The 139,695-nt window shown below is 47.8% G+C and overlaps 7 protein-coding genes across 9 annotated transcripts; 2 read left to right on the top strand and 5 right to left on the bottom strand.

Annotated features, from left to right (window-relative positions):
* Positions 1-17,485: 17,485 nt before the first annotated feature.
* On the bottom strand, positions 17,486-27,443 carry TFAP2C (transcription factor AP-2 gamma). The gene is made up of 7 exons (XM_066198680.1): positions 27,176-27,443; positions 25,526-26,002; positions 25,208-25,259; positions 23,408-23,630; positions 22,668-22,786; positions 21,173-21,314; positions 17,486-19,438 (listed from the first exon to the last, which is right to left on the bottom strand). Exons 1-7 carry the CDS (start codon positions 27,221-27,223, stop codon positions 19,159-19,161), a joined length of 1,341 nt encoding a protein of 446 aa, XP_066054777.1. The 5' UTR covers positions 27,224-27,443; the 3' UTR covers positions 17,486-19,158.
* A 23,814-nt stretch (positions 27,444-51,257) lies between these two features.
* RTF2 (replication termination factor 2) lies at positions 51,258-76,934 on the bottom strand. Its single transcript, XM_066199201.1, has 9 exons — positions 76,849-76,934; positions 76,068-76,162; positions 75,151-75,244; positions 74,783-74,922; positions 73,536-73,614; positions 57,172-57,285; positions 54,020-54,077; positions 53,816-53,908; positions 51,258-52,439 (listed from the first exon to the last, which is right to left on the bottom strand). The coding sequence occupies exons 1-9, from the start codon at positions 76,915-76,917 to the stop codon at positions 52,258-52,260; spliced, it is 924 nt and encodes a 307-aa protein (XP_066055298.1). The 5' UTR covers positions 76,918-76,934; the 3' UTR covers positions 51,258-52,257.
* Positions 60,864-69,235, top strand: LOC136298463 (beta-1,3-galactosyl-O-glycosyl-glycoprotein beta-1,6-N-acetylglucosaminyltransferase 7-like). 3 transcript variants are annotated; one of them, XM_066199199.1, is made up of 7 exons: positions 60,864-61,163; positions 63,426-63,526; positions 63,619-63,739; positions 64,250-64,351; positions 65,019-66,049; positions 66,660-66,755; positions 67,507-69,235. In XM_066199199.1, the coding sequence occupies exons 5-7, from the start codon at positions 65,074-65,076 to the stop codon at positions 67,731-67,733; spliced, it is 1,299 nt and encodes a 432-aa protein (XP_066055296.1). In that variant the 5' UTR covers positions 60,864-61,163; positions 63,426-63,526; positions 63,619-63,739; positions 64,250-64,351; positions 65,019-65,073; the 3' UTR covers positions 67,734-69,235. The 3 variants fall into 3 exon arrangements, with proteins under 3 accessions (XP_066055296.1, XP_066055297.1, XP_066055295.1); XM_066199200.1 differs by lacking the exon at positions 63,426-63,526; XM_066199198.1 differs by having other exon boundaries at positions 63,426-63,739.
* Positions 76,935-77,705: 771 nt separating the features above from the next.
* CASS4 (Cas scaffold protein family member 4) lies at positions 77,706-94,735 on the bottom strand. The gene is made up of 6 exons (XM_066198946.1): positions 93,329-94,735; positions 85,784-86,206; positions 83,110-83,214; positions 82,138-82,287; positions 80,298-81,629; positions 77,706-78,886 (listed from the first exon to the last, which is right to left on the bottom strand). The coding sequence occupies exons 1-6, from the start codon at positions 93,338-93,340 to the stop codon at positions 78,482-78,484; spliced, it is 2,427 nt and encodes an 808-aa protein (XP_066055043.1). The 5' UTR covers positions 93,341-94,735; the 3' UTR covers positions 77,706-78,481.
* A 3,688-nt stretch (positions 94,736-98,423) lies between these two features.
* On the bottom strand, positions 98,424-108,657 carry CSTF1 (cleavage stimulation factor subunit 1). Its single transcript, XM_066199180.1, has 7 exons — positions 107,870-108,657; positions 106,943-107,104; positions 106,083-106,278; positions 104,171-104,448; positions 103,172-103,369; positions 102,300-102,690; positions 98,424-100,700 (listed from the first exon to the last, which is right to left on the bottom strand). The coding sequence occupies exons 1-7, from the start codon at positions 107,987-107,989 to the stop codon at positions 100,441-100,443; spliced, it is 1,605 nt and encodes a 534-aa protein (XP_066055277.1). The 5' UTR covers positions 107,990-108,657; the 3' UTR covers positions 98,424-100,440.
* Positions 108,658-108,919: 262 nt separating this feature from the next.
* AURKA (aurora kinase A) lies at positions 108,920-114,087 on the top strand. The gene is made up of 9 exons (XM_066199182.1): positions 108,920-108,968; positions 109,113-109,200; positions 109,857-110,136; positions 110,612-110,711; positions 111,336-111,527; positions 111,737-111,875; positions 112,223-112,371; positions 112,949-113,123; positions 113,393-114,087. Exons 2-9 carry the CDS (start codon positions 109,147-109,149, stop codon positions 113,576-113,578), a joined length of 1,275 nt encoding a protein of 424 aa, XP_066055279.1. The 5' UTR covers positions 108,920-108,968; positions 109,113-109,146; the 3' UTR covers positions 113,579-114,087.
* A 377-nt stretch (positions 114,088-114,464) lies between these two features.
* On the bottom strand, positions 114,465-119,670 carry FAM210B (family with sequence similarity 210 member B). Its single transcript, XM_066199183.1, has 3 exons — positions 119,450-119,670; positions 117,518-117,690; positions 114,465-116,476 (listed from the first exon to the last, which is right to left on the bottom strand). The coding sequence occupies exons 1-3, from the start codon at positions 119,624-119,626 to the stop codon at positions 116,257-116,259; spliced, it is 570 nt and encodes a 189-aa protein (XP_066055280.1). The 5' UTR covers positions 119,627-119,670; the 3' UTR covers positions 114,465-116,256.
* Between the last annotated feature and the right edge of the window lie 20,025 nt (positions 119,671-139,695).

The raw sequence follows: 139,695 nt of genomic DNA, 5'->3' as shown, positions 1-139,695 counted from the left end.
GCCTCTCCCAACTCCTTCCCTGCTCCAAATTCACGGAGCAACTTCGGATTTTGGAGTCTGATTAATGTCAGCGCAAAGGCAGCGAGGTGGGAGCCTGAATGCCCTTGCTCGGATAAAATCACCTTGGTGTTAGGCAGTAAATAAATAGGAAGTACCCAATTTATCTTATTATTTTAAGGCATGTGCTTAAATCCTATCGATTGCAAAGCACTCTCAGCCAGCTCTTGATGGTCCTGCTTTAAAAAGAAATAACAAAAAAAAACCAGCTTGAGTTTTCAAAGGAGCTAAGGAATCAGGGCATTCATCCCCTTCGGAAATCAAATGAAACTTTGGATGTAGAGAATAAAAAGAGTTCCTATGAAGAGCAGCCAAAAGTCAGCCTGAAGGAGATGTTTGAAGCAGATGGCAAGAAGCAGGGCTTCTATTTGCAAAATAAATTTAAACTTGAACGAGAGTGAGCGAGTGTCAGACACGGATCCTTTTCCACATCAACATAACTCAAGACTTAATTTGTTTCTCTCCTGCAGACAATATGTTCTGATGAGAGTTTTTTCTTTCACCTATAGATATATTTCTGGAAAAGCTGGCAGGAAACTGCCAAAGAGCTTCTTCACCGTGTTCCATTTACAGGAAGATACTTTTCTACAAAAAAAAAATTGCAGTCCAGGATGGGAAAATGAAGCTGACATGTTTACTTGAAATAAGGAATGATCTTTCAGTTACTGAAGTTACAACTTTTTAAAATGACTTCTTCTAACTCATTGTACAAGAGTGTTTACAGCAGTTATTAAAAAAATAAATCATGAAATTAGAACAACAGGGCTGGAAGGGATCTCGAGCAATCTTCCAGCTATTCCCCTCCCCACCGCAAACTGATGTTTGTCTAATTTTTTCCTCAGTTGAAACTCACAATCTATTCCAAATATCCTCTTATGGCTAAAAACAGATTTCTGATGTCTAGCTTTGTAGTCAAGAAATTTATTTTTATGGGTGAGTGGACACAGAGGATGAACTCCCTTCCTTCTTTCTGAAGGCTTGTAATGCCATCCTGGTCTTGTCTGCAAGAAAAGCAGCCCAAGTTCAATCTTTTTGCACCAACTCTTTTCCCCTTCCTTTTTAGAAACCCTTCACCTGCTCCATACCTTTCCCAAATTATGGTGCCTAAATCTGGAAATAATCTTCCTCCTAATGCTCTACCAAAACCAAGAGGGGTGGAAGATTATGTCTGATATCTTCTGCAAAGTTTAGTTCGTTTATAATGCTTTTTTTTTCTTCTTTTTTCTTTTCTTTAGCTCATGTTCAGCAGGTGCAGGCAGAACCACCACATCCCTTTTCCAAAATGCAGACACAGACAGGTTTTCCTGCTGGGATCCCCTAAGAATAATAAGACTTGTACTTCAGAAAGCCTCAGCTCCAAAAAAACGAGCTGAAAATCTGAATGGATGGCAAATATCTTAAATAATATACATGAAACCGTGCATCTGCACTTAGAGGATGGTTTCCCAGCATTCTGTAGAGGTGCAATTAAGTGAGGGGTTTTTTAAAATACAGATTTAAATTAAGATTTTGCTCCTCATTACCTGGTAGTTGTTCACTTTAACTTGAGGAAAACACATAATCAAAGTGCTACTAAATCATCACTCACCACTCGTTGATGTAAGTCTGCATTTGGGTCTCAAAATTAAAATAGGAAAAGACAATAACACACGAAGCATACCATTTTCTATATTAATTCTAAATGTTACAAACAATATCTTTGCTATTACAAAACAGCGATTTGGGCAACCGAACTAATTTTAGAGCATCTCTATGCAAATGTGCTGCTGAAATCACACCTTAAACACAAGTCACCCTTCAGTCTGGAGACTCAAAAAACGATTTCATCAGCAAATGGTTTTGTTGGGAGCACCGCCGGGTAATTGCAGGGCCCTGGTGATGCTGTGCTGGGATGTTTTATCTGCACACACAATTTCTTGTCGCACCTGCACAGTCTGAGGTGGACGCCTCAAAAGCAGGACTTTTGTCCTTTTTACAGCTGCATTCAACACTGTCAATTCCATCTCGCTCCCTCAAGATGGAAGATTAGGAGGGGACAGGTGGCAAAGAGCGCAGAGTAAACAGAATAAATCGGTTTGTTTGTTTGTCAGCTGGGTGAGGAGTTTTGTACTTTGAAACCCAAGACAAAAGGGTGTTCTACGTACTGCTGAAATGTCCCTGCTCTGCATCTCCAAAGCCTAAAGTTAACTAGAGAAGAAAAAATTGACTTAAGAGGTCACATAAGCATTGGCAGCAAGTAACAAGTGTTTTAATCAGTTACTCCCTCAGTTACTCCAGAGCAGGAGTTTCCAAGGGTGCAGATTCCTGAAGTTTGGGGAATGACCCAACCCTGCTCTGACACCTGTCCTCCCACACTGCCACTCAGGGACAGCACACCATGGACATTCTCATGTCCTCTTGCCAAATCCACCACTGCCAACGTGTCTACGAGCAAGGAAATTTCCAAATAAAGCCCAGCGCGTGACAGGTTGGCTCATTTGCTTAGGAAATGTCATTTTTTTTGCCCGTTTGAAGCACAGTTGAGGAATGATCCCACTTGCAAAGGGAAGGCAATTGCTCAACCCAGCACACTCTGGCAATTTTCACATAATTAGCAGAATACATTTAGTCTTAACCTTCTTCTGATGAATTCAGTCACACCTGTTTATGTGAAATCAATTAAGAGACCTTAATCTTCTTAGACAGTTTCCAGCACTCCATCCACAGGTTCAGGCCTGTTTCTCGTATTGCGAAGTTTAAAGTTATAATAAAAAAGAAACAATTATCCCATAAACACAAAGACCTCAATTATACCTTAATAATTAAACCCAGTTACACTTTTAGTCTGCAGCCCTCTTGGTGGCCAGCCACGTATCAGTGCAGCCCATTCTGCCTCTGAGAGGGGAAGGGGGAGCAGAGTAACCCCAAAGCCAGGTCAGCAGGAGCACGTCTGTGCCAGCACACACATCCCTGTGCCGGGATCCGCTCAGGACTTGTGCACTGACGTAAGGGAAGAGTCTGCTCACGGGGTCATGTGAGGAAAGGAAGCCCAGGCTACCTCCCCAGAGCATCCAAAAAATCCCCCTCCTCTACAGAAGAATTTTTTGGGGAAGGATTTAATTTCACCTCACTTCAGGCATGTCCCTAAAATAGACATTGACAGCCAGGCAGATGATTCATCCTTCAGAAATGCCTGAGTTTCCTCACTACAGAGCCTCCACAAGCAGCTCAGGTCAGACATCCAGAGCTGGAGGAGACAAATCCCACCGTTGGTGAGGATGCACCACCAGCACTGATATTCACTGAGAGAACAAGGTGCACGAAGCCCTGCTCACCTCTGCAGCCAGAAGTTACCTGACTGGTTAAAGCTAAAAAAAGAATTGTGTTCCCAGTCTCCACTGGGCATAGTTTGTGGTTTGTAGCATGAGGCAGTGTTTTATGCCAAAAAGAGAATTTAAATCTCACATCTGTGTTTGTTTCTTGGATCTGTGCTATGCTGGCAAGTGAGTCACCCTGAGAAACCTTAAATTACTTTTCATCATACATCTAACATCCCAAAAGCCATTGAATTAGTGTCCAGGAATAGTTCAAATTGCAGCAGGAACAAGGAGAGGTCTTCGCACACTCACAGGATTATCTCGTGGGATACACATGAAAGGAGCTGGGAGCACCTTGAAGGTTTTGGAGCCAAACCTCTGCTCAGCCTACAGAGCTGCACAAAACTGCTTTGAGGTGAAAAAAAACGATGAAAATCAACAGCTTCAACTGAGGAAACACTGACTTGTGGAGTGTGGCATGTGTGACAGCTGACCATGAGACCCCCCTGGAAGATGAGGTCCTGCTCGCTGCAGATTAGGAGTTTCTCTTGCAGTTGTACGCGTGCTGCCTTTCCAGCCATGTTCATTACACACTTTTTAGAAGGTGGGTGAAAGAGAGGAGGGAGAAAAAGAAAAAACGTAAAGCCCCCTTTTTCCCCACAGTCCTTTCGAGGGAAAATATCAAGTAGCAGCTAAAATCTGTTTGAGATCAACTTTTGTTTTATAAACTTTGGGTTTCGTTCTAATTGTTAGGGAGACACATAATAACTGGCTTTAGCATCATTTTCTTTGGACTATCTCCGCAAAGCCACAATTAATGTAAATAGCAATGTCTTGTTAGTAATTTCCTTTCATTGGTGAAGGCTGAAATGCAGCGATCCAACCACAAATCACAAAGCAAACAAGCTTGCAGTGCAGTTCAGGCTAGATGGTGATTATGCAGTTTGTACACAGAAGAGTTGATAAGGAGGGAGATGTTCTGTGAGCAAAATTCTTGGACTACTTGGAAGGGTTTCCTTGCATGACAAAGGAGCAGCTCTCACATCCTGGGCAATGCAGGTTGCAGCTTCCAGGGCCACTTGGACATGAAGGGGTAAAAAAAAGCAGAGTCAGGTCTCAAAGTCAAGAGCACTGATGTAGATGTGGGATCAGAGACCAGGTTATGGGCTCTCCTCAGTGCACAGACAGGGGGGGATTTACTCCTGCAGGTCAGCCTCTAGCTGATGGACAACACACACCCACAGCAGGAGATGAAAACCAGCCCCTCTGTCCCTCTTCTCTGCCAGGAGAACCTTGGTGAAGAGGAATCACCACTTCTGGGAACACACAAGTCTCAGTCTTTCTAGTTTTGCTGTCACCACACATCTTTTTTACCCTTCACTTGCTGGTATACAAAAACACAGGTATTTTAATTGCCTTGTTTTCATTTTATAACTGGGTATTTTGTTTAACAGCCAAAAATGCACGTCTCCAGTCAAACATCCAAACAACTGAAGCGGGTTTCAGTCAAAATCCCTCTTTACCAAATCACCTCTTCTCTGCCAGTCAAGCTCAGAAACCCACAGAGATGCTACTAAAATATGCAACAGTAGAAGATGTTTCCAGAGAAAAAGTTAAAATTCTTGCCTGAAATACAATTGGTACACACACAGCGGGATAAAATCTGACTCCACGACCAGACTGCCCTGTTTGGTGTTTCAGGACACACAGCAGGGCCAGGTTTCCAACACAGCCTTGCCTCCATAAAACCACAGCCAATGTCACTCTGACCAAGTGGAAATCCTCAGGTTTAACTTGGCACTTTGTGAAGGGAACAGTTCAACCCCAGTTCTTCCACGCTGCTCTATCAATGAACTCCTCAAAAGTACGGAGCCATCACTTACCAGCAGGCCAGAGCTGTCATTCTCCCAGCAGGGCCTCAGGAGTCTCCTTCCTGGCAGGAAAAGCCATCAGCTGCAAGGAAGAAGATGGAGGGATAATGAAATTTATTCCTTTGCCTTCCTAAGCAACTTAAGTATCATCCTTCCATATCTGACATCTTGCAGTTTAGACTCTCTACAGGGTGAGATGCAAAATAGGCACGGTACCCAGTTTTCAGTGATAAGAAAGGTACATGCCAAGGGGGGAAACAATTTGCTTGTGGCTGAGCAAGGCATTTGGACAGGAGGAAACGAGTGCACAGCTGTAGTGTGGGCTCCAATTTTCTGCCAACTTTCTGGACTCTCTAGCATCGATCTCTGATCTTGCTGTGCTGGTGGAAGGGAAATTTGCTTCCCCAAAATGAAGGGGTGGGTTGTTGTGCCACAATCACAGCCAGCTCAGGGATCTCTGCTGCTTTAGAGTGCAGACTTCCATCATGTCTCAGGCCAGAGGCAGCACCTAATCCCTGCACCACCTTCTCCTGTAGGAACGTCCCAGTACTGGGGCTTTGCTCATCTCTGTGATGGATGGTTTTGAGAGGCCCAAACGACTTCGCAAGGATCGCAAAACGTGTTTGAATCTGTCTTCTCAGTCACAAAGGGTTGGCACGTCCCTTCCCAGTCCCACAGCACCTTGGCATCCAAGGAAAATACGGGAAGAAACCCCACAAAACCCCCACGAAAACTCCACACCAACTTGGGAGTCGACAGTGTCTCTGGAACTGATCGGATACATGTGGATGCAAACACACACATAATGATTTATCATCTTGTGTATTCTTGCATTCCCTTTCCCCTCCTGGTTTTCCTCTAGGCTGTTTCTATAACTCCAGCCCCAGTTTCTACTCTGGGTTTTCGTTACGCTCCTGGTGTAAGAGCCACACATCCCTTCCCATCTTGTTCTTGCCATTTATTTGGAAGTGCCAGTAGCTGATTTGCAAAGGCCTGAGACCTCGCTGGGGTACATTTCTCGGCATGAAACTCCTCCAGCTCCCTGTTGATCCAAATCACTCTGAATTTTATTGCCCTGCTTCGTATTGCCTGACTCCCTGACCCTGTAGTTTATGGTTAGTCCAATCTTTGTGCTTCCATCAGGAGACACTTCTCAGCTAACATCAGATTTCAGCCTATTAGAGCTGCTGATACAAGAGGAACCCCCTAAGAAATCCTGAAGGGTGGAACTGGGAGTACAGCATGGGAGCAATCAGCTTGTTCCCCAGCAAACGTGATCAAAATGATGGATCTTGCCAAAAGTGCCCGTTGCCCAATTTTCGTTCTTCCCGAGCTACAAGGTTTCCTTCACACCCTTTAATTACTCACACCTTACTTAAGGAACACGGCTCAAACAAACAAACAAGGGGGAGGGAAAAAAAAATAAGTTACAACAACGTAGCATGATCTTGACATACAAGATGTCAGAACCATTATAAACCCCTTTATTGCAGAACGATGTCTTTTGTGCTTAGAGGCATGCTCGCTATTCATAGATCTACTGCTCAGCTGTTCCAGTTTTTAGTTCTGCATAAATGCCCACTCATTATGTCCAGAGGGTTTTGCCTGTAGCTTTGTGTTTGTAGCCTTGAGGCAAATGTCTTGATGGCTTAGGGAACTCGCAGCGAATGACCAAATAACATCGGATTTTCCACAGCAACGAAGCCATTATGGGACAGCATTTCTATGTAACAGCACCCTTCAGTGTGCAATCATTATAACTAAGGATTTAACCGGGCTCTGGGGACAGAACAAAATCACTTTGAAGCCAAAAAAAAAAAAAAAAAAAAAAATCCGCAGTGAAATCTTGGGCATTCGATTTCTGAAATGCTTGAGTCAGGCAGCTTTGTCAGTTACAGTAAAACCAAGTGAAGGGGAAGGAGTTCTGTGCACATCTTAAGAATGAATCCAAGTGTCTGGACCTGTGCATGCAGAGCTGGGAGTGCAGCTTTCCTCGTGCATTCCTTGCACACAGAGTTCCCTGCAGTTGCATCTGGGGCCAACACAAGCACACGCACACAGCTCTAGGGAATATTTTTAGCCATAGAATTTTAGCTATGGCTGAAAATTTTAAGTGTGTCGCTCACAATTTTGAGGAAAACCTGGTCAGACTGCAGGAGATTACACGGAGCCTTTGTAATCCTCAGAGCCCAGGGGATCCAGAACCTGAAACCTGCCCCGTTCCAGCTTGGCACTCCCAAAACACTGGCTAAGGGATTTGTCTGGGGGGTTCCTGCTGAATTAAAGGCCTGTGCACACCAGGTTAACAAGAGAAGGAAAAGCCTGTGATAAAATCAAGGATACAGCTAAAGCTCAGCCGGGTGAACACAGAGCTGCACAAGTGTGGTGAGTTGACCTGAGCCTGCAGCCTCTTCCTCAACAGGAGAGAAAAGAGTAACAAACTCATGGCTCAGCAAAAAAACATCAGAGGTCCCAGACCAGTTGCTGCCATAAGCAAAAATGACTTGATTTGGGGAGAACTGATTTAATGCGTTGTCAATAAAAATAAGTTTGGATGGTGAGAAACGAAGACAGAATTAAAACACCACCTTGCATGCCCCCCCACACTTCTCCCCTGCTCCAGCCCAAGGCCTGAAATGGCTGCAGGAGATCCCCGCAGGGCTTTGAGCACCTCTGCAGGGGTGGCAGGGCTGCTCCTCACCCTTTCCCAGCCGTCCTGGGCAGCGTTTTGTCCTCTCACACCTTTTCTCACGGTCAGGACCTCGGCACTGCTGACAGACCTGGCTGTGGGCACGGACACCCCACACAGCCAGGAAACACAGGAGAGGAAACCTGGACCTCTCCAGGGAGGGAATCTTTCAAACTAGAAGGGAAATTAGGGTCAAAACCCACCAGAACTCACTCCCTGCTCCAAGGACTTGGGAGAGGAGCTCATGCGGAAAAGAGAGGCTGTTTTGGTGGGGAATGTGTGGAAATAATCCCGTGAGGAGCAATCTGTGCCAGGGGCTGGCCCTAATGAGCTCCCTGTGGTGGCACGTGGGAAACTCCACGGGGGCTTGCAGGAGAGCTTCCAGGTGGCACACACAGCCACTTTCTCCCAGGCACTTTCTCTCTCCTTTCTGGGAATGAAACCCATCCCAAGCCTGGTCCAGGCATCCTTGGGAGAGCAAGAACAAGGCACTTCTGGATGGTTCCTTCTGCCCCTCAACACAGAGAACCCAAGCCGGTCTTTTCCCCAGCATACATCCCCAGGGATGAGCTGTGCTTTGATTAATCCTCACAGAGGCTGGGGGTTGCATAAGGGCTGCATTGATGAGGCAGGAAGTTGAGGCATGGAGCAGAAATGCATGACTGCATGGAAAAATCAGAGGTGTTCCCACACAAGCGACCCTCTCAGATAATAAGAGAAAATGGATAAAAAAAATTAATGGATAAAAATGCTGATGTGGTCCAGTGCCATGTTTTATCTTCTTTTTAGCCAGGGTTGGGATTAAATGCACTGGACACTATTTCTTGTTTGGACTCAGATGTTTATTAATGTTTATCTCCCAGACCGGGAGTTCTACAGCGCTTCTACTTATGAAACTAAAAATAGAGCCCCCCATCTCTTTCTCTACAAGGCCTTTTAAGGATTAACTGTCCAATTATGAAATGACACCTAAATCATTTTTACTTTTAACCCAATAACCAGACACCCGTGGCCTGCAATGTGGAGTTTTCTACCCAACTTCAAAATACCGCCCAGAGCCATGAAGGAGAAGGACTCAGCCTCTGCCCTAAGACCTCCCTCTTGCTTTATGGATGTTATTATAGTCTAAACCCTTAAACTCTGAGTTTCCCACCCTGTGATATCACACACTTCTATCCAAACTCCACACCCACAATCCCAGCGCTGTCACTCAATTTTGGGAGCCTTCTCCACACAGCCTCAGGTCAATGCAGTGTTTGCTTGGGGGTCAGTGCCTGTGAGCACAGAGAGCCTGGAATTCTCAGTGCCCAGGGTTCCAAGGGCCCAGCACTGGGATGGGAAAGGAGCTCCCAGGCACATCCCTGCCCAGCCTGTAACCCTCACACACAATGGCTGTGGTGTTTTGACAGGACTCAGAACAACAAAGCACAGAGCAGGGATGGATCTGAGTGCGCATCCCCAGATCCAGCCTGACTCCTGCATCTCCAGGAAGGCTGGATTAACAGCAGCAGCCAGCAACATCACTGTCACAACGGCTTAGCGCTGCCAGCAGAAGGAACAGGAAGAATAACCTCTGCGTTACAAAATGGTTCAACCCAGCAGCACTGCCGGGCAGGGCTGGAGCCCAGCAGTGACTCACCAGAAATGCTCAGCACGCTCCTCACCATGTCTGGAAGAGGCTCTGGGAGGCTCCCCTTGGCCACTCCTGCAGCTGTGGCCACCTCAGCCCCAAAGAGCACTTGTGCATTCTCCCCTCAGCCTCTTCCCTCCCCAGGGATGCAATTTCCCACCTGCCTGCTGGCTCTGGGTTTTAAGGCTGGCGTAGGGAAAACCCGGAGGCCCAGACCCTTTTATGTCCATATTTTTGAGGTGGTGTTCTCTGGCACCTTTCCCTTGTATTGTGAGGGTCAGCTAATACATCCCAGAGGGAACACTCTCACAGTGATTAAAATCCCCCCAAAAATCAGAGAGGAAAAGTGTGGTTCTTTCATTATTTGCCCAGGTCAGGCTGTGTAACTTTTCATGATTCTTCCTCGGACACAAGAACCTTCTTCCTTTCAAACTGCTCATTTGGGTAAGCTGGGAACAACAACTCTTGTTGCCTACAAAGTACTTGGGACACAGCCCCAAAGTTGCCAGCATATGATGGTGTTTCAAACCTCAGAAATAAGTACAGGGCACAAGTACCAACTAAAGAGACTTCCAGCAGCCAGACATCAAGTCACCAGCTCCAGGAATCAGCTCTCACACCCAGCAGCAGCAACACGGACAGGTTTGCTTGGCTCCTTGTTGTAATGAAGCTCATTAAAGTCCCAAGGGAGGCTGTTCCACAACATCCCGGCTGCAGTGCATCCTGTAATAACCATTTCCACCTTTCACAGGACCTCACCGAGTGGTTCAGGTCACAAGGGATCACTGCAGGTCATCCAGCCCAGCCTCTCTGCTCCAGCAGGGTCCCCCTGAGCACCTTCCTCGGGACTGAGTTCAGGTGGCTTTTGAATATCCCCAGGGAATGAGACTCCACAACCTGTTCCAGTGCTCAGTTCACCCTCACAGTAAAGTTCTACCCCATTTTTTGGTGGAATTCCCCGTCCATCAGTTTCAGCCCATTGCTTCCCATCCTGTCACTCGGCACTACCAATAAGAGCCTGGCTGTGAAAAAATAAAAACAAAAAAAAAAAACCATTCAAAGGTGATTGAGAGTGGCCCAGAAAGGGACAGAGAGATGGAAGGGGCAGGTGTGATGACATCCCTGAGCACACACAGATCCAGGCCATAGCTACAGTGCAGGGAAGGGCACACAGGAACCACAGGAGGAGTCACCTTTTCTTGTGTCATCCTCATAAATGCAGCACAACCCCACAGCGGATCTGTGCGGGGACACACTTGGAAGGGCAGGGATATAAAGCCAAAGGAAGAATTGAAGGAAAGAAGCAGAAAACCAACCAGAGATACAAAAATGCTGCAGTTAAATGAAGGCTGTTAGCGCAGACATGGAGCTACTCCTTCACACAGTCTTCTATTTCAATATCCTTTTATCCTATTTTTCAGTTTACACCCCGGTGCAAGGCAGGAGATTTCCCCCTCCCCAATCATCAAATTCATCAGTGATGTAAAAAGGGAGGGATAAGGAGGAAGAAACACAACAAAAATTTAAAAACGTAAAATTTTTCACTAGATAAGTCCAATTCCTCCTGCAACCACTTTTTAAGGCCAAGCTGGCAATTGCACATTACACACCCCTCATAGTCCCGTGACAAGGAGCTAATTCTTTTTAGTCATTCAAAGTGTTCAGGTATTTCACTGTGACTTATTGCACTAAAAATTTGGGGCCCTAAACACGTGCCTGATCTGCCCGTAAACACTTCTGAAGTAGCTCGCTGTGACCAGAACTGAATTTCACCTCCCAAGTTCAGAGCAGGCGGCTGCCACTGCCCTTCCCTGCACACACGGATGAATCAGGACATGGACATCGCTGCCAAGGCCTGGGGAAAAGCTCAACACCACAACTTTGGGAGTCCTGCAGGGAACGGTGCAGCTGGGGGTGAGGAAACCAAGCCCTGCTCTAACAAAGCCTCTCAGGAAATCCAGTGCTGCCTCTCCTTCGAGTCTCCTCATCACCTCCCAGCACAGGGCAGTGCTGGAAGCGGTTTGGTCGGTTCAGCTCAAGCAGCTATTAAAATCATAACCAGTTCCTTAAGCACCAGCTGAAAGTGACTTGCAGGCAGCTCTGGTGCCCGGCCTGGACACCCCGTTCCCAGAGGGGGAGCTGGGCTCCTGCCCTGCTGACGCTCCACAGGGACCTTTTTTTTTTTTTTTTTTTTTTTTTTGCCTTCTGCCCTCCTTCAAAAGGCAATTTTATTAATTTTTTTTTAATGCAGAACCTGTAGCTAACGAGCTCCCTGGCCACGGCTACACCCTGGGATGTTTACCAGACTTTCACTAACACCAGCCTCACTTTCTAACGCATCACGACAGAGGAAAACATCCCAGCTTTACAGTCTCCTGGAATTTTTTTGCCTCTACTCCACATATTTTTCTACTGAAGGACTTGTGCAGGATCAGCCTCTGTGGGCAGCAGTGAGCCCAGGAGCAGCTGAGCAGTGCGGCACCAGCACTGATCCCCCTGGTGATCCTCGCACAGATCCCACTGCTCCCAGAGGACCAGCACTGGCCAAGTCTAATCTCAAGGTGCATTTTTGGGGATCCCAGGCCATGTACTGACCTCTGCATCAATATTTGAGTCACCCCCTGTAACTAAAAACGCCTTGGCTTGGTGCCTGTACAAGCTTTGGCTCTCCCTGCCGCAGCCCTGCAGTGCAAGGAGGGATTTCTCCTCCGTGTGGCCCCCAGCGGGTCTGGAGAAACAACTCCTTCAAAAGGGATGAGCTCCTCATCACCAGCACGAATTTTCCTTTCTGTTTGTGGCCCTTCCTCCGGGTTGTTGCTTTCCCCAAGTACACTAGGACAGATTTCCAAATCAGGCAGCCACCCCGCCAAAAAAAAAAAAAAATAGGAAAAATCCTTTCTGACCAATTACTGGCACTGCCATTGTGGAGACGACAAGTTTCTGACATCCTTTTTCAAAAGGATATTCTTGATAAATCAGAACATTTCCCTCATCCTCACCGACCAACCGAGCGAGCCATCACGCTTTTCTTCCTTTCTTTTCTTTTTCCCCCATCATGACTTATCTGGGGAAAATGAATACAAAAGAAATCCCGTAATCGATTTAACACCTTTCTCTCACCTTTTTAGTTCTCACCCTAAAGACTCATTCTCACCTTTACCTCTCTGATGCCAGTCATTACCCTACGTTACCAGCAACGCTTAAAAAAAAATAAAATCATTAATTTTAGCTACGCTCCTGTTGGTTTTTGACACCACAATCGTATAAGTCGTGAAAAAAATCTCCAGAAACAATTTTTACTTCAAAAATCACTCTGAATCCTCCCCCCAGTCCAGCAGTTCTTCTGGAGCGAATTCCTAGAAATGTTCTTTGTGGGGAAACTTAATGGGAGCGCTTCACAACAGCCTCACCATCATCTTATCGACTTTTATCTGCCACCAGACAAAGCCACTAAGTGCCGGCGTTTGTCCGCCACACAACACAAAGATTCCCCGTTATCGGAGCGGTACTTGAGGCTCCGGAGGGGACACCTCGCCCCTCACACAGAAACATGCATGGATTTTGTCCTTTAACGTCCTCACAACGACCTCATAGAGATGCAGATGTGCCCTGGCGCTCTCTTAGCAGAGCTCACCTTTGCTGGAGGGTGGTGCTGGCAAAAAAAAAATCCTCAGGAAGGAGCAGCCCCCAGAAAGAAGGGTTTTAGGTTTATATCTGCTGCTCTGCTGGAGTAAAACTGCCCCAAAACCAGCCGGTCCCACTGAGGTGACCTCCCGGACTGATCCCTAAACGCTTTGAGCCTTTGGCTTTTAGGAACGAGGTCTGGAAAACAGGATCCTCTGCAGAAAGGCCAAACTTTAGCTCCAAGTGATGCCTCTGTCCACATCACACCTTTGTCTGGGTCACATCGGCCGCTCACAGACCAGTTAAAAGCCGCACATTTTCAATTTCATAAGTAGTAAGACCTTCAGGTGTGATTGGGATTTTTCACTCTGAAGAGGGCAGGGCCAGGACCCACCTGCACTGATGTTTTCAGTGCTGCCCCCGACGTGTTTCTTCGAGGGTTGTAAAGAACCAGAGCCTCACCCCATGTGCCTCTGGTTTAGAAAATAACGCTTAATTTGTTTGTTTGTTTGTTGAAACGCCAAGGGTTTACCCGGCTTTGGGTCTCCAGTGTCAGAATCTCTGCTGATTCGGTGGTCACCGCTGTTTTGGGGACACAAGGATCGATGTCCAAGCACGGGACATTTTAGGAGCTGCCCTAGAGGTCACTGACACTTTGACCCTTTGGCTTCCCCTGCACCTCTGAAAACTCACATTTCCCTGCTCTGAACATCCCTCCAGCTTCTCTCATGTTTTCTCTGGATTTCACCGCAACTTAACCCTAAATGTAGACCACCGTTTTTGGGGTGATTAAGAGATTCTTAATTGGTTTAGAGTTACGGATTGAAAAGATTCAAAGCTTGACAAATGAGCCCAGGCAAATTTTGCTGCAAGACCTGACAAAAATGACTGGTCCCAGGTAGATTTAAAGATTCAAAGCTTGACAAATGAGCCCAGGCAAATTTTGCTGCAAGAGTTGGAGAAAACGGCTGGTCCCAGGTAGCTGCCCTACTGCTCTGCTGGAGGTTAATGACTGCTTCTGCACAGCCCAAAATATGTGTGCCTCCATCCCGTCACAGCCCAGCATCCAGGTTTGTGCTCTCAGTTCTCCAGCAGACCCCACACCTGCAGCTATTCATGGGGTTTGGGTTTTTTTTTTCCTTTCTCTATGGAGTTGATGTGATGCAAAGAGGGAATGACAGGATGAAGGCCTGGCAGAAGTGGGTTCTCCTTCCAGACTGGAACCATCCTGCCAGAGAGCTGAAATCAAATATTTTCCCTTCTCTCTCTTTAGCAAGGGAGCTGGCAGAGTTTTCAACCACTTTCTGTCACCGAAGAACTATTTCAATTAATTACAAATCATTGCTTTATTGCAGCAATCAGCTGAAGAACATTATCTTTCCAGCCCTTGGTTTAAACTGCCCCTTCCCCCTTGGTTCTATGCAGATTGACCTAGAAATATAAACTCTATTCTCACCTAGAAGATCTCATCCTGTTATTTGGTTCACTGTCAATCTCTGGATTTTCTGCTGCACTCACCAACAAGTATTTGAGTTTTGTGGCACAGAGGAAGTGTCTGGATTCTTACATGCTTTTAATTTTAAATTATGGGTAAAAAAATATTCTATATGAATATTTAGGGAATGTGTCACGGCACAGTCGTAGCCTGTGAGAAAGGCCTTCACAAGAACCAGTGCAAAAGGGCTGCTCAGCTAAAAGAGAGGGAAAAGAGAATATTTGTGGGCAGCCCTTACACAACCATGGTACATGGAAACCAGCTGGGTCATCCCTGTGAGAGGACAGGAACATCCAATGAATGCAAAGTGGCATCTGAAACTGGCAATAAACTTATTTATACAACCCTGTGCAAGTGAAAATGGGATCCTAACTTTCTGTGTTCTCTTAGTGAAGTAATAAAGTTTGGGAACAAAGGGTGAACGGCACCTCGTTTTATAAAATAAAATAAAATAAAATAAAATAAAATAAAATAAAATAAAATAAAATATAAAATAATGCAGCTGTTATTGCAGAACGAACTCCCAAAGGCAGCCCAAATCCCCATCAGGGGGGAGGCTCCACGCCACAATTAGGCAAAAATATCCACAAGGATGTACATAAACAGTGCATGCAGGAAACAAACAGAGACAAAAGGGCTGCAACAAAGCCCAGCCAGCTACCCCAGCAAGGCAAACACGTTTCAAGATGCATTTCTGGGTTTGCTCATATTGCAAAATTCTGAAAGAACATGCGGCAGGGCTGCAGCCAAGAGTAAGGGAGAAACAATAAACAGTGAAATAAGCAGAGGGCAAATTAAAACTGAGAGTCAAAAATGAAGTGAACTGAGATCAGTTCCTAAATTAAGACCGAAGTTCTATTTTTATCTAATATTTTACTAGTTTTGCGTCATTGTTCCTCTCTGAAGCTGCAAACACCAGGCTCCTGCCTGCCATGGACCACCTGGGCAAGAGCCCAACAGCCTCATGCCCAACTGCTGCTGCCGGCCAGGCAAGGGATGGTTGAAATATTTTCCTTTTCCACAAGGCAATTTTTCACTGAGTAACGTGAATTCAACTATTTTATGGTTATGTATCAAATTTTTGTAGGAGGGCAGGGCTTTAATAATTTTTACTTTTAAACCCCTCGTAGTTTAAAGCCTTTTTCTTTCACGTTATGACCAAACCTCTTCTCTTGATGGGAGACGGGCCAAGGTTGGTCAGAGTGATTTTTATCATCAATTTTCAAAGGAAATGAAAAATGGAACTTCTGAAGAGTCTTACATTAGAACTCCTTTATCTTTTTTAGCCAGCTCAGGAATAATCAGTGTGAAAACAGTAAGAAAACTTTGTGAAATTTTGAGGATCAGGAAGCAGCACATGTCAGAGCACTCCTCTCTTTAGATTCCCCACATTTTAACTGATGAATAACTTAAGATGAATAACTTGGGGTGAGCCAAGTTCAACTGTCCTCTTCAGGGTATGGAACAGAAGGCATTGTTGTTGTTCCATGGCGCTGGCACGGCTTAGAAGGTGGTTGAGCTTCAAAAATATAGAGCGAAGAGAAGCTCTAAGGTAATGGAAACTCCACTTTTCTAATGTTCCACACACATATGAATAGAACCCGAGTCAGTACATTAGACAATTGACTGGCTTTGCTTGAATGCACGCAGGAATAAATGGAAACATCCTTATTTCCTATCCCAAGGGGCAATTATTTCACTGCCTGGTTTTGTGCATTAATAATCAAAAAATAAAATAAAAAAAAAAAAAAAGAAGAAGCAAGATTCCATTGTCTGGTAGCTCAAATATCTTCCTATATGTGCTGGATAAGCAACCCAGCAGCAGAAAAAAAAAGAGGAAAAAAAGGAACAGAACTGTGGCATTGCATTCCCTAAACAAGCTCTCACCGTAGCCAGCAGATTTTTGTGTATAAATATGTAAAATCCACAAAAATACCCTTCAGAAGGGCAGCTTGTTTGTGTTTTTCAGAAGTCCTGTTAGTCATCATGCGTCCTGGCTGCGCCTGTGCCTACAGATGGTCCAAAATGCTCATTTCTGAGATGCTACAATGAGTCTAACAAATGCAAAGGCTGGAATTTCACACCTCTTTAGGAGGGAAGGGGACTGGATTGCAACTCAAACCCAGATTTTCCTCCCAGTTCACCACTGACAGGCATTCATTTCTTTGTGCTTCCCTTTCTTCTCCCTGCACACCTCCAGCGGTTTTCCTTTGCCCTTGAAAGGGAAAACGAGGACATTAAAATGATGGATAAGCAAGGTGTTCAGCAGTGGTACATTTTGCCTCTTTTACACATCTCTGGAATAAACACTGCCTGTGATGTGATCTCAGTTCTCACTTGACAGCCCAAGGATTTCCTCAAGGACTGATCAGCTTCTGCAGGGCCAAGGACACATAAAGCCCAGATTTAGGTTCCTTTTTCAGAAAGCACTGGGGGAAAAAGCCCAATTTCTTTTCAGGAAAGTTTGGCTATTTTGCATCAAAAATTCCAGCTCCTGCCTCACCTCCACAGCACAAAGCACCTTGAGGACTTCCCGCAAAACCTAAAAACTTCCTCAAATCAGTAAAATTGGGCCAAAACCAGATGGGAGACCTCTCAAAATTCCACACCCCAGGTTTCTGTGGGTATCTGGAGACAGATTATTGCAATCCAGGCAGAATGGGCAGGAGACAAAGCTGGTGGGATTGGCAGAGTTTGTGTTTGAGCTGTTAACCTATTCGAGTAGGAAGAAGGGCGAGATCATGACGTCTTAGGGAAAGGGGTAAAAAAAAAAAAAAAAAAGAAAAGATTCTTGGAGATACATAACGTGTTTAATTGAAACCATTAGTTTTGCTGGCAAACAGCTTCATCTTTCTGTTCTGCTAATCCGAACAAAGTGCTGCAATTATGACTCAATACATAATGTCCTCTAGTGCTACTCGCCCCACGCTCCCCCAGCAGAGAAAGGAAAGAGAGCTGCTCTCAGTTAACAAAACATTCCATGCTTCTAGCCAGAATACTTTTATTGTATGGTTATCATATACATCAGAATTATAGTGGGAACATTTACAAATATGTGAATTATTCCGTATTATAACCTCCATTATTCACATACACACTAACTCACACACTCAGGTTTTTTTTCTCTTTTTTTTTTTTTTTTTTTTTTGCATGTCTACTCAGTTACCGGGTGAATGATGCACAAAATTATTGCTTTGTGAACAAACACCTCCGATTAAATCTAATCTTCAGTGGCAAGAATTGAGATTTAAAAAAAAAAAAAAAAAAAGTCTTAAATACCCTGTATAACATACCTGTGCATAAACCTAAAAGATATGTTTAGCTTACCCATTACCTTTGAAATACTTACCAAAATTAAAATTTGAAACCCATTTATAAAAAAAAAAAAGTATTAAAAAGTTCACCAGTATTTACAAATCCGATTAAATTACACATAAATAAATATTTACATTCAACACACTGCTTCCCTTAATACACATAAAGCCTCCCTGGAAGTATTTTTTGGCCTTAGTAGGCAAAAAAAAAAAAAAAGTTTAAAAAAAAAGGTATGTGCCTATTCTTTCAAGTTTCCCCCCCAAATTTAAAAACAAGACAATATAAATACGTGAATAAAGCTGCAATATCCTTAGACACAGAAAGTGAATCTCCTAAAAGTATTTTCAATTTGAACTAGACGTTGCTAAAAAAATACCAAGGTAATAGAAACTGCAAGCCAACATTGCTGCAGTTTTTAAAAGCCTGAATATTTCTGTAAAAAAAATCAGCATGTCAAATGCCATCTTAACTCTAGTAGGATTTTCGTACTTTTCTATGTTAAACTGAAAATAAAGGAAAAAAAAACCGAAATAAAAGAAAAATACAAAAAAAAAACCAACCCACCCAAACAAACAACCCCACAGAATAATCTTACTATTTTCAGGTGTTCATAAAAAAATTTAATGCACATAAATCTCTGTACCAATGTTTAATACTGCTTTTTGTTTGTTTGTTTTACTGTTGCATTTCGTGAGAATGAGCCCTGGGAAATCGTCTCAGAGAGCAGAACAGGCTTCCATCTAAAATCTGTCTTTTTAAAAGAGAGCTACACATGAAGCTGGTCACCCAGCAGACATGGAGATGTGGGAATCTAAATAAATCTCTGTGTATAATTCCATCAAACCCCTCCCTCCCCTTTTATAGCACCACTTTTACAGCAAAGGATTCAACACCCTTGTCCCAAGTACTTATCTTCAGGTAAAAATTGCTTCCAACACAAACAGGGATACTGCAGCTCTTAGCCAGACTTGTCTCATGGATCCAGCAGGAGTGAAGATCCTCAATGACTTTTATTTTTTCCTCTCCCCGTTTTTTCCCCTTATTTCTTAAAAAAAAAGGAAAAAAAAAGAAAAAAAAAAAAAGAAAAAAACCACCCAAATCTCTATATTCCCCCCGGCAAGATCATCTCAGTCTGCGTGTAAGAGGAAGAGGGGGCAAAGTCTGGTTGTTTTTTTCTCCTTTCACTTCCTGTGCTTGTCCATTTTGTCAATGGTTTTGTTGGTCTCTGCGGGGCTCTCGGCGTTCATGTAGGATTTGTCTGCTATTTTTAACGCTTCATTTAGGTAGTTCTGGACGGATGTCATGGCAGCACAGATGGCAGCGCTCCCAAAGCCATGTGTGATCAGGCTAAAATGAGTCAAGCAGCCCTGGATGCCAGGGTCCAAGATGGGGCTGGGCCTCGTGTTTCCAAGAGGAGTTCTGTCCTGAGTCAGGAGGTCTGTGAATTCCTTGCAGATCTGCCTGCAAAACACACACACACACACATACAAACACAAAAGGGTGTTTATTTTACACCACGCAAAATAAACAAAAACAACCAAGGGAATTTGCATCGGGTATTTGGGGTATGTGGAGCAACTATGAGAAATTCTATCTAAAATTAAAACAAACAAAAAAAAAAAGTAAAAAAATTAGCATCATTTTAAAACTATAGGCAAGGGAGATTAGATTTCTCGATTTCTGTCTATTAGCACCACTTCCTGACGAGCCTTCTGTTGCATCCCCAGCACACACACACAAAAAAAACCACTCTGCAAAATAATTTCTCTGGCTCTGCATCATTTGCTCCAGATTCGAAGCGGGGAGTGGGAATCCAGCGCTGGTTTCTCTGAGAACTTTCCCAGCTGCAGCTGAGTGGTTCAGAAAGGCTGGAGCAGCTGAAGAGGAGATGATTTAATTGAGTTGTGTATATTCCATGTACATGCAGGGAGGCCGAGGCCCTGATCCTGCAAACACTCACACATATGCCTGGCAAAACATGAGTGCTTAATAATGCTCCAGCATATGTTGTTTGCTTGCTTGTAAATCTGTCCCCTTGAAGGGATTTCACAGGAGCTGAGCAATCTCAACAGAACCATCACTTTATCAGAATTTCTCAGTCTTCCAGAGGATTTTTAGTAGTGCCAGCAGCAATGCCAATGATGAAAACGCTCAGGGAGCAGGAGGAGTGCTCAGGAAAAATTAGCATAATGTATGAACTATGGGCACGGGAGACTGGATTTCTAGATTTCTAAATTTTTAAGAGATCTGTTCTTGTAAAAGTTCTCTTTCAAAGGAAGGCTGGATGGATTGAACACCAGGAGTGTGTGTTTTGCACGCCTGGTGTGAGCACAAGGCCAGAGCAACTTTCTCAGCCGTTCAGGAAGGTTTTTCTCAGCTCCTCTGCAGGTGGAGGGTGCTGTCAAAATCAAAAAATGACATCGACCCCAAACCAGAAAACTTCTCAGAGCAGAACAAACCATGAACTGAAGCTGTGTTAAACCTGGGAGGGGAGCTCAGGAGGGGAAAGGGAAAAGCTGAGCACTCCAAACATCAGTTTTAGATAAGCTTAACTCAGGTATTTCCTCCCAGAGACCTGCTCAGGTCGGGGTTTATTCACAGGTGCAAGGTGTCTGCACAACAGCCAGAACAAAGCTCCTCTGCTTCACCCGGGTCTGTCACAGGGATTTGCTGAAGCACAGGGACTTTCCACGCCTACCAAAGGATGCTTCCAGTGAACTATAAAAATCTCCAGCCACAACAGGGGAAAAGGGACTCTCCAGCAGCTCCTGAGTCCCAGGGGAAAGCTGGGAACTGCTGCTGCTGCCAAATTCAGCCGTGAGCACACAGGGGCTGAGCTCCCCTTGCTCCAGTCCTGACCCTGCTCTCCAAATCCTCCACCCTGTCACACCTCGGAGCTGTCCCAGTGTAGGACTTTTCCTGAAGTTTTTTCCTGAACTTGGAACAGAACTGGTCCAAGCTGCTTTAGTTACCTACAGGCTTTGTTACCCTTATTATTGGTTCAGAGTTAAAATAGAACTGCTGCCACAGCTGAATCCAAACCAAAACCAAATAAAAAAGAATTGCTTCATCTCCCCTAATTAAAATGACGCGCAAAAATCCACCAAACTATCTCCCAGACACAGACGGTCACAGTCAGACAAAAACACGTTCAAAAAGGAGAGGAGAGAAAAAAATCCAAGCTGAAAATCTTACTTTGCAGCAAGCAGCATGTTCTTCCTGTTTGCCATCTCGTTGCGGCCCATGTGTGGTCTGGTTAAATATTCAGCCACTGCTTTGGAAGGAAATTCTGTCTCACACACGTAGCCAAAGTCACGAGCAAGATGCACAGCTTCACCTGGATGGGTGAAAGGGAGGGCTCGGTAAATTGTACAGTATCATTTATTGGATGGAAATTGGGGATATTAAGGAAAAAAACGCTGTGGATTTTTGAAGTGTATTCCCTGTTTTGGAAAGGGACACCATTTTATCACTCACTACTGTTTTTTAATTGATGGATCAGTGTTTCTTTGTAAGTTTCTATCAAGAAAAAAAGATTTACAGGGTGACAGCTACCAAAAAAAAAAAAAAAATTATCTTGCTTTTATACTAGAAAGAAAAATTCCTGTCTCTGTCCAGAATAACTGCACAGCAAAGAGCACAATTCAGTCAAGATCAATCAGTCCACTGATATTTAAAAGTATCTGCCAACTAAATCCCAGAGTTATGATAAAGTTTTCAGTTTAGTCTGCTTTTGAAATACTTTTTCGTAAGAATTTTCAGACAGAAAACCAAATTGCAAGGTGTATAACCAGGTTCACTTTTCTCCTTAAAACAATTTGATCAGGCTTAAAATAAAAGAGGATTGGTGTGATCAGTGCAATGTGCCTCTATGTGCCTGTGCACGCTCATCAGCTCTCTGAAACTTCCAAGGAAACCTTTTAAGTGCAAGTTTAAAATGCATTTTAAACAGCAGGAAGGTTTTGTTAGATCGCTTTTCACTCTTTCCATTTCAGTTGCTGCTTCTGTTCCTATTAAACCGTGGCACTGCCAGGAGCTGCTGGGAACAGGAACACCAAATGTAAACCACACACGTCCATGTACACACACCCCTCAGGTCAGCTGTCCTGACAGAGGGTCCACGGAGCATGGCACACATTAAAGGGGCTCCGGTTTCCTAGCAGGAAGTCCAGAGCTATAAATCTCACTTTAATAAGCTTGTTTATTAGCAAAGCTTCTGAGCACACCGCTGAGGTAGGGCAGGACTGCATTCAGCTGTCCCAGAGCCCCAAAGTTTCCCAACAAGGAACCAAACCCACTCAACGTGAGAAGTTTCACCCCTTTTTGCCTTGCCTGCCTCGCCCTCGTGAAACCCCAAACAACCCTCAGGAGACAGAGTGGACAAAGGTGCCTTTGGCACATCCTGGCAAGGAGGAATTCTGCGTCCCTGCAGCATCCAGGGAAGCAGGAGGAGCTGGGTTTGTGTGAGCAGGGCTCACATGGGAGAGAAGAGCCCTTCAGAGGCAGCACAGCCCTTCTTTAGGAGCTGCAACATCCCCACCATGATCCCTTTAAAACAAACAAATGTTCAGGGTTTTTTTACCCCACATTACTTTCAGGGACTTTCTAAGCTTTGCCTGCTTTGCCTAGAGGATGAAAGTTGTGCACAAGGGGAGAAAGTTTATTTTTAAGACACGCTCAGGGAACTGACCTTCCACCAAAGATGTCAATAGTGTCACATTTGCAGCTTTCCTTCTGCCAGCAGGAAGATTCAAGCCAATTTTATCCAGTTTTTCCCTTAATGATCTGCCACCATTTTTAGATTTGGCTCTGTAATTAAAGAGAAAAAAAAATGGCCTTATTTATCCTCAAGGAACACTTCTTTTTAGGATGAGAAATTCCAGTTACTGACATTCAATAGGGTTCTACTGGGCTGGGGAGAAGATAAAAACCAGGCTCTTTTCAAGTGACCTACTTTTTAAATGCTCTACTTCAAACACAGCAGGTCAAAATCAAAATATTTCAAACTGCACCACTGAAACCAACGGCTGTAGAATGATCACAAGCCAAATTAAGCGTATTCAAAAAAAAAAAGGACGTAGAAAATGTCAATGTTATGATTAATCAGGAGTATGAGAGTTAATAATAAAAAAAAAATCATTCCACAGGGTCCTGGGAATCAGAGTGTGCTGGTTTTGAGACAAAACCTCAGCTCTAAACAGAAAACGAGAACCCTTGTCAGAGCTGTTAACAGCACTTCTCCAGAGGCAGCAGAAGTGCAAACAAGTTTTATTTCCAAAGCCTGTTGGGATTCAGCGTCTCAAAAACCAGGAGCTCACTCAAAGGCTCCGTGGCTGTGCTGCTTGTGGCTGCTGACACACGGCGAAACACGGGGAGAACACAAACACCGGGGGAATACAGAGGGGAGGGGAGGGAGGGGAAGCATCCTACCTCCTGAGGACTCCTCCTAGCAGAGAGGCATTGAGACACTCCGGGGGCGAGAGCCGCCTCTGCACCTCCGCCACCGTCACTTTGTACTTGGACGTGGAGCTGAGCAGGGACAGCCTGCCCGGCACGGAGCAGAACACCTCGTTGGGGTTGATCACCACCCCAATTAATCCATCCTTCTGGCAGGGCAGGCTCAGAGCGCTGTTTTTCGTTAGGGAGATGGGACCTGCGGGTGGGAGGAGGGAGAGCAGGTGTTTTCGTAAAAGGGAAAAATAAATAGGAAGTGGCTAGTGAGTTTTCTGTCTATAAAAGCAATCCGGGAGGGAGGGTTTTGTTTGGTGTTTAATGCTCGGGCCACTGGCCCCCCCTGTGCTCAGCATCCATCTGCAGCACAGGGAGCCAAAAGGCCCCAAAACTACTCCTGATTTTATCACTGGATTGCAAGGAGCTGCTGAACACAACAAATAAATATATATACATATATAAAAATTTACATATAATATATATGTATTTTTATCTTTTTTTTTTTTAACCATAACACTAACACTAAGAATGCTGTTCAAGGCACACACACACAAACCCCACACGCCTCTGGAGCAGCAGGCTGCAACGCCGTGCTCACAAAAACTCCACTGCCACAACAGGCTCCAAATTAGCATCCTCCAGCTACTGCCAAAACTCTTCCCGAGGCAGGGCAGGGAGAAACCTCCCAGCTCCTGCTGGGCTTCGTCTTCCACCTCGCACACGCAGATTTAAGAAACCGCCTTTGGAATTTAATCCCAACAAATTCCTACCAGGCAGCAGCAGGGCGGAGAGGGACGCAGCCCAGGGGAGAACCGAAAGTAAGGAGCTGCTGCTCCTCGTTAAGAGCTTCAGCCTCGAGGTGAGGAGGGACAACAAAAAGCCTTCGCCGAGGAGCAAACCGCAGATGCAGCTTTTCCATCCCCTCGCCCAGTTCACCCCAGCGCTGCTGGTGAAAGGGTTAAAGAGCCGAGGTCGGCCCCACTCTCTCTCCCGGAGGGGGAAGATTTGTCAGTGGTGCATCTGACAGCGAAATTATTCTCCCATGAGCTAAAGGCAGCAATCAGCGCTCTGACACACACTTCTGCTTTTCCTCAGTTAGGCATTTGTTTGAAGTCTTCAGAGGAAACTTGTGATTTCTTTTTTTTTTTAAAGCACAAATTTGTTTAAAAACAAAAGCAAGGGGAAAAAAAACCCCTAAATTACTGTAAATTGAGTCAATACGTCTTCCTCCTTCCTCAAAACCTCAGCTACAAACCAATTTCGATTAAGATAAAGCCAAACAGTCTTCTGCCAGTGAACTCAGTCTTTTCTCAAGTCTTGAGAAGAAGTTGAAAAATAAAAAAACAAGTTGGGAAAAAAATAGGGAAAAAAAAAATCTGTCTTCCAGTGTTAGGAGCAACAACAAAAAAAAATTAAAAAAAAAACCCAAACAAACAAAAGAAAAGCCCCGTGTCACTTTACACACATATTTCAGGAAAGATTTAAATCGGTTCAAGGTCCTGGTTTCGATTAAAGCCATAACACAAGAGCTCACGAGGGGGGACAATGGTGTCCCCGGAGGAATCTCACGCCCCGGGGCAGTTTGTCCCCGCCGCCACCTTCCCTCGGACAGCGTTAGAAAAATCCAGCGACAAGAGAGTGGAAGAAAAACTCCTCCGCCCTCCCGATCCCAAAGGATCGGTCTTTTATAAAAATAACAGGGCGTCACTTCACCGGTGCGTCACGAAACTTTTTAACTATTGACAAGGGAAAGTAAAACTGCGGTGCCACCTTACTGACCTTTTCTAATGACTGTCTGGTCATGCATTAGTAAGTGTTGATCTTCCACATTCTGGAAAGAGAAAGGGGGGAGAAAGTTTCGCACCTGGAAGAGCTGAGAGAGGGGGAAAAAAAGCTTTTGGGGAAAGCCACCCCCTCCCCGCGCACCCGCATCCCGAGGGGCCAAGGGGAGAAAATGAGGATTTGCCTGCAGGGACGGGAACGGGATGTGCAGAAGGGGAGAAAACGAGGATTTCTCTGCGTGGACGGGGATGGGATGTGCAGAAGGACGCGGGGCCTGTCCCGCCTGGCCGAGGGGGGGGTCGGGGCGCTCCTTACCTGCACCTCCTCCATCTGATGGGCCATGTCGTGCAGGCCCAGGTTATCGGCCAGCGCCGAGGCGTCCAGCCCGTGCCCGTGGGGCAGCAGCAGCTCGGAACGGCGGAAAGTCTCCCGGCGGCTGCCGGCGGAGCCGCTCTCCAGCGCCGAGAGGTGCGGCACCAGCCCGGGGCGGGCGTGCGGGGCCAGCCCCGCCGGCTCCTGGCTCTGCCGGTTCGGCCAAGCGCTCTGCTGCTGGCTGGGCGGAGGAGGAGGCGGCTGGTGCAGGGGGTTGATGGAGAAAGGGTCCCCGAGGTGCGAGTAAGGGTCGCTGGATTGGGAATAAGGCAGCGGCTGGTACGGGGGTGGGAAGTAGGGGGGCTGGAAGTCGGAGGCGCCCGAGTGCGAGAGCGGCGGGGCCGGGCTGTACAGGTGCTGGCTGACGGCGGAGAGGTGCGGCAGCCGCGGGTTCCCGTTGCTGCTCCCATCGTGCCGGTCCTGGAAAGCACACAGGGGTGGGGGGACAACGGGGTGGCCGTCAGCGGGGCTCGGGGGACGCGGCGGCGGCGGGTGGTGGCACTGGGGAAGGAGAGAAGAGAGCGAGGGCCGACCCCCGCTCCCGGCCAAGGGAGTTTGGTGTTTTTAAGGCACTTGGCGGAAGGAATCAGCCCCGCTCCCAGGGAAGAGGTGACAAAGCAGTTCTGGCTGCTCTCCTCATCGCGGCTACGCCAGAGGAACCCTTCTCCGGCTTGTGCAAGTCACCAGAATAGTCAATAAAATCAGAAAAAATTCAAAGCCGAGGCGCAGCCGCGTTTCCGCCGCGCTGCCTCGGCTGGGGAGGAGACGGCGGGACCGGGGGGAATGCGGAGCCCTCGGAGCGATGGGGGACCCCCGGCACCCCCATCCCAAGCAGCCCCGAGGGGCGCCCGGGCCGCGGCTCCCGGCTCTGCCCGACGGGGAGGGACCGCGCTGCCGCCTCCGGCCGCGCCATCGCTGCTTCTGCCCCGATTCCCCATCTCCGCGCCCAAAGCTGAAATGTCTACATTGAGCTGATCCAGGGATTTGGCAGCTTCTGGCTTCACGGTCATTAAAATAACAGGGCTAGTTAATAAGAGGTGAATGGGGTCCCAATGGAGCGTGAAGCGGGGACTGCAGCTAATCTGCAGGAGCCGAGCAGGCGGAGCAGCGGGGCCGGGGGGACACAGATGAGTTCGGAGAGATCAAAACCCGGGAGAGCACCTCGAGGCGGGTGGGAGCCGCTCCCGGGGAGGAAAAACGTGGGAAGGAAGGGTTCGCCCTGCCCGGCTCTCCTAGCCGCCGCTGCTACCTGCCGGCCCCTCCGCATCCCGGCCGGTGCGGTGCGCTCCGGGATCCCCCGGTCCTTGCGGGATGCGAGCTCGGTTCTCTCAGCTGAGGCCCCGTTTAATTCAAAAGTTAAAAAAAAAAAAAAGGCTCGGCAAAGAAAAATGTAAAAATGTTATATAAAAAATGAAAATAAAAGTTCGCACGTCCAGAGGAATAAAAAAAAAAGAAAGAAAAGTGCAAAGCGGGGGTCTTCGGGCAGGAGCAGTCGGCGCTCCCGGGGCTGGCAGCGAGCGGAGCTCCGGGGCGGCGGAGCCCCGCGCCGGGACCCCCGCTCCCCAGCGGCGACCCCTCCCCGCAGCCTCTCACCTCGCAGTCCTCTTCGTACTTGACATTATCTGCTAGTTTCCACAACATGGCGTCCAGCGTCCGGACCAGGTGCGCGGTGCTGCGAACGGAACAGCTCGGCCCCCGCCACGGGCGGTAAATCCACGCGGGCGCTGGGGACGAGCAGCGGCCCCCCGGACGGAGCTCAGTTGGCAGGCATGAAGGCAGCTGACGGACTAACCCTCCGCGCTTATGGTCACTCGGCTTCTCTTTTTTTTTTTTTTTTTCTTTTTTTTTCTCTCTCTCCTCTTTTCCCTCCCTGCCCAGACGCCCTTAATGGCAATAGGATTATCCTAACTCCTCCCCAGGGATGGCTCGGGCGCCGCGGCCGCCAGCCACTCAGGAGGGAGCGCGCAGCCCCAAAGCCACTCCTTCCGCGCCCGCGGAGGGTGGGCGGGCGGCGCGGAGCCCGAGCCCCCCCTCTGCAGCCCCCCTCGGGGTACTGGGGCTGCCCCGCGGGGAAGGGGTCAGGCGTGGGCATCCCCCCGGGCTTCTTCCCCCAGATCCCCCACTGCTCCGCTCATTTTTGGGGCTGTGGGAGCGCTGCCGGGTGTTCTCCAGCTCCCCCACTGCTGCGATCTTTTTTGGGGGCTGTGAGAGCAATGCTGGGTGCTCCCCAGCTCTCTGCTCTTTTGGGGGGTCTGTGGGAGCAGTGCTGGCTGTTCCTCAGCTCCCCCATGTCCTGTGATCTTTTTGGGGATCTGTGGGAGGAGTGCCGGGTGTTCCCCAGCTCCCCCATGTCCTGTGATCTTTTTGGGGTCCGTGGGAGCAGTTCCGGGTGTTCCCCAGCTCCCCCATGTGCTGTGATCTTTTTGGGGGCTGTGGGAGCAGTTCCGGGTGTTCCCCAGCTCCCCCATGTCCTGTGATCTTTTTGGGGGCTGTGGGAGGAGTGCCGGGTGTTCCCCAGCTCCCCCATGTGCTGTGATCTTTTTGGGGGGCTGTGGGAGCAGTGCCGGGTGTTCCCCGCTCCTCCACGTGCGGAAGGACTTTGCTAAACCCCACACTGCCCCCACATACACATACACACACACCAGGCAGTTTTTGGGCGAAATAAACTCGGGAAAAGTCCTCGTAGCGAAAGAGAGAAAGTCCAAGTACAGCCGGGGTTTCATTTGCTTAATTGTCAAGAGTTTGAATTACTGATTACAACTTGTAAGCTACCAATGTTTAAGGTATAATTTACTTAATGATCCGACAAGATTATTGCAGTGGTGTGGAAGCCCCGGTAAGTAAAGCAGCCCTGATTCCGCGTCCCCGATCAGGGGCTCTGTGGATTGTGCGACTGGTTCCTCTCATTGGTTTCTTTTTATTTTAATTTTTTGTTCTTTTTTTAAAACGAAAATCCCGCCCGTCTAATCTTTTCGCTCCAACTCGGGGCTGGGGAAGCAGGTGGGAGGTGAGACAGGCATTTTCGGACGCCGTGAGCACACTTTCATCTAAGCTTAGAAAAGACTCCCCTGCCAAAATTGCTACCTTTCCGCAGGCATTTGATCTATGCAGTTATGTGTGTCAGACAAAATGAACATCGTTTTCAAAAGCAAACGACTTCTCCCAGTGTTTTAAGGTGCATCCGGATCGCTGCTCATTTCCATGAGAGGAGCAAGTGTTTGTTTATTGTGGCGGAGACAAAAGCTGACCCTGGCCAGCGCTGGCTGCGGAGATTTTGGCTATCAGTGCCCGCGGAGGAGCCGCCTGAGAGCTGCTATTAAAGGCCCGAGATAGACCCACGTCCCCACGTTAAACCAGTTCACACTTCACTCACTTTATCCCCCCTCCCTAAACACCGGAGAAGAAAAAATAACAAGAACACTTATTAAAATAAAAAAAAAACATTAAAAAATTCCAAACACCCTAAACTCTTCCATGGGGACTAAATGAATGAGCTAAAAATAAACCCGAGGAAGACGGGGGTGCTGGAAGTAACTGTTGGAGGTGTTATCTGCCTTATCTACCACGCAGGTGCTGATTTGCAGCAGTTGCGTTAAGCCCATCATAACCAGCGACTCCACATTATCATTTTTGGTGGAGTCTCTCTTAATTTTTATTTTTTATTTTTTTTTTTTTTTAACGACGGTGTTTTCCTTCCAGGGATGTTTCTTTGAAATACAGCTCGCGACGATTATTTGCGAGTGTGCTTGCGCTTCTCCTGGCGTCATTAAGACTAGGAATCTAAATAGTAAAATACAGGGGGAGCTTAAAGTTCATTTGTATTAAAGGGACAAGATGGATTTAGAAAGAAACGGGGAAGGGAACCGTCGAGCCTCCCTGGTTTGGGATCAGCTCTTCTTCCTTCCGAAGGAGAAGTGTAACAACGCTGGTTATTTTTATTACAACCTCAGACGCCAGATTTTGTTTCTGCTCAGAAATGTCACACTGAGAATCCAAGAGGATTTTATCCTCCTTTGGGACTGTCAGTGCATGAACACCTCCGTTCTGCTGGCCAAAATCAGGAAGATGAATTCGCGTTCTCATTGTTTATTGTGTATGTGGGAATAACATTTGTAAATAGAAGGGAGGCATGAGAAATTACCTAAACAAGGCGGCCGAAATAAGCACTTGGCTTCCTAAACAGCAAAGCCAGGAGAGCAGAGAGGAGGCTGAACACCACAAAGTTTGGGATAAACTTTCCCGTACATCCACTCGCTCCTGGCTCTGAGTTCGCAGCCGCTGCCACGGACCGGGGCAGGGTCCGGGATCCGCGGGGAGCGCAAGGCGAGGGAAGGGAAGGCAGGGAGAGAAGGGAAGGCAGGGAGAGAAGGGAAGGCAGGGAGAGAAGGGAAGGCAGGGAGAGAAGAGAAGGCAGGGCAGGGGCGGGCACTGCCCGTCCCCTCCAGCCGGTGCCCGGCCCGGAGCCCCGCGCCCGGCGGGTGATAGATGCGGGCCCTGCCCCCGGTGCTGCTGCCCAGGGATGCTTTGCTGTGGCCGGGCACAGCTCAGCTGCTCCGGTCCTCTCTGAAGGCTCAGGGAGGCGAAAAGGCTTTTGGAGGCGCTCGCTCTCCGCAGCGTGGCTTTCCGCAGATCTCCGCGCTTGGCTCCAAGCGAGAGAAGCGGCCGGGGGTCCCCGCGGGGCTCAGCGGAGAAACGCTCCCCTTCCAGGACCCTCCGGGGCACCGGGAATTCCCTGACAGCCAGGGCTGCTGCGGGGACACCGAACCTCCCCGGGCACAGTGTGGGGCAGAGCTGTGCAGGGTCCGATCCGCAGCCGGGGAAAGGAGGTGGCTCCTGACAGATGGCAGCTTTGATTTACTTATTTAAAAAAAAAAAATCACAATAAATAAACATTTTTAAATCGGTGCTCTTACTCCGGGGATATCCCCTGATTCCAAGTGGAGGAGGCGCTTCGCTTCGTGGGGGCCGAGTTCCCTTTTTGAGGAGGCTGCTGCAGTTTCCCGTGGGGAGCACGGAGCTCCCCCAGGCGTGAACACGCTTCGGGAGGGGAGCCAGAGCCCACTGCTGCGCCTCTGTCACAGGCTGTACTTTTCCTATTTGGCAGCAATTAAAAGAGAGCGTGGGGATGCTAATTAGTTACATCCTTCTTCCTCAAAAAAAAAAAAAAAATTATTTAAACGCACACATATCTGTATTGTTAATGAGGCTGCAGCAACCTGTCCGGATTGTCGCCTCGGCTCCTGCCGAGCTCCACAAAGGCCCCGGGGGACAGCGTGGAGCTCGCACAGCGCGGCCGCGGGGAGGGGCGGAGAGCGGGGTGTGCCCCCATCCCGGGGTGTCCCTCATCCCGGGGGTGTCCCTCCCATCCCAGAGGTGTCCCCCATCCCAGGGGTGTGCCCCCATCCCTGGGCTGTCCCCCATCCCTGGGCTGTGCCCCCATCCCGTTGGTGTCCCCCCCATCCCGGGTATCCCCCCATTCCCGGAGGTGTCCCCCCCTCCCGGGGGTGTTCCCCCCATCCCGTCCCGCAGGAGGGTCAGGACCCCCGCACGCAGCCCAGAGCCGGGGGGCAGAGCCGGGGGGCGGGACGGCTCCCGGGGGGACTCGGAGGGTCCCGGGGATCAGTGCCGCGGTACGGACGGAGCATCCCCACCGCATCCCCGTCCCCCTGCCCTCCCCTCCCCAAACGCCGCTCCGGGAAGGCGCCGAGCCCTGCCCGGCCCTTCCCCTCTGCCGGACGGATCCCAGCGGCCGCAGCAAACCCGGCACGTTTTCAGTGGCTTTTGTTTGTTTTGTTTTTAATTTTTTTTTTTCCCCGCTGTTCCGCCGTTTCTCCTCCCTTTACGGAGCCCCGGGGGATGCGGGGGGCGGTGCGGATCCGTGCGTGTTTCCCCGGAGCCGGGAGCATCCCTGAAATCCCGGAGTGACGGGAGCCTTTCCTCGCCCTCTGCTGAGCCCCCCCGGCGGGGCAGCGGCCGCTCGGGAGCCGCTGAGCCCCGAGAGCTCCCCCGAGGCTCCCGCAGCCCCGGGGGCTCCGGGCACCTGCCCCGGTGTTCTCTGTGCCCAAGGCCAGGTTGGAGATGGGGCTTGGAGCGATCTGGGCTAGCGGCAGTGTCCCTGCCCAGGGCAGGGGGTTGGAACTGGATGATCTTTAAAGTCCCTCCCAGCCCAAACCATTCTGTGATTTTGCACTGGTGTTGGAGGTGCTGTCAGCACCAGTCAGGGCTGTGAGTGTGCTGCTCACCCCCAAAAGTGAAGGAGATGGGGACCAGACTGAATCCCTGCCCAGCTCCCTGTCTCAGTTTCCAGCCCTCACCTCTGCAAGGAACGAGAAGAGAGTGCCCACACTTCCTTCGTGTTCCCCCAGCCTATTAATCTGCCTAATAAACACCATCCCAGCTATGTTTTTTCCCTGCTCCTTCCCTCTGGAGCTGGTGGAGCAGAGTCCCCTGGCCATGGCGAGCCTGCAGCACAGAGGATGTTCGGCAGTTCCTGGGCATGAGTGACAGGCTTTGGCACCAGGCACTTTTGGGCCCTGGGTTAGATGCTCCATGGCATGTGGCAGAGGCTCAGCAGTGATGTGCAGCTGCCTGGGGCTCCTGCAGAGGATTTTCTCTGGATTTGTGCACGAGAAGTTCTGTCAGGCTGGATGGTTTGAGGCAGGAGACGGATACCTGGGAGAGAGAGAGCTCTGCCTGCAGCCACAGCATGGCGCAGGGCACAGCAACATCCAGCTTCCCAGCCTGGCCCTGTCCTTGGGGCAGGGGATGAGCACACACGTGACAGCAGCTGCATTTACCTCAGCCTGTTCATTCATAAAACAAGGATAATAATCCCAGCAGTGGGCAGAGCTGGATTCTGATCTGGTGGAACCAGGAGAGGAGTGGGAGCTGTGGGCCCTGATTCCCACCTCTGCCCAATGACCCCAAGGTGTCCCCGCAGGGCTCTGGCATTTTACCTGCAGTGGAGTGATCATTCCATTCTGGAGAGATGCTCTGATATTTTCAGTTCCCTCCTTTCTGTGTCCACCAGGGGCTGTTCGCCAGTGGTGCTCCAAAGGCTGTCATTGCTGGACTGTGTGAAATCAAATCCAGCTCCCTCCTGCAGGGAACAGGCTCAAAACAAAAGATCAAAACCTCCAAACAGTCAGAACACCAAAATTCTAAGAGTGAAATCAGGATTAATGTCTTTAGTTAGGCTATTTCTTGTAAATAAAAAAGATAAACAGGCTCTTGGCTTAATAGAGATAATTCATATCATAAAAAATGAAGGTTGGTGATGATGTTTCGTGCAAACAACTGTTGGGGCACCATGCTGATGTTTGGGGAAGGTTTCTCCGTGGACAGAGATGGGCACCAGGTACAAAGGGTCTGTTCCATCCCGAACTTTGAGGGTCCTGCACCCTCAGGGTGTCAATCAAGTTTTTAAAACACTCACTTCTCCATGTACATCCAGGGAAACACACAGACATGGGAGGAAAATTGTCTGAAACTCCTTCCGAGGTGATTTTGGGCACAATATAAAGCAGAGATGCAGACAGTACCTGCGCAGGAGGGGAGGAATGTACAAAGCAGCAGTTGCCTTATTTCTAGTCACCTTTCACTCTTCGGGGGTGATGAAACCACTAAACTGACCTCGGTGTCAGGACAATGGGTCATGTGAGTCGAAGATGAGGATTTTCCCTGTAGGCAATTTAAGTAAGTAAAGAAAAACCATATTCAGTTACTCTCTTACTTCCAAGGTCCAGTTTCCTGCAAAATCCTAATCCCTCTAAATATCTGGTTTTTCCTGGAGTTCTCCATCAAAATCAGCTGGAAAAAGTCTGAACTCTGTCACAAATGGGGGAAAAGCTCTCTCAAGGACTTGATTTTCTTGCTCTAGCAAACACATGCTGGGGCTGAGTGGTTTTTTAACAGATTTTTTTTTTTTCCATTTAAAATTACTTGTGAAACTTCCTGCAGCACTAGTGCTGCAGAGGCACAGAGGAGATACTCCCAGGTGAAAGAATTGACATTACTTTGAAACCTCTTACCCATGTTCAGGTAATTTCATGCAGGTAGGGTTGCACAGGGATACAGGTTTGGGATGTCAAGGTGATTCTTCTTCTATTAAAAACCCACATTCTTCCCTGTTCACCAACAAAAGGGAGGCAGTGTGACTCAGGGTGCTTCAGTTCAGATGGGAATTCCAGCAGCATTCCAGGCATCTGCATTTCTGGGCCTCCTGGGATTCAGGGGCCACAGTCCAGACACCACCAGGCAACACAGGACAAGCAGCTTTAAATCTCTTCCTCCTCCTCTAAAAATCCAACAGTGGAAAGCTCTAAGTCAGTTTAAATTCACCCCACCAATGCAAATGTATTGAAAGTGAAGCTGACATTAACTTGCAGCAGTTTTATGGGGTGTGAGATGTCTTCTGCCCACACCATTGCAGCCTGACCTGGTCTGGCATCCTGTCCCCAAAACCAGCCCACTGAAGCTCCAAAGCTGACCCTAACCCTGTGCTTTGACTGACTCAGCAGAAAGGCAGCCCCGGGCTGGGTCCAGATCAAATTTGGGCTCTTGGGTTGGGTGTCCAGAGAGCTGGGATTGACAAAGCTGGGAGCGTGGCCTTGGACAGCAGCCCAGGGAAGCCTTAGGGGGTGTGAGATGAGCTGCTCCTCCCTCTGGGTCACGGGGAAGTTTGGCTTTGGAGACAGTGGGACAAGGCTCTGTCGAGGAATGAGGGGGAATTTGGAGGAAGAAAATGAAGTTTTGACAAGCCAGAGTCGCACTGGTGCAGGATGGATGGTGTCTTGGAGAGCTGAGAGGGGAGGAACGAGGCCACCACTTCCTTGTGCCGGGCTGCATTGGGATTGAAAACAATCACAGCAGGGAAACAAAACCAGCTCAGCTCAACAGATGCAAATCCAGCGGCAGACACGGGCTCAAAGCAGGTCAGGCTGTGCCCATGCAAATGCTGGGTTAGCCCGGAGGTGTCCGGGAGGGTGTGAGCTGTGAAATGACCTGAACACAGCCCGGCCTGGCCCGGGGGAGCTCTTGGAACCCCGGGCACTGAGAATTCCGGCCTTTCTGTGCTCACAGGTGCTGACCCCCAAGCAAACACTGCATTGGACCTGAGGCCTTGGATAAGGCTCCCAAAATTGAGTGACAGCGCTGGGATTGTGGGTGTGGAATTTGGATAGAAGTGTGTGATGTCACAGGGTGGAAAACTTAGAGTTTAAGGGTTTAATATACAGTAATGTATATGGGGCAAGACGGAGGATTTAGGACACAGGATAGGTTCTTCTTCTTTCACCTTCTTCTTCATGGGTTTGGATGATGTTTCGTAATCGGGTGAAAAAGTTCTCATAGCAGAACCCGGGTATTTGGTTATTGGGCTAAAAGTACAAATAATTTAGGTGTCATCTCGTTATTGGACAATTTATGCTTAAAATACCTTGGAAAGAGTTGACAGAGCCATTTTCTACCTTGTTAGCTAGAGCTCACAACTCGCGAGCCTGTACTGTAGATAAGAATTGGTACAAATCTGAGCCCGAACACGAAAACTGCGTCTCCCGAGCATTAATCCCGGCTCTAAGAGAAGAAAAGGAGATAAGAATCCTACAGAGAGCCTGGCACAGTGCCCGAGAGGCTGCGGGACCCCTCGGTGGGATGCGCTTTTCCCTCGCGGAGCCCGTGCCCGGGCGGCTCCCCCGGGAGGCTGCGGAGCCCGAGCAGCCGCGGGGGAGCTTTGCCGGCAGAGCCAGGGCGATAAAGCGCTGCTCTTGTGTAAACACACAGTACAGCAGCTAAAGTGCTCTTCTGTCAGCGTGGCTTATCCCGGCAGGCTCCTGCCAAAGGAATCCTCTCGGCCGGGCTGGAAAGCTGCGCTGGCGTGGTTGGGAGCCGCGAACAGCCCCAAACAGCACCGAGCTGGGCACCGGGGCCGGGTGTTCCCCCTTCCCAAATCTCTGCGGAGTTCCCAAACCTCTCAGGTGTTCCCTGGCGAAGACAGGGACTCGAGATTGTTCCCAAATCTCTGCAGAGTTCCCAAACCTCTCAGGTGTTCCCTGGCGAAGACAGAGGCTTGAGATTGTTCCCAAATCTCTGCAGAGTTCCCAAATCTCTCAGGTGTTCCCTGGTGGGGACAAGGACTCGAGGTTGTTCCCAAATCTCACAATATTCCCTGGTGGGGACAGGGTCTCGGGGTTGTTCCCAAATCTTTCAGGTGCTCCCTGGTGGGTTCAAGGACTCGAGGTTGTTCCCAAATCTCGCAATATTCCCTGGTGGGGACAGGGACCTGAGGTTGTTCCCAAATCTCTGTGGTGTTCCCCGGTGGGGACAGGGACTCGAGGTTGTTCCCCTTTCCCAAATCTCTGCAGTGTTCCCTGGTGGGGACAGGGATTCACCTGCTCTGTCCCAGACATCAGTAAAGCCACCACCGTGGCCAGGGGAATCACGCCGTGGTGCTCAGGAGATCGCGCTGTGCCCACGGTCTGTGCTGAGGATCCTGTTTGCACACGAGCAGGGCAGGAGGACTGACATCCCCAGCAGCCCCAGAGTGAAAATGTGCCACGCTCTGCTTGTCCTCAGCAGCTCTGCACGCCCCACACACGCAGGCAGCACCCTGTCTTCCTGCCCTGAGAGTTTGGGGCTGAGGTATTTCCTTGTTCGGAGCAGGGAAGCAGGAAACAGGGACATGTAAAGCGTCATCTACAAAACCTCCAGCTCACCCTGCCCCTGCTCCAAGCTGCCCAGATGTGACCTGGGAGCGCTTGTTGTGTGCCTGGGACACCAATTCCCTCTGGAGCGGTGGCTGGAGGCCTCCCAAAGCCGCTGGCACATCCAGGCAGCTCCGAGCAGACACAGGGAGAGCTCAGCTCCCTGCAGACGTGCCCAAAGCACCTCACTCAGCACAGGGAGGCTGTGAGGGCACAGAGGAAATGCTGACTCCCAGCACGGCTGTTGGAATTCTGGAAACTCACATTTTGGGGGTTTTAGTATGTAGTAATGTGTGTGAAGCAATGTGGAGGAGTTCTGGTGTTGTCTGGGTCCTTCTTCTTCACCTTCTTCCTTCTTCTTCATGGGCTTGGGTGGTTTGCTGTAGGTGGGTGGAAAAGGTCTGCATTGCAGGCCTTGGGTGGTCATTGTTGGGTCAAAAGTATAAATAATAGAGGTGTCACCTCGTTATTGGGTAATTAGGGCTCAAATAACCTTGGAAGGAGTCAGAGGTGCTCCATTTTACATTTCTCTGACTTGCCAGTCAGAGCTCACGGCTGGTGAGTCTGTACATAGATACGAAATAATAAACGTCCAAGATAATAAACAACCTACGTTTCCTGCGTAAAATTCTCTGTCCTCGGCAGAGAAAAAGAAGCCAGAAATGCCACACACGGCCTCATCTGGTCCCTGGGATGTGGAAAACCCCCGGGTGGAGGCTGTGAGCTGAGCAGGAGGGCTGTGCCCAGGCTCCGCAGGCACACACCTGGCGGGACAGCCCCTCCAGGCTCCAGTCTCAGCACAGTCTCACCTGCACCATGCAATTGCTGCTCCTTGTAATTTTCCCCGAGCTGGTGCCATTGCAAATGCCATCCTTATCTCCCTAAGTACAGATCCTCTCCCGAGTCGTTTACAGTGTCATACAGCAATTTGTTACGTAAGCTCGTTAAGGTTTTGGGGTTTTTTTTTTAATGTATCTATGTTAATAGGCACATAAATATGGAAATCTTAATTTCAGGCCTGTCTCTGGAAAGTATTAGCTGGGGAACTGGTCTGAGAAAAAGCAAACATGGCCCAGGAACACACAGGGGTTTATCCAGGGTTTGGGCGTCCTGGTGATGAGTGGAGCAGGAGTTGTGCTCCTCACTGACCATCATCTGTGACCCTTTAAAACTCATTTTCTCCAGAAAACCTCCAGTTGCTTTGCTCTGCTCTTCCCACCCTCAGCCGTGCTGCAGTGACAGGCTGTTTTTATCTCGATTATCCTTCTCTCTTATCACAGGTGGACGATTAGCACAAATAAAAGGACTCTGGCTCTCCAAAGTAAACAGAGACGTTGGCTGCAGCCCAAGGATCTCCGGTGAACAACTGTGAGCAGCAAAGTGCCTTTAGAATGGCTCAGCAGAATCCCATCCATATTCATTCTCTGCATCAGTTTATAGCAGTGAATACTATTTCAGGTGTGCTCCTGTTTGGTTTGACACCTTTAATTTGGCGATTTGACACAGGAGAACATTTCCACACCCCGTGATCCTTCCCTGCGAGGATCCTGACAGGAAAGGAGCTCTCAGGCCAGGCTCTGGTTCCTTCCCCAGGAGCAGCTGTGCACTCTGCATCCATCCCACAGGCACTGGGACATCTCTGTGCCCCACCAAACACTCAGGGCCTGCAGATGATTTAATTACAGTGCCACGAGTGCGGCTGCTCCGGAGTAACTCCCTGTGTCAGACTGCGCTGCCAGGAGAGGCCAAATCCTGTCTGGATGAGCAATTCCATGCCCACACTGAAAGAAATATTCAATATTATGGTGGTTTTTAAGGGGTCAGCTGGCTGGGGAGGTGGTGGGCTGTGTGCTGGAGCAGGCAGAGCACTGTGCTGGTGTCACACCGTGTCCCCATCCCAGCAGGGACAAACAAAGGTGTCCCTGCACTCCTGGGCTGCTGGATGGGGCCCGTGGCCTCAGGCTGCCCTTTCGTGGAGCACCAACAGCTCAGCAGTGCCAGAAAGGGACTGGGAGACTTTTCCTTCTTTTTTTCCTGAGCTCTCTCAGCAGCAGGACCCAGCTCCCGGATCACTCCACGCATTGCTCCCGCCGTGTGAATTTTCTGTGGGATCAGTGAATTGAAGCGGCCTCCAGAGGAGTCCCGTGGGGACCAGATGCCCAGCAGGGAGCTGAGCCTTCAAGGTCTCATTCCTCCTCGGCAGTTTCTGCTTGGTTTTTCCAGGTCAGCCACCCAGACATTAAAATACATTTTCCTCTCCCATCGCTTTCCTCGCCAGGCAGAGAGAGAAACCATTCCTAGGTGTTGTATTTGGGGAAAACCTTCCTCCTGGCACAGCTGGGGCTGGGGGCACCTCTCCTGTCCTCAGCTCTGCATCTCCCTGCCCGAAAATGCTGCCCAAAGTGCTCGGCGGCCCCCACCCCTGCAAACGGCACCTCGTGGCGCTGCCGTCGATTGTGAAATATTGCAAGTTGCTAATTAGGCAATAACGACCGACGGGAAGGGCATTTCCCGGCTGTGAACTGGAGACTCCTCACCTGGAAGGTGGCTATCAGCCACCCAGGAATTACTAAAGCACGGAGGAGGAGAGAAGCAGACCGAAAAGAGCAAAACCATCACTTTTTAAAAGTGCTCCTCCACTGCCCTGCCGTGGTAGGTCTAGTGTTGGTCAAAAACCAGTGAACCCACTGGAATTACTTTTTTAAAAATTAATTTTCTGCTGTGAGATGGGATTAGGAGAAGAGCAAAGCAGGCTCACATTTATAAGGGTGAAAGGTATTCTTTCTGCCCCCTTCGCTCTCGGAACCAGTCTCAAAGGCGTAGAAGTTAATATCCAGTATAAATAGAATTGGGGACATGACAAAGTGACCCCAGGACAGCTGCCCAGCAGGGAGGGAGGGCAGGCACCCCAAGCCTGGCTCAGCCCAGGGCTGCTCTGCTTTCTGCCTCTCTCTTCCACTTACTCGCATTTCCCGATTAATCTCTGCGCTCATGAAGAACCAGGACATTAAGCATTCAAGGCTTAGCTCCATTTTTTTTTTTTTAATGTCTAGCTAAAAGGCGAAGCTGCAATTAGCAATAAGCCGGGCTGCTGCCGGGCCTGTGTGCGCCGATCCCTCCCCACTTCTAAAGGGAAGATTTACACCTACTCCTCCGGTTTCAAATTGGGACATTTCTCCCATTTCACGCTCTGGCTCTCCCTGCCAGGTGACCGCCGTGGTTTCACAGGTTCATTAAACTGCTGTGAATTATTGCCTTTCCTCAGGGCTGAGCCCACGGATCCCCGTGGTTGTGTTTCTGCGGGGGAGCATCTCTGGTTGGGGACACGCTGAGCTCCCGGAGCCCTGCAGCCTGGCCCCGGGGCCAGAACTCACGGGCCGCGTCTGAGGGACAGGCAGCAACAAAAATGAACAAAATTAACATCCCCGTGCCCCGAATCCCCACACAGAACCTGGCAAACGCACGCTGCTCCAAATACCGGCAAAGGAGAGCAAAGAACCTGTCAGACAGACATGGGATGGGATCCATCCCCCCTTTGCTGGTGCTCGGATTTTTACCAAAAATCCAATTTTTACCTGAGTCCCCAGCTCAGAAAACAGCGAAGGGTCAGAAGGCTGACATCGAGGGGACCCTCCCTCACTCCTCTAAATCATGGAATCACAGATGGTTTGGTTGGAAGGGACCTCAAAGCTCATCTCATTCCACCCCTGCCATGGGCAGGGACACCTTCCACCAGACCGGGGTGGCCTTGGACACTTCCAGGGATATCTATTATCTATCTATCTATCTATCTATCTATCTATCTATCTATCTATCTATCTATCTATCCATCTATCTATCTTTTCAATTCCTTATTATTGTATCTTGGTTAAAAAAAACCCAAAACAGTAAAAACTGTTTTTAGAGAGAAATCAGGAAAGTAGATGAGAAGGTGTAGAACTGTCAAAGGCAGATTTTGCTGACCTATGGAGGTGTCCAGAAATATTCACCAGTTCCTGAAGAACCTTCAGGATCCCAGCTCTGAGATGCCTCCAGACAAGCAGGAGTGAATGATCATCCACAAGAAGCAGATTTCGTGGTCAAGATTAGCTTTTGGCTAAAGAAAAGGTGATAAAATTATAGAGGAAACGTCACTTGCAGAGCTTTGAACGTTCAGACTTTTTTTTCTTTTTTTTTTTGGAAACAAAGATAAGCTAAGAGCTCAGCCCACAGTTTGCAGCCTGATTTTGATGCCCTGTCCTTGGAATATCTACAGACAGGTGAGGATTGCTGCACCTTGCTGGGAGCTGCAGGTAGAGCACAGGAATTCCATCCCCAGCAGCTCTGGGGAGAAAATGACAGCAGCCGAAAAGAATGTGGGAAAAATTCACCCATTCAGGCACGGAGATTTTTATTTAATTCAGTATTCCCTATCCCTTTGGCCCAAGGGATGCTCTGAACATCCCTGTTTTGCGCTCACTAGATCCAGGTGATGTCAGCTCATCTCACCTGGATGCAGAGTCAGGGTGTTCCTCTCCTTTCCCTGTCCAGCTCCTTCTCCCATTCCCAGCAAAAGCAGGAAAATCCTGTTATCCTGTCTGCTGAACCCTGATTATTTGCTGTGAGTGTTCAAGCCAATCGTGATCTGTTGGCCCCAGAAGGACCAGAACAGGAAAGGCTTTTCTGGAACACTTCTTGGGGATCAAACCCCACTCACTTTTATCCTTCCCTTGGGAGGGGGTGTTAAACCAGCAGCACCAGTGGCACGATGAAAGGACCTGTTATTCCCCAGTGCAAGGAGGTTTTCCCATTCCTCATGAGGAGCAGAAAACCCTCCAAACTTATTAGGAATCATACAAAGCAGGATTAATATGCAGCCGAGATTGATGAGCCATGTCATGCTACATTTAAAAAAAAAAGAATCCCAAAGCAGTCCACACCCAGCACAAATCAGGGGAATAAAGGCTTTTAACAGACAGTCTGTGAACTCTTTTTAAAAATATTCCACCCTGCCTGCACAAAAGGTTGGTGAGGAATTTACAAACGTCCTAATCCCCCCCTAATCCTTTAAAACGCCGAGCTGTGATCACCGGGGCTGTTTGGTGATTATGTGTCTTCAAGGGCTTGTTTGGATTCTCACTTAAGAGATCCCAACTCGCTCTTGTCATAGAAAGCCAACGTGGCTCGATATGTTTTTGTTGCACATTTTTCCGCAAAGACACCCCGAGGTCTGCTTGGAAAGGCAAGCCACCCCCACCCCGTGGCACTGCCACAGCTTTTGGGGACATCCAGAGCTCTTCTCCACGGGTGAGGTCGTGGAGTTCAAGTTCATGGAGGATGCAAGTGGAGAATGCTCCTCTCCTTCCTCTCACCCTCAGCTTCCTCTTCTTTGCACAGCTGGGAGAGCAACGGCTCATCTCATTAAAAAAATATTTTAATAAAAGTCTTGAAATATTTTTAAAAATATCCCAAGTCTTAACCCAGAAGAAGCTCCAGGGAAGGCACACAGGGTGTTATTACACTGCTGGTGCCTTCAGCAAGCTCTTAATGGAGACTTGGGCTGGTTTGAGTTGTGTGTGATATTTCTGTGCGCACAGATAACCAGGGCAGAGCCGACTTTTAACTGCTCGTATGTGTTTAATTAGAGCTGCATTTTTAATCCTTTAAATTTGTATCTCTTTCTTAATAACCTCAGCTTGGCAAGGGTTGAAAAGGAATAAGGGTCATTTGAATATTGGGTAAAACTTGGTAACAGCTGAGCAGATTGTTTAGCAAAAAGGTTTCAGAATGTTCTTTAAAGACTGTGGGTAACAGTTGTAGCTAAGCCGAGGTTTGCATCCTTTGGGAATAATTTCAGAGCAGCTTAATAAAAATACTCTGGAGCTCAGTGTATGATCTAAGGTATGGGATGTTTATCAAGCGTTATTTGCCTGTAATCTCCAGGCAGGTAAGAGCACAGCAACATCGACTTTTGCAGCACGCAGTTCTGAAATCTCAGTGCAATCACGCTATAAATTCGTATTTAACTTCTGCACCAAAGGAGAAAAAGTCTTTGCAATCCCTGCTGATGAAAGGAAACATGCTCAGAGGTTAAAAATCCGATGGGAATGCTCCAAGGGGAATGAGTGAAAACGGTTTCAATAATCTCCAAGTCTTGAACCCAGCTCTGATGGGGAGGAATGGACACATTTCACAAGCACTTGCTCCTTGGCTTCAGATAACCCTGAAACTGCATCTCAGAAAAAAAAACAAACCAAAACTCCTCTCATGAAATACAGGATAACGTGAAAGGAACAGATGAAATCAGCAAATACAGTTGCAAATGCTACCGTGAATTTTACCCAATTTACTGTGGATGGACCTCAGCCTCTGAGACAGACCAGACTCCTCAGGGAAGTGATTCCTGCTTTGGAAGGAACAAGGCAAAGAGATTATGTAAAAAAAAATCACATAAAACCCCAGGGACTTTCAGAGTGACACTTTTGGTCTCTTATGTGGCATCATCTCCTTCTTGGCAGTTTTGCTGCACCATCAAAATCCAACATTTCGGTGTAAAAAACGACCACTCTGGGCAGTGTCTGTGCCCTCCAAATGCACACACGGGGATTTGCTGGGCTTGGTGTTGCTGACTGGCTGCTGATAGAGGCCAGTTCGCAGCAAAGTTCCACTTTGGTGATCCCCAGCCTGTGAATGAAAGTTTACTTTTCTTTGCTATCGTGCACAGCTTGTTTGGAAAAGGCCCATGAAGCCCCGAGCTGCTGTAGCTGGCTGGAAAGTGGAGATTTCAAAAAAGGCCAAGTGTTAAAGCAGGAGCTTAATTTGTGCTCTGGCAAAAAGCAGCATCCTTATCCTCAGGACAGCCCTCAGCCAGGCAGCAGCACTCAGAGCTCACAACCAACCTCATCTTCCATTTGTGGTGATGTAAGGAAATGGGAAATAGCTCACAGCCAATCCCCCAGCCCAGGCTGCTGCACCAAAACTCATCAGCTCTCCTTTAGGAGCTCCAATCCAGCAGGAATTTTCCCATTCCAGCTGCAGAAGGCTCCCTGTCCCTTCCAGCAGGAATTCCCATTCCAGCTGCAGAAGGCTCCCTGTCCCTTCCAGCAGGAATTCTCATTCCAGCTGCAGAAGGCTCCCTGCTCCTTCCAGCAGGAATTCCCATTCCAGCTGCAGAAGGCTCCCTGCTCCTTCCAGCCAGCATTCCTTCCCCTGCAGGAGCCCATGCCTCCACTCCAGTTCAATCTGAAGGCAAGTCCCTGCAGGAAACTCGTTGCAGCTGTTGCATATCTGCATGGAGAGATCTCCAGCAGTCGTGTGAGCAGCAAGCCTGCCCTGCTTTGATTTGCTCTGGCTGCTCCAGTTTTGCCCCAGATTGTTGTGGGCACGCAGCTCTGGGATGTTTTGTAATCAATAATCGCTGCTCTGGCCAAGGCTCTTGCTCAACCCTGCTCGGTGTCTGTGCTGTGTCTGAGGGGATGCCTCATGCTGGGGGTTGTGTGATGCTTCCCAGAAGGCACCAGAGTTCTCAGAGAAAATTTTATGCAGTTTTCATGATTCCTTTTGTTCATGCCATCACTCGGTTGTTTCCCAATGGAGCATTTTCTGACTGGAAAGCAGGGATAATCCCTGTGAGGGTGACACCCCACCAGCCCAGCAGAGCGGGCAGAATTCACCCCAGCAGTGAGGGCTGAGCGGGAGCAGAATGTTTTCATCCACCCTGCCAGGAAAAACTCGCTCATGTGACGCTGGGAATTCAGCTGTCCAGGAGAACCTCGGGCCATAGAGGTGGGTTTTCACATTTTCACTCCAGACTGCTCCTGGCTCAATGGATGTCCTCCCTTGGGAGGTGACAGGTGGGATGATGCCAGCTGATGTCCTCGTGTTGGGGTACAAGGCAAAGCCTGGCAGACACGAAACCACCCCTTGGCAGGTGCAGGGGGCTCAGAGGGGTGTCCTGCCTCGCTGTGTGTCTGTGGGGAGAGTTTGTTCGATGCTGCTGGGGTGGGACAGCAAAGGATTCCATTACTGTGGCTGTGTGAAGGGGAGCAGTTATCTCCAACACTGCTGCAGGTGGATTCCCAAGGGAAGGATGCAGAGCAAAGGAAAACTGAGAGCTGCAAGGCTGCCCTCGGCCATCCTGGGGTCAGCACCTGCCCCGTGCCCTTTCCGCACCTCCAGAACGCTGCAGCGACCCACCCCTGGCAGGGATACGACCTCTGGGAATGCCTACCTGCCTTGACTTCCTTTCTATCAAGGATTTTTAGTCTGATGTTGAAGGCATCAGCCGCAGCTCAGTGAGGCAGGAAACAGGAGGGGATGGCACTGGTGAGCTCACCCAGCCAGCAGTGCCACACCACTGGCTTTCCTCAGTGTCCCAGGGATTTTATTAAACCACCTCTGCTTGCCTCTGACCTCAAACACCAAGGGAAGGCTGAAGTAAAATTGAGCAGCCTGTTCCGAGCAACACAAGGAAGGTGACAAGAGCAGAGAAAATGCCACCCTGATCCACGGGCTGGGACTCTCCTGCAGTGCCAACCCCACGAGCAGAGCAGCCAGATCCTTGTGCCATCTTCTCCCCAAATCCTGCCCCGCCTTTGATATGTTAATCCCGCGTAAGGCAAATTCTCTCCCATTAGAATAAAGTCCATTCTGCTCCCCCTGCAATCTGCATGATCCAGTTCAAAGTTAAATTTAAAAAAAAAATAAAAAATCCCAACCTGTGTGAATGTTGCAATCGCCTGATGAAATCTGTAAATCTATTTTTAATGTCTTAATGCTGAGTTGAACGAGGCGACGACTCCATGGCATTTGCTTTATACACTTTTTTTTTTTTTTTTTGGATTCTCACGCGCTCATTAAATATTCACTCTGCAGCCTTTGCATTTCCAGTACTGCAGGACCCTAAAATAGAAGACAAGTTTTTCTTTCCCTCTTTTGCTTCTGCAGTTCCAACTTGACTCCTCCGGGATCTCTCCAAATCAAATGTGAAGCACCAAACACTGCAAGGAGAAAATGTTTCAAATTAATACAGATGCCAGAAAATGGGATTTAAATCCCAAACACGCAGCTATTTGCACTGTTTTGAGGAGGCGACAGAGCAAAATATTTGATTTCATTTCAAATTTAAGATATTTGCAATGCTAATTCTCTGAGTGGCTTGTTTTTATTAAGAAAATATTTGAACATTGCTGGAAAAATTCTGCCAAATCGCCGTCTTACAGAACATTTCTTGGGGGAGTAGTTTGTGCTTTTCGTTCTGATCTGGGATGGAAACAAGCTCTAAAAGACTGGAATTTTCTGTGTAACAAACCCTTCAATTTCTGACCAACTTCGCTTCCAAAAATCCTCCCATGAAACACTCAGATAAACCCTGCTGTTGTCACTTGGGACCCATCCCATGAAAAGTCGGGCACTGCCTCTCCCTCTTTATCGCTGTTCATATTCCCCCCGTCACAATCACCGTGAATTCCTCGATATTAAGTGTATACAAACATCACATGTGTGAGAACAGCCGAGAAAACAGGAAAGGACGGCAGTGAACGATTTATCCCGAAATCCCGGATTGTCCGGGGCGGACAGCCCAGCAAGGCTCTGTGCCAGGCGACACAGAAGGGACCCTGAGGATGCTGCGACATCACCGTCACCTTGTCACCCGGACCCGCAGGGCCCCGGGCATGTCCTGGGGGTGGCAGAAAGGGAAGTTTTAGCCCCGACCTGGATACCCGAGACTTTGATTAGGCTGGAAAAGGGCGATGGTTTCAGTGCGCCGGGCGAGTTTGGGGCACTTGGGACAGCAAAGGGACATTGGAGGGGTCGGAGCTGGGACTGGGGTTTGCCCGCTGGGATGTGCTCGCTCTGTGCCCCCCCTGTGTCCTCTCCTGTTCTCCTGTGTCCCCTCTCGGTCCCTCCATCCCCTCCCGTCTCCCCGTCATCCTCCTGTCCTCTCCGGCCCTCCTCATACCCGTCTGTTCTCCCCGTTCCCCTCTGCTCCCTCTCTGTCCCCCCATCCCTTCCTGTCCCCGCATTCCACCGTCCCCCCTCTGTCCCCTCGTGTCCCCTGTCCTCTCCTGTCCCCTTCCTGCCTCCCTTTGTCCCCTCTGTTCCTCCTCGTCCCTCCTATCCCCTCCTGTCCTCTCTGTCCCTCCCTGTCCCCTCCTGTCCTCTGTCCCCTCCTGTCCCCACCGTCTTCTCCTGTCCCTCTGTCCCCTCATGTCCTCCCCCCGTCCCCCCCGTCCCCCCCGTCCCCCCCGTCCCCTCTGTCCCTCTGTCTGTCCGTCTGTCCCCAGCGCGGGGCGCTCCCGGCTCTGCCGTGCCCGGGCCGCTGCCGCCCCCTCGTGGCCGCCCGCCGGAAGCGCAGCCGGACCTCAGGCCGCGGGCATTTGGCTCTAAATTCCTCCAACAAAACAAAATAAACCCCAAAAAAGTCTTTGAGAGGCTCAATCCAGCCCCGTGCCCCGGCTCAGATCCCTTGGGGATCGCTGCATTCCACAGCATTTGCGGGATGCTCCAGGCCCCGCTCCCCGCATTCCCGGGCTGAGCCCCAGGTGAATCCCCAGGAGCGCACCTCACTCATTTACAGCTGCTCCTTCGCAGAGAGCTGGGCGAAAAGTGGGGGGCACTGAAACTTCGCCTATTCTGTGAAATTCCAGCTCTTTTTCTTTTTTTTACTTTTTTTTTTTTTTTTTTTTTTTTTTTTTTTTTTTTTTTTTTTTGGCGGATTTTGCCCACTGGAGGTGTCCGTGGAGCCTCCCCGCTGCATCCAGCGAGACCGCAGCGCTGGGAAAGGTTTAATGATTCCTTAAGGAATGGGAACATGCAAACCAAATGAGCTTGGAGCGGCTTAAATCTCAATGGGGGAGTAAATGGCTGCAGCTTAAAGAGATCCAAGCAGCCCAGGCCGGCCGCTGTTCACAGCAATTCAAATGCGAGCAGATTGGGTGGCGCTGAATTAAACAACAGCGCTTGTTCAAATATTAGGAGAGACAAGGGGGGAAAAAAAAGCTCTTGGAGAAACAAATCCCGCTGTGCTGGATGAGCTCCGCAGACTGACTAATCCGGGCTTCTGTCCGAGGAGTCACCAGCAGCGAATACCTGAGAAAGGTGCGAGGTGTGGACACCTCACCTCCACTGGGACACAGGGGTGTCAATGGTTTAGGGCAACACGATGAATTCATGAAAACTGGGTGGTCCGAAGTGAAAGATCAGAGCTCAGCTTCATCCGATGTAGTTTTAATGGCCGAGTTTTCAGTTTTGTTAACATAATTTATCGGTCCCAGTCGGATCCCAGCAGGGGAGAGGAGCCCAGGCTCACAGGACAGCTCCGGGCTCGCTGAAAATCCATGTAGCGCCATTAAAAATGCCATGTTCTCGTTGGGACCGGCAGCTGGAGCAGCCAGGGAGAGAGCTGGGAGGTGGCACCGGCCGTGCAGGGCAATCCACGGGGTGAGAGGAGCATTTGCAGGTTTTGTGGTTGGCCCGGCCAGCTCTAATAATCATTGCCATTCATAAGCATGAAAGAGTCAAGTGTTCCCACCCCCCACCCCACCGCTGCCATTTGAAAAGTATCTGACCTAATTATTACTATCCCTGTTGTGTAAATTCAGCACTTTGTCAGTCTGAATAAATGTACATTAGCCTTAACATGAGCGAAACAAGTTTAAACAATGAAGGCAGCTTTGTAAAGCTCCCTCGCTTTTTAACTTATTTGACACCACACTAAAGGGCCCATTTAGACTAAAGAGTTCAGCACATTTTGGGACCCATTAAATGCCCAGGTTGAGACTAGATATTCTCCTTTTTCTTTTTTTAATTTGTCCTCCCTGGCTGCTAAAGTCAGCAGAATTGAGCAATAAGCTGCTTTGCATTTCTTTAGCTTTGTAGGCAAGTTGGAGAAAGAAAAGCTACACCCATCCCGGCCAGCACAGCAGCCCTGCCAAGGCAGGGCAAACCTCACTTATCACTGAGACCAAGGCATTCCTTGGAATTAGTTTTAATTAAAAAAAAATGCTTTTAATTAAGAAAAAAAAAGAAGAGGAAACTCATGGCACAAAAATGTTAGGAAAATTTGCACCGTCAAATTGTTTCTATTTTAGGCTCACAGCAAATTTAAAGTCGGGTCGGCCTCTCATAGAATTATGGAATTATTATACTTGGAAAAGAGCTCCAGGATCATCGAGTCCAAGCTGTGACTGATCCCCACCGTGTCCCCAGCCCAGAGCTCTGAGTGCCACCTCCAGGAATTCCAGGGACACCTCCAGGGATGGGGATCCAAACCTCCCCGGGCACTTCCAAGGCCTGAGCACCCTTTCCATGGGGAAATTCCTCCTGATCGAGGAGTGACAAACTCCAAGGCTGTGCTGACCCCAGCTGCTGTCACATCCAGGACATGACCTGGAAGAAGGAGAAAATTTTTGAAGGAGAAAATTTACCCTGTCTTGGCTGCAGGACAAATGCAGATCAGCTTCAAAAGAACAAAAGGGGCTGAAAAACCACAGCATCGTCACCCTCATCATTGCCTGTTCTCCGCCTTCCTCCATCATGGAGGAAATGTCTCAAGGCAGCAGAAAGAAAGGGGCAAATGAGAGGAAACAAGGGAAAAACTGGCTGGAGAAAGCAGCAGTGAAGTCAGAACTGAAAAATTCTGCCAGGGGAAGGGGTTGCTGTTCACCAGAGAGCCCCTGACCTTTGAGAAGACCTCTCACAGATGCCACACAAAGGTTGGGCTCTGCTGGATGTGTCACAAAGAGCTGGCAGGGAAACATTTCCAAAAGAGAATTTCATTTTATTCAAAGCCATGGTGAAACCGGTTCTCTCCCAAATGAGATCTGTGGTCAGTCCGTAAATTGAATTCTGTCACTGACCTGTACGAGATACTTGAATCCACACGAAGTTCAGGGCTTGACAAAGCCATGACTCCAACACTGGCAGCAGCACCTCCCCAGGATCTGGCCTCTTGCATGGATATCTAGATTAAAATCCTGCTTTATAGGCAGAGCTGGATGTGGATTCCATCCCTCTTACTCATTTTGAAGCTTGGTTAAGTTTGAAGCACAGAAAAAAAACAAAAAACAAACCCAACAAACCCAACTCAATTATAATTTCTAGCTGTCAGGAAGGAATTCTATCAGCTCCATCCTCCAGAAGGAAACCCACACTGTCTAGCAGTAATCAGTTCCATTTGTGACCCTCCCAACAAAACCCTTTTTGTCTGTGATTTGTATTCAGCTTAGGACACGCTGATTTCAGACCCTCTGCGGATTTTAATGTCTAAACAGCCTTTTTATTTTTAAATGCAAGCAAGGAACTATTTGGCAGGGTCTGAATCTGAAGCAAGATCTCCCAGCTGCACTGGGGTCTGGGCTCACAGCAAGGCAGGACACTCACAGACAGCTCTGTTCAGTTCAGCTAAGAATAGGACATCAGTAAGAAATATTTTAGGACATCAGTAAGAAATATTTTAATCTAACAAACATCACGTTTTTGAAGGGAACTTTCAGCTTTTTTTCGGCCAATTTGAGTGGCATGTGATGATCTCATGGTGTGGCAGCTGGAGAACAAATGAAGCTGCAGCTCTGAGCACTGATAATGGGCTGAGCTCTGCCGGGTGTGGGAACTCCCTCAGCTTTTTGGGATTCAGAGGCACCAGTGTGGAAATGAAGCAGTCCCATGGCAGCCAGGCAGCTCCAGGGTGGTGATTTTCAGGACACTGAACCTTCCAGCCCCTCTCCACTCGTGCACACCTGGGCCAGGTGTCACCACCAGCGTGTGAAGGAATTCGCTGCAGTTCACTCCAGCCCCCAGGTTCCACACAAAAAAAAAAAAAAAAAAAAAAAAAAACAGCCCCCAATTATACAACTGGCACTAATTGGATCCTTTTTTTGAGCTTTTCAGAACAGAGGTGGAGGCTTGAACAGCGTGGAAACGAAACAGTGCCACGAATTCCCCAGAACAGCCCATGGATGTGGCGCCGCAAGAGACTCAAAAAACACAGATTTCACATTCGACGACTTCTGCAGTCTTCAACTTTCACCAGCATTCAAATTCACCTACATTAAAAGAAAATTAAATTGCCCTCTCCAACAAAAAGCAAACCACAACAAAGCAAACATCCTCCAGCAAACTATTCCCTCGAATCCATTAAAAGTTGCCAAGTCAACGCCGCAGTGCCCGCTGCCCATCCCGGGCTGCCAACAGCACAAGTGGCACTTTGGGCTCGTGTCTGTCACCAGCTGTGGCAGGAACTGCATCACAGGCCAGAAATATTCCATATTCCAGCCACATTTCACATGCCGATATATCACGTTCCTTCAGAGGTGGGGCCCTGTGAAGGGAAGGAAAAGCCCCCACTGGAAACACTTCCATGGACCATCGAGGTTTTAAGAGCTCTGTCCCCCGCAGGGGGATGGTGGAATGTTGGACACAACTCTGCAAAAAGGCAGAGCAGGAGATGATGAACCCAAGGGTACAGGAAGAATCAGCCAGGAATTTGTTTTAATCGATGAGCAGATCAGAAGAAAAAAGGAGTCACTATTATGGCCCAGTGGGCAGGAGAACCTGGGACCAGCAGCTTGGACTCTGCCTGATTTATCACTAACAGAGAAAGGTAAAACTGAATATTGTGTTTCTCTGTGTATTTTTTAGCAAAGCATTAATTAAATCAAAAGCATTAAATGAATTCCCTTTAGGATTTATAATGCTGTAAGTAGGAGAAAAGTGCAGTCCTATAAAACAGCCATAGGATTTCACCATGTATTGTCAAACAGAATTAAACTGCAAATAAAAGCCCTACCGTGGGACACCTTTAGTGCAGAAATTTCATTATCTGTAAGCAGCAAATAATAAAGGATCATAATGAAAAGAATACAGAGCAAGGAGAACAAAGCTGATTGCCAGCCACACACACAAAGCGTGCCTGAATGTTTCCTGGAAGCTCCAGCAAACCTCAAAGTGTTTGATGTGCTCCCATCTCTGGAAAACAAAAAACTCTTACCACCATATAAATTCTACAGCAAGCCAAATTTTAATTATACCCATCAAAATAATAACAAAATCCCAGCAGTTTCATTCAAGCTGTTTGAATCATCGAGACCACCTATGCAAATAGCAACACAGCATTTTGAATCTGCAGGTAACCAATTATAAATGGGGACACTTTTAAAGAGAGATTACAAGGAGGACAATTAATCATTTTCACACACAAAGGTAACAAGGTAACATCATGCCGTGGTTTTCAAAGCCTCCTGCTTCCTGCATTTCTATTCTGCTTGGTTTGTGCCAAGATGAGAAAAGCAGATTTCAATTTTAAAAAAGGGAGAGAGGAAAGTGGAAAAAAAAACCCCAAACCTTCCAGCCTTCCCTCTGGTCATTCCATGTGGGCATTATGGGATTCAAACATTAACAAGGGAATATTCTGCTGCTAAAAACAGGCTACAACAATAAGGACAAGAATGTTGCACAAACATTTTCATGGCTGTGCTCTCATCTGCTCTACCAAAAGGCAAATTATTTGAAAATAACTTTTAGAAATATATAGTTCTACTGAGGGCCCAGTTAGCTTGACAAATAAAGGCATTATTTCTCTTTTTGCTGTCAGAGAGTTACAGAGGGCTTGAATTCCGTAGTAATACACTGAAAATTGTGATTACAGTGGTGGTACAAATCAACAGAGGCGAAGAGCAGGAACTTCTCCCTCTCTCCTCCTCCTCCTGAGGACACTGAGGATGACAACATCCAACCGGGAGGAGAAAAGCAGAATTTTTGTGCAAAAATCCCAATGTTTCACAAGGAATTCTGCTGCTACAACACGGATTCTGCTGCTCTGCTTCTAACAGAAGCTGCCACAGGTTCAGCAGCTCTGAACAGGTTTATAACCAACCTACAAACAGAGGGATTGCAGACAGGATGAGATCAGCACAAGAGTTGTGGATGAGAGCTGGACAGAGAGAGTCACAGGGGAGGGACAGAGGCCTGGGAGCTCCACTCAGGCTCCTCATTGTTTCAGAAATAGTAAGCTGTGTGAGTAACCCAGTTGGAACACTCCTCCTTGGAACGTTTTGCTGAGCTGTGAGTTGTAAAAATAGATTTGTAAGCCTCAGACTTGTCCTCGCTGTCTGCAATGGATCTCTTGGTGCTGCTGGAAGCTTTATTGACTTTTCCTGGGGCTGACGGGTTCCCATTCTCTGAGGGGAAAAAGGAATAGAATGAAAGCATGGCAGCTTACAAGGTATTTAAATAAAGATGAAAAACAGTGTTTGAAAATTAAAATACATACATTTTTTCAGCTGCCTCATAAATATCTCCCGTAACTGGACTCGACAGCTTTTAGAAATCACACTCAAAATACATTTTAAAAACTTGAGAGAGGAATTCTGCCAATCTCTTGCACTGCAATTCAGCACTGACAACCTTTATTCCTCCAAGTGAAAAATGGCTCTTTAGCAACATGGGAGTCCCCACCAGCCTGAAGGGTTGTTTAGAAATCAGCTCTCAAATGCCAGCTCTAAAAATCAGCTCTAAAACGAACTTGTGCCACACCTTTCCCCAGGGAATCCCCTCTGCTCCCTTGATTCTTTGCAAAGTTATGACCAACAACAATGGTCAGCTTAATTTTATATTTGTAGTGGGGAAATGCCCATCCTCTGTTTCTGATATCGTTTTTAATCCTCACAGAACTGGGTGTGCAGCCCGAAATCCTCACAGAATTGTGTGTAACCCCCAAATTCTCACAGAATTGGGTGTAACCCCCAAATCCTCTCAGAATTGGGTGTGCAACCCCAACAGAAACAGTTTCAAAAGGCTTTTTCTTCTTCTTTTCCACCCTCAGAAATAAAAAAAACCCCATTAATATTATTAGAATGACGAGGTTGCTCAACATCCAGGAGCAATTCTCCTCATCTGGGATGAAGTATTTTTAGAAGCCTCTCCCGTATAAAAGCAGACAGTAGAGGGCAGGTCAGGCATTGCTGATGGAATTTCGGCTTCTCCCAGTTTATCTACGGTTCATCATTCTCAGATTCTTCAAATTATTCTGATTTTTTTTTTTTTGAAGTAGAGGATTTAATTCTTCCCACAGAAACCTCAGACTGACCTTAAAAATGTCCCCATTCTGTTTGAAAATATCACCGTGGGGACACTAAACAGCAGAATTACTATTAAATAAAGACAAGGCACCATTCTTTGCATTTAAGGGCTGCCAAGTTGACTCAAAGCTTCAAGGCTGCTGTAGGTTCATTCCAGTGAATAGAACTAAAGTTCTGTTACAGTGTTCCCAAGGACAAACAGCAAATTAGCAGGTAAAACAGAGGATTAAAAGTTAAATAATCAGGGGGGTTTTAACAAAATTCATTCCAATAAAGTGCCATGACAGAGCTTTTGATCAACTTTGCATCAGGAAACTGCAAATTCTCCTCCACTATCTCACAGCCAGGAAAAGAGATACACCAGACCCGTGGCTGTGTAAATAAGAATCTCTAATCTCATTAAATCCAGTTAAAGCAATATTAGAATGACACAAAGAAATCTGGTGCCATTTGTCACATTAGGATTAACCACCAACCTGAACTTTTGGTGAAGATAATCTGCCTGTTTTCCCCAGAGCTGGAACTGACACAGTCCTTTCCATTCTTAGCTTTTGAAGGACCTGGAGAATCTAAAAAAAAAAAAAAATTAAAAAAAAATTTAAAAAAACCCAGAAAAATGAAATCCTGACAGCTTCAAGAGTGCAAGGCTCAGAAGGTGATGGAATTTGGAGCTGTGTTACCTGCAGAGGGCTCCTGCTGAGAAGCTGCTGCTGCTGCTGCCTTGCCTTTCTTTGATTTCTGAAACAACACAAGCAGAAATCTGGTAAGGGACTGAAAGGAGACAAAATTCCCAACTCCTGTTTGACAGACACACAATTGAACTCAGTACAGTTTTGTTTCTTACCCAGTAGAACTCTTCCTTCCACATTTTTTTCTACATGGAAAAAATAATGATCTTGAGAACCCTGCAGCTACATTAAAGAAAACTGTGCTGGACAAAATTGGACTTGGCTAGGATTAATATTTTTGTTTGCATACTTTGAAAGGGGGGTGTGTTATTATCATTAACTGAACCCACACAGCAGGACAGTAAATTGCACTACATTAATAAGACACAATTAATTATAATCAATAAAGATGTTTTTCAGTAAAGATTTCCGAAGAACCTGGAATCTTGTATCCACTAAATTTTGTTTAGTTCATAAAAAAAATCCCTCCTGGGTACCTGTAAATAACTGGACTCTCTGCAGGATTTTTTGGGAAGAATAGATGCAAACAGTTAATCCAAATTTTTAAAAAGTATCTGTGCAGCAGATTTTCCAAATTAATTCATGTTTGTACAGATTAAAAAAAACCCAAAAAACCCACAGAAAAAAAACAAGAAGAACCCCATTACTGGCTTTGATCCCCTAAAAAGCAAGAGGTATTAGAGCAGTCATTAGCATTATTCTCACTGGACACATTCTGAATTGTGAACATGTTTTCAAGACAGCTGCACAAACTCAAAGGAAATAAAGATATTTAATTCTGTTCTGAAGCTCAGGAGAACCCTGCTGTGAAGCAAAGGGTTAATGCAGGAGGGGAAAAACGCCACAGCAAATGTTGCTGCAAAGCTGAGCCCAGGAGGGGGTGGCAGAGGATCAGGGCTCTGCCTGCAAACCTGCCTCTCCTGCCGCCAGATCCAGGGAATTTTGGGCTGGGAAGGACCTTAAGGCTCATCCCATTCCAACCCTGCCACGGGCAGGGATCACCTTCCAGAGGTCCTGTCCAACCTGGCCTTCAGGAAAAACTCACTGCAGGGGATTCCCAGTTTTTGGTAGGCGTGGATTTCCAAAGAAAAGTCATTTCCCAGGTGTTTGTAACTCTGTGGATGCAGAAATTCACTTGGCACAATATGGATTAGAGAGAGATTGCAGTATGGGCTCACTGACAGCTCAGCTGGAATCATTTCTAATTCTGGTCCCAGCGGCATCTTCCTGGTGTTTTGTCTCGTGGGGATAAAGAAAAGGAGGAAGGGAAGGGAAGGGAAGGGAAGGGAAGGGAAGGGAAGGGAAGGGAAGGGAAGGGAAGGGAAGGGAAGGGAAGGGAAGGGAAGGGAAGGGAAGGGAAGGGAAGGGAAGGGAAGGGAAGGGAAGGGAAGGGAAGGGAAGGGAAGGGAAGGGAAGGGAAGGGAAGGGAAGGGAAGGGAAGGGAAGGGAAGGGAAGGGAAGGGAAGGGAAGGGAAGGGAAGGGAAGGGAAGGGAAGGGAAGGGAAGGGAAGGGAAGGGAAGGGAAGGGAAGGGAAGGGAAGGGAAGGGAAGGGAAGGGAAGGGAGGAAATCTGGCCAGCAGTGCCAGGAGAGTGGGAATTGTGCTGACACTGGGACTGGAGCTCGCAGGGAGAGCAGAGGTTGGTTCCAGCTGCAGGGACCAGCTGGGGCACCAAGGTCACCACTTGAGGCTGAGAGATTTGCAAATCCTGTCCTGTAATTCTCCACTAACCAAACAAATGTCATTTGCATGTTCCCCCAGGGCACACAGAGCCCCAGGATCAGGGCAGCGAGTCCTTAGGTGCTGCCACCCTAAAAGCCACAGCAGCCCTGCACACTCAGCTGCTCTGCTGTGCAGAAATTGTGGGCAGCATCACCTTCCAGATCACTCAAAATTATCTGCCCCAAAGCCACAGGTGCTTTGTTAGGGCCCTGCTTCTAAAGAAAACCAAGTGCAGCCAACCACTCACTCACCTGCTGAGATCTGCAAAGGTCTAGCAACAAATTATAAATTTTTTTTTTCCCCAAACTTTTAACTATCAAGTACTGAGGGGGAAAAAAAAAAAAAAGAAAAAACCCTCTGAATAGACACCATGAGATGATCAGTCTTATGCCAGAAGCTATCAGGCATGAGATGCAGAGACTCTGAAAAACAGGAAAGAGGATTTTTATGGAAAAACCATCCTTTTGATGTATTGCCCAGGCCCAGCAATGCTGCACTGGCACAGATGAATGAAGCCCCTGTGATGAGGAGGAATCATATGCTCTCTGGCAAGGAAAAAAAGCATTTTAAATTAACCAGGGAAATATGTGCATGGCAAAATCAAGGGATGAAACCTCCATGTCAAGCCTCAGATGCTGAAAGCATCAGATGAGGATTGATGTGCTGAGATCCAGCTCAGTCTGAGCACTCTGGCCTGAGTCAGCACTGAAGGTTTGCCTGCTTTGGCATCCTCCAGGGAGTTCAGGGGGAAAAAACAGCAGTGCTGACAGAATTCCCACATGCAGGAGTGTCATCTGACAGCTCAGCAGCACACAACAACTCCCAGCTCACAAGGGCAGTGCAGCAGAGCTGCAAGGATTTCATTCCCACTGTGTTTTACCTGGGCAGAGAGAAAAGTGCAAGGGTGGCAATTAGGGGTGCAGGAATTGCTGAGGGCTGTGAGAACCACAAAACATGACAAATTTCCACACTCTTACAGCACCAGCCCAGGAATTCACAGATCCCAACATCCTATTTTTGACAGAGGTCAATAAAAGACATCTCATTTTATAAGATCAAAAAACTGATGCCGTCATCAGGAACGGCCACAAGAAATACAGGGGTGATGCAGCTCATTGCTAGGATGAATTAATTTCAAGAAAACCCTGAAATGTTGCTGCAAGAGTCCATTTTACCCATTTGGAGTGCACAAGGCACTTCCTGCTGGTCAGGAGGAAGTTTAGGATGTACAACTTCAAGATGTTATTGGCCAAACACACACAAAAAACGCCACTGCTTTCCCAAATACTGTTCTGTTTAAATGCAACACAGCTCATGCAGTAAATGCCTCCATCTTTATAAAGATCAGCAAATCTAAGAGCAGATTCATTGCAGGCAACAATTCTTCCAATTTTATAACAAATAATGTATAAAAGTCTGACCTTTTCTAATTTACTTTTCAGTCTTCTTTCCTCCATCCTTTTCTTCAGGATTTCCACATCTTCTTTACTACCATTAATGACAATCACATCTTCCTCTTGAAAGGGAACTCCACACTTGATGAAAGAAAAGAAAGGACAAAACTGCATATTTATTTTTCTGTCTCCTATAAACAACACTCTGAACTAATTCTTGTTTTCATTTGTGTATTTTCTGTTCACAGGTTCCTTGCTTCACTGGCACAAATGTACTTAGAAGTATTCCTAATTTGAATCTGCTCAATTTTCTGAACCCCGCAGCTAAAACCCAAAAGTACTCTTTGATTTTTAATTATGATTAAGACCTTGATGCCATTCTGCTCCAGAATTTGTCTTTCAACTTAGTGAGATAAGAAACAACTGATGGGAGCAGTTCCTTTACAGTGAGCAGGGACAACACCAAAGGTGTTAATCCTTTACATGTGGAACAGAGCAAATTTTGCTCTTCAGTTGGTAGACAGGAAAACATGAAGGTGTTTTATTTATTATTATTTTTTAAAAAAAACCTTAATTTAAAAAATTTTACTGTGGGGATAAAAAGGGGTCATAAAAGCAGAATAATTCATTACCCTTGCCTGGCTGCCTCACTGGGTTGTATCACAGAGACCATACCCTTATCTGATTTATCAAACACTCCCAAGTTTCCAACTACTTTCAGAAATTAATCTGGATAATGGCTGTAATGTGCTCTGTGTACTTCCACGTTTGTTTCATGGTTGAACGCACAGATGTTTCCCTGTGCACATTTGCAATCATTTGATTTACCAGCACACTGACCACAATGTTTTCTCGTCTAAGACCTCAATTTGCTTTTTTGTTGTTTTTTTTTTTTTTTTTCCTTGCTTTTGGTTGCTTGGTTGGTTTGTTTTGGGTTTTTTTGGTTATTCTGGTAAATGCAAAAGCTTCCTGCTATTCAGCGAGATTAATTTATAATCCTGCTGCTGCCATTACTCTTCTTTTCCTAAACAAAGGTTTAGAAAGGTTACTCCTGTATTTGCAGTAGGAATTAAGCAAATGGAAGGACACATGGGCAGGACTTTGCTCAAGTGCTGAGCACAGCTTCAGAAATGAACCTGAGCCCAAGTGGTGGGAGAAACAGGGCTTAGAGAGGCTCAGGACAGCAGGCAGCAGGAGGAGAAGTCACACGCCAGAAATGGGGGAGTAACCCATATTTCTCCGTTTCTACTCCATGAGAAATCCCAGCCTGGTGTGATCTCCCACTTGGGAGTGAAGAAGGCTCCAAAATCAAGAGTTTCAGTCTTCACTCTGAGGCAGGAGCTGGCAGCTGACTTGATTCTAAAGAAGCCCCACAAATTCATTTCTAGAAGCCCCACAATTTCTTTTCTAGGGTGTTTCCTAACACAGCATTTTTCAAACATATTTTTGTCAGCAGACTCTAATTTCATTAAATGGTGCATTTCAAAAGAGCAAGCAAATCCGGGTTCCCATCTGCAAAACACAGGTGGAATTGTTCAAAACCGAAAAGTATTTACAAGAAACAAGGAAATGAAGGAAATGAAATCTTTCCATTCCCTGAAACAGAAAATTTTTCGCCATGACAACATTGGATTATGCCAAAGGCCATACCCTCCCTTCCAAACAGCTTAATGAGATAAAAAGCAGAAAGAAGTTTCAGTTTTGCAAATTCAGATGTTTGTTCCTTCAGATTAATTAAGGTCTTGGGGCAGATGTTTGTTTTATTATATCACAGGGCCTCCTCTGCTGGCACTTGTTTACCTTGGGCCTTTAAATACATACGAAGGTACTTGCTGTAGTTCTCAGCACCTTGAATAGAGGACATTCCTAAATGATACAGTTTTTATCTTTCTTGAAGTATAAAGTACAGGATTTTTAAAGGAGTAATGAACTCTTAATTTCAGATGACTTCCTGAATTGTAGAGTTTACAGTTTTCAGCTGCCTAAGACAAGAGTCGTACATTATTTTTTGCTGTAAACTACATTGACACATTGATTTTTTTTTAATAGCATCTAAAAAGTAGTTCTGTGCTTGACCACTCCAGCCTTAATGTAACACAAATAAACAAGAGACAAATATATTTTCATATCTAAATGTGATTTACACCAGTGTCACTGTTTAATGACTTCAGAGAAAACTGCAGGCTCTTTCCCAAATCTTAACAGTGAATTCCTGCAGTTCTCCTGAACGTGACCATTACTAGGAAATGCACAATTCCCACCAGGATTTGGGACATGGATGGCCACAACCTGCCTGTGGGACATTAAACAGGGACATTTAGGAAGAGGATTGAACATCCATGGACCATCTCACTGTTCATCTCCCAGCCACGCAAGCTCCTGTATTAAAGATTATTCTTGCTTGCCACAGTTAACTAAAACTTGTTTGAAGAGAGAGAATTTTCCAGAGGTTTAGCCATTAAAAGCTCAGGAGTGTAAGATTTGCTGAACGTGTTTTTTTACATTGTCACCCAAGCCAGACATGCAATGGGTCAGAGAGTAAAGGACAACTTGGGAGCAGTGGAAATTTCCCACCTAGCGATTCACACACTTTCACCCAGGAGCTGCAGCATCTGCTTCAAAACAAGCTCAAGAAAAAGCCTCAATTTACAGAGTTTCTCCTAAAATCGGTGATAATTTCGTACCTGTCGTACCTGCACCTATGCCTGAACTTGCTTTGAGGCTTTCTCTCCATTTATTTCTGACCAACGCGGCATTTTTATCAGAATGTCTCCTCCCAATCCCAGCACACTGAAACTCAACTTTCCACTTACGATTTTCCACTGAGAGCCTGGACAAGGCTCTAGCGGCAAACACCGCGTGTGTGCAGGATGATCCAAAGCAGTCTGCCCCACTGCAGGTACAGTGCGGTGAAGCACACCTTGACTGCACCAGAGAACACCTGGGGGTTAACCCCTCCTCGTGCATTTCCGCCTGTGCTTCATTTCACGCACACTTTTATAAATTTACAATTCTGGTGGCTTCCCTTGTTTGTTTGCTCGTCTAAAAGTTACACTTTCAAGGGCTGGGGTCTTACCCACCTCGTGGTTTATTTATCTCAGGGTTACGAACCCGGCACACGGTTCGACCACACGTGTTCATCACACACCTCACGTCACTGCTACACCACTTAGATTCTGTTTACGGCTGTGCTTCGTTATTATGTCCTTCTGTTTCCTCTCCATTACCACACAATCTGTTTTTCTAGCCCTTTGTATCAGGTTTTTATTTTGCCGGCCCACTCTTTGCTTACAGAAGTGCTCAGACACGGCGACCACACTGAAACCTCTTCGTTCTCTCCTCACCCCGCCAGGGCCAGACCCCATTTCACAGAAGTGGCAGCAATTACATCCAAACCCTTCTTTTCTTCTCTCCTCGGCCCACTCAGACCCTGATTCCTCTTTCGCAGAAGTGATCACATTTATAAGAGGCACTCACATTCAGTTCTTTCACCAACTTACACCTCCATTCTTAAGCTGCTTTTCCTAAGCGAGGCGGCGCGTTTCAAGGAGACCTCTTGTAATTTATTCTCTTTCCAGCTGCCAGCCGCTGGAAATGCCCGGCAGCAGCAATTCCCCTGCTGGAATTCTCGGCTGCCAGCTGGAAAGTTTCGGCAGGCGAAGAGTTAAGGGCAGGGGAGGAGGAGGAGGAAGAGGAGGAGGAGGAGGAGGCAGGCTCCCAGTGCTCCCCAGCACACGGGTTAAAGGCTCGGGGGGAGGGCACAGCTTTCTTCCCAATTATTCCTGCTCCTCGGCAATATTCCCAAGTTTTCCTGCGAGGAGGCAGAGCCGCAGGCACCGCGAATTCCCGCAGGATAGATATGCCGAACGTGCGCTGCGGGCGGGCGGGATGCGAGAATTCCCGGTAATTAATGGTTAACCCGGCGCCGGGAGAAGGAAGGGACACGGCTCTGCTGAAGGACAATGAGACCCTGCCTTTATCTTTATTATGCTGCCGTCTCCTGGCTAATTCTGGACGAGGTAAGGCTGCATCAATTGCATCCGTTTGATTTTCCTTTCCCCCCCCCCCCCCCCCTTATGTAAATAGCGGTTTTACTTAGAAAACACTCAAATCTGCAAGAAGGTTATTATTATTTTCCTTCTTTACCTTGTGAGTGATGCACAGAAGGATGGAGGTCATTACAATTAACTGTCTGTATCATAATAATCACAGTATTTACGCAACTTACTGGTTTTTTACAGCTCTGTAACTTAAAGGTTTAAACAGCTTTCACTGTATTTGTTTTAAATCACTATGAGGTCAAATACGCAAGGAAAAAGAAAGTAACAGCAAAAATAGCAAAGATGAACACCACAACTTCATAAATTTTCTGTTTATGTATCAGTAAATTCTAACGCAGTGTTTTGGAGTAAGAATGGTTTAAAGAACTGGGTTTGATGGAGAAATGTTTTTACTCAATGCATCTCAAAAATCCAGAAGCAGACTCCGTATTCTGACCCCCGTTTAAACAGAAAGCAAAGCAATGGAAAAAGCACTTAAAAGAACTGATTTAAACATTTTTAAAGGATTGAATTAGTCTTCCCCTGTTTATAAAATGTATACATTAATGCCTGCATAAATACCTTTCAAACAACAACAAAAAATCAGCAATAAAAGAAGTTGAAATAAGTATTTATTGCCTTTTTTTTCCCCAGCATTTTATTAGAAGATGAAGCATTCCCAAGTCGTTTGTCTCACTAATTTACGAGCTTATACAAAGCAAACTTTATCTAAACTTTAAAATTTGGCCAAAGCAAAGAGCACAGAGAAACCAGAATGTTCAGAGGTGCAGTGATGCAGCCCTAAAGGCAGCGGCAGGGAGGAACAGCAAAAAGCAAAAGGAGTTGTTAGTACCAAATGCACAGCCCAGGATGTGCTAATGGGGGCTCAGTGAGCTGAGCTGACATTTATTTCCCAGGCTTTTTCCCCCGGCATCATCAGAATTCCCCTTTCCTCTAGAGTTTGCTTGGTTAATTGAGATGGAGTATCTTAGGCTTGCAACAATTTCCTGCTAAGTGACATCCTTCAAAGCGTCCACAAAGCTTGAAAAATCCCTATTTTTTTTCTCCCCCCCCCCCAAGAAAGTCACACACTACTCGCAGGACTTTTAAAAATTCATACAACTCCATCCTCCAGATTTAGCAAACCTGTGCATAACGTGAGAAATGCCGAGTTTCAGGGACGTTCTGCTAACTAAAAATACCTGTCATGGTACTCTTGCATAATAGGACTCAAGGGCAAGATGGTCCCCGACAGGGCTATGATGGACAGTGGACGGTCCCAAAGGATCTCTTGCAGGAGGAAATCTGGGAGAATAATCCTTGCCAGCAGACAGGGCTGAGAGGATCTTGCTAAACAACAAATTTCATATCCAGTGGCACAGACAGCTGCGATTCCAAGCTCTGAATGTGGTCAAACACTACCAAAAAGCCATTGCTTTTATTCCATGACATCCCCTCGAGGCTGAGAGATGACAAATTCTGTTCTTGCAGGCCAGGCTCCATCCTTCAGCCATTCCCCATAAACTTGTTAACGCTGGAGAGGAATTGCTGCCTCTTACTCGGTTATGGGGTGTTTGTGTGCTTTTTATGCTGCCATAAAAATCCAGTTTCTAGATGTCACACAGTCCAGTAGGAAAAAATCCATCGTAAACGCTCAACAGCCCGAAACAGCCCCAGAAGCGATTACTTGAAGGGTAATAAAAATTCAGGTGGATGAAACAAGGAGGTTACAGCTTGGCTCCACAGAACCATACTTTGTAACCTGTTCAAAGCGTATTTAAGGGAAAAAAAAAACTGCCAAGCACCCTCATTCTGGAGAGATTCAGAGAGTATTTTGAGTTGGAAGGGACCCACAAGGATCAGTGAGTTCAGCTCCCAAGTAAATGATCCCTACAGGGACTGAACCCACAATCTTGGGGTTGTTTTATATTTAACCAGGTATAAAATCCCAACTATTTCTACAGCTGCCGGCTGTTTTTAGTGTAATTCTTACATTCAGGATGAACCTTCCCTGTGACATCCCAGAGATCTCGTGACATTCACTAATTCAGAGGAATCCCAATGTTCCTCCTCCTGCCAATAATTCCCACAGAATAAAGAGTTTGTCCAAGTCCAGCTGCACAGAAATCAATTGTTTCCCCAGTTCCAGCCCCTGTGGTCCTCACAGAAACCCCCTCTGGGCTCTGGGCACAGGATGGATTTCATTTTTAATGGAAAAAATTCCTGCTTTTCACCTTGCAGTGGCATCCCTGTTCTCCTGCTTCCTGCACAGCATCCAAAGGTTGACCCGGACTCGACCGGCTGCAGCTTTTTGCTCAGATGGATGGAACGCTCCCATCAAGGTTGTTTACCCACTAAATGGATCCCTGAGGAGCTCAAAGGCAAAAAAATATTCTCCTGGGAGCTGATCTCCTCATGTTTTTTTTTCTTTGAGCTGCTGAAAGAACGTCCCAGGAAAATGGAGGAGCCCTCCACCTAACGCACAGCTCTCCTCTCTGGAATGCTCAGTGGAAAAAAAAGAGGCACCACTCCAGCATGAAATCCAGTGCATAGCAGTAAGGACCAAAAGATAAATACATTCTTTCCCAACAGTCTCATAAAATCTTAAAAATGTGGGAATGTGGAGGATCCCTTCCCTCGGTTCAGTTCGTGTTCTTAATGCTTTTTGAATTTTATGTCTCAGTGTTACTTTAGCTACAATGCCTTCTTTATGTTCAAGCTTTTAAGGGAGATACTGATTTTTTTTTTATTAAAAAGAAGCATTTTCCACTTCTTTCTAATGAAAACCTCGAGCCTTCTAACCACAGCAGCACTCCTCTCTTGAAGCTACCATTATTAAAAATCTGGTTTTCTCAGTTCCTGTGTAAAGCCAAATCCTTCATGATTTTGACGGCTGCGAAGTGTGAAATATTTCAAGGCGAAATGCAAATTTTGTTTGAAAAAAGAATCACTGAATAAAAGAAGAGAAAATGAATTACCTTTAAAATAAAATGAAAATATTTTAAATTTTTAACTATTAAGCTTAATGGCAGTTGATGGACATTCCCCTTGGTATCTTTCTCTAGGAATTTTGACACCAAGTGCTTCAAGGAGAAAAGCTTCATGTAATTGCTGTGGGATTCAGGACTGCTGCACTCTTGTCCTTCTGACAGTTCAACAAGGTGAAGGTAAGGAAAAAAAACCCACAATGGAGAAAACTTCCTGTGCTAATACTGCTGGAGATTGGTTATCTCAGAATGCCAATGCTGGCAGCTGTGTCCTTATCTCAGGGAATGCAAAAACACCAAAAATAAGAAATGAGTGTTGCCTCCTTGGTCAGTTTTTCGAAGCACAAAGATGTCAGGGGAAAAAAAAAATCCTCAAGAGTCAGAAACATTTGCTGACTTTATAAGGATAAAACCCAGTGTATTTTGTGGATTGCATTTTAGTCTCTTCCTTCTGTTTATTTAATAAATTTTCTGTTGATTTAATTTACTGAATTCTGATCCTCTGGCGGAACTTCAAGTTTCCCAGGCCTTGAGGAAATCAGCTGTTCCTCAGAGCTCAGCCAGCACCTCAGAGCACAGGAAACTCCCACCTTGGGCAAGCAGTGAAGAATTCACAGCCATTTTTGGGGGTTTTTTTGTAGCATTTTGAGACCATTTTGTCCTGGAAAGACAAAATTCCTGCCTGGTGGCTCTGCATTCCCAGGGGCTGAGTGCACTCAGTTGGGCACACACAGTTCCTCCTGGTAGTAATCCCAACGTTTATAAATGCAGCACTAACGTGGCATCTATTTTAAAAAGAAAAATAAACAGAAAAAGTTCTCTCCCTCTATCTCACTTTTCCTCTCAGATGCTCTGAATGTTTAATTGGACTATGATAAGGAGACAGGATCTGGAAGTAAAAGATGAACCCACTTCATGCAAAGAAATCAAGGCTTTTCGTGTGCGTCGCTGTCTGCACGTTCATCTACACCTTCATTTACCTGAAGGTTCCACTTTATGACGAGTCAAGTGACCAAAAATCCCGTGTCAAAAGAGCAGAGTGTGGTTTTTACCCCGATGAACTTTGCTCGGCTCTTTTCGTGGGGAAACCTGCAGCCTTGAAAATTGGGAACCTCTGTCAGAAGTCCTTCCAGCCCAAAGCACTGAGCTGCCTTCAGACTTCCTGCAGCTGCCCCACAGTGCTGAAGACTCTGCATTTTATCACCAAACCACTGTCAGAGGAAGAAGGCAATTTCTCCTTGGCCTACATTATTACCATTCACAAGGAGCTGGAAATGTTTGTGAGGCTGCTGAGAGCTATTTATATGCCTCAGAACATTTACTGCGTCCACGTTGATGAGAAGTCACCCAGAGATTATAAAACTGCCGTACGGAACATCGTCAACTGCTTCGAAAATGTCTTTATTTCCTCAAAAACAGAACACGTCGTTTATGCCGGGTTTTCAAGACTACAAGCTGATATTAATTGCATGAGGGACCTGGTTAACTCCAAAGTTCAGTGGAATTATGTCATTAATCTGTGTGGTCAAGATTACCCGCTGAAAACAAATCAAGAGATCATGCAGTACATCAAAAGTAAATGGAATGGTAAAAACATCACCCCTGGGATAGTGCAACCCCTCCACGTGAAGCACAGGACGGAGGTCAGCTACAGGGAGTACGTCCACTCTGGGGTGCCCTACGTGTACCCAGCCAAGATCAGGAAGGCTCGGCCCCCACACAACCTGACCATTTATTTTGGCAGTGCCTATTACGTCCTGACCAAGGACTTTGTGCAGTTTGCACTGAGTGATGCCCGGGCAAAAGCTCTGCTGGAGTGGTCCAGGGACACCTACAGCCCTGATGAGCACTACTGGGTCACCCTCAATCGCTTGCCTGGTAAGAATTTGGTATTTTGGTGGAACTCTTAGTGAAAATTTGAAAGGTCTCCATTTTACCTCGTTCCTCTAACTAGCAAATTAAAACTCAAAACTATAAATGCTATAAATAAATAATATACAATAAACAACCAAAACCAAACTCGACTCTACGTTTCCCATATCTTTCATCCTAACCTCAACCAAAATAAAACAGGCAGAACTGTAACAACATTTCTGCCACAAATAATCGCAGCAGGGCAGGGAGGAGAGAGGCTCTGAGCTCCAGCTCGGAGCTGAACAGCTCTGAATTGCAGAAATAAAGTCATGTCTTCAGCTTTGAAAAGTCCCATCTGCTGGCTGAGAAACAATGTAGGAAATTGCTACTTCAGTGCAGACCACGAGTTAGAAAAACGCTGGTTAAAAAGAAGTTTTGTGCTGCATTACAGCTTTTGCTCTCAAGGAGTAAAAAAAACCCCAAACAATAATACTGAGAATAATATCTGTTCTTACAACATAAATACCTGCAAATAAATCCTTAACGTGACCGCACAGTTAAGAAGTGTCCAGCAGTGAAAGTTTTCCTTGTAATAAGTAGAAAAAAATTTTATCAGAGCCTTTTGTTTTTAAAGATGCTCCAGGGGCTACACCTAATGCAGGCTGGCAAGGAGACCTAAGAGCCATTAAATGGAAAGATCAAGAAGGACTCTCACACAAAGGCTGCAAAGGTAATGTGAATTTTGATCACAAACTTACATTTGGTTCGCTGATGAGCATTACTTGGTGACTATGTATTATTTAAAGCGGCTATTAAATGCACCTCAATGGTCATATATAATTTATTTTGGAAGTGTTAAATAAAACAAGGCATCCTATAAGTTACTGCACTATAGGCACTAAAGAAGATTTTGATATACACATTATATTTACATATCTATTAATACGTAATTACATATTTTATATATTAATATAATGTATATGTATAATTAGTTACATATTTTACATATTTTGAGATGAGCACAGTATCCATCCACTGACAACTCTTCTTTCAGCGCCTAATCACCAATGCACTAATTTAATTGATCAGTTCTCAGTGGAGGGATGACAGGGACGTTGGTCAGGTACTTCCATCAACATTGGGTTCAATCCCTTCAATTTGCACAGCAATAAAAAAGAACAGAAATGCATGGAAAGCATGCAGAAATCATTAAAACTTTTAAGCGTGCGAGCTGAGCTCAGGTGTGACTGAGCAGGGAATCCCAGTAGGAAATCAGAACATCTGATGCCCAACTATAGGATTTCATTCAGCAGAGCAACACGGGAAGCAGCTGGAGGTAACGAACACCTCTTTCTGTAAAACATAAACCCAAACCCTTGTCTTTATAATGTTGCAGCGTTATCCTCCCGCTCGATTTCTGTGCAGAAATCAAAAGGTGAAAAAAAACCTCTTGGGTTCACCTCTCCCATTTACCCCTGCAGGTCGTTATGTCAGAGACATCTGCATTTACGGCCTGGGGGACCTGCAGTGGATCGTTGAGTCCCCTCATCTGTTTGCCAACAAGTTCGAGGCCGGGAGGGACCCGCTGGCGCTGGAGTGCCTGGAGAGGCGGCTGCGGCTGCGGGCGCTGCGCCAGGCTCAGGTGCCCCTGGAGCAGCACTGGCGCCTGCAGCAGCGCGGCCCCTTCGACATGCAGCTGCACCTGTGAGCCCGGAGCCCTCCTCAGCTGATGGGCAGCGTTTCCTGGCACGAAACATCAGGAAAAGATCAGAAAAAAATCAGAAAAAAAAAAAAAAAAGGATTTTTACAGGTTTCGCTCTGTGCGTCGAGGGTAAAGCACAGTGCTGTGCTCCATAAATAAACGGGTTTTATTTATTCCGGTAGCAATGGGTTCATTCCCCAAGAATGTCTGAATCTCTGCTGAAGACAAGGAGGGAAGAGCCCAGATCACTCCTCAACTGATGGGCAGCGTTTCCTGGCACAGAACATCAGGAAAAAAATCAGACAAAAAGGACATTTACAGGCACAGGCTCTGTGCATCGAGGGTAAAGCACAGTGCTGTGCTCCCTACATAAATGGGTTTTATTTATTCTGGTAGCAATGGGTTCATTCCCCAAGAACATCTGAATCACTGCTGAAGACAAGGGAAGGAAGTTCATACTCCGTTAAGTGACTTTATTTGGTCAATATTCCTCACTTTCACAGCCAAAGCGTGGCTAACTGGCCTGAAAACAATAAAATGGAGGCGGCGACTGAAGGAAGATAAAATACAGAGAAATAACAAATTAAAGTCACGGCCACTGAATGTCTCATGAAATGTTTTGAATGATGGAGCTGATGCTGAAATTTCAGAGCTTGGACATCAGTGACAAGCAGTTTGTGACACAGCCCATGCCACTGGGGGCTGTGGGTTTGTTTTTATTTCCCATGGCCAGCTGCAGCCCTAATTTCATTTTGTAGCGTGGCAACATCGCTGCTGCCCTGCCCAGGCTTTGCTCCTAGTAACAGAAGGATCCTGCAGCACATCTTCATCTCCAAGTCTCTGTTCTGAGTCTCTGCAGGAGTTTAGGGTAAGGAGACAGGGGAAAATGGAGGCCAGGGATTACAGGAAAATTGAGCAAAAAGCCATTTTTTCAAGTATTGTTCCATCCCAGTGTACCTGACTGAGAGAGGCAAAGAGCCTGCAGCAAGTGCAGAAACACCTGGCAGGGACCAGGACTACTCACTGGATTAAAAACTGCAAATTATATATTAAAAAATTAAGTAAATAAACAAAAATAAATTGAAAAAGGAGCAATTTCAATGTAATCTTCAATATGCATCCCTGAGTTTTTACAAGAAAACTGGCTACAGATTGAGCCCTTTCCCAAAAAAAAAAAAAATCAAATGACCCAAGAACAGGACATGAAAGTTTCTTGTCACAAACTTTTTCCCAGGTTGCTGGAACTTGACACTCCTCATTTTCCCACACAAGTTTATTGGAAACATCATTTCTTGCAAATGAACTTTAACCTAAAGAAAGGCCATCTGGTCCCTATTTATTTACAAACTCAACCCAAAAGGCTCGTGCACAGTTTCATGGATAATCCAGGACTTATCCTGTGGCTAAATATTGCTGGGGATCCTTTTTTTTTTTTTTTTTTTTTTAATGGAGGGAAATAAAGCTAAAAAGAAAAAGGAAAATAAAAGCCAGGCACACGCTCATGCTGAGCTTGTTCAGAGTCTCTCTCCAAACCATTACCGAAGCTAATGGGTCTCTGGCATGGATTAATCATAGCAATATTCATAATTAATTTCTCTCCAGTCCACTGTAGAGCACTGCCAGCATTTATTCACTCCGTGATGTCTTTTAAAACGGGAATGAGACATTTCTTATTGCCATCATTGCAGCAAACCCAGGCTCCAGCTTTCACCCCTGGCACCACCATGCAGAACAACTGTTGTGCATCACTTCCAAATTGAAATAAAATGAAAAATTCAATAGCCAGGCACTGTCTGTCACAGGCTCCTCCTGCAGAAATTGAACCAGGCAAAAAAAAAAACCGGCACGAAAAGGCCTCTGAAAAGACAATTTTTGTAGGGCTTGACCCAAGTCAATCTGGGAATATCTTTGCAGCATGACCCACTCTGCTTCAAGGATTTTGTATTTGAGACAAAATTATGGGAAAATGATCATTAAACCATTCTCAAGTAGTAAGAAACAGTATTCAGCTCATTATTGTGATTACCGTGACCACATCACCTCCTTGAAACACACATGAAAAGCCTTCACGAATTCTGTGTTATTCTGTTAAGAGTTGATCAATCACAACTTTCAGATCTCAGCAAATATTTGTTGATTTTGGTGCCCTAAGAGGAGAAAGTGCCAAAGTGACCCTGGTTCCAGGAACCACTGCTGCACACGGAGTTCTGGATCTGACACCCATAGGCATTCATTCTGTTTCAAAAAGCCTCATATCTAAATTAAACACGGGGTTAAGTGTTTGATATGGCACAGAGCTTAATAGTTAGAGCACTCTTTCAAGTCTGTGTTTAGTTGACTCTGAAAACAAATCCCAAATAAACCTTGAAGTGATCCAAGAAAGTCCATTTAAAATGTAATCTTGTCCTTAACTTCCAAAGTGACTCCCAGAAGGATTTCCAGCCCCAATTTCATCACCTCCATCCTGCCCCCACACCACTTCTAGCATGTTTTATATCCATAGGAACTTCTCAGAGAGTCAGCTTCCAAATCAAAGCATAATTTATCCTGTCAAATAGCAGGCTTCCAATCAGCACACACCAAACACTGCCCATGGAAGGACCTGCAAGCCAGCTGGAACAAAAATTCCACAATATTTGGGCACACCAGCATGCACAGACCTACAGAGATCACCCCAGAGCTGCAATCCCCAACATCCCATCAGATACACAAACAGGGAGCAGAGACAGTCCTGCTTCTTTTTTTTCATTTTAGGAGAATGAAAAACACCTTGCTCCAAAGTGCCAGTTTTAAACTGACAGATTCCACCACAAATAATTCTTCCTGAGGAACAGAAGGCAGCAGGAATCTCAATCTGCAGAGCTGCTGTTGCAGAATCCACATCTGGAAGCAAAATTATTTCTCTGCCTGCTGACTGCAATGTGACTTAAGTCACATTTTAACACGTGACAGTGTTGAAAGTTTAAGTTTTCCCTTCTTACAGATCAAAAGTTCAAAAACACGGCTCAAACCAAATCCACTGCTGTGTAAAAATGTCTTACAAGATGTATTTGCACTCCTAAGTTGCTGTTTCAGACAAAAGCTCTTTTCCAACTCTTTCAAGTCTAAGTAGAAGGTACAAGATTTGTCCCCAGCACTCCATCTACCGAACCTGCTCTCCAACTTAAACCAGCACTAAAAAATTCTCACTGCTCTTTCAACAAATCTTTGAAACCCAAGCAGTTTTGTATTTTGGCAAGACAGCTCAAAGCATTTACCCTGCAGGCAGTGAGAGACAATCCCTCTCTTTCTCTCAACAGGGCTCCAGTGTGTGACTGGTCCTTTGGCTTAAAACTCTCCCATTTGAATGTCATTCTTAAAGGTGAACCCTTCAAAATGCTGCTGAAGATGGGAAGAAAGAACAGCTTGTTCCCAAGGCAAAGCACTTAAATGGCCTCACACATTAATTACAGTTGCTAATGGACGCCACCCATGACAGTTTCCCATTGCTGCGCCCTTCCCCAGCACCAATCCAGTCCAATTATTCCAGTAAAGCAGAGAAATACATTTATTTTATACTGCCAGCTCTTCATGTGAAGTTTCTTTGAGGCAAAAGAAAGAGAACTCTGAGGGAAAACTTGGTTCCTCTTCCTTAGACTCCACAAACCCCTTCAACTCCAGGACTATGGAAGTGCTGTCAGGAGGAGCCGAGGAATGCTCAATCCTCCCTCATCCTGGTGTTTCCCAGTTCCCCCAATCAGACAAAACCTACACACGGATCCCGTTTTTCCCTAAACACTTCTCTGGTGACCTGCACACCACTGGGCAAGTGGATTTATTTCCCTGTTTCTTCCGGTGTGAGCTCAGGAGTGAGCAGTGAGAGCTCTGGCTGTTCCCTGGGGAATATTTGCAGTGCATCATCACAGCTTCTCTTTCCAAACTCCTGTGGGAAATCGCTGCTGGTCACAGGGAGCAGAGGGGGGAGGCAAAGGGCACACGCAGGGAAGAGCTCACCGAGAGTTTTAAAGAGCTCTCCTAAAATCCCACACTCTGGGAATGGCCCAGAGCTCCAGCACTGACCCTCCTCCACTTTTCCACCCACTGCAAACCTCTGGGGTGAGGTGAAAACACAGATCCTGCTGCCTGAGGACTGAGTGCAGAGTCCCAAGGCAGGACAGGATCTTCCTGTGTGAACTTTCCTCATGTCACTCTCCAAAGTCCCACAGCACACACAGAAGGTGGCAAGGCCAGGAAAAGGAAAATGGCTCACGAGGGGCTCACAGACTGCATTTTGCTTCAGAGCCATTATAATCACTAAAACACAATAATTAGCACCAGCAGGAACACGTATGAGACAGCCCACAACGTTCAAACATTCTGCACTTCAGAACTTATGCATTAACATAATCAGGAGAGGATTCTGTTCATTAATACAGGATTCCATCTGGGCATATAAAATGCTCAAAACTTGGTTTTTTTCTTCTTCATTTATTAATTGTCCTCGATGTCCCATTGCTGCAGAAAAGCAGCATGCGCTTTGGACATAAACTGAGAAAGCACAAAGCAGAGATCTCCCTCTACTCCTTGATTCTGAGGGGGAACAGCACCAGAATACACCCAAAAATCTACCAAATCACTCTTTGACCTTATCTGTGTTCTCTCAGCTGGTTACCACCGTCTTTGCATCAAAATCCAGCCATGAGAGGATGAGAGGCTAAATATTAAATCCATTAAATTGTTTCCAGAAGAAGCTTTCTGAATATTGTAAAGAATTTCCAGCTAAATACTCATTACTGAAAAAAAAAAACAAAACAAAAAAGCCAGGGAAAAATATGTGGGATTCATTTGGTCTTTATAAGATTATCAGACTGGCCAAACCATGGATGAAATATCTCATTCCTGCATTTTATGCTCTGGTTACACCCATCTATCAACAAAAATTTAGATGCAAAATAAATCCCTCATTAAAAATAAATGAGTTTCTGCCAAGAGGAAACAAAGTCATTAGGACAGAACAAAATGAGCACTAAAAGCAGCAACATGAGATTAAACTTTACAATATCCAACAATTTACCAAGACAAAAGTGTTCCCTTCCCAGGTTTTGTTTAATATAAATATATTCCATATTTTATCCAACAGCAGGGTGTTCAGAGGAATTAAATAACTGCCCAAGTGTGGCAACTCTCACCACAAATCTTGCTGATAATGAAAGTAGTGAGAGGAAAGAAGGGTATTTGCTCATTTTATCATTGCCCTTAGCTACAAAAGTACCTGTACAATGGGATCAGCAATGTGAAAGCAAGTCAGGATTTTCTACAAGAATTCATGGAACTCCTGAGAATTTTACAGAGTTGGCTCCACCCAAAAATATAAAAAAGCAACTCCCAATGTCCTTTAAAAACACAGGGGTCAAAATATAACCTGAAAATACAACCAGTTTAACCACAGAACAGATATTGATAAAACACAAGCTATGTGCATTCAGGAAAAAAAAAAAAATTACCAATCAAACAAAACCCCCAAAACCAAACCAGTCACCCTTTTAAAAACTGAAATCAGTACCAAATATTGGGGAAAAAATGGAAATTCTAAAGTAGTTACTGCAAAATCCAACTCTGAGAACAAAAATACAGATTTTTTATAATTGTTTAGAATAATTTTTTTTTTTTAAATTAAGAAAGGCCATGAAGAAATACTTGAGGCCATCCTAGGACAGAACTTTTCCAGGTTCCATTTCAATTTGCACACTGAGATTAAAAACTCCCTTTTGACAGCAGTGAATGCAATTGTATGAACACACACGTGGCCCCACAGCTGGAAAAACTCACCCTGTGACAAACTTCTGCTTTGATTTGTTTGAGGGCACGCTCAGAGAACACACAGCCGCAGTTTCTCAGGAAGCAAAACCTTCCAAGAAAAGACAACAAACATTCATTTGAAGAAAACCAAGAGATCTGTGCAGTGCTGGCAGGTCACAGCCCACTTTTTTTTACAAGTTTTTGCACCTAATCAAACTATCAGCATATTTAAGTAGGTAATCAATTTATGATTAATTAGCACAGTGTAAGAATTGAATGAAAAATGTTGAGTACATTAAACCACAATGGGTATTTTGGTTTTTTTATCTCGAGTATCTCCAGGCCAATCCCTCTCTGGAGGAAGAAATCCCTTGCAACCATTAAGCTGTGAACTCCTCCTCTTCTCATCCCTCAGGTGACAAAGAAGTTGCTGCTCTGGCCAAAGCAGGCTGTGAAGAAATTCCCTGCCCCAGAGCAGTAAAATACACACAATCCATCTCCAGTCTGATCCTAAAATGAAGCATCTCTCCCATGAGGAAAGGCTGGGAGATGCTGGGGTCAAATTTCAGGCTAAGAAAACTGAGATAAAGCTAAAAGAATTGGGATTGTTCACCTGGAGAGGAGGAGCTTTGGGGTGAGCTCGGTGTGGCCTTGCAGGGCCTGAAGGAGCTGCAGGAAAGATGGAGAGAGGGTTTGGACAAGGGATGGAGGGACAGGACACAGGGAATGGCTTCAAACTGACACAGAGGAAGTTTGGGTGGGATATTGGGGAGGAATTCTTTACTCTGAGGGTGGGGAGGCCACAGAGAAGCTGTGGCTGCCCCTGGATCCCTGGCAGTGTCCCAGGCCAGGCTGGACAGGGCTGGGAGCAGCCTGGACAGTGGGAGGTGTCCCTGCCATGGCAGGGGTGGCACTGGAGGAGCTTTAAAGTCCCTCCCAACTCAAATCAATCCACGATGACAACTGCTTGACGTGACCCAAAGGGAGGTCACACCCCATCTCCCGTGATTCAGCCCCCAAACGACATTTAGTCACTTTCTCCCTGCCACCATTGCCCTCTACTCCTTCATTATACACCCAAATTTATTCAGGAAAGGTACTTCTATCTCTCCTCTTCAATACAGCACAAAAGGACACCCAGAAATCTCCTGAACTCTGAAATCTCAAAGCCAGACAGATATTCCCCCCCCAATCCCTGAGTGAGCACATGATTCACATTTCCCATTCCCTTCTCCCTGCTCCGTGGCCGCTTTTGCAGCCCTGCCAAAGGCCCCCACCTGTGCCTGCCGTTCATCTCCAGCCCCACCACGGGGCAGATGAAGCGGGCGGCCTGCGGGTCGTCGTACTTGTCCCCCTTGGTGCTGTCCTTGTCCCCAGCCCAGGCTGGGTTGTCCACCAGCTGCAGCTCCGTCACGTTCTGCACGACAAAAACACAAAACACAAACCTGAACCTTTTTTCCCCAGTGATTTCTGAGCCAGGATAACAATCCTTCATGGTTTTTCCATTTATTTAAACACTTTAATCCGCAGTGGGAGCACAAGCAAATGGAGGTTTGACAGCCTGGCTGATGGATTTTACATTGAACATTTTATTTTACATTGAATTTTCTATTGTAACTTCTCCTGTTGAAGCCAGCCAGTTTACCTTAATGCTCTTGATGTGGGCTGCAGATTCCATGGGGGTTTTCTCAGGGGATTTGTCCAGCAAATACTCAATGATGGCATCTTTGTTGTACAGCCTGGAACATGGAAAATCCAGCGGTTATGTTGGGTTGCCACAATGATTTGTGCCTGTAATTTATAATTCAGCATTTGTAGTTTGTAGTAATAATTTTTTGTATTTATAATTAAGATTGTAATTAATAATAAATGTAAATATAAATGTAAATATAGATATAGGTATAAATACAGGTATAAATTTAAACATGAAATATATTCTAAAATGTAAATATAAATATAAATAATATATCTTAATAAATGTAAATATATAGACATAAATATAACTATAAACATAAATATAAACATCTCAATAAATATAAACATAGATATAAATATAAATATAATATAAATGTAAGTATAAAATAAAAAATATATCTTAAAATATAGAAATAAATGTTATAAACATATATTATAAAGTACATTATATCTTAAAATATAGAAGTTATTATATTTTAAAAGATATAAATATATATTATGCATATTGTAAAACATTAATTATAATATTAAAATACACAAGATGTTTCAATTATAATATATAGTTTGTATTAATAATGTCTGTATTCAGAATTAATATCATAAGTAATAATAAATAATGATATGAATATAAATATAAAACAATATTTATATTAATAAAACATAAAAATAAGTATTATAAAAATATATTGTATATAATATATAATATTAAATATATATTATATATTATAGAATCATATTAATTACAATTAATATTAACTATACAAGCTATTTTAATTATAATAATAGTTTGCATTAATAATTGCTGTGTTGATAATTAATATTCAATATTTATTTTCACTCCTGCGGTGTCCATGGGAACAGTCCCACCTGCCCAGCTCACAGGCCACGATGGGCCGGCGCAGCTTCTCCTGGCTCAGGGCGCAGTAAAACCACCTGGCCACCAACTCGGCCACTTTGTCAACCTGGAGGGGACAAAAACACTCATTATTTAAAAATATCTGTCAATTATTTAAGCTGAAACCGGGTCTTACTCAAAACGTTCATCAAATCCCCGGGTTTCCTACCAAACTGCTTTGTGCACTCAAAGATAAGAGAAAGTTATCCGGCAAAGTTCATGCTCAGGTCTCCAAACCGGAGACCACCGAGCTGTGACTGATCCCCACCGTGTCCCCAGCCCAGAGCACTCAGTGCCACCTCCAGGAGTTCCTGGGACACCTCCAGGGATGGGGATCCAAACCTCCCTGGGCACTTCCAAGCCCTGCCCACCCTTTCCATGGGGAAATTCCTGCTGCTGCCCACCCTGAGCTCCCCTGGCCCGGCCTGAGGCCGTTCCCTCTCCTCCTGTCCCTGTTCCCTGGGGCAGAGCCCGACCCCCCCGGCTGTCCCCTCCTGGCAGGGAGCTGTGCAGAGCCCCCAGGTCCCCCTGAGCCTCCTCTTCTCCAGGCTCAGCCCCTTCCCCAGCTCCCTCAGCCTCTCCTGGGGCTCCAGACCCTTCCCCAGCTCCGTTCCCCGCCCCGGACACGCTCCAGCCCCGCCGCTGTCACCGCCCCCGGCTCCATCGCCCCGAGGCTTCCGCTCGCAGCAGCGCGGAACGGGCCGGGCCTCCCTCCCCCGTCACCCCCCGCCCATCACGGAGCCCCCTCAGCACCTTCTCGACTTTGCGGGGCCCCTTGACCAGCTCGTGCCGCTTGGGGATGGTGCCGCCATCGCATCCCATGGCGCTTCCGGGTTCTCCTGCCCCCGCGCGCACTTCCGGAGACGCCCAGCCGCTTCCGGCGCATTGCGATGGCGTTCTTGCTTAGCAACGATCACTGAGCGGCTGTTGCTGTTGCCTAGCAACGGGCGTCTGGGGGCGTGGCCACCGCCGGGTGGGCGGGGAGGGGCGGGGCGGGAGAGCCCATAGCGCCGGCACGGGGGGAGCTAGGAACGTACCAACTTAGCGCGGGGGGGGGGGGGGGGGGTCCTGCGCCCTTCCTGCCCCTTTATCCCTTATTTTTACGAGGAAATCCCCCGGGACACGAATTTTGGGAGGATTTGCGGCCACACGAGGCGCTCCCGAGGCGCTTCGGGCTGGCGGGGGCGCTGGGGAGGCGCGTCCCGCCCTCAGCGAAGTCACGGGCACGGGTGGTGCCGGGGCGAGTTTAATCCACGCAGATTCCCGGTGGGATGCGAACGGTGCCCGGAGTGTGCAGACAGCGACAGCGATGTCGCGATGGAAGTGACCCGTGTCGGCGATAAAACACGCCTTAAACACGGGGGTGACAAAGAGAACTCCAGCGAGAGGGGAGCGGGTCCCTCACGCCGCTAATTGTCCCTCCTGCGGGCGGAGGATGATGCGCTCACTGCAGGTTTATCAGGAGTCAGGATTCCTCCTCAAGTTTTCTTTTGTGCTCAGGTACCTGAGCATTTCCTACTAACCGGATTTTTTTACCATGTTGCACTTGTCAAAACCAAAAATTAGCTTTGTAGCTGTTAAAAAAAAAAAAACAACAAACAACCCAAACCAACTCTGTAATTACAAATTTTGAGTCAAGTCCTCAGGAAACAATCGATGTTGGGATATCACAAGTTACAGAGCATTGTGCAGCTACATTAAAGAGAGACTTTACAGGAATAGAAAAAAAAATACAAATAAAAAGGGAAATGCATTTATCAGACATACACAGAGAACAAAAAAATAAGAAATCAGTCCGAAAATCAACAACTTTTGCTCCGATACACAGCAAACATTCCCGTGACAATGACATTTCCAGGCAGGATGTGAACAGCGGAGAAGAAAGTGCAGATTTAATTCTCTGCATCAGCTGCTCTGGAGATCTTGACCTGCTAACAGTGCACCCAGAGAATTCCTGGTGGGAATTCTGAGTGTGGGGATCTTCACCTGCTCACAGCGCACCCAGAGAATTCCTGGTGGGAATTCTGAGTGTGGGGATCTTCATCTGCACTAGCACCCAGGGAATTCCTGGTTGGAATTCTGAATTTGGGGGTCTTCACTGGCACCCAGAGAATTCCTGGTGGGAATTCTGAGTGGGGGGATCTTCATCTGCACTGGCACCCAGGGAATTCCTGGTGGGAATTCTGAGTGTGGGGATCTTCACCTGCTCACAGCGCACCCAAAGAAGTCTTGGTTGGATTTCTGAATTTGGGGGTCTTCATCTGCACCAGCACCCAGGGAATTCCTGGTGGGAATTCTGAATTTGGGGGTCTTCCCTGGCACCCGGGGAATTCCTGGTGGGAGTTGAGAGTGCGCACTGGTGCCGAGAGGAGCGCCGGCAGCGGCCTCAGTCCATCATGGCCCTGAACTGCTGCGTGTACTTGGCCAGCTGCTCCGCCTGCTCCCGCAGCTCCCTGCTGGCCTCGGCGTCGGGATATTTCAGGGCCGCAGTTTTGGTGGCCAGGGCCAGGTTCTTGAGGAGGCTGCAGAAGCGGCTGCTGCTGTGCAGGATGTCGCTCCGGGCCTCCCTCTCCTGCGTCTCCTGGCACAGAGAATCCACCAGCTTCTGCCCCACCATGATGATGAGTTTGCTGTGGGAGATGAAGATTTCGGGGGGCTGCTGGTTGCTGAGGCTGGCGGTGAACACGCCGATGGCCTTGTGCAGGGCAGCGAAGCACAGCCTGCAGTGCTCTGGCAGGGGGATTTTCCTGGCTGGCTCCTGATTTTCAGTCTTTTTTGCGCGTGGCAAAACCTGGAGAAAGGGTTAAAATGAAGATGAATTCAGCCTGGCGTCACACACGCTGGTTTGTGGTCTCCAAGCCACCCCACCCCGGAGCCTTTATAGTAATTTCTCCTTCCATAAAGTGTTGGAAATTCTCCTGATTGCCTTCTTTTCCCCTAAATACAGTTATAATAATGGATAGCACACCAAGTGCTGCAGCCAAACGCCAATCCTTTACACATTTTGGCCTTGAAGCTTTCAAATAATACAAAACATTGATCTTTAATGGACTTAATCAGGGTTATGAATGATTAAAATGCTCAAAACAAGAGGCAATTTTGTGCCAGGGCACAGCAAGGTACTTTGAAATACTGATTTTCACAGACTTATCCCAAATGATGCCGAAAGGCAATGAAATAAACTGTATGACTTTGAACTGGAGTTGTTTGTTTGAGGAAAATAAGTGTTCTTCACCGGTTTTCAGCAGTAATTCTGGGAAAATGATCTCTGAGAAGCAAATAGCTCTGCATGTATAGAGATGTGCGTCTAAATGCAAATTACTCTGAGTTTTAGCGAGCACAGAAATCAGGGACTAAAAGCCCTCATAAATAATATTTTCCAAGCCAGAAATACCTTTAGGTTTGACTGTGTACTCTTCTCCGCTACTTCATTACCTGAAATGACTTTCTGTGCCCGTTACAAATTGAAATGAGAGCGAAGTTGAAACAACTATAAGAAGTATTTAAATCTAAATGTGGTTTTCTCTTATTTCATGGGGAAGCAACTACTTGTTCTGTAGCCTTCATGTTATAAATAGAAATGGGGAATTCATTAGAAGGAGCTGTAGGTTTTTTCCTCCTAAAAACGTGATCCTGCAAGATCAGAGACTGAAACCAACATCAGCAAAACACTTCAACAAAACACTCCCTAAATTTTCAGGAGAGGCCAGCATTTCTTTGGGAGACTTAAAGAGATATTCTCAGTAGATATTTTAGTCATTCTAAGGAGATTCTAACAATCATCCAGAATTATTCTAACAACTAAATGTGACAATCCACAGAGTTTAATTTCTGTGAAAACAGGATCTCCACGACACACCTCAGGTTAGGAGGGAACATCTCTTGTCATGCCAAGCGCAGTGTAGTGGCAGGAAGAGAACTGTGAGGGAAAAGGGAAGTAAGGAGTTGCTAACTCCCAAATCCCGCTTCATAAATGAACTTAAACTGTCAAGAACGATAAAAAATGTTTTATTTTCTCTATTAAATAAAACTACTGCTCACTGTACACGTGCCGCCCAGCACTGTCACAAAATCCTGGATCTACGTAAAGTCTGGAAAACGGGACGTAGTGCAAACTGAATGTGGCACTGGTGCAAAGGTAGTGAACAGCCTAATATCTGCAAAGGGTGAAGAATACAGAGAGGAGACCCAGCGTCACTGACCTGTAACTGCACATAATCACAATCCTCGGTGGAATTTTCTTCTGCCTTCTCCACGGGGACCCGGCTTTGGCTGGATTTCTCAGGAGCGTTTCTCTGGAGCGACTCAACTTCTACTCTCCTTGGCACTGGGATTTGTTTTGCCATTTTGCATTCCGGGTTCACTTTTGGCTGCTTCTTTTCTTGCTCCTTCTCGTTCTTCCTGAAGAGCAGCTTCCCGTTGGCGATGATGATGGACACAAACCTCTTGATGTCCTCTGGAATCGTCCGGGCCACCATAACGAAGCGATCCAGGTCGTCAGGGTTGTTCTGGGGCTTCCTGAGCACCAAAGCCTCCAGGGACCAGCTGCAGCTGTTGAGAGCTTCCCTCGTCTCTGTCAATATTTTGTGGGAGTTCGTGAGGATTTCCAGCTGTTGTTTAATTCTGGCCTGCAGGTTGTTATCCGTGAGCTTGGAGGCATTTCCCTTCAGGGCTTGAGCAAAGGCCAGGAACTCTCCCAGTGACACCTTTATGTGGTCCACTGCTCTGTGGATCTCCTCCAGGCTTTTCTCCAGGTGCTCCTGCAGTCTCCACTTGCTGCTGACAAAGATCATTAAACTGGCGATGGAGCTGGACACGCCGTGCTGCAGCTGAGTCAGGGTCTCAATGGCTGCTTCCAGCTCCAGTTTGATTTCTTGGACAGGCTCTGGTGACGGTGACAGCGCAGGGAACGACTCAGCAGAAGAGCTGGAGGATGAGGAGAGAGTGCTGCTTCTGCTGTCCACACTAGAGACACACAAACTGTCATTTTCTGACTTGGCGTCTGCAGAGAGCTGTGGAGAGGCTCCGTGTGCTTGGTCTCCAGAGCCCTCACTGTTGTTTTCCATCTCTTTCTTGGAGTGCCCAGCGCTGGGCAAACCTTTGGGAATATCATAAACGTTCTCCTCAGAGATCTGACTGTCAGCCTTGGCAGCCAGGAGGCTCGGGGCCACCTCAGAGCAGCCGTTCTGTGGCAGGAGGAGCAGGTCCCGCGAGGATGGAACGTCGTACAGGGGGATTTCTGGGTGGGTTAATTTCCGCTGGGTCGGTGGAATGTCGTACAGCTGCGGGTTTCCAGCCTTGGCTTCCGTGGCTGGAGCCTTGTACCTGGCTGGGGGAATGTCATACAGCACCTGCCTCTCCACAGACTGGCCAGGGGGGTTTGGTTTGAACCCGGAGTTCTCAGGGGATACTGGGATATCGTAAATCCATTCGGACTTCCGAGGGTTTGGCAAAGTGTTGTAATGGCCCCAGAACTTCTTCTGAGATTTGTTTTCTGAGTCATCGAGTTCTCTTTTGGGAGGGACATCATATAACTGCAAGAGAGCACAGAGGGCTCATGAACCATCTTTTTAAACAAGAATGAGGAACAGAACTGAATTCTCAGAGCACATAAATGTGTGCAGCTCCACTGATATCAATGGAACAGCACCGTGGGAAGGCTGCCTGTATTTTTTATTTTCTAACATGCACAAGCTGCACGTATGAAAGGTAAAATATTTGGAGCACAGGTGATTAGCTCTTACAGCAGAGTCCGGAGCCAGTGAAATCTGTAGACACTTGATTTTCCCATTCACACGCACACCCTGACAAGCAATAAATCACCGACAGACACCACTGACTCTGCTCAAACACCTTCAGTGAATTTAAATTTTGCTTGATACAGATATATGTGTGTGCAGCTGGAGTCTAAGCTGGAAAAGGGAAATTCGGCACCATTTGTTGTGTGAGAAACAGTGGGGAAGAGATGGGAAACCTGTCCCTGCACCAGGCCAGGCATCCCAGGAGTGACAGATTACTCGGTGCCCACCAAGCCTTACTTACATTGCCTGCTGGTAAATCCTTCTGGCTGCCAGCTCCGGCTTTTTCTGGCTTGGATGGGATGTTGTAAAGCTGCTTCTGCTCTGCCTGGAAGCTCTCAGTGGATCTGCCCAGCACGGAGCCCTTCCGTGTGCTGGGGGGAGTGGCACCACTCTGCTCAAAGGGGGAAAAAATGGTTTATTTTGATCCTTTTTAGAGCTTTTTTAGGGCCTTGAGTGGGATCAAAGGCTTTGGGGCGTACATGAGTAGGTTTGGGGCCGAGCAGGGGGTGGCTCCAGGCAATCTGTGGATGATAAAAAGGGACTGGGCACAGCTCTGCACTGCCAGGGAGCAGTAGGGCTGGGGACACCCCTGGACGTGCCCCAGTGCCACAAACACCTTCGTGACAGGGAGGTGACAGGACGGGGCTGTGCTGTCCCATCCTGGTGACCTGCTCAGGCTCAGAGGTGGAGGAAATGTGACACGCACTGACCACAGGGGAGTGGGACAGCGCCCAGGACAGGATTGTGTAACGGGACACGGTGACGTGACCAAATCCAGGGTGTGTTTTTTCCCAGGAAGAGGGTGGTGGGGGTGACATTTAATTTCTTGCTGAACATGCGCTAGTGACTCTTCTCTGAACACCCCCAAATCACCAAATGACACCAGCACATTTCCTCATGGATTCCAAGGCAGAGGGGTTGCCGCTGGTACAGAGAATTCAGTAAAACATCGCTAGTGTCAACTTCCCTGCCTCGCAATCCAGGGAGAAGCACCCTGCTGATGGAAAAAACCAGAAGGGTTCATTAAAAACGCACCAGATTCAAGACACATCGCTCCAAATTTCTAAGAATCTCAGGAGAACTGGGCTAAAAATAGCTGATTTTCTTCCCAGTTTTACAAAAAGCCACGAGGGTGACCGTGGAATTGAGCTGCAGGTCTGCTCCGAGGTGCTGCAGGGCGGCAGGTGCGGGGAGGGAGCGGGGCAGGACTCACCTGTGGGATCGGGGACCCGCGGTGCTGTGGGGAGGGGACATCGTACACATCCCCCCTGATGTTCGGGGCTGAAGCCCGGCAGGCTCTCGGGAGGGTAAACAGGTGCTTGGAGTGGAGAAAAAAAAAATAAAATTGCATTGGCAGGAAGCTCAGGACGGCTTTGAAAAGTTGTTTAGCTGAATAATCCACTGTTGGAGTAACCACTCCTAAGTGATAAAAACCTTCAGCTCTTCACTGAAGGTGAGAGACAGGAACTGGCCTTACAAGCAATGGGATGTTTATTCCCAAATAATTCTCCTTTGCCAGCATTTCTGGTACTTTTTAGGTAAGATCTGAACTGGCACATACGCATCAAGGACAATCTGCCTCACTAACCAAGGGGCAGAAAAGATTTGATGAAAATCCAGCTGCAGTTATCACTTAAACCCTTAAACTGCACAAAAGCAGAACCACTTAGAAAAGGAAGTGGGGAAATTTCGACTTCTCCAAGCCCACAGTCATTGGGTCAAGCCAATTTAATGTAAGAGCAGCAAAAAAGTGCAGGCTGAGCATTATTCTGTAGTTATGAAAGACTGACTCATTTGGAAGGAGTAAACCTTGATGTCCTGTCCAGTTCCATAAACGGGGAAGTCCAGTATGGGAATTATATCTTTGCAGGCAGATTCTCCTGTTTGATTAAAACGTGATTTGAGCAGCCAGGACCAGATTTGTGGGACGATTAATGTCACAAAATATGAATGCTGGGTTAGGACTTTTTCCCTGAGTGAAAGGGTGAAAGATCCGTGGTGTCAGGGAAGCCCAGATCTGCTTCCAGATGGACAAATCTGAGAATCCAGTGAAAATAAAACTCAGTGGATGTCACATTTTGGTACTTTTTCAAGTCCTACCAGTGGCAGTAGAACGAGAAGGTGCCCTGTGTGTGAGGCAGAAGTGACGAGGCTTCTCTGTGGGGTGAAATCACCCAGGCTCCAGGCTCTGAGGGATTTCTTTTTGTTTCACTGCTTTCAATCAGCTCCCTCAAAGACTCGCGGTGGCTTTTCCCAGCTGCTCAGAGGACAGCTGAGCATGCCAGGAGCTCTGCCAGCTGTGCCACAGGATCTCTGTGGGATGGTCTGGATTGTCCTGTGCTCCCTGAGCTCCCCTGCCTTGGGGACAGCTTGTGACCACCAGGGCGCAGCTGGTGTGGGGACAGCTGGGACACCGTGCCACGGGCAGCCCCACTCTCAACTTCTGGATAATAATCAGAGGCTGGGACATTTCTTTCTCATTCTTCATTCTCAGACTAGACACGGCGTAGGTGGATAGATTCATGAGATGAGACAGGGAGAGCCAAGGAGCTCTTCTGCCAGGCCATTCATCCACATAATGAATAGATGACATTTTTCACCTGATCTGCTGGCACAACATGGAAAATTGATGCCAGTCGCTGACTGAGTTTGCAAATGGCTCCTTTAGGGTCAGGAATGTGGAGAAATCAGACCACAGCAAGAGCAAAAGAGACTCTTGTAGCTGTACTCAGTTTGAGTTTGAGTTACGGTTTTGTGCACTGCAGCTGCAGAGCTAAAAATGAGGTTTTGGTCAGCAGGAATGGCCTGAGTTTGTTGTTTTCCAGCACCCACCTGCCACCCAGCAGGAAGCAGCAAGGAGGTTTCCATGATTGGCCTTCCACACAGCAGGAGGAAAGGCGGCTGAATGAGCCCCATAAATCAAACGATCGTTAAATCAGCCTAAACCACTATATAGATGAATTTTCTTCCTGACAGAACTGAACAAAATCTCACACTTCAACCCTGTCCCCACCTGCTCTATTTCCCTTTCATTATAAAACATTCCCCACTCATTTTTTTTTTCCTGAAGAAAGCACGAGGTTTTGATCTTAAAAAAAACCAGCAACATGTAATCAAATTTCATGTTCCATGCATGTGTTTTGTTTGAGTGTCAAACACGAGGAGCTGGAAGAAAGAAGAGCCAGGCCAGGGAGCTGTAAGGAAACCCTGGAAAACCAGTTTGTTCTCTCTAACTGGGGGAACTGGTGGCAGCTCTCCTCCTGTACACCTTGGTCAATGTCTCAGCAGCAGCAAAAACGAGCTGGGAGAGAAACTGGTCGAGGGCACACAACAAAACTTTGTGTCCTCCTGCGTGTCTGGCAGGGACAGACTTTGTGCAAGCCTAGTGAGAGCACAAGAGAGAAGCAGCAGCATTCTGAGCTTGCTGAGCTTCTGGAGGCAGTAAAAACCAGACCTAACCCAGCAATCACGCACCAAAGGGTGATTTTTTAAAAACTTATTAATGTTTCCTGTGCAGATGGGTGCAAAGACCCCACATGTGCCCAGGGGACTCTGCGTGCTGTGTCCCGTCAGAGGAGAAAATTCTGTCTTGTTATTTTAGCTTTGTAAATCATTTATAGGTTCTCCCAAGCAAATGGTATATTCTTTACTTCCTGCCCTATTTTGCAGCTGTTTTAAACTGTCAGAAAGGTGAAGGAGTACAGACTATAGAGACTCTCATCTGTTGCCCAGAGCAGCATTTCTCACACGATGCCAAAAACTGATGCGCCTTTCCTAAACGCCATCATTCTTCTGCCGCAAACCCCACTGCAAATCTCCTTTTCCCCGCTCCCAGCGACTGTTTCAACAATAACATCTGCTGATTTCAGAGCTGCCTTTATTCTCACCTGGTGCATGGAGCGCTTGGTCCTCTCGCTGAGCAGCTGCGCCGCCAGGGCCGGCACCTGGTACACGGCCTGGGCGGCGACGGCCGGGGGATGGACCCAGCCCTCCATCTTCTCGTAGGTGGCTGACAGCGCCGTGGCCTTGGGCACGGAGGGCACGGAGGGCACAGAGGGCACGGAGGGCACCTGGTAGATGTTGTGTGCCGCTGGTGGCTCAGTGAGGTGCTGGCCGCGAGCCGGGCTGGGCGGCAGGAGCTGCAGGCGGTTGGCGGGGGCCAGGCCGTGGTGGCCGTGCAGGGAGCATCGCCACCAGCCCTGGCTGCCCGGCACGTGCTGCTCCAGCACGGTCAGGATGTCCCCCCTGCGGAACGCCAGCTCGTCCGAGCACTCGGCCTTGTTGTCGTAGAGCGCCTTGGCCAGGCTGTGCTGGGGACACGGAGCACAAGGACATTGTCACACCCGGAGCACAAGGACATCGTCACACCCGCGCTCGTCACTGCCCAGCTGGGTGTTCCCACCTCTCTGGGATCCACTTCTCACCTCCATCTCTGTTTAATCCACCCACCCCTTTTGTCTTGGGTTGCAGTGTGAGATGTATTCTGTTCCCAGCTGTTGAAACCCATTGAAGAGATGTTTTCTCTATCCCATAACTCCACAGGGGAGTGGGTCCTTCTGTCAGTGGCCCAGCTGTTAAACCAGCTGGGGCCGTGCTCTTTATCCCTTCCAGGACCCATCCTCCCTCCAGGGGATCTCTGCTGTTCATGGGCCATCCAGGCTCACTGCAGGGCTGATACAATCCCATCATCCCATGGGGAGAGGCTCCACCCAGGGGGAGGAGCCCAGCATTCCCACTTGGATCACACCTGGCATTCAGAACACCAGCACAGCCTGTTTGCTCTGGATTCCCAGAGGGAGCCCGGACCCATCTCAGCCTCACTGGATCCTTCTCCAGGATCATCTCTGCTCCAACAGGACCACAGCTGGCACTGCAGGAGGATTTATCTGGACTGACACCAACACCCTGACCAACAGCGGGTCAGGTCATGTTCTGACTCTGTCAGGGTTTTTCTGTTTTTTGTTCATTTGCTTTTTTGTACTACTACATTTTTAATATTCCTAGTAAAGAACTGTTATTTCTACTCCCACAGCTTTGCCTGAAAGCCCCTTAATTTCAAAATGATAATAATTCAGAGGGAGGGGTTTTACATTCTCCATCCCAAGGGCACCTCCGGCTTTTCCCTGGCAGACACCTGTCCTTCCAAACCAAGACACCTTTTCACACTGAACAACCTCTCTCCAGCACTGGTTTCAGAGTAAAGCTGTTGCACTTTGTGTCGGCTGCTTTCAGTGCAATAAAGAAATAGATAATAATGAGATTACTGTGATACATTTCTTCATCACCTTTTCCTGCTCGAGGCTCATGAAGAGCACTGCTAATCTTCGTTATTTAGATTTATTATGTTGGACTTAGGATTCTGTGATCCCTACATGAAAAAATAGGGATTCTGTGATCCCAGTATGAAAAATAGGTGTTTTTCCCATTGCCATCCTGTGAGTTCTTCATCTCACACTTACTCATTACAGGATCACAGAATTATGGGATGCTTTGGGTGGGAAGGGACCTTAAAGATCATCTCATCCCACCCCCTGCCATGGGCAGGGTCACCTTCCACTATCCCAGGTTGCTCCAAGCCCTGTCCAGCCTGGCCTTGGACACTTCCAGGGATGGGGCAGCCAGAGCCAGCAGTTGGCTTTAGTCACCCCAGGCATTTGTGCAAAGGGTAGAGAAAGCTATAGATGTCATTTTTTAGGGTTTTTTTTCAGTACAAGATAGATTTTGCTTTCAGCTTTAAAACGGGACTGTCTGCTCCCCGGTCAGCGGGACGCCGGCTGTGTCTCAGCATGAATTTCTTATCAGAAAGTGCAAGTAATGTCCAGGCAGATAGCGCCCAAATAGGAAACGTGATGCCTTGTATTTCTGTCCAGAGCATTTGCTGTGAGGCAGCAGCTGGCTTGGGGCAGCAGCAGCAGAACTCAAATTTATCAGCTCAGCTGGCGGCCAGGGCCCGCTGTTGGCTGCAGGCGTCCCGTGGTCACAGCCCCTGAACAATGGCTGTTCTGTGGGACAAGGGCAGCTGCCAGGGGTGGACAACAGCCCCTTCGGCCTCATGGTCCAGCCTGGCTTTTGCCCTGACCATGGGAGTTCCCTTTCCTTTGGGACAATGCCAAATGTTGGGAGTCAGGCCCCCAGGACTCCCCCCCTGGGGCGGGTTGGGGCTCTACACTTAAAAAAAGAGAGAACTGCCAACTTTTCCTGTTATTCATCAACACTGCGCCGTCCTTGGGTTGGGATGCTGCACAGACACACTCCTGAAGGACAGACCCTCTTCTTCAGCCCCGAGGAGGGTGGGCAGAGGAAAAAAAAAAAAACAACTGGGATGGGATGATCTTTTCCAGCATGAAGAGCCTTATCCCGGCACACCCAGGAAATGGGTGAAGGGTCAGGAAGGCTGGGGTCAGGATCTGAGCCTGCCTGGGGCACACACTCACAGCAAGGCTGCCCTTCCTACTTGCACCCACACAGCTGAGAGGAGCCTTTGGTTCACACTGTGGTTTTAAAAGACGTATAAATATTGATGTTTCCCCGGACAAGTCTTTCCTGTGGCAGCAGCACACTCAAGGTGCTGCTGAGCCTAATTTTATAACCAGAGACACAAACCTTTCCATCAGAGGGGTCCCTGCTGGAGGCACAGCACACATTCCTTGGGTTTGGCCAATAAAGATGTTTGGGCAATAAAATTTTATTGGTTTGGCCAATAAAATGTCCCAGGGCCAGCAGAGGCCAGGCTGAGGCAGGACACGGGGGCTCAGATTTTGCATTTCTGGAGCTCACTCTGGGCATGTGGGCTCACACTTGTCATCACCACAAACCCAGGAACCTCTAGAATCATCCCAAATCGAGCCAAGCAGGAGATTAATTAATTAATCAATTAAATCATAGGGTGCTCTGGAGAACCTGACCTAGCTGGAAAACAGACCTGTTCATGGATCATCTCATAGCCCATCCAGAGAGCTGGAATGGGAAAATGAGGACTTGGAGGGAAGTGATGGAACTCAGCCCTAAACTCTAGCAGAACATGACTGAACTGGGAGATTGTCAGACCTTGGACAAGCAGGGTCAGTGGAGCTCTTAAAGAAAAGAGATTAAAAAAGAAAAAAAAAATACAACAACAACAACAGAAACAAATTCCAAAGCTTTTCCAGCTAAGGCCAGCTTAGTTAAATTCCAAGTTCAGGACAAACCCCCAGTACTGTGGAGCTGGAGAGCACATCTTTGCCACCCCAGGCGGGAGTTGCAGGAGGTGAGCTCTGGCTGCCAGGTCTGCCTGCAGAGCCCTGGGCTGGGGTTATCTGCAGTGCAGGCTCTGCATCATCCCACGTGGGACACGTGGGAGGCATCACTGTGGCAGCCCCTTCCTCTGCCGGGAGCAGCGGCATCCCTGACCTGGCTGTGACTGTAAACAAGCGCTGCATTCCCGGGATCCAGAGCCCTGGGGGATGCTCAGGGAGGAGGGGGCCGTGCTGGGAGCTGCGTTTTTCCCTTTAGCCAGCACAGCTCTGCCTGTGCACGGTGTCCTGCTCAGCCAGGGCTGCTTGTGGAGCTCTCTGGTGCTTTATGTCCTTAAATAACCAACGTGTGAAAAGCACTAAAGCAGCACAGGTGAGGTCCAAGTGATTTTCCTTCTTTGCTTGTCTGGTAGTTTAGCACGGATCACAAAAAAAGTGAACAGTTTGTAATGGGAGGAAAGGTGTTTGGAAGTTTCATTGTTTTTTTCTTTTCTTTTTCCTTAGTGTGTGTTGATAAACTGTCTGTTTACCTTTAAGTTAGGCCTGTTTCGCCTTTTTCTCCCAAAATCTTATCTCCCAGCAATAAAAAAGAGTAGGCACTCAAACGAAATTTGGCAAAAGAAAAATTCCAGTCAACGTAAAACCGCTGCAGCTTGCTGCTTCATCCCCATCAGCAGCCTCGTAAAACCTCTCTTAAGACAAAGGACACCCTAAAAGCCCCACAAAAAGCACCTTGAGAGGCAGTGCTGGGGCTCTGCTCTCACTGAGTGGGTTGAAAGGAGCTGGTGACAGAGCACAGGCCTGGGAAAGAGGAAAGAAGTGTCCCCTGAGGCACTGGGACCCCCAGAGCCCACCCGAGGGTCTGACACTGAAGGGATTTACAGGGCAGGGGCTCTGCAGCAGCCTCACTCCAGAAGTTCTGATGTAACTGGAAGTGCATCTCCTTTCTTGGAGCGTGGCTCAGATGTGCAGAGAGCAATTCCCCTCCCAAACTGGACTTTTCACATCTTTGTTGTTTGCAGATCCTTATCCAGCTCTGGTCCCTCTGTAAAGCCTCGGCGGCCCTTGGGAGTCATAGGAGTGAAAGCTGCTCCCTCATGTTTATTAATGGAGAATTGTAATTAAGAGCAGTAAAGCTGATCAGTGCACAGGTCTATAATGTCAAATTTTCTACCCTCAGACTGACATCTGTGCTCAGTGCACACAATAGATATTTATGCTGAGGGAAAAAAAAAAACATCCCACTGTCACTAAAAACCTCCTGATGCCTCTCCTACCCCAAGCCTGATCTTCAGCATCTAGGACCGTGCAACAGCAAAAAAACATCGTTATAAAATATATCCAGACAGTGCTAGAAAAGTCCAAGTGAGCACAGCGATGTACAGCACGTGATATTTTGAGCGTCTTGCCCGCAAAATAATCTCCTGAACAATTATTTCACAAAAAATTCCTCACCAAATAATCTCCTGAACAATTATTTCACAAAAAATTCCTCACCAAATAATCTCCTGAACAATTATTTCACAAATAATTCCTCACCAGATAATTTCTCCACGCCCCCGTCCCATTCAGTTTGTATTCGGAAATCTCAGTTTGCTGCCCTGTATTATTTCATGTGAATGGGTGCTGCACTATTTTACAGCGTTTCAGATAAAAAAAAGATATTTTTCATTTTGTTATCTTAATTTTGCTTCTTACAAACCCCTGTTGGCATCAAGTAAACAAAGAGACGGTTTGACCCTGGGGGTTTTTGTGGGTCGAGAGGAATATTTCTCATGTTGCGCATCCAATATACGTGTGAGCTCTTTTAGTGCAGGAAAGTGGGACTTAAAATATTTGAGGAGGAGGAGGAGGAGATACAGCAGCGGGTTGTGTTTGCTGAACAGCCCTGCTCATGCATCAGTGACACCTCTGACATGTTTACAGAGCAGCTTCCAGTTAATCTCTTCACCTCCCAGCAAAGCTGCAGGAATAAACATTCTCCATCATCCGTTAGCTGGGAACAGGCTTCCCTGAGAATTCCCCTTTTTTAAACCCCAGCCCGCGCTGAGTCACTGAAATTTTGCCCGGTTAATTGTAAGGAGAGATCACATCAACATCCACAGGGAAAGGGGAGGATTCACCTTAAAAGCTCAGATCATTCTCCACCTGCCTGTGCAGCATTTCCTGTGACTTGCAGAAGGTCCTTCGGCATTTTTTTTTTGTTTGTTTGGTATTTTGGAAATGTTCAGCTCATACAGAAGTTTTGTGTGAGCTCCAAGGAGGAATGGACGTCAGGACCTGCTTTTATTGCATTAATTGGTTTTGTGGGGGTGGAGGCAGGTGCTGGTCAGCAGGTTTTGAATTCTAAATGGTCCAATCAGTTTTTGATCAAACACAGAACCGCCAGTTAAAAAATCCAAGCTCACAAATCCTGCAGCTTCACCCAAGGCGCTGCTGCAGAGCTGGGGATTACAAGCTGGAGTTCTGTTGATTTCCCCCCAAACTCTCTTTTCTCCACAAATAAAGTCAATCAAATCCTGCCTGTGTCAAAACAGGATTTCACCCCACTCCCAGCATTTTCACATGAGTGCTCGCGTGCCCAAGTTCAAGGGAAAATAAACTGCCACTTCCTGCTGCTCCAAACACTCCCCGGGCGACTATTCCTGGGGTTTGGGGTCCTCAAACCCTTTTTTTTTTTCTTCCCATATGCACCCAACCACTTTAGGGTTTTTTCAACTTTTTAAAAAACCTTTTAATATCTTAATTACGCCTGGCTACATTTATTTCTAAATAAATAGAAATAAATTTCTTTTTATTGCTGAGTACAAGTGTCCTGCTGCTTCCTGAGCTCCACGGGCTCTCCTCAGAGCAGGGTCCTTCCTCCTCACCCTCCTCGCTGTCGCTGCCCACGGATGCAGGAGCAAATTACACATTTCTCACTGAGAAATGCAATTTTCCAGGAAGTCCTGCTGCGTGTTCCTGCTGCTGGAGGTGCCAGGGTGCTGTCCCTGCACTCTGTGCCCTTTGCCCGTGGTGTGGCAGCAGTGGAGAGGGCGAGGTCAGGGTGGGAGGTTTTTAATTCACAAAGAATCAGCAGCAGCGCAACTCCCAAATCTTCCTGGGGCTCTCTGTCTGCGCTTAAAAGCCCCCAAAATCTCGTTTTCACCCTGCCCTCAGCACAGCCCTGCAAAAGTCGTTTTTTCTGAGCTTTCCGTGAGCTTTTAACAAATGAGTAGCGTTTCCTGAGCTTTTGATAAATGAATTCAATGCGCTGAATAAACGGAGAAAGGGAATGATTTCTGAAGAAATATCGCTGAAATTGTAATATTCAGTTATTACAGAGTGGGTTTTCCAGCTGGCCCGATGGCTGGTGTGGATCCCCGTGTCCGGGCAGCAGCTGGACACTGCTCCTTCCCTGTCATTATCCCGGGACGCGAGGGGACAGCGCAGCCCTGCCCTGCCCAGCTGCCAGGGCTCAGCTGGGACCGCTGAGCCTCTCGCTTGTCGCAGCCAAAGCTCAGCACAAAGCCCGCGGGAAAAGCCGGTGACAAACGGCTGCAGAATGGCTTTGATCCATCCTTTATCCCCCCCAAACCGGGAGAAAACGGGATTTCCTAAAAATGAGCGCTCCTTTCCTCCTCCGAGCCGCGCTTCTCCTCGCCGGCGGCTCTGCAGGATGTGGGCAGTCCTCACCCTCCAGAGCAAAAGCTTCCCCAGGCTCACGGAGCTCGGGCTGAAATTACTTGGCGTTTTCCTCATCACACAGTGACCTCAGTTCTTCAGACCTTTCCATTACCCATTTTCTAGGAATCAATGCAACACCATCTTTTTTTTTTTTTTTTTGAGGTAATGTACAGCTCAACTCTTAACCTCAGTTTTTGGGTTGTTTTTTTTTTTTTTTCTTTCCCAAGAGAATGTGGAAGTGACCAATCTGGGTCATTCATGATCATTTTTAATTAACTTGTCCTTACTCAGTGTACACAGAACAAACCCTCAGCCTCACCGCTGTTCTTGAGAAAGAACAGGGATTATAATTTGGATTTATATTTTAAAAATTTGGACCGCGTGCTCTGTTAGGGGTGTGCAAAGCGGCTGAACGCGCACACGCGTCGCAAAGGGACCCTGCCAGATGCCGATTTTTACCCCCTATCCCCTACCAAAGAAATCAGGGAAATGGTGAAATTAACTGCGGCAGGAAGAAAAGAGCGCAGTACTTACATTGACCTTCATCGTGCTGCCTGTTTCCCTGTCAGTCCATCACCTGAGGAGGAGGAGGAGGAAGAGGAGGATGTCCCAGCCCTGCCAGAGGGTCAGGCAGCACTGCAGGCTCTGGCTGGAAGCCTGGAGAGGGAAAGCTCAGCCTGTGCTCGCTGGGAGCCCCAGGGCAGCAGCTCTGGGGCTGGGGGGAGCTCGTTACGTGGCAGAATTCCCTCCAGGGAGCCGCGGGGCTGCAGCTGGTGATGTGCAGGACACACAGAGTCCCCTGCAGGGACTGCCTTCCCTGCTCTGAACACAAAACCCCGGGCTGCACCACGGAAAGGATTGGATTGGGAAACATTTTCACAGCGTTTTTTTACTCCTGGTTTGTTGTGTTTGAGTTGGGGTTTTTTGTTGTTTGTTTGTTTGTTTTTTAAACTTAAGTGGTGTGAGGTTTGATACACTTTTAACCTCTCTAGAAAATGGAACCGATCTCCTTTGTGGTTAAAAACCCCCCTGCAAAACAACCTCAGCCTGCTGAGGCAGAGAACCCAAGGAGAAAAGCTAAACATGACCTGCAGCTGAAGGGTTTTGTTTCTTGGACTATTCTAAAACATCCTGGAATATTATTAAGGTATAATGTTATTTAAAATTATTAATGGTTGCTGTTTTACCTGGCCACAGCTGAGTCCAGGTCGTGCTGGTGCACAGGTTTTACCACTTGGGACTCAGGATTATCTTGGGGTTTGCAAATTTTTTACTGGTTTTGCCTTTGTACACGCTGGCATTTCTCTGGTAAAAGCCTCTTCCTTCCTCTTTCCACAGTAGCTTCAAGATTAAATTAGACACTGGCTCTCGAAGCCACAATCCTGTAGCTAGAAAAGACTTGAGTATCTTGAGTGGAAAATGCTGAATTGAAAAACTTCATCAACAAACTGTACACCTCTGGGCTGGGAGCAAACCGGCTGCTGTCCAGAGGAGAAAGAATTCCTGGCCCAAGGCAGCACTTTCAGTGCCTTTGTGGGTTTTCTCTTCTCTTCTTATTTTATTTTATTTTATTTTATTTTATTTTATTTTATTTTATTTTATTTTATTTTATTTTAATTTCAGAAGCAGCAGTTTGAGCCCTTCAGACACTCCATGCAGGTGATTAGGAGCCATTCAAACTGCCCTGGAGTTTTTCAGCTGCTCCAGCATTTGAAATGATGGGAGAAATATCAGTTACAAACCCACAACTCGTGGCCACGGGACCACTTTCAACTAAATGAGCCCCAGAGGGAATTCCAGCCGTGCGGGGACGCCTCCCACTGTCCCAGGGTGATCCAAGCCCCAGTATCCAGCCTGGCCTTGGACACTGCCGGGGATCTGGGGGCAGCCACAGCTGCTCTGGGTACTCTCTGCCAGGGCCTCCCCACCCTGCCAGGGGACAATTCCTGCCCAATCTCCCACCCAGCCCTGCCCTCTGCCAGTTTGATGCCATTCCCTGTGTCCTGTCCCTCCATCCCTTGGAAATCCTCTCTCTCCATCTTTCCTCTTGGCTCCTCCAGGCCACACCGAGCTCACCCCAAATCTTCTCCTCTCCAGGTGGGCAATCCCAGCTGTGCCAGCCTTTCCTCCCAGCAGAGCTGCTCCATCCTCTGCCCATCCTGGAGCCTCCTCTGGGCTCTCTCCAGCAGCTCCAGGTCCTGCAGAGCCCAGGGCTGGGGCAGCTCTGCAGGTGGGCTCTCACCTGAGCGGGGCACGGGGACACAGAGTTTCTGTCATTCCCCGTATTTTGGGCGAGGTGGGAAGATGTGAACGGGGCATTTTAGGAGAGAGAAAACTCCAGATCCACTTCAGGCACATCCCAACACTCTCCCATTTTCCCTCTGGCAGCCCCTCAGCCAAAGCTGCCCCGCTGCAGGAGCCCCTGGAGCTCACGGGGGCTGAAATTGCAGCAAGGGCTGCAACGCTTCCTGTGCTGCCGCTGGATACAGAGCAACAAACAAACAGCAACTTTTGCTGCCTGAACTCACGCTGAAATCCTCTCCAGAGGTGTTTTCCCTGGGCAGGTGCAATAGCTGGGGCACAGGGATAATTGCAGAGTGTTTCCTGTCATAGGGTTGGTGCTTCAAGGAGCCCAGAGAGTAGGAAAAAAAAAAAAATCACTTTGTATTTTTATATTATTCAAATATTATAATTAACAGTACTGCCAGGGTGGTGGGGGCCTTATAAACACCAGTGTTTATAAAGTTCAAAAATGATGTTGCAGAAAGAAGTTTGGGGGTTTTTTACTACTTGTTGCAGAAATAAGTTTGGTTTGTTATTTGGTTTTTCAGCTGAAGTTGACTGGGTGGGCTCTGGCCGTGTTTAAAACGCTCACAGCAGAACAGGGAATCATCAGCTTGCTGCTCTTACATTGATTTGTTGACTATCCACTCAAGAGAACTGGAAATATATCTAGAAATAGAAAATTCTTCTGTATAAAGATGAAAAATGTCCTGCCTCAGTTACTGATGACTCAATGTGAAAAGAAGCCCCCCAATCTTTACGAGCCTTGATGGAAAATTTAGAGTGTAAAAAAATGACTCACTGACCTCCTACTAAGCTTTTCCCCCCCACTACATTTTCTATTAAATTTCCAGGAGGTTGTTTATTTACAGTAAACACTGAGGTCATAATCCATGATGAAATTAATTCCATTGCACTTGTTAGACTTGCAGGCAGCAGGACAGCCAGGCACTGACTTTGAATCAAGATTTCAGCATTCTCCAACCCCTACAGCTGCAGCCGGGCCTCTGATCTATAGAAAATTTATCTAGATGGAATATGGGTACAGAAATAAATGTAACAAACCTTGTACACTGGGCCCAGTCTTTCAAAATAGGAACACAGAGTGTTTCAAAATGTTTTCTCGTTTGCACGTAACATAAATTATGTCATGCAAGAGGGCACCAGGGCTGTCACCGAGTCTCTGGCACAGGATCTGTGTCTCTAATGTCACTGCAGTAAAGTGGAACCTTGACATTTTATCTTTGTAATTTCACAAATGTGGTTATTTCCAGGTGTTTGCTGGTTTTCAATCCCGCTTTATTCGGGATCCTCGCCAAGAAGACATTTGTGCCGCGCAGTGGTTTTGTCACCATGAAAAGCACAGGGGGACGACCAGGTACAGGAGCTTTGTCCCCCCGAGATGAGGAACCCAAACACTTCACAGAGTCACAGAACCCCTGAGGCTGGAACAGACCCCTGAGACCACCGAGCTGTGACTGATCCTCACCCTGTCCCCAGCCCAGAGCTCTGAGTGCCACCTCCAGGAGTTCCTGGGACACCTCCAGGGATGGGGATCCAATACTCCCCGGGCACTTCCAAGCCCTGCCCACCCTTTCCATGGGGAAATTCCTGCTGCTGCCCACCCTGAGCCTCCCCTGGCCCGGCCTGAGGCCGTTCCCTCCTCCTGTCCCTGTTCCCAGGGAGAAGATCCAAAATCCCCCCCAGCTGTCCCCTCCTGGCAGGGACTTGTGCAGAGCCACCAGGTCCCCCCTGAGCCTCCTCTTCTCCAGGCGCAACCCCTTTCCAGCTCCCTCAGCCCCTCCTGGGGCTCCAGATCCTACCTGGACACGCTCCAGCTCCATCATGTCCCTTTTCCCACAAAGAGCCAGAAGTGGAGGGGTGTCATCAGTGCTACTTCCAACATCACCAAGAATCCCTCTGAATTCAAACCTCAAACCCTTCCCTACCCAAAAACCCCCCGGCCCTTACCTTCGCAGCGGTGCCGCTCCTTGCGTTTGCATCCATGGTTGTCACTCCGCTCGGAGCAGCAGAGAGAAGTGCAGCGGGATGGGGACGGGGACAGCTCAGCCGTGGCCGGGCACTGCTGTGGGGAACTCCTCCTCAGCCAAGTCCATCTGACACCTCTGCCCCTACCAGCAGCCTGTAAACAAGGCTCTCAGGTACGATAACATCTCAGACAGCAGAAGATGAAAGGAGGGCGGAATAAAACCCCAAAAAAGTGCTTTTGGCGGCCAGAAGTGAGAAAACGATGCGTGCGGTGGGATTTTCCTTGGTCTTTGTGCCACCAGCTTGTCACAGTTGAGCAGCGGGAAGTCTGAGCCCTGTGCTCCTGCTCCCGTTTCCTCTTTTGCAGCAGCGACAGCGGGGCTATGGCACAGCGAGGAGCTGCACAGCCCTGATAAGGCCCCGCGGTGCCAGCGGGGCAGGACTGCACGGGCAGCTCGTCCCGGCCTTCCCAGCAGCAGGAGCACAGCAGGACAGGCACTCCAGGCACCTCCAGCCTTCATAGGGAGAATTTCCACACTCGGGGAACGGTTTGGGTTGGAACCCACCTCATTCCATGGGCAGGGACACCTCCCACCAGATCAGGCCATTCCAAGCCTCATCCAGCCTGGCCTTGGACATTAAATTCACCCCAAGGTTGCATTTTCTCCCTCAATAGGATGAGTTTTTTCCCAGCCCTTCTTTCTCGGACAGAAACCCAACTTTGTGGCCCCAGGAGGACGCCCAGGATGTGGAAAGGCAGCAGGGTGCCAGTGGCAGGATGGTTTTGTGTAAAAAAAATAACTTTTTGCTCTTGCACTGAGAGTTCAAGCCCCCAGAACTACGGAGGCTTGAGGTGAGAGCTCCCACTTTAACACATAAACCACAAAAAGAAGATTTTAAAAGCAGATTCCAAACACCACTAACAAGTGAATTATGATCAGGTGTTTTTAGCAGAATTACACAAAAAGTGGCACTCCAAAAATAAAAAGCCACTGCTGCCACCCATCCCGCATCACCCCTCAGTGACTGTGTCAGGACTTCCCTTTTCCCTCCCCCAGCTCTGCTTCTCCTTGTCTCTCCACCAAAAAAGCCACCAGCACCATCTCCTGCCACCCCTGCCTCTGAAGGGTCACAAACTCACAGAGGAGGAGCAGAGATTAACCCTCAGAAATGTTTAAACAGAGGGAGCTTTTCAAGAGAAAATCAAATTTCATTTTTTTTTTAATTCCACATTCTACATTTTGAGCCTGTAATTGTACCTGACTCAGGTGGAACACAACAAATTCATCATCCCCAAGTCCCAGCCTCCCAGACTGGACCACTTCTCCCTTGTTACACAGAAAACAAACACAACTCCTTCTTTATGTATCAAAGAGCTTTTTAAAAGGCAATCTTTATTTAAATACAGACAAAACCTGTATATCCTCACCAGCCCTTGACAATCCAGCAGCAAGAACCACCTCACATGTAAAAACCCTGACAAAGGCAAGTGCTGAGCTCTGACCCCTCCCAGCTGTGATGCCCAAGAGCTCTGCACCAGGAGGCCTCAAAAAAGTTCAAGTCTCTGCTCAGGCAGATCTCTGGGAGAACAAGGAGTGAATTTTCCAACTTAGGGAAGTTTTAAGCTTCTTAACGATGGGCAGTGGGTTTGTGACTAATTAAAGAAGAATGTAACTGAAGTGCTGTGTAACAGAGATGGATGAAGATTTCTCCGTCAAATGGAACAGCGACATTTCTGAGGTACACGTACAAAAATTCAGATGCACAAGTTTCTGTCTTTGAGAGGATACTAAAGGTCTCTAAGGCAAAATTATTCTCATGTTCATCTGCAGCAGCACTGTGACATTTTAGATGCAATGTGGATATTCCTTAAAACTCTTAGGAATTCATTTTGAGGTCCCCTTTGTTAAGATAAATACAAAAGAGGATGAGATGAAATCGGAGTTTTAACACCAGAACTAGAAGACCATTTCTTGAATTCATCTAAACAACTTAAAATCCTGTTTGAATTCTTATGGCACAACTCAGAACTGAAGGCCTACATGGCCAGCGAACAAAAAACACAAAAAAGAATTCACCAAAACCCCAGAGTGAAAGATACAAACCAGAGCTTTACAAATAATGAATTGTGGCTGAAGGCAGCTTAAGGCTTCATTTAAGTATCTACACCAAGTTCTGCTGCTCTTTGCGTGATGTCTACCAGAGTTCAGTGGGATTGCACAGACACAGCAGAGCACAACGGGCTCCCTCTGCCCAGGAGAGGACACAGCACAGAGCAGAACTGGCTCCCTCTGCCCAGGAGAGGACACAGCACAGAGCAGAACTGGCTCCTCCTGCCCAGGAGAGGACACAGCACAGAGCAGAACTGGCTCCTCCTGCCCAGGAGAGGACACAGCACAGAGCAGAACTGGCTCCTCCTGCCCAGGACAGGACACAGCACAGAGCAGAACTGGCTCCCTCTGCCCAGGAGAGGACACAGCACAGAGCAGAACTGGCTCCTCCTGCCCAGGACAGGACACAGCACAGAGCAGAACTGGCTCCTCCTGCCCAGGAGAGGACACAGCACAGAGCAGAACGGGCTCCCTCTGCCCAGGACAGGACACAGCACAGAGCAGAACTGGCTCCTCCTGCCCAGGAGAGGACACAGCACAGAGCAGAACTGGCTCCCTCTGCCCAGGACAGGACACAGCACAGAGCAGAACTGGCTCCCTCTGCCCAGGAGAGGACACAGCACAGAGCAGAACTGGCTCCTCCTGCCCAGGAGAGGACACAGCACAGAGCAGAACGGGCTCCTCCTGCCCAGGAGAGGACACAGCACAGAGCAGAACTGGCTCCCTCTGCCCAGGAGAGGACACAGCACAGAGCAGAACTGGCTCCTCCTGCCCAGGACAGGACACAGCACAGAGCAGAACGGGCTCCTCCTGCCCAGGAGAGGACACAGCACAGAGCAGAACGGGCTCCCTCTGCCCAGGAGAGGACACAGCACAGAGCAGAACTGGCTCCTCCTGCCCAGGAGAGGACACAGCACAGAGCAGAACTGGCTCCTCCTGCCCAGGAGAGGACACAGCACAGACCTTCTGGCTCCTCTGAGCAGGACACAGTCCCATCATCCTGTCTGTGATCCACACAGGCAGGGGGCAACAAGCCCAGCCCTTCCTGCCAGAATCATTTTCTTCTCCTCCCCTTCCCTTCAGTACAATTAAGAGATGACTTATAAAAAAAATCAAACCACGCACACTAATGAAAAAAATTAGTGTGGGGTGAAGAGTCTCGATATTTGTTCTTCTCCTGCCACGAGTGACAGAATCCAGCGCGACTTCCCCGGAGGCAGCTGCTGGCAGCACCCGCCCTCACCCGGGGCTGGGCAGGTCTCCTCAGTCCGTGGTGGATCTCCTGTACCAGAACCTGGCCCTGTAGTCGTCGCTGCAGGTCATGAAGCCGGGGTTGGTGGGCGAGTGCACGATGCAGCGCACGATGCTGTTGTGGCCCAGCGAGAGCAGGTTCCTGCGCTCGGCCGTGCGCGAGTCCCAGCAGCACAGGCTGATGGTCCTCTCGTCCGGCAGCAGCACGTAATCCTCCGTGTGGTTGAACACTGCCTGAGTCCTGTGCACCTGGCGCCCGCTCAGACCAGCACCTGCACGCAGGAAGCAGAACAGGGACTTTTAGCAACGTTTGGAATAGCTGAGAGTGTCAGTTTCCTACAAAAATGTGTTTTCTCTGCTGTTCAACCACTTCCACAAGCAGCAGGTGACGCAATAATGAATATTCTTTTGTGGCCCTGTCACAGGAGCGGGAAGATTTGAGTCCAGCCTGTATCCGCCCTCCCTGTCACCCTGATTTTTCAGCCTTCTGATTGTTTTCATTTCTACTAGAGCTATCTGATGCTGGTAACAAAAACGAAGACTGATGTTTTTGTAAATGACACATTTGTTTACAAGGACAAATTGATGGACTTCTAAGTTGACCACTGGGGTCAGAGAGGTGTCACTCTCAGCCCCCAATCCCTGAACAGATTCCAAACCCTATAAAAACCCCAAATCATAATAAATTTCCTCTTTCTCTCCTCACTTCTCAACCTGACAGGTGAGTGTGGTTCTTTGGTGTCCTCTAGCGACACATCCCCACCTTGTCCCCAGCCCAGAGCTCTGAGTGCCACCTCTGGGGTTGGGGACTCCAACCCTCCCTGGGCAGCCCCTGCCAAGGCCTGACTGCCCTTTCCATGGGGAAATTCCTGCTGCTGTCCATGTAGACATCCTAAAATTCCTTAAGGGACCGAAGGAATACCTACTTCAGCTGTGCCACGTCCAATCCTTTACCTACAAGAGTATTTTTGCCTTATATTTTTGCACTTTCAGGCTTTCAGCTGTGACCAAGGAGAAAGAACCCACAGAGCCTGATGATCCTTGAGGACTTTTCAGTGCCTTTATCCCACAGCACCTGTTGTATGACCTACACTGGCCATACGTTCAGATAAAACGTGTTTCCTACAGACACTGAGCACTGCACAGATCCCCCCTGGGATCCCGCACAGGTTTCCCGGGAATGTGCTGCTCTCTGCTGGCCGGGAGCAGGAGAGCTGGGCTGTAAAAAGGGACCTACAAACCCCAAAAGCTGCCACACACCATTTCCAGCATCTTTTGTGCTCCTACTGCTTAAACACATCAGTGCTTGACCCCAATGCCTCTCACACAGCTGCTGTCACAACAAAGCTTCCACAGCCTTCATCACTCCCTAAATCCTGCTGAGATCCAAGCATGGCACTGTCAGCATGCTCCAAGGATGATTACCTTGCACACAACTGCATCTTTGGGAAAAATACACAAAAAGGGGAACAAACCAGCTGTGAGTACAAAGTATTTCCAATTACAGAGTATTGCCATACTATAGAGCCACAGACTTAATGGTCAAATCAACCACCCTGAAGTGGCTTCAGTGCTTCTTCTTACTTCTCCCAATTTAGGGAATAACTTCCCTCCAGAACAAAGGCGTGAGCGAGTAACGGTGTCAGAAAATTCCCCAAAATCTACTCAGACTAAAATCCATTTACACTGACACACAGAATCACAGCTTCTCTAATGGAAACGTTTCCAAAAATCTCGGGCAATTCATCCTCAAAGCAGCAGCTTCTCCCCTGCCTTTAGGAACGATTATTTTTCTGACAGCATTCCCAGCCCTGCCATGGCTCAGCACCTGGCAAAGGCGGCGTCTGCAATGTCACCTCCCACACGCATACCTGTGTATTTCACCAGCGTCCGACCAGTGGATATCTCCCAGAGCTTAGCCACAGAGTCTTTCCCACTGGACAAGATATACTTGGAGTTTTTGGAGAAGATAGCAGAGCAGACCTCAGCTCCGTCGTGCGCCTTCTCGAAGGTGGTGATGCAGCGGTTGGAGACGCCGTCCCAGAGCTTGATGCAGCCGTCCTTGGAGCCCGTGACGTACATGTTGGCGCTGGCGTTGTAGTTGACGGAGCAGATGGCGTCCGTGTGCTGGTCCTGCGGGTTGCAGGACACGAAGCACTGGAAGGTGTTGATGTCGTACAGACGGAGCGTCGGGTGCTGGGTGCCCACCAGGATGAAATCCCCCGAAGGGTGGAAGGAGATGGAGCGTAACATCTCTGCTTCCTGCGGGGTTGGAAACGCACGGAGGGGTGAGGAAGGGAAAAAAACAGCTGGACTGGAAGGGTCAACACTGGGGGTGTTAAAGTGCTGAAAAACTACTTCAATGATCAGCACAAACTGGAACGTGTTTCCTGTGGGATTGAAATGACAGGCTGCCTGTGGTTGTATTGTAGTTTTTGTCCTGCAGTGCCCCCTTATTTTGGGATATCACACCCCCACCTAATCCCAAATGCTCCTCCAAAACAAAGAGAACAGAACTGACTTCCACATTAATTCAGATTAGAGTTGGTCTAATGAATAAAAAGCTGAGAGGCTCTAGATTTAAATACAAGTGTCTGTGAGGCACAGAATTAAGACACAATCTCTGTAATGGACCTGGGTGCTCCCGCACCCCTAACCCCTGATCAGCTGAGGCACAGCTCAGCTCACACCACCTCAGCACTCAGAAACACCTGAGCTTTGGCTGCTCTGAGCACTATCTCACCTGGATGTATTTGAAGGCTCTTTTGGCAGAAGGTTTGGAATAATCAAACAATTTAAGAGTGTAGTCCCTTGAGCCAGATGCCAGGATCTGTTCTGTTGGGTGGAAAGCCAAACACGTCACTTCGTCCACGTGATCGTACAGAGTGCGGATCACCGGGTGGTTCTCCATGTTCTGCTGTGCTGTCTCATTCATCATGACCTACAAAAAAAACATTCAACATGTTGCCCTTGGAACATAAAAGTAGGTTTTTGACAGGAAAAGTAGGTTTTAGGCTTGCCAGAGTGGCTGCACAGCAGCTCCTTTCTGACACGACCAGGCACACAATCTGTTCCCTTGGTAATCTGAAGGCCCTTTATAGGTCAACAAATGAGATCCCTGTGTCTTTATGAAGGTCAAAACAACTTGGCTCAAGGACAAACTACTTCAGTAGCAGGGAACTGGTGCAAGAAAATATCATCTTCATAAACAGCCCAAAGCAAAACACTGACTGCTGGAAGAACCAGGAGAAGCTGCACTGAAACTGCAGCTCTTTGCTGAGAATTTGGTGTGTGCTCTGTGCAAAAAAAATCCCACTTTTCATTGCTACCAAGTAACTGCCTTGGAGAAAAATAAAGCAAATCAATGTGTGAAACAGTTCTGAAATACCCAGTGAGAACACGGGTGGCCATGGGGGCTGCAGAGGCCACAAGTGGGTTTAACATGAACTGTGCTCAGTCAACGCAGCCACCATCAGCAGCCAGCAGAAGCCACTCCTGGCTCAGTTCTCTCCCTGCTGCCAGGGGTGACACCAGTGTCCTTGCCCTAGTTCTTCTTCCTTCAAAGGGACTTTATGAGCAGCTGCTGGAGTAGGGAGTATGTTGAGCTGAGTATTTAGTCCAAAACACTGAGGTGGCCACAAGGTACAGACATGACATGGAGAGAACTCCCAGAGCGATTACAACCCCCTATCCCAACAGGCATGGAATGGACAGGATTCCCAGAGCGGTCACTAGCCCTTACCTCGATGGGCATGGCACTCTTGGCCAGCATCCTCTCGGTGTCCAGGATCTTGATGGAGGCATCAGCCGAGCCCGTGGCTATCAGCTGCCCGTCCCTGCTGTAGGTGGCCACCCTGCAGGGCCCTTTGTGGGACGTCACGTAGCAGGTTTCATACTCTGAGGCCTCTGGGGACATGGTCTGAACGTCAGCATCAAACTCCAGGTCGATGCCGGTGCCCGGGGCCACCGTGTCCGAGCGGCCGATGGCGTACTGCACGGCGCTGTCGTCGTTCTCCATGCCTGGGGACACAGCAGGGCACCTCAGGGCTGGGGTGCCTTCCTCAGAGCCTGCCAGGCTCCAGGGAAGGTCTGGGAAAGGCAGGGCACTGTCAGGGCTGGGATCCCTCTCCTCAGAGCCTGCCAGGCTCCAGGGAAGGCCTGGGAAAGGCAGGGCACTGTCAGGGCTGGGATCCCTCTCCTCAGAGCCTGCCAGGCTCCAGGGAAGGTCTGGGAAAGGCAGGGCACTGTCAGGGCTGGGATCCCTCTCCTCAGAGCCTGCCAGGCTCCAGGGAAGGCCTGGGAAAGGCAGGGCACTGTCAGGGCTGGGATCCTCTCCTCAGAGCCTGCCAGGCTCCAGGGAAGGTCTGGGAAAGGCAGGGCACTGTCAGGGCTGGGATCCCTCTCCTCAGAGCCTGCCAGGCTCCAGGGAAGGTCTGGGAAAGGCAGGGCACTGTCAGGGCTGGGATCCCTCTCCTCAGAGCCTGCCAGGCTCCAGGGAAGGTTTGGGAAAGGCAGCCCTGAGGGCAGAGCTGAGCTGGCAGAGCAGGTTTGGTCACACACTGGGAAGTTAGTGAGAGCTGGGCTGCACTGCAGCAGGCACAGCTCCTGGTTAACTCTGGGAATACCCCAGTGAAGGTGGGAAAGTGCCGATAAAAGCACTGAGAATCGGTCACTGACCCTGGACAGGCCTCGGGTCAGTGTCTCACAGGGAAGCAACAAGCTCCAACACTATTACACGAGTTTTAAAGTAAAAAAAGCCTACAGCATTTACTGACTCTTCTCCTATTTTACTGCACTGAAGCCAAACTACCCCAGCATTGCAAGGGAAAAAATTTGCTGCCCTTCAAGCTCACTTCACAGACTTTTATCTTTATTTCCAGGCCAGAGAGCTCAGCACTGGAAGTGGCAACAGGAGAGACACAAGAGTTTTCAGCCCAGCAGTGATCTTTTTGCTGCTTTCATTCTGCTCATTTCAAGTCTAGAATTTGTATTTCAAGCAGATTAGAGGACTGACAGATTTATACCCTCACAAGTCAGCTAGTTCAGGCAGCAGAACCAGTTGAGTTACACACAGTGTCAAGGCCAGAAACCTTCCAGGACCTGGTCAGCTTGTTCCAGCAGCAGCTCAGGGGATTTCCCTGTTCTCCCTACACCGTGGCACTTCCAGAGGGAAGCACAGGGAGAGAACAGCCCTGCTGAGACCCCAGAGTGTGAAGCTGTTTCCTGGGGACCGATAGATAAAAGCCAGCAAAGATTGCCAATGGAAGGACTTGTTCCCTCTCCAACGCTGTCAGGAACAACCAGACAGAAATGATTTATTTCTAAAGTCAGCAGAACAGTGAGGGTGAGATCACACCTGTGGGCTCAGCGATCCCGTTCACTGGGATGTTCTGAGAAGGTCAAAACGCTCACCCTGAGTGTCCTTAGAGGAGTTCAAACAGATCTGGGCACCACTCAGGGATCTGGTTTGTTAATGAAGCAGGAATGCCCTTCAAAAACCCCACAGAGGCAAAGGCTGTACCCAAATGTACGAGTGTTGTGTTGTTAGCAGACACCACCTTTGCATCAAAAGTCTCTTCCCAGTGACACCAACCTCTTAATTCACTGGGCAATTAGAAACTAGACTTTTATGTCAGCTTTTGAGTCCGGCTTACCTAACTTAATTAGGTGCAGCAGTTGTTCAGAGGGTGCACAGACAGACTGTGGTTTGATCTCATTTATCAAGCCATTGGCAATGTTGATGTATCCATCATAGAGCAGCTGACTAATTATCAGTTTGTAAAGTTGCTGACGGTCTTTCAAACTGACTTTTGTCCTATACATTGTGAGCAGGGACTGCCTTGGGGGGGCCTGGAATGAAGAACACAAATCACATACAAGAAGAGTTGCAGGAAACCACCGGAACCTTGGGACAAACCTCAGGGCTGGCACCAAACATTGCCGTGGTTTTGGTGAGATGCAGAGATGGGGGGAAGAAAGCGGCGGGGGGAAGGAGGGGGAAGAGGGAGAGAAAGAAGAGGAAACGGGGAAGAAAAGGCAGGAGAAAGGGAAGGAAAAGGGGAGGAAAAGACAGGAAAAAGGGAACGAAAAGGGGGAGGAAGAGGCAGGAGAAGGGGGAGGAAGAGAGCGGAGAAGAGGGAGGAAGAGAGAAGGGAAAGGGGGAACTAAGGGGCAGGAAAAGAGGGGGGAAAGGGGAGGAAAAACCTGTTGCGCCTGTTTTCTGTGTAAATGAAAACCTCGGCCACAAAGCGAGCCGGCCCGTGCCGAGCAGCACCGGAGCCGGCAGCAGAGCCGCGGCACGAGCCCAGCGAGCCCGGCCGGTGCCGCCGGCGGGCCCGGGCTCCGATGGATGGATGCACGGGGCGCGCAGGGCAGCACCGCGCCGGCCCCGCCGCCCGCCCCGCGCGGGCCCCGCGCCCTCCCCGCCCTCCCGCTGGCCGCGGGCGGCCCGGAGCCCCGCGCGGGGCGGTGCCGGAGCCGCGGGCGGCGCGGCCCCGGCGGTCCCGGTACGTACCGAGCCTTCCTTCTGCCGCCCGCGCTCTGCCCCTAAGATGGCGGCGGGAGCGCGGAGCGCATCGAGCGGCGGCGGCGGCAGCGGCGGGGGCGGCCGGGCCCGCAGGACGCTCCTCCGCGAAGGCTGCTGCATCGAGCGCCCGCACATCGATGGGAGGCGGCTCTTGGGGGGGGGGCGACACAACGGGGCGGCGTCACGTGACCGCCACACCCACCCACCCACCTCCCCCGGGTCACGTGGCCGGGAGGCGGGAGCCCCCCCCCCCCCCCCCCCGGGCAAGGGGAGATGGCGGGGACCCCATTCCCGATCTGGGGGTCCCCATTCCCGCTCCGGGGGTCCCCGGGGTCCCCATCCCCATTCCCGATTCAGGGGTACCGGAGGTCCCGATCCCTATTCCCCCCCTCCTGGCGATCCCGGGGTCCTACTCCCCGTTCCCCCTTCCGGGAGTCCCTTCTCGCCGTTTCTGCCCTTTCCAGGGGTCCCGCTCCCCATTTTCCCCTCCAGGGATCCCGGGGGTCCCTTGTCCCCATTCTTCCCCTTCCAGAGGTCCCGCTCCCCATTCTCCCTTCCAGGGGTCGCTCTCCCCATTCCTCCCCGTCCGGGGATCCCGAGGGTCCATCCCCCCGTTCCCCATGGCGGGGATCCCTCTCCCCATTCCCACTGCCCCGTTCCGGGGGCGGCGGGGCCTTGGCGGAGGCCGCGGAGCCGCGCTCGGGGCGGGCTCGCGGGCGGGGCACGGGGGGAGCCCGGGGCTTCTTTTGTGTCGCAGCCGCAAAGCTCCGGAGCGCCGCTTCCGCCAGACCCCGGATCCCAAACACGGCGACGTGAACGGGCTGGGAATGAAGCGGCCGGCGCTGCCGCCCGGCGCTGCGGGCCGGCCCGGCCCCGTCCCCGGCGCAAACCGTCCCCTCCCCGAGTCCTACTCACGTCAGCCTCGAGAAAGGGCAGCCGCAGCGGGCGCGGGTCGAGCAGCGGGGCTGCCATGCTCGCCATGCCCCGGGGCAGCTGTCGTCTGTCACACGCTGCAGCGACACGGCGACCCGACATCTTCTTTTTACCTATCCTGAACCACTTGTAAACACCAACACACACAACCAGGCTCTCCTCCGCTCTTGTTTTCAGCACACGCGGAGACAGCGAAAAGTTGCCTTGGATCGCAGTTCTTCACGAGCCCCAAGCGCCGAGTGGAGTTTTCCTGGCTCCGCGGCGCCTCGCAGGGACCCGCGGGCTCCGGGCCGGCAGCGCCTCACGGGGCCGCGCTCCTCACGGGGCCGCGTTCGCTGACCGGCCGCGCTGCCGCTGTCCCGGCGCCTCCTCGGGAGCCGCGCGGCTCTGGGCGCTGCCGGGGGCTCAACGCGAGCGGTCCGCGCGTCGCTCGGGCCGGGCCGGGCGGTGCCTTCGCACTCGGCGCTCGCCCTTAAAGCGCTGGCGGCACGTGGCGCTGCCCGGGGCCGCTCGGCCGGGACGCACCGGGAGGCTCCGGCCCTGCTCGGCCCGTCCGGGGGGGCACGCACACAATGGCCCCGCTCGTGCTCGGCCCCTCGCGCGGTGGCAGCAGCGCCGCTCCCCGGCCTGGCCCGGGGGTGGGTGGGGGTGTCTCGGGGAGGGTGTGGCGGGAGCGGGACTGACCTGGCGGCGCTCCGGGGCGCGGAGCGGAGCGGAGGCGGCGGCGGCCACAGGTGGGAGCGCGGCGCGTTACGCGATTTGCGTAGCGGAAGCGGCGGCCGGGCCGGCGGGAAGTGCGCGGGCGGCGCGCGCCGGGGGGCGCGGCGCTACGCAAAGTGCGTAACGCGCCGAGCGCCGACAACGCCGGCGGAGGGGCGGGCGCGGCGCGTGCGCCCCTCGCGGCGCGGCGGAGCGCGCCCGGCGGCCAATGGGCGGGCGGGGCGTCCGCGGAGGAGGCCAATCAGCGTGCGCCGGCCGCGGGAGGGCGGCCAATGGCGGGCGGCGGGGGTTTAAAGGGGTATTTAAGGCGCGGCGGTTTGAATTCAAACAGCTGCGGCGGCCCTGAGGCGGCGGGTCCGGGGTGAGCGCCGGGGCTGGTTGTATGGCGGGTGGGCAGGGGGGGATTGATAAGGGATCGATATCGGTAAGGCGTGGTGATTGATAAGGGACGTGAGGCTTCCCGTGCGCCGCCCACTGATCCCCGCTCGCTCCGTCTCGCCCGCAGCCAGAGCCGAACGTGCCGCTCCCGCTGTGGCGCTATGGACAGGAACATGAAGGAGAACCACGCCGCCCACCCCGGCCGCGCTGCCAAGGTAAAAGTGTGGAATGCGCGGTTTGTGTTCGTCTTCCCGGGCAGCTTCCTCTGCTGGATCGTTGGTCTCCATGCCTGCGAGTTTGCCATTAAAATTCTGCGCCGTTCAGGGAGTGGGGTTTTTAGTGTTTTACTTGGTGGGTACGTTTCTTCCCATCACATATTAACTACAGTTTTCAAATTAGTAATTTATCTTTCAGTAGCTTTTTCTTTGAGAAAACAGCCCAGAGTTGGCTTTTCAAGTTATTATTAATATTAGCATATCTTATTAGATAGGGAAATTCTCCTTATACTTTAAGAATCTTTAAAGGGAAAGCAAGTCTATATAATCAAATTATTTTAGATATAGTTTTTAAAAGCAAGCACTGTGTCAATTCACTGTTGATATACACGTGCAGCAGTGCTCAAGATCACCCTGATTATGTATTTTTTCCACTTAGCAATATAGATGCTTTTCCACTATTTCGCATAAAACCAAATAGGCCTGGTAAGTTTTTGGAACAGCATAAGCGAAATTTCCTTTTCATCAACCACTCAATACATGATTGTTAGTGTTTCCGTTAAATTGCTTTGTGTGATTGTGCCATCCTGAATGAATATCCATAAAGATCGTGGTGTGGTGCTCCTCAATGAACACGTCCTCATTTCTCTCTGAAGGTTGCCAATCCCATCGGGGACGTCCCCAAACGTGTCCCCGTGTCCCAGAACTCAGCCCAGAGCCGCTTACTGACCAGTGGGGCTCCAGCCCGTGTTCTGTGTCCTGCAAACTTCGCCCAGAGAGTTCCTGCACAACCCCAAAAACCTGCACTGACCACCCAAAAGCTGTCCAACAACCAAACAGCGCAGCAGCTCCGACCCAAGCTGACCCAGCAGGCCACTGTGAGACCCCAGGCTGCAAACAAGAGCACTGAGAGACCTCCCCAGGCTGCAGCACCCGGTAATTGTGAGGATGCTTTCCATGTGGTCACAGCTGTGACGCTCAGGGGACTCCTGAAGCTGATCCAGGGACAGTCCTGGAGGGAAGTTCTTGGTTGTGCCCCCAAACAGAAGAGTTCACCTCGGGTGTTAGTGCACCATCCTTGGGAATTCATCTCTAAATTAACCAGTTAAGAGCTTAAATGGTGTTAAAAACTTGCAGGTGCTCAGCAGCCAGCTGGGAGTTAATGGAATTGGCACTCTGACCTCACAGATTTCCCAAGATTCACACACAATAATACTTTTATTTGGGGAGGGGAAAGAATTAATGGGTTTTTATTCTCAGAAAGCTTCTAAATTTACACTTTTGCCAGCACTGTTTCTTTCCCAGCAGTCAGCTATGCTGGGTTGCTTAAAATGTTGTTGAATGGATTCTAAAAGCTGCTTGAGGTGTTTGTGGGTCTGGTTCATAAATTGATTTCCTTCTCTGTACACAGCTAAAAACCCTGAGACAGAAAGCACCTCTAAACAGAAAACTGAAGAGAGTGCCAAGAAGAAAACTGAAGAGACAAAAAAGAAAAGCGAAGAGACTAAAAAGTGAGTTTGATGGCTGAATTCCAGATAAGTGGGCGCTGCTGGGGCTCCCTTGGCTGTGCAGCCTGGTGACCCCCACACTCTGCAGACACAACACAAGGAAAAGCTGCCTTTGACCTGATAATTGTCAGGAACAAGGACTGCCTGTAATCTAGAGAAAACTTTGGGCTAAATGCAGAATAGCTCTTCCCATGGAAGAACACTGATAGCTGCTGCCCCAGGCACGAGATGTACTCCTGAAAACAAAGCCTCCATCATCTGGGCAGGAGGCTGGAGTCTAATTTGGGATGAAACTGGATTTGTTTATGGCAACTTTCAATTGTTTTGCTGTGCCCTGGTGACGTGCCTGGGCTAGGAGTATCTAAAGGAGCCCAGCTTGGTAAACAATCTTCATTTTGTAGTGCTGTGGTTGGTGTAGTGTCTGCAAAAGCTTCAGAAAGGAGAAAAAAAAAAAGCTTTCAGAACTTCCTTTTGAATAATCTCAATGCCTTTATTCTCCTGGTGTTTTCTTAAAGACTAAAATCTAGTCCAGAGCAAAAAGCATCTTTTGAACCAGGAGTGTTGTAAACTGTTTATTTGAGTCAAAGCCAACACAACCATTGAGCTTTTTAAACTTTCTTCTTGCAGAAGGCAATGGTCTCTTGATGATTTTGAAATTGGCCGACCTCTGGGGAAAGGAAAATTTGGGAATGTGTACCTGGCACGTGAGAAACAGAGCAAATTTATTCTTGCCCTGAAAGTGCTCTTCAAAACACAACTTGAGGAAGCTGGTGTAGAACATCAACTACGAAGGGAAGTGGAAATACAGTCTCATCTTAGGTAAAGTCTAGTGACTATTTACTCTGCTTTGTTTGCATCCAAGTAAAGTAACCTTGATTATAATAAGATTTATTTGTGTGCTGTGAGCTGAAGGAACAAGGATGAGCTGAAATTCTCATGCTCACCTTGAAGCTGGGGGGAGCAGGACAAGGAAATAAAATGTTTTGGACAAACCCCTGGTTCAGAAGAACACTGAAATCTCTTTGCAGGCACCCCAACATTCTCAGACTGTATGGCTACTTCCATGATGTGACAAGAGTCTACCTGATCCTGGAGCATGCACCTCGTGGAGAAGTCTACAGGGAACTCCAGAGGCTCACCAAGTTTGATGAGCAAAGAACTGCTACTGTAGGTTGTTCCAGCTTCCTCTCCATTGCTCTGTGTGGCTGGAATTATCTGCAGGATAGAGCCAGCCCTTCAGATCAAGCTGTGTATTCTGCTGGGGGAAACTGAGGTTCATTAGCTGCTAACTGGCATCTGGGCAGGGAATAATTGGGAAAACTTAGTGCTGTGCAGGAATTTATGTTCAGAATTGCTTAATATTGCAAGGCACAGCCTGTATTGCCAGGCTTCAAGGGTTAAGGGATAATTGCTTTAACTTTAAGCTGTAATTATACCTGAAAAAGGCTGTGCTGCAGCCAGGTAACCTCAGGTGACAATGACTGTGGCTTAAAGATTGTTCTTTCTGCACCCAGTACATCACAGAGCTCGCAGACGCCCTCTCCTACTGCCACTCCAAGCGTGTGATCCACAGGGACATCAAGCCAGAGAACTTGCTGCTTGGATCAAATGGAGAGTTAAAAATTGCTGACTTTGGGTGGTCTGTGCATGCTCCATCTTCTAGGTGAGAATTTATTCTCCTGTGCAGTGAAATCCCTCTGTGGTGTCAGGTTTGGTGTCACACGGCTGTGAGAGGGAGGTGTGTGGGGAATTCCTGAAATACTGGGGAAAAAGATTGCTACAACAAAGGGAAAACGGCAACAAAGGTCCCAACAGGTGACTGGTATGACAGAGGAGTGCTGTTAGACTGGGTTTTAGTTCAAACCATGCTGACCCTGAAAGGGAGGTTGGTGTAGGGTTACTGTGGTCCCTGAGATGACAAACCTGCCTTTGGACTCAAACATGACACTGGCAGTTTGGTTATTTCTTAGTGGGAAATTGCACCTGACAAGGGAGGAACAGATTAGTTCTAGCGAGTGGCGTGAAAAAAGGAGCTCAGACTGATTGCAGGGACTGAGATACTTTCAGGAGAAGTTGAAAATGTCCTGCTGGCTTTTCTTTCCCAGCTGTTCTGGTGGTGCTGAGTCCATTCCGGTGGATTGCACTGAGGTACAGATGATTGCCAGCATTAATTCTTATCTGGCTTTTGAAATAGATCCTCTAATTACCTTTATCAATAATTAACTTGGACTTTTCTTCAGGAGAACAACTCTCTGTGGGACACTTGACTACCTGCCTCCCGAAATGATTGAGGGAAGAACACATGATGAAAAGGTGGATATTTGGAGTCTGGGAGTTCTGTGCTATGAATTCCTTGTGGGGAAACCACCTTTTGAAACACAAACCTATCAAGACACCTACAGAGCTATTTCCAGGGTAAGTGCCAGTGCTTTATCTGGATTAGCTGGGTCATGCTTTTAGTTTTAGAAAGGTTTCAGCAAATTTAAGTTTGAAGCATAATGAAAACAAACACAATAATAGACAAATACTTCCACAAGCAGTGAGAGTCTTCAAAGGTGCACAGCCTGCAAGGCTGGCACAGCTTTCTAGGTGTAACTTGGAGGTCGAGTAAAGCCCTTTGGTTTTATAGTTTGGTTATTGCTAAAGAACTTTTGCATCATTTTCAATGTCCTTTCTTCCCTTAGGTGGAATTCAAGTTTCCCCCGTTTGTAACGGAAGGTGCGAGGGATTTAATTTCCAAGCTGCTGAAGCACAACCCCTTCCATCGCCTGCCCCTGAAGGATGTTCTGCTCCATCCCTGGATCACTGCAAACTCTACCAAGATTCCCAGCAGCAGGAACAGTGATGGTGCTGCCCCATCCAAAACATAGCTTGAGGAGGGTGACTTGTGGGATCAACAAGAAGAGCCTCGTACTGTGACTACTGTAATGCTTACAATAGGAAAAGCAGGTCTTGGAATCTAGTGGCAATTGGGATGCAAATCCTTGGGTTGGCTGGTGTCTTAAACTCGAATTGCAGCGTAAAATTATTTGACTTCTAGCTGGAGCTAATGGAATATTTAATGTACTTGAAATCAGTTCCACGTGGGCCAGGTTTGCTGATGTAAGTATGAAGCTGTTGGAGGCTCTTGTGCTGAAAATGGTTCGTTGTTTCACCACAAGGAAGTTGTTGCTGTGGCTCATGGAACAGTGCAATATCCTGGAGATGCCTGCTCCTCCCTCCCTGGCCTGCTCAGGGTCTGACCTGTGGTGTAACCTGCAACTGAGCGAGGTGAATGCCGCCTTCAAATGTTCGAAAAATGATGTGGCAATTAGTTTTGTCTCTAGTTTTAAATGTGAGCACTCAATTTGTAAAATAAAGACTTGTTATATTGCACCCAGCAGGGTGTGAGGTTCCTTGTGGTACTGCACAGCTGAACTCCTGGTCCTGGAGGTGAATTCCCAAAGTCTCATTTCTGCCTCTGTCAGAAAGGAAGCTCCAGGTGCTGGTACCACTCAGTCATTCACCATCCCACAATCCCAAATTAGAATTGCAAGGTATATACCGGATGTGTTGCTACTTAACCTGCTTGGTTTATTGAGAGCTTGGCCTGCTCTGTCCTTTTTCCAATGAATTTATTCAAAGATCTCCCATCTGATAACATTTTCCAGCCCTTTCTCTCAGAAGTAACACAAGTAACCACACCAGATGTTTATGACATTCCTTAAAAGGGACCATGTGTCCAAAATCAAGACCAACTCTTTTCCAGTAAAACTCTTTGAGCAAACTAAGAGAAAGCAGTTTATTGTCTTTTCAGAATAAGATTTTGCTATTTTACAAACGATTTTAAAAAATGATCCTTCTACAAGCAAGGATTCCAGAATTCAAAATAGATTCTTGACTTAATTTAAAATATACTTTGCAAAAAAAACTTCATCTAAACAAACTGCCAGTAGTTTATACAACCACATAAGTAATCAGAATTCTGGCCATAATTTATATGAAGCTGTTTCTTTACAGCAAGAAAACTCTCCAGTTTAGTGCTGGTGCCTTCTACTGATGTTTAGGTACATTTATTTTAAATTATTTCAGCTTTACATATGATTTTGAAAAAGAAACTTTGACTATTCCTTCTCAGAAATTATTCTAACTGAAGTAAACAAGGCTGCCTCAGAGTTATTTTGGAATTCTTATCCTTGGTCCTCACGAAACCCGGCACTTTCTGTGGGGGGAAGGAGTTAAGGTGCAATTTAATGTTCTGGCTGAGGGCAGGCAAAGAGGCTGCTCATAACAAGAAGTTCTTTGCTCCTTTCCCCCCTCAGTCAACTCTCATCAAAACTCCACACTTCCTTCCTCTCTCTTCATTAAATTTTAGGAAATGTTAAAAGCATCAGGGTCTTTTCCTGCTATTTTACTTAAATCAGAGTTCTGTATGAACAGATCTGTCAGAGCCACCTTGGGGTAAGCACAAAGATAACTCAGGAAAGGGCAGCCAGCAGGTCCCAGCTCTTACTCAAACCCTCACAGCAGCACACAGCCCAGGCTTACTCCAGTGTGACACTAATTTATCTGGTTTGGGATCAGCCTTCAGGTTAACTGGAAGGTGCAATGTGGATGTCCACATCTGTAACTACATTCTAACACCACTGTCCTCACAGGGAAAGGCAAAACCCCTGGGAACTGGAATGTTTGGACTTCAGGTGCAGATCTGAGTTTCACCCACAGGAGGAAAAAGCTGCTGGGGTTAGTTTTAGGATTTAAAAAAAAAAAAGTTTCCAATACAAAGCCAGATGTCAAAATATTAAACCCCCCAGCTTCTCTCTGCCTTGATGCTGTTTGGAGTATGTTCCCACAGGTAATTGCGGTTACATTGATTTCAGTAGACTCAGGATTTCTTCTGAGTCTACAGACATTTACAGAACAAAAGGACTTTAGTAAGGCTGGCTCCCAGCCAGCACATTTTCAACCAATAAAATCTGGGACTGTGGAAGCACTGCACGTAGTTTCAGAACAGTGCTTCACCTATTGTGACTAAACCAATTATGACTGCAATAATTAATCTGAAAGGTACTCCTACTGAAGTGAATTCAGTGTGTTGCAGTGCAAGGGCTGTAATAAAAGCTTCTTCTAGCAGAAGAAACACCCACCTGCCACTTTAGATTCCAGTACATACTCTTATCAAGAGAACTGCCCATGTAGTGAGATGTTGTTTATTCTGCTGGAAAGAGAATCTCACAGTTTCTCAGCTACACAATGATAAATGAATGCTATGACTCTGTTTTGAGAAGAAAAAAAAAAAGAAGGCTCAAAAAGCTGGATTACAAAGACCCAGAACTGTGCTCATTGTCAAGCACTGCTATTCCCACCTGAAGTGCAAACCACATCCCACTTGAACAGGTTTTTCCTGAGAACAAGCGGCAAAAGGGAGAGACAAGGACAGCACTTTTCACAGTGACATTTACCTGAACGAACAAGTAAGAAACCCAAGCTGAGATCAACCTGAACCCAAAAAAAAGTCTTTTAAAAAAGAAACTTTTCACCTGAAGAGCCCCAGAGAGGCAGGCAGGGCTCAGGGGCTGGAGGCAGGGGGGGGTTTGAAGATGCCGACCTTGCGGCAGTAGCGCACCAGGAGGGGCACAGACACCACGGTGATGCTGATGCGCACGGGGGCGAAGAGCTTGTGCACAGCATAGGCCAGCACGAAGGTGCTGGTGCCAGCTGCCATCCTGGACTGCAGGGAGGCCTCACTGAAGCCCAGCTTGAACAGCACCGCGCTCATGTCCACGCCGCTGCGGGAACAGGAGATGTTGCTTTAGGTTAAACCATAAAAATATAAAATGCTGATTTTGTTGACAAAATTTAGTGTGTCACGATTCCTACTCAGCCTTTAGAGAAAGAATTTATCTGCAAAGGAATTCTTAGAAAGTTCCCGTGGATTTGTGTTGGAATTTCATCTTCAAATTTGACATCGAACTCTATTCTCTACCCTGGGGAAATTTATCACCTAAGCACAGAACGATGCAAACCAGGTGAGGTACTTGTCAGGCTTAGTGTTCTAACACTAAAATGTGTACAAAATGACAAATTATCTAAGCAAGTGAAATGGTAAGGATCTCAAATGGGCATTATCCACCAAATTCATTAATACAGACACAGCAGATTTCATCAGGGATTCAACCATACCTAAAGGAAAAGAAATGTTGTCACCCTGTGCCACAATGTAGTAAACAGGAGAAATCAGGCATTCACATATTCCCCCTGGAGTCAGGAGGAAGCAGCAGGGAATGTTCGGGGTGAGAACACATTCTCCTGTCTCCTCAGCTGGAATACTCCTCCTGTAACTGATGCATTCCCACAAAGCCACACACACAGTTCCCCACCTGACTCCTGCACTGTTCCCTCACATTTTCACTCTGATCCTGTTCTAGTGGCTGTTATTTTCTGCAGTTCAACTGCACAAACTGTGTTCAACACCCAGAAGAACAGGTTTATCTCTAAGGCCCAGCACTTCTGCATGGCTCTATCTCTCCAGACCAGGCAAGAACAAAAACTATCTGCAAAACAAATACATTTTCTGCCCGGTCAGTTATGTTGGTGCTGTGTCTGCTGTTTTCCCTGCTGATGACCAAAATGACCACGTGCAACTCTCTTGTCTCATGCCCGATGGGAGATCAGGTCCATTTATGGACCCATCCATGCTCAAAATTCAGGAGGCAACTATAGATCCAATAGGCATAAAGTGCCTGTCTCCTGCCAGAGATAAGCACAAAGGGAAATGTATTTTATCTTCCACACTGCCTAGAGGTGACAGGCAGCTGTAGGAACCTCACCTTGACACAGCCAGGTAGAAGATTCCCAGAGATACTAAAGAAATTCCAATGTGGAAAGAAACCCCGACAGCACCGTATTCTTTAAAAACTTGTTTCAGCTGCTGGGACTTGTTGAGTTTCTTGTTTTCAGCACTGGGATCAGTGGCTGTCTTTTTGAGGGGTTCACCTGCATCCTAAAAAGAAAACAATTAAAAGCATTTCTTAGCATTACACACAAGATCATATTACAGTTAGCTGAAGTAATTAAGGAAGCGTCTTGCACACAGAGTGATTTGGGGAGACAGTAACTCACTTCTTTTCCACATCAGCACAGCAGATGCTGTGGCAGAGCCCAGACAAGCTCCCTTCTCCCAACTATTCCTGCCATAGGAATGCACCGAGCCTGGTGTAAATTCTTACACAATTCAGGTTTCATAATTAAAACCAGATTATTCGATCCAAATGTGTGCCAAGGCACACCCACACAGCTGCCGGGGCCACGGGACTGAGGTGTGAGAGCTATTTGCTTTACCCAGTGCATCCTTGGAGCACAGCTCCTTGTTCCAGCCAGTGGCACTGGAAACCCACCTGGTCCCACTTAATAACAGCCCACTGATGGAAGAGATCCAGCGTTTAAGTTTTATAAATCACCATAAATCGATGAGCTGATCAAAGGGAGAAGTGCAACTGTTGACAGCAACAAGCAACTCTGTTGCCACCGTGCAGACAACAACTGCAGGGTCACGCCAGGGCTGGTGTCAAGAGCCCAACAGCACTGGAAACGTTTGTCACAGTAGAAATCATCGACAGATTTTTATTTGGGTACTTTTCAAATGCAGAATTTCATTCCAGGAACTTCATGCTAAGCCCTATCCTAAAGAAATCTGAAAAGAAATCAAAGGAGGGCAGCTGTGTTGGCAGCCCGTGGAAACCCCTCCACGCAGGCCAGAGAAGAAATCCTGACAGGAAGAAAACATTTCCACAAAACCCTCAGGATTTGGCTCTAATTAGTCAGCAATAGTCAGGAAAGATTAGCGGAGTGCTTTCTTTCCAGCCGAGCTCAGCGGTGACAATGTGACAGCCACCACAGGACAGGTACGGCCACCAAGTGCCTGCCACTGCGGTTCCGAGGCACACAAATTAGAAGAAAAACATTCTTGATTATTCTTGGACTCATTAAGGTTGCTAATTAGCACAACACACAGTCTCACAACCCTCGTGGTAAGCACACCACCCTCCCAAACCCTCCTTTCTTCGCCGCTTTTCCCTTTCGTAATTATTTGTGTTACTTTGTAGTTAATTTTGACGGGAAGTCATACAAATACAGCAACAGGGAATTGTGCAGCTCAGCTTATCCTGATTCTTGTCGTTTTAAAATTTTCAAGCATCATGGATGATTTTAGATGTTTCTTTTGCGGCTCATGAGCTCTGGGTCTTACAGATGGATCATCAGGAGTGAAAAATTGCTTCTGACCTTCCAAGTCCATCCCAATTCACCCATATCCGCAGGCTCACACATCAGGAATGGTATTGAAGCAAAATGTAAAAAAAGAACCACTTCAACAGATATTATTTGGAGTGTAGCCAGGGCAGTCATGTATAAAGTCCACCTTAGCAAGTAAAGCTGCTGCCTATTTCCATGTTACCCTACGACAATATTTCAGCTAAAAGGCCGATTTTATTCGCGTCACTCAAGCGATTTAAAGCATGAAAACACACCTAAACCACTTCGCACCGAGGAAATCGCTCCGCAGAAATCAAACCGCAGAAAGCCCACAGGGACAGACAACGTGCCCACCCAGCGGGCGCAAACCCGCTCCCACGGGAACGCGGGACAAACACGATAAAATAAAATAAAATAAAATAATAATAATAAAAAAAACAACCTTAAAGACACTCCCAAAAAGCTGCGGAGCGCTTGGAGATCAGGGCGGCCCCTCAGCCCTCACGTACCTTGGCGTTGTAGCGGAGCGGGCCCGGCGCCGGCGGGAGCGCGGCCCAGGCGGGGCGGGCGGCGCGGGCCGGGGGGACACGGGCCGGCAGCGGGGACGGCAGCGGGGACAGCGCCGGGGACAGCGCCGGTGACAGCAGCGGGGACAACGCCGGGGACAGGCGGCACAGGCGGTACATGGCGGCCCCGCCGGCACACGGCAGCGGCCCGGCCCCCCGAGCGGCATGACGGGCCGGGCACACGCCCCGACCGCCTCCTTAAAGCCGCAGCGCTCGCCTTGGCGAGGCGGCGATGGTTCCCGTGCCCAGCCCGGCCTCGGGCGCTTCCCACCCTCCCCAACCTCACGGGCAAGAATTTCCTCCTAAAATCCAACCTAATCCTTCCCTCTTTCACTTTGAAGTCATTTCCTCTCGCAGTGTCTCTCCAGGCACAAAGAGCTCACGGAATATCCTCAGCTGGGCTGGACCCACAAGGATGATCCGGTCCAGCTCCTGGCTGTGCACAGGACGCCCCAACGATCCCCAACAAACGAGAGGGATAATTCCTCAGGAACTGCAGGGACGTGGCTTCATGGCTTCGCATGTAGAGAGGGGAAATGCACTCCCCAGCCACCCCACCCTGGGCATCCCTGGCAGCGCTGTCCAAACTCTCCTGCAGCTCTGGCAGCCTCGGCGCCGTGCCCATTCCCTGGGGAGCCTGGGCAGCGCCCGGCACCCTCTGGGGGAAGAACCTTGCCCAAAATCCAACCTAACCCTCCTTGGCACAGCTCCGGCTGTTCCCTGGGTCCTGTCACAAGTGCAGCCCCTTGCACGTGGCTGAACTCCACTCGCACAGTCTCACCTCTGAACCTTTCCAGGTCCCTCGGTGCCATCCCATTCCTCCAGTGCATGGCCACGGGAGCTGTCAGCAAACTTGCAGAGCGTGCCCTCGTAACTAACCACAAGGGTTTCATCCCTGCATTTTCCCAAAAAGGCTCTGTGCCGTCGCAGACACGGCTGCTCGTGACAGGGTGAAGGGGGAATATCCCTGACATGCATCCCGAGGCCGAGCCCCAGCAATGAAACCCTGCTCTCTCCCAGCTCTGAAGCCTTTCCTCCTCAGGCACGCTGTGTTTCCGCAGCCCTGTGGGCACACGGCCCTGAGGACAATGGGAGAGGTGTGTGGGATAAATAGGATGGATAAATAGGATGGATTCCTTCTGGAATAACTCTCAGTTGAGGAGCACAGAGAAGAGTTTCCCAGGACAGCACGGAGTGGTGAAGTGCTGGTGGGTGGCTCTTGTTGAGTGCAAGGCACCACAGAACAGATGGATTTCAGGGAGCATCTCAGGGGAAGAGAGGCAGAGAGCTTTGCTTGCATTGAAACGATCTGTTCTGTCTCAACAGCGCTGCCAGTTCCAGGGCTTTACACTGCCTGTAGTGCTTGCTTGGTAAATCCAGCCCCTCTCTGACTGCTTCGGAGAAGAATAGCTTCTCAGAACACAATTTCAATGTTTATTCCTGCTCCAAAGCAGTTTGCTGGGTGCTTTCTGTGATTGTTTACACACCAACACCACGGGCGCAGACAGATGATATTGGCATGGCTGTGCTCTGAGCAGAGCACACACTACGAGTCTGTCCTTTTTCTTTCTGAATAATAGAAAAGCCCCAGGAGTTCATTCTGGTCTCAGTAAAGGAGGTGTCGGTGGCAGCTCTGGGCTCTGCACAGGGACACTGGGCACTCTCCTGCGTCTGTCTGGCAGATCCATCAGAGCCCTTGTGGGACAGACACCACACGGAGCTGCTCTGCTGTGGCAGATGTGTTGCTGCTGCTGGACATCCAAAAATCCTGGGCAAGTGCAGAAAAGAGCAGGAGGTCACTTAATGAGGCGTGAAAGCATTAGGGCTGGCTGTTGTATATGCCCAGCCTGGCTGTCCGCTGCCTCCGAATCTCAGTGGGTGGTTTTGCTTGGAAGCAGGAAGGAACAATATGATAAACACCCAGTGGAAAAGGAGCAAACACCCAGGCTGGAGGCACCTTAGTGTGAGCATGGTTTCTAAGTGCAGGGAAAAAGACATTAGCTCTGTCCTGCTCATTGTAACTAATGCAAAGGGAAGAAGGCTGGAGAAACAGATCAAGAAAAGGCTTCTGCGCAGACACACGTATTTACAAAAACATCTCAAAATGTTTTGGTGTCTACAATAAATATAAGATAAACTGAAAAATGGGATGCTGCGAAATGCTAAAAAATACCCAGATCTCAACAGGGTTTTCTGCAGTCCTGCAACAAGAGCATGGGGTGTGGAGATGTGAACCCCAGTTCCAGATGGCTCCGGGATGTGCTATTTAAAAATAAACCTGAAGTACTGACGCACTTTATCTACTACATCCGTGCTCTCTCTGAACCCCTGTTCCATCTCTCAGCCTGTCTCTACGTAGATATGCTCTTATTTTCCCTTTGCAATTTTCCAGCAGCCAGAGAGTGCTGCTCTGGTTTTGTGTTATTTGTGTTATTGCAGTCACTGTTTATCATCAGTAAGAGGAAAGCTGGGAATTGAGCTGAGAGCTCTTGAAGAGGCAGTAGGTATAATGTCACCAGGAGACGCATTTGAATTCCTGTGAGGCAAAGACTTTTCCATAATGACCATTCTCTGTAATTTGTCAGAAAGGTTTGTCATGTTTTTGTCAGGATGTGTATAATGTAGTAACATGGGAGACGCTCTTTATCAAGGTATCTATTATAAACCTCTTAGATAACATTTTCCCTTCCATAATTTGACTTTCTGAAGTCAAAATCTCTCTTGGTTTGACAGCGCTTTCGGAACAGTGACTAAACTGAAGAGTGCTCTAAAGTACAATTTCTGTAACCAGAAATCCGGGATGTAGAGCTGTTCATTCTGTGGTTTGCTGGCAGCCCGAGCTAAATGCAACCACTGATGCCTGTGGGACTCTGCAATGAGCTGGTTTAGGAGTTAAATCCATTTGCAGGGATAAATGTGATCAGTAATTCAGTAACAGCTTGGGAAAACGTCTCAGCCAAACTACAAGGATGTTTTGATGGTGAAGAAATCTTAGAAGTTCTGCTAAGTTTTCTAAATTGCATGAGAGCAGATTCATTACGCGTTTTTCAAATGATCTAATCTACAAATAATTCAGAGGTTGGGAATATGCTGCTACCAAAATTTAATGCCTTCTAATGGACACGTAGGAATTGGTTCCTGTGTGAGAGTGGGAGGCAATTTCTTCTTCGTGCTGCAAGCTGTGTCATTTAGCATTATTACAAATGTAGTAATGTCATGCATATAAATGTAATGAGAGGAGCTGCGAACTGATCATGAACCTCATTTGCAGCACAAGCAAAGGTAAATTTTTTCATATTACAGTAAATTAAGGGCATGGCATGTGAACTAGTTTTAAATGGCCCTGTTCTTTAGTACATTGGCTTTTTCACATCATGTTCCAAGAGTGTTTGAATCATGAAGATGAGGTAATGGGGCTAGTTGATAAGTTGAATAAGAATAAAAATGATACCGGGAAAGGAATATCCATATGCAGTTGATAAACACATTTATTAGTGAGGTTCTGGGTCACAGATCCTCGAGTAAATGCAATCATCTTTCAGGGACATCTTTCCTCTCAAGCGAAACCGGTAGGAAGTCATTAAATCTTGGTATCTTCTATTCAAATAGGAGAAGAGAGCAGTGTCAGCGTTGCTAAATCCAACGAAAGCCAGCTGAGGTATTTTCGTCTTTGGGAGGACTTCAGGGCAAGAAAAAAAACATAAACAGGACAGCAAAGAAGGAATTACTTGTTCATTTGCATGGAAATCCTTGAAGAATGGGGCTGTGTGGGCCTGTCCTGGAGATTTGTGGGAATCTGTGATTGTCCAAGCAAGGGGAGCTGCGGGTTTAACTCAAATCCTCCTAAATCAGGCAATTTATGTGATGACTCATGGGAGCCTCTGCACAAAGGAGAATTTCCCAGACTCAGCAGCTCTTGCTGTTTAACCCCTTGGTCTGGCTGGGCAAAATAGAGGTGCAAAGTCAAAACAGAAGAAAAATAGAAGAGAGAATATCCACATTGCTCGTGTTGATGGGTTTTGCTGCTGATTCCCTGTGCATGTGTGTGAGGGAGCAGACTGATGCTGCAGAGCAGTGAGGCTCGCTCCCTTTCTGTGGAGGAAGCAGAATCCTTTCAGCATCTTTGTCCCTCTGTCACCGAAGCTGTGGGAAAAACAAAAACCCTCCAGCAATATTTTTAGTGTTAAAGAATCAAGGCATTACTTTATTTCTGGCCAGGATGTTGTTCTAGCCAGGATGTACCATAGAAATAATTTCATCTACGCATAGCCCCGGCATGCAGAGGAAAAAAATTCTGTGACACGAGGATTTTACTGGATTTTTCACAAATTTTAACCCAGTCGAAACGCACAGAGATTCATTGGTTCGATGTTCCTTGGTTCCAAGCTACGTAGTTCTTAGTGTTTGGTTTCCTGTTGGTTACAGATCGCTTCTGATGCTAATTAGGTCCTCATTCTTATCTCTTCTTTCCCAGACCAGGCGTCTGCCAGCACCCCAGGGGTGTTGTTTGGAGTTCATGGTTGATGGATGTTATCCCGAGCATCTTCTGTGCTACTCCCAGTCTGTTGAGACAATGCCCATGGAAAGAGACTGTAAATCCCTTCCCCCGGGGTAAAAGCGAACATAGGTTGGACTCGATGACAGCAAAAGTCTTTTCCAACCTCGTTCATTCTGTGATTCTGTGAAAACTGACTGAAGTTATAAAATAAAATAAAAAATTAAAATTAAACTCGGTATATTTTCCAACACCTTGGTTGACCAAAGCCAGCAGCCTCAATTCTCCCCTCCGCAAGATCCTCCGCAGCGATCCTCTGATGAGATGTTTTTCCATTTGGCTGGTGTGATGTGCAGCCCTTTAGATGTGTGTGAGTGCAAATCACGTCCCGCCGGGTGTGGGATTGATGGCCCGGCAAAGCAGGAGGTTATTTCCTCAGAGAGCGGCTGAACTACAGCAGTGACAGCACAAGCCTCTTCCCTGGCACCCACCGTGTGTCACCCTCACGGGGTGCCTCAGCTCCGTGTCCAAACAGCTCCTTTTGCCCTGGGAGCTCCCAGGGCACACAAAACTCCTGTCGCAGAAGCGCTGGCAGCTCTCACCTTGCTGTAACCATTCACCTGGGTCACCTTGGAGGAGCAATAATTGCTGTACCCATTGCTGCTCGTGGCCCCATTCCCCTTTGGAACGCAGGCTTTAACATAAACTCATCTTTTCTAGTACCCAGCGAAGTTTGCATCACTCATGGCTGTGAGGAATTCATCATCTTCTACCCTTAGATTGATATTTATGTTGCAGAGAAGTGCAAACAGTCATTCCTGTACCGGGGGTTTGGCATTTGGAGAAGATTGTCGATGTTTATTTATTTATCACTCAGTGCAGCCCACTCTATCTGTCATTCAGCGCAGCCCACTCCGAGGAGAGGTGTCTGCTCCAGACCTGCACCTTAAGAAAACACCTTTCAAACTTCTACAACAGATGAAGTCCAGCAAAAGTGCAGTGCCTTGTGCTGATAACGAAACACAGAGAGGCTGCAAATGATGCTCCTTGCTGAGTTTTATTTAACATCTGCTGCCACTAACATGGGCAAGGTGGTGTTTTGTGAAGTGAAAAATCACTGGGACAAATCTGGGAGCTGAGTGTTCAAGCTGCTTTTCCTCCTCAAGGTGTTTCACACCTTATCTGATTCCCATGGACTTTCCAATTTGCACAGAGATTCTTCTTTAAATTTCAAAACTTCTTATTTCGATTTACTTTTTGATTCCTCTCACTACTGATGATAATTTAGTTTTATGAGAGCTTAAGAAAAATTAGGCAAGAGATGTTCCAGGCAATTAGGGAAGAGATTGTCCAAGGCCGGGTTGGACAGGGCTTGGAACAACCTGGGATACTGGGAGGTATTCCTGCTCCTGGAACTGGGTGTTCTTAAAAATCCCCTCCAACCCAAACCATCCTATGCGGCTTGTATTTGTTTTTCTAAGTGTTCAGCAATTTCAAATTGTTTTCACGCTATAAAAGCCAGTTGTTCTCTTCCCCTTCAGGCTTGAAAGCTGTGTAAATAGCTGATAACATCCTCTCGTGGCAGTCCATGACTCGCATTTCCAAGGGCAGATTTTCCTGCCCTTTGCTCCTTAACCAACATTGCTGTAAAGCCAATTGTCAGTCCATTTAGATGGAACAAGTAACAGCCAAGGCCACATTCCCTCTTTTTTTTTTTTTTTTCCCACCTCTCACTGCATAATGCCATAATGAAATTCTGGTCAAACGGTTCAGCGCAATGCAATATTCAATCTGCACTGAGAAAAGGCTGCTGTGAATTACCGGGCGCGGTGATTAGCCCCCGTTTGCCCGAGGTTACTGGAAATTGTTGCCACATCTTGCAGGTGGCTGCGCTGGGACTTGGCCTTCGGGAGGAGTGACGCACACGCTCCGTGCTCAAGGCACGGAACAGACAACTTTGCTTTTGCTCCTGGTGGGGCTGGCCGTCAGGAAAAAACCCACCCAAACTGCCCTAAAGCAGGAGAAAGGGACCGAGGGGTCCTCAAATCCCGCCGGCTCTACGCTCCGCAGAGGGACAAACAGCAAGAGAGTTGTGCAGAAGGGGAGGTCCCCATGCTTGCATCTCGTCTCTGTTCTGGCATCTGACAGAGAGGAGCTTTAGTGGGATGTTGGAAATAATTTCTTGCCTGGGAGGGTGGGCAGGCCCTGGCACAGGGTGCCCAGAGCAGCTGTGACTGCCCCTGGAATCCTGGCAGTGTCCCAGGCCAGGATGGACACTGGGGCTTGGATCACCCTGGGGCAGTGGGAGGTGTCCCTGCCATGGCAGGGGGTGGTCTTTAAGTTCCAACCCCAACCATTCCATGTTTCTCTGATTCCAGGTATCCTGACCCCAGCAGGAGAGATGCCTTCTTTTGGTGCCTGCTTCTTTTCAGCCAGAATTTGAGATTCACCGAAGATCGTAACTACTTGAATAACCAAACTTTAAATAATGATAAAATTGCATCTATACAGTCATTTCATGGATGTGAGTAGCTCACAATGAGCCCAGAGCTAGGGAACAATGTCAATTACAGCCACAGCTATAATCAGCTTTTTGGTTTGCTGATCTTTCTAGCATTTAACAATGGGGAACATTCTTTTAAAACATCTAACCTATCATTTGTAAAAGATTTATGTCACGTTTTCAAGCATGAATTGACGAACTAGAATAACAATAAATAGAGTCCTTTGTGTCTGAGGTTGTCAGCTTTGAGGTGTTACAAAATCAGGAGCCTTTTCTGGGGCTCTGTGCGTGTGATGCCCTGTTCCCAGCTGTGTTACAGCGCCAGGAGTGCCTGGTTCTGATCTTGCTGTGTGCTGGTGATTATTGTGTGACCTCAGGAGGAGGAGGAAGGAGCTGCTCTGTGCCTCTGGGAGTGTGACCATCCTGTGCCCTGCCGTGTTCTCTGTGTGACTCTGGCACAGGCGCCCGTCCCTCACGGTGGGTGTGAGCAGAGATGTTCTGTGTTCTGTCTGCATCGGTGAAATCCTTTGACATACCTGACAGCTCGAGAACAGGCATTGCAGGAACTTGTTGGAGACCAGGCTCCAATCAGGGGGACTTTGCCAAATTCCCTGCACGAGCAGGAAGGCAGGGTGCAGGGATGTTACTGATGGGTATTTCTGCCCTGCCTTACATCCTTCAGTCAATGGATGGCACTGCTGGCTTTTCACAGCTGGCCTCGTTGGGGGAGCTGCTTCTCAAGTGCATTTCTGACTCAGCGCTTGGTTTAAAACCACGCTGGTGGGAAGGGGCTCCTGCAGCAGCCGTGGTGCAGCCAGCCCCCCTGGAACGGGGATGGAGCAGAGCCCTGGGGGTCTGCCAAGGCTGTAACTGAGCCCCAGTTACACTCCTCTCACTCCTCACTCCTCACTCTTGTTGGGAGCAAGGCTTGCCGTGCCTCAGCTGGGTGTGCACACACGAGAGGGGATTTGCTTTCTGAGAAGGTCTAAAGCACATTTTGCTGACGGGAGCTCAACCTGCTTGGGCTCAGCCTGGAGCCACTGCCAAGTGTGAGCAGATCTGGGAATATCATGGATTCACATCAGAGAATCACGGAATGATTTGAGTTGGAAGGGATCTCAAAGCCCATCCCATTCCACCCCTGCCATGGCAGGGACACCTCCCTCTGTCCCAGGCTGCTCCAAGCCCCAGTGTCCAGCCTGGCCTTGGACACTTCCAGGGATCCAGGGGGCAGCCAGAACTTCGCTGGGCACCCTGTGCCAGGGCCTGCCCACCCTCAGAGTAAAGAATTCCTCCCCTGTCTCGTTATTCATAATTTCTTATTAATAATGAATAACACATTCTTCATTATTTGTTGTCCTATGGGACAGTACATGAGAATTCACTTATTATTCATGGATTTAGCAACTTTATTGGTTTGTCACAGACTACTCGCTTGAGCTTGCTCAGGTAAAATTTTAATTACTCTGTTGTGATCCTGGAGTTGGTAAAATGGGAAGGAAGAGCAAGGAGATAGAGTCATGTGAATTTAAAAGGGGAATCAGAAAGAAGAGCTGAAAATTTGAAGGCTATAAGGACCTTGGCTGTTGTACAAGGGTTATTAAGCATTCAAAGCAAAGAAGAAACAGAAAAAGTGGAAGGGGAAGGTTAGAAGAAAAGATCCCTGTGAACAGATCTTCTTTTTCCAGAAGCCTGGATAAGTCCTAAAAAAAACCCCCCAATTCCAAAAGCTCCTAAAGAAACTCAATCTGAAAACACTCTCGGTTTAGCTGGGTGCAGCTCAGGGACATGAGGAGTGTGGCAATTATGAAATGGATGTAAATCAGAAGGATCTGTGCCTTAATTACCAGTCGGCCACAGGAGCAGATCCAGCCCCGTGGAAACCCCGAGTGGTTTCTCTGGTGTCTCACCCCACAGACTAATTGGTCACTCGCCTTCTAGAAATGCTTTCAAGATAATTAAGAAAAAGTAAGAAATTGGGAGAATATTCTGCTTCTAATTGGGTGTCAGATGTATTAAACCCTTGAAAAACGGGAGGTTTTGCTAATAACCAGAAACCCTCAGCTTTCTCTGGTGCTGCCTGCTTTGTTCTGAGTTGTTTGTGGAATAATCAGGTTTTAATGGATGTGACATTCACCAAGAGGCTTTGGTTTGGGAGAAGTTCTGCTGCTGCCAATGCGGTTTTTTTTTTGAATTTTGCTGGCGTGAAAGGAACGAATTCCTCTTTTGGCGTTGCAAAACCCAATTTTGCCTGTTATTTGAAAAGCCTTCAGCTGTCTCTGACAGTACTGCAGGCAAAGTAATTGTACAGGAGAAAAAGGCCTAAAATACACCTGGTGTGCTTCAGACTTCTCTGGGTCAAGCAGCTCTGTTTTCTGCTGGCTTGTGAAGTAAATAAACATCAGCGTGCTGGGAATGGACCTAAGGAATTCAGCTTATTGATGCAGCCTTTGGCATCTGGAGTTCCTGGATGATGCTTGAACCCACAAACATTAGGCATGTGCTTGGAAGCGGTTTCCATGGAAATAACATTAAAAGCTATTTAAAGAATGGAAGAAAAAAAAAAAAGTACACATCTTTTACGGATTTTTACGCCAAAATAACCGATTCTAAAAGCTGGTGTGAAGCAGTTCACACTCCGATGCAATGAGGCCCAGAGCTGTTTAATTCTGGTTTTGTGAGGGGTGAAGTGTTTCTAAATGCTCGTGACAGGAAAATACAGCGCAGGCAGGAGTTACTTGAGCATTTATAATTCTGTTTGATCTTCACTTTACTTGCAGGGGAGCTGTGCTGATGAACATGGCAGCCTTTTGTAAGCCAGCATTTAACGTCAGTATTTCATTCCCAGGGAGCAGAAAGGGCTCGGGCTTGGTTCAGATTCTTTCCTTTTTTGTTTTCAGAATAAACTCAAGAATTTAGGGGGAGGTGGTGAGCTCTTTGGTCCATTTTGAAGTGGAGGAGATGGCACTGAAGTGACAAAGCAGAGCATGAAGAGATCCCAGAATAACAACCTGGCACGCAGACAATGAAAAAAGGAGGAAACCAGCCTGGAAAACCCCTCTGCTGAGCACCTCTGCTTTCCCTGGATAACTGCACGGGAAGGGAAAGAAGAGGGTGGGAGAAGGGATTTGAGAAGCAGAATCCCAGAACAGCTGCCAGGGGATGGTGGCTACAGAAAATGTCCATTATTAACACAACAAGAATCTGCCTGGGCAGTGTCCTTTGGAGCTGGGTCACTGTTGCTCCGGTGTGACATCACCACCAGGCCTGGAGATGATGAAGTTAATAGAAACTGGGAATGTTAATTAAGAGCCAGGCCAGCTGTCCTCCAGCTGTGATACCTGAGTAGATTTTCTCACCCTCCAGTGGCAGACAGGAATTTTTAGCAGCTGAGAGACCCCGGATCAATAACTTACATAAAGCAGCTCCTGAGTCACCTACAGCAAGTTTACACATGTGAAATTGGGAGGAAAAAGTCTGGAGCTTGTGCTATGCTGGAATGACAGAGTGGGGGAGGTTGAGAGGGCTCAGAGTGGCTCCTCTGGTGCAGGTTTTTTTCTCAGTTCTCCCAGAGTTTCTCTTGGAACAGGATTTCTGTGGACCTGAAGTTTCTGGGCCTGAGAGATTTTAGCCTGTTAGCAGCTGCTAACTTTTTCCCAAGGAAAAGTTTCCCAAGAAAGCTTCTTCTCAAAACAATCCTGGCAAACAACTCTCCTTTCCCCCAACAATCTTTCTCCAGGTGGAGTTTTGCTGTTTCTCTGGTTTAACCCATGGGATCAGAGAGGTGTCGTTCCTGTTCACCAACCACGTGAAGTCTGTGTGGGAACACCTTATAAAAGGCAGTGAGAATTAGACAATAAAAGCCTTTTTTCTGTGCTTTTTGCATTCTGAAATATTTGGAGTCTCTCATCTTTCTTTCGTGTCCTACAGCAACAGATTCCTCCCCAGGTGTCTCCCACAGGTGTTTCTCTCACAACCAGATGTTGTCCCCAGGAGTCTCCCCAGCTGTTTGTCCCGGAGCCAGATGTTGTCCCCAGGTGCAGAGGGGCAGCCCTGTCTCCCGTGTGCCTCTCTGGCAGCATCTCCTGCCTGCTCCCCTGAACTGCTCCGCGCCGAGCAGCACCAGCAGCCTGGAACTGGAATTTCTCTTCCTTTCAGAGAGTTTCCCTTTTGGGCTGGAAATAGAGAGATGGATACAGAAATAGAGGCTGGAGCAGATAGAAAATGTGACTCTGGAAGCACATGGCAGCATCTGCCTCTGCCCACGCTGCCAGACACAGCCGAGCAGGGCCTGACCTTGCAGCAAGCCACGGTGTAAGCAAGAAATGCTTAAAAAACCTCGGGGCTTTTCAGATTTTTAGTTGAAGGAATGAGGAGATAATTAGTTCACAGGAAACACTTCACTGGACAATGCCAATCCAATTGAAATTTTTAGCTGTATATTCATGCTCAGCAGTAGATTTTTTTCTTTCTTTCTTTTTTTTTTTTTAAGATGTAAAATGCCAGCTAAAAAAGTGTTTTCCATCTAGGTTAACAATAGGGGTTCTTGCATAAGCCACTGGAGCTTTCAAAAAATGCTTAAAAATAATTTCCTGCACACTGCAGATGGAGTGGACTGAAGATAAAATTCGGAATAATTTCCACAGGAGCCTACATTATATTTAACTTGTTGGTATCAACATCTGAATTGAATTTCTAAGGCAGCAGCCATAGGTGCCCACAAATTAGGGTCTACATTACATGCTTTTATTTTAGTTGTTACAAGTGCTCCAAATGAATGGAGGGGCCTTTATTTTTAGGGGGAAAAAAAAATTCCTAATGTTAACTTAAAAAACCTCACCTTGTCCAGCTTTTTATTTCCTGCTGTAGAACACCAGGGGCCAACTTTACATTTTCCTTCTGTAGCTGGAGCATTTGTGTATTAGAAAGGTCAAAAATGTCCAATATTCAACTTTCTGGACATTTTTTGAAGATCGTGGAACACTACCAACTGTGCTTCTCTTCTCAAGACGAGGTTTTCTTCTAAACATGCAGTCGTACATTTAACAAAGGTTACAGAACTTGTCACATTCCCATTCTCATGTCGTTGTTAATATGCAAGGACCTGAAGGTTGCACATTTGAATGCTCAAAGGTTGGCAACTAGAAAAAAAAAAAAAAAAACAACAAAAAAACCCAACCCAAATTAATAACCTGTAATGAATCCTGGCTTTGCTTTGGTTTTTTTTGGGGTGGGTGAGCACAGGAAAAAGGTGTGGGTAACAGATTTGTCTCTGATTTCCAAAGTATTCAGTTTTCTTCTTCGCTTTCTTTCTTAAACCACAGTGTAAGACTACTCTGAGCTCTCAGGCTCAGGTTTAATTGTACCTCCGAAGCATTTGGTGGCTTTTTGAACATTTCTTGGAGCACGTAAGATAAAAAGAATTCTGGGGGCGAGCTTTAAATGCTTTAAAGAATCTGGGACTCCGTAAAAAAAAACAACAAAAAAAACCCCAAAAAAACCCAAACAACGGGTTGCAGAAAAGTTTGAACGTAGCTGCTTCCTCATTCATCTGAAATTTCATTTTTACTGAAAAATAAACCCTTTAATGAGGTGCTGGCTGCTGTCACCCCGCTGGCTGCACACGGGGATGTGGGACAGCTCCTTGCCGGCCAGCTGCTCCCCAGCATTAATCCAATATGCAGATCCCGGACGTTAATGAAGGGCTAATTAATGAGCCGGCGGTGGCTGAGCCTCAGCAGCCCGGCTGCACCTCCAGGCTGGCACTGTCACAGCGGGTTCTGTCTCCTGAGCTCCTGGCTCAGCTCGGTCACACCCGCGCTACCACCAAGCCCAGGAGGTGAAGGAGAAAAAACATCCAGATCCTTTAAATTCCCTTTGAGCGCAGCGCCAGCCTCAGAAGGTGCAGTTGCTGCTGGCCCAGTGGTGATTCAGCCATTATCAGGTCATCTGAAATTAGCTGAAGTGATTTAAATTGGCGGAGCTGAAGACAAAAGCCTCATCTCCTTTCACAGAGAGCTGCCCGTGGAAATGAGCAAAGAGTTTGGAGGTAACAGAACAGCTTTCAAAATTAACTCTGCGGCTGCTTTGGACTGCTCAGGGGAAGCAAAGCTGAAGGAAATTTGATTTCCCATGGCTTTAGAGGGGCTTTCTGGGATTCTGGGGTTCTGAGAAAGGCAAAGAAGGGGCTCGCACGTGGATATTGTGTGCATCTGAAACATCCCGCGGGAGGGAACGGGCTGAGTGCCCCATCCTGCGACTCTGTTGACAGCAGAGCTCATAATAAATCCCGGCTTTTCCGTGGAGAAGTCATAGTCTGGCGGAGTATTAATAAGTAACTGAATCATCTCTTGGTTTCACAGAGCTGACATTACTGCATGAGCACTTCCATGTCTTATTTTGTGCACCTGGATGAGAGCGGAGCCTGGAAAGTGCTCTTAAACACGCCTTTGCTCTCCAATGGCACGCTTAGACTTTGAGTTCCTCTGGTATTTATAAAAGAGTACATGGATGAGATAACCTTTTGGAAGAACCAGTGAATATTTTAAATTTTGTTTTGATTTTCCAGGCCTTGACATCTCACTTTCATCCATCCTGGCTCTGAGTCACCCTCGGTCTGAAGTTAAGTATTACTGATGAATTCTCCCCCGGATCACTCAGAGGTCATTTGTTGCTTTGTCTGTTTGTGTTTGATTTTCATCTCGCATTGATGAAACCCTGCACGAGCTCTCCAGGGTGGCTCCCCCGGCTTCCAAACCAACACAAACAAGATTTTTCTCCTTTGCCGTGGTTTTTTATGTATTTATTTCTTTATTTAGTTGCCATTTTTTAATTTAAGCGGCAGTATCACACACAGAGCTGGGATTGAACTGCCCGGTGACAACTCCCTGCCTCTCCACATCCCTTTTTCGTTCCATTTTCTGCGCCCCTGTAGTTTTGTGCCCTGAGGTGACAGAACTGACCTCTGCAAGTTGCCAGTTCGAGAAGAGTCCTTAAAAATCCTTTGTGTGAGTAAAGAGAAATTCCTGCCACTGAGCCCCTGATTACTTTTTTGTGTGGACAGAGCAGCAGCCTCTGAGTGCTGGCACAGCCCGAGGTTGAGTGCCCTGGATGTGCAGGGTTTGAAGAGGGATCCTTCCCACGGAGGGAGAATATTCCGTGGCAGAGGGCAGGAAGGAATTTCACCCCACTTGAAGCCATGGCTGTTTCTTTGAATCAAGTTGTGAAGTTACCCGAAGAGAGGAGGAGGAAAGAAGAAAGAAATAATCTGTGGGTTTCTTCCACCCGCCGGGACCCCACAAACACGGATTTTTTTTTTTTTTGTTTAAGTATTTGTGGGTTAAAAAAACCAAACAAAATCCAAACAAACAACCTACAACAAAACATGAAAAACTTCTCACCCAACCCCCTCTACTAAAGAAGTTCCTTCCTTGCTGTTGTGCATTTCTGGGGCTGAGATTAACCACGACAGCTTGTGGGAGTTCTGCATGGGTTTGGGAGTTTGGAGGGACGAATTGAAGAGCTGGGACTGGAACCTGCACTCAGGGGACCAGAAACCACATCCAGGCTCTGCCCAGGGCTGTTTGTCACAGCCAGGGGTTATCCTGAGAGGCTGGGAGAGGTGACTACTGAGAAACAAAAGTTTCAGATGCACCACGTGATTTTCTCTGTCACACCCTCAAGAAAATGTTCTTTTCTCTCTCACACCCAAGGCAAAAGCACCATTCCACACCTTAGGGCACTCCAGCTGCATAACTTAGGAATTAAGTGAAAGGCTGAGTGATACGTGAAGCCACCGATTATTCAGAACAATTTCTTCTTTTGAATTCTTATCAATTCTTTTGAAATCTTGCCTTTTGACATAGGTTGGCTCAAGCTTTGAATTCCTGGCTCTGGGAAACTGGCCCTCAACCCTACTCTGAGGCTTTCTGTCTGTGTCGTGGTGAATCCCCTCAGCATCCAGCAGGATTCCTCTTGCCTCGATCTTGCCTCCAAGCTCAGCAGCTGAGAGCAGGACAGTTAGGCCATGACAGTTTCAGGTTGTATCAAGATGAACTCTGTACTTCCAATCTAATGTTTGATCTTTCCGACCCCAAATCAAAGCTGTTTTCTGCAGCATTGCCATGGTGATGCACAACACAGTGTGCTCTCATTGCCAGGGCTTTTAGAGCTTTATTGAAATGCTTTTGAGCTGCAGAAAAAGATCTACGGTACATCATGGCAGGGATTGATGTACAATGGGCTGCTCGATGAAATATTTAATAGAATCTCTGAAATTATATCAAGACGAGTTACCAGAAAATTAAAAATGCTGAAGTGGGTAGAGCTGCAAACACGGGCATTAGCGCGTGAGTACAACCAGGCCTCTCCTTCCAGAGCTCGGAAGGAAAATATGTTTGCTGGCAAATTGAGTGATTGTTTCTGAAAATTGGCGGCTCTCTCGTTTCTGGGTAAGCCTTCAGCAGTACCTACTCCTAAGAAACTTCTTTGTATTCACAGAGTGCTTACCATTGTGGAGCTAATAGATATGTTTTTGATGAACACATTTTTCCATTTGAACCGTGAGAGCAGTAACCTTTAGTCATCCACAGACGAGATCATTTAAATTCTGGGCTCAGTGCAGCAAAATTGCTCAGTTCAGAATCTGATATGCACATTGGCTTAATTATTTTTGGGTTTGGCGCTTTTTTTTTTTTTCCCATTGTGATGAATCTTATGTGATGATCAGATGGCGAAGTTTGTTTTATCTGTTTGGCAAATTCATTTGCGGTCTGATGAATTTCTTTCTCCCCATTCAACCCCGCTCTTTAAAAATGCACAGGACTGCTTTTTCAGGGCGCCCTTTGTAAACATCAGATCCTGTACCTCGAATTCCATCTCTCCTGAAGACCAGCAACGGGTGTTGGATGTGAAATCCTGACCCTGTTGAGGGTTCAGCAGAATCTTTAACCATTAAGAGGCAGTCCAGGCTCCACTCAGTGGAAATGAGGGCCAAACCTCATCCAATCCCCGGGTCAGTCCAGGGTCCTGCAGCTCTTGCTGAGATGAGGGAGCTGATGAACCACAGTCTGGGATTCAGGCTGCCAAAACAGCAGTCAGTGCTCTGCCTTTCACCTCGTGGAGCATTAACTCGAGCATATTCCGTCGTTTCCTCTCAAACTTCCTTAATGGAAATAGAAACATTAAATTTGCATGCATCAATTACTAAGCAGTTATGGTAGCCAGATTGTTAGGTTCATTAACGCTGCTTGAAAGCAGGGCTAATTATATCCTGCTTCCCATTCGGGGTGTTCTTTCTGTCTGAACTGTAATGTGACTAAATTATTATTTTGATTATGCTGATGAGTTAGTTCATTCTCATTTATCTCCTGTTTCATTCAGAAACCTTTGAAAACCCCACAGATGCCCCAGTCTGAGAAACATCCCACTAAAATTCGAGCAATACAGTTCTGTTCTTAATGAAACTGGGATTTATTTTTTTCTTCCCCCCTTGTCAATAATGCAAAATATTTCAGCAGCCTGTGGCAGTGCTTTTAGAGGCTTTGCTGAAAATTTGTGTTGCTGGAAGCAGGCCTGGTCACTCCCAGTGAGAGAAAAAGCTTGGTCTGCTCGTGTCATGCAGTTTAGAAGCCGCAGGGCTCCTGCTGGAGAATCTCCAGCTCTGTTTTAAGGACCTAATTTCCCCCAGGTTGTACAAATAACTCTGCTCCCCTGCCAGCAGTGTCCAGCGCCCTGGGCGTGGTGCCATCCTCGAGGAAAGCTCTGCTGGGACTGCCCGGACATGTGGACGCGTCTCCCGCCTTGGCATGGATTAAACTTCCTCTCTTTTTAAGACTTTTATCTCTGTGTGTGGCACAGGATGGTGGGTGAGAGATTGAACAAGTCTCCATTTTGTTCCTCTACTTCTCTCATAAAACTTCCTGATTCCCTGAGGCTTTTAGAGGGAGAAATGGCCTCTAACTTGTTCTTGGACAGAAAATAAAATACCCACATTCTCTCCCCTCTGCTTGGGGCGTCATTAAGGCAGCAATAATTACACTAAAATCGGTGGAAAGAAACCTCCTTCGGTTCCCTCATTGCAGCAGGAGTTTTGAGATTGTTGTGATGCTGAAATTATTTTCAAAGTTAAGCACTGCAGCTGTTTCAGAAGCTGCCTTAAAAAACTATAAATCCAAACTCATTCTGATGTTAATTGCACTGAACTACGTACTGAGCTAATTGAAAGCTTTTAGCTGTTACGGTTGTCCATGCACTCCCCACTCCCTTGTCCAGAACTCCCAAATTACATATAATGAAAAAAAATGAAAGCATTAAATGGTTGCTGCGAGTGCTTGGAGTGCAGTGAGCCATAACATCCACGTCACCAGCACAGGAAACAGCAAATGTTGCTGTCTGGAACATTTCCATTCATAGAACGATTTGCTTTGAGAGGGAGCTTAAAGAAATCTCCACCCCCTGCCGTGGGCAGGGACAACTCCCACTATCCCAGGGTGATCCAAACACCAATGTCCAGCCTGGCCTTGGGCACTGCCAGGGATCCAGGGGTCGCCACAGCTGCTCTGGGCACCCTAGGGCCTGCCCACCCTCTGAGGAAATAAAGAAATTTTTTTCCTTGTAATTAATTCCAATCTGCCCTCTGTTATCTTGAAGCCGTTCCCTTGTCACTCCTTGTCCTGGTGAATGTCCCTCTGCAGCTCTCTTGGAGTCCCTTTAGGTACTGGAAAATGGAATAAGGTTCATCTGCAAGACATGGGGAAGGATTAATGTTTGACTTTTACATGAAAAATTCATTTATCTTTAGATACCACGAAACAAACAAACAAACAAAATTTCTTAATAGGTATTTGTGATTCTGGGAGGTTTCTGAAAGCTGGAAATTTACGGTCAAGGATTGTGGATTGTACAGCAAAATGTCTGAGCAAAATAACAGGAATTCCTCATTTTGGTGGTTAGGGATACAGCTCACTGTCACAGAATTGTCACATTGTCACAGCACAGTGCCAAGGCTCATTGTCACAGCACATTGTCACTGCACATTGTCACTGCTCAGTGTCACAGCTCATTGTCAGTGCACATTGTCACAGCACAGTGTCACTGCATTGTCGCAGCACAGTGTCACTGCACAGTGTCACAGCTCATTGTCACTGCACATTGTCACTGCTCAGTGTCACAGCTCATTGTCAGTGCACATTGTCACAGCACAGTGTCACTGCATTGTCACAGCACAGTGTCACTGCATTGTCACAGCACATTGTCACTGCTCAGTGTCACAGCTCATTGTCACAGCACATTGTCACTGCTCAGTGTCACAGCTCATTGTCAGTGCACATTGTCACAGCACAGTGTCACTGCATTGTCACAGCACATTGTCACTGCTCAGTGTCACAGCTCATTGTCAGTGCACATTGTCACAGCACAGTGTCACTGCATTGTCGCAGCACAGTGTCACAGCACAGTGTCACAGCTCATTGTCACAGCTCATAGTCACAGCATTGTCACAGCACAGTGTCACTGCTCATTGTCACTGCTCAGTGTCACAGCTCATTGTCAGTGCACATTGTCCTAGCACAGTGTCACTGCATTGTCCCAGCACAGTGTCACAGCACATTGTCACTGCTCAGTGTCACAGCATTGTCACAGCACTGTGTCACAGCACATTGTCACTGCTCAGTGTTACAGCTCATTGTCAGTGCACATTGTCACAGCACAGTGTCACTGCATTGTCCCAGCACAGTGTCACAGCACATTGTCACTGCTCAGTGTCACAGCTCATTGTCACAGCACATTGTCACTGCTCAGTGTCACAGCACATTGTCACTGCTCAGTGTCACAGCATTGTCACAGCACAGTGTCACAGCTCATTGTCACAGCACAGTCACAGCACAATGTCACCGCAAGTTTGTCAGTGCACAGTGTCACATTGTCCTAGCACAGTGTCACAGCTCATTGTCACAGCTCATTGTCACAGCATTGTCACAGCTCATTGTCACAGCATTGTCACAGCACAGTCACAGCACGGTGTCACAGCTCATTGTCAGTGCAGTGTCACAGCACATTGTCAGTGCACAGCGTCACAGCTCATGGTCACAGCACATTGTCGCTGCTCAGTGTCACAGCACGTTATCACTGCACAGTTGTCACAGCACACTGTCATGAGTGTGACACCAGCTTTGACGCGAGCTGCCCCATCTGGGCTGGGTTGGGAGCAGTTTTCCACAGAGGGGACAGCAGTTTTCCACCCGTGGGGACAGCTGGGACAGCTCTCAGGGTGGGCTTTGTAGTGCCACGGAATTGTTCAGGTTGGATCAATGATGGTGAGGGCGCTTTGGGGTCATCGAGTCTCCTCGTAAACCTGACACTGCCAATTCCACCCCTAAACATCAAAGGCAACCAAAAGCCTTGGGAAAGGGCAGGAAAAGGGCTGATTCTTCATTTCTCAAGGGGCTGGAGAAGCCTCTTGCTTTGGGCCTCTCCACTTGCTCTACCAACAGGAATTCTCCTGCAGCTCCTCTTGACGTGAGCACCTCAAACCCGTATGGAAAACTGGCAGCTGGAACAGGGCATTGAGGGAAAAGAGGCCTCTTGGATAAATTCAGCATGAAATATTTACCATGTGTGGCACAAGCCTTCCTCCTCTCACTTATTTAACTCTCTTCTCAGACACAGTGCTGGCAGCAGCAATCACAAAATCCTGTTGTTAATTTTGAAATGTGTAACGAAATTTGCTGAAAAAGTGTATCAAGTCTGCTTTTGATTACAGAAGTAGCAGGAACTTTCCAGTCTTCCTTCCTTTTATTATCTGGAGGAGGAAAAAAAAAAACCCTTTCCAGTGCATTATGGCAAACTTTTAAGTGGCAGCAGGGCTGGGGTGAAAAGGAGGGCTGGGATGACCTCTTCCCATTGCTCGGGGACACCACTGTGAGCCTCCCAGCTGGGTTTTGTGGCTTTGCAGGAGCCCCCCAGAGAGAGGACAATCATCTCTTGTCCAGAAGTCCCCCAATGAGAGGCACGGATCTGGAATTGTGGCAGCGTGTCACAAACGAGAGCAGCCAGGAGACAAACCAGAGCACAAATCTGCTTCCCGAGGGAAGCTCAGAGATCATCACTCGGCATCATCCAAGACAACAAAAGCAGCGTGAAAAGAATCGCTGATGATGTAAGAAGTGCTGATGCATTGGGAAAGTCTTTCCT

Source organism: Chamaea fasciata, unplaced genomic scaffold, assembly GCF_029207755.1.
Source record: "Chamaea fasciata isolate MVZ Bird 193981 ecotype frontalis unplaced genomic scaffold, bChaFas1.0.hap1 SCAF_17, whole genome shotgun sequence".
NCBI classification, from domain to species: Eukaryota; Metazoa; Chordata; class Aves; order Passeriformes; family Sylviidae; genus Chamaea; species Chamaea fasciata.
Note: the sequence above shows the minus strand (reverse complement) of the source record. Positions and strands in the feature narration are given on the sequence as shown.

Coding starts and splice junctions, on each gene's coding strand:
- FAM210B (XM_066199183.1), bottom strand. CDS start 119,626: ATGTACCGCCTGTGCCGCCTGTCCCCGGCGTTGTCCCCGCTGCTGTCA. Junction 117,691..119,449: donor CGCTCCGCTACAACGCCAAG/GTACGTGAGGGC, acceptor TTTTCTTTTTAG/GATGCAGGTGAACCCCTCAA. Junction 116,477..117,517: donor TTCTACCTGGCTGTGTCAAG/GTGAGGTTCCTA, acceptor CTGTTCCCGCAG/CGGCGTGGACATGAGCGCGG.
- LOC136298463 (XM_066199200.1), top strand. CDS start 65,074: ATGAACCCACTTCATGCAAAGAAATCAAGGCTTTTCGTGTGCGTCGCT. Junction 66,050..66,659: donor CACCCTCAATCGCTTGCCTG/GTAAGAATTTGG, acceptor TTGTTTTTAAAG/ATGCTCCAGGGGCTACACCT. Junction 66,756..67,506: donor CTCACACAAAGGCTGCAAAG/GTAATGTGAATT, acceptor TTACCCCTGCAG/GTCGTTATGTCAGAGACATC.
- CSTF1 (XM_066199180.1), bottom strand. CDS start 107,989: ATGTCGGGTCGCCGTGTCGCTGCAGCGTGTGACAGACGACAGCTGCCC. Junction 104,449..106,082: donor GCTGCACCTAATTAAGTTAG/GTAAGCCGGACT, acceptor CTGTGTCCCCAG/GCATGGAGAACGACGACAGC. Junction 102,691..103,171: donor GAGCCTTCAAATACATCCAG/GTGAGATAGTGC, acceptor CCAACCCCGCAG/GAAGCAGAGATGTTACGCTC.
- TFAP2C (XM_066198680.1), bottom strand. CDS start 27,223: ATGTTGTGGAAACTAGCAGATAATGTCAAGTACGAAGAGGACTGCGAG. Junction 21,315..22,667: donor ATTGACATCTTTGGTGGAAG/GTCAGTTCCCTG, acceptor TCACCCATCCAG/GTGAAGCTGTGCATCTTGCT. Junction 19,439..21,172: donor AACATGCTGCTTGCTGCAAA/GTAAGATTTTCA, acceptor TGTGTTTTGCAG/GCAGATCTGCAAGGAATTCA.
- AURKA (XM_066199182.1), top strand. CDS start 109,147: ATGGACAGGAACATGAAGGAGAACCACGCCGCCCACCCCGGCCGCGCT. Junction 110,712..111,335: donor AAAAGCGAAGAGACTAAAAA/GTGAGTTTGATG, acceptor TTCTTCTTGCAG/AAGGCAATGGTCTCTTGATG. Junction 111,876..112,222: donor ATGAGCAAAGAACTGCTACT/GTAGGTTGTTCC, acceptor TTCTGCACCCAG/TACATCACAGAGCTCGCAGA.
- RTF2 (XM_066199201.1), bottom strand. CDS start 76,917: ATGGGATGCGATGGCGGCACCATCCCCAAGCGGCACGAGCTGGTCAAG. Junction 73,615..74,782: donor GAGATGAACGGCAGGCACAG/GTGGGGGCCTTT, acceptor TTTTCTTGGAAG/GTTTTGCTTCCTGAGAAACT. Junction 57,286..73,535: donor AAGCAGAAGTTTGTCACAGG/GTGAGTTTTTCC, acceptor TCTTTCATCAAG/TGTGGAGTTCCCTTTCAAGA.
- CASS4 (XM_066198946.1), bottom strand. Junction 83,215..85,783: donor CCAAGCGCTCCATGCACCAG/GTGAGAATAAAG, acceptor CTCCACTCCAAG/CACCTGTTTACCCTCCCGAG. Junction 81,630..82,137: donor AGGATTTACCAGCAGGCAAT/GTAAGTAAGGCT, acceptor GCTCTCTTGCAG/TTATATGATGTCCCTCCCAA.